A 144,179-nucleotide genomic window follows, 5' to 3' on the forward strand; every position below is an offset into this window, starting at 1 on the left:
GAACTATTAGAGAGAGGAAACTAATTAGAATCCCAGAAGCTGACTCACCCCCCTACAATCATCTATATATGGATCCCTCATCCCAGAGATCCAGAGGCTGGAATTTTGTATGTTGTAAGGAAGTGTTGTTGGTTTCTTGTTGGAATATCATAGTGTTGGGTGATCTAAGCTTTTCATGAGGTGAAACAAGGGCTTTCATGCTGGAGGATGACGCTGGGTCAGAACAATTGGTTGTAATCCTCTTTGCTATTCTTGATTATTAATAAACCTATTCAAGTTTTCCTCCACATTCTTGTATGTTTGATGATATATGAATTTGTGTGGTCAATATATATCTGGTCCTATATTGTTTATGATTGTAGATCTTTGTTCTTCAATAGTATTATGCTGCTTTGATTCCACAGGTGGTCTTTGAAGCTGGGTAGACGAAGGAGAAGCGACAAGGATCTGTTAGAAAGGAGAGGAATCAAGCAAGGCACCAAGCGCAAGACTGAGGTTAGTGTCCTTCATTCCACTCTTATCTACTTTTCATAAAGGAAAACCAAAGTGGTTTTAGTTTATTTGTTTCTAAGATAGCTACTAGTCTTAGTGGGACTAGCAGATTTGAGTGGACACTCGATTTCCTGATAAAAAAATGCCGACTCCACTGGGGCGCGAATAGATTGTTTGTTGGTCCATATTTGTTTGTTTTATAAACTTACAGACGGAGCCTGAAGTCAAGCCCGCTAGCCTTCGAACTGCAGTTGCTATGCAAGTGCAAAGTAGATCAATGATGCTTCAGTCTATCTCTGGGTTTTGTTTATAAACTGAACAATCGATTTGCAAACTTTATAATTTCCCTAGTGGTGGCTCTAGTAACCTCATTAGATCAGCCCCTGTGATTTCTATTTGTTGTACATCATTTTCTCGGCCTAAATCCCTGAACTGAGCTGCAAACTGTGACAAAGAGCCAAGTAAAGTCTCGTCCTGGTACCATCGCACCCTCTCTTCAAGGAAACCAGTATGCATCGTACCTCCTATGTGCAATAGGTGGGATGTGTCCCTGTTTCCCTGTGTTACAGGTGTGATGATCAGAAAAGGCTAATTTTGCCTCCAGGTTTTGGTTTTTCTTCACTCTTTTCAGCGCTATTCTAGAGTTTTGCTGTCTGTGATCAGTATGCCACTGTGGAAACCCCCTTCCTTAGCATCATTCTGCCTCCATTTTTGAAAGAACGATGAATTTTTTTATGTATTTTCCGCCATTTTCAGTTCTCTTTTACAAAGTAGTAGCATAGTCGAACTGTCGTCTTTTGATTTGAAAGTGTCGCAAGTGTCGTTTTCAGTCAAAGAAAAGAATTCTATTGTTCTTGATGGTCGATTACACAGTTACTCTTGTATTTGATTTGAATTAGTAGTTTTTCAAGTGTCAAAAGAAGTTTTCAATTCAAAATAGTAAAGTGTCGTCATTATCTTCCTTTCGTTTTTGAAGAGAAATTTGTTAGTACTGTCACTTTGAAAAAATAATTCAGATTTGTACTTAGCGTTCTTCTTGTCATTCACATATTAAGAAGGCTAAAAACAAATACATGCATGTGCATTTTCATTTAGACTGCTTGTTGGTTTGATTTAGGACAGTGCATCTAGTGTGTGCTCTCTGCTCTATGTTGAAAGAATACCGTATCTGTTTCTTTAGTAGCTAGGATTTTAATTGCAAAAAGGAGATTAAACGATTGTTTATCATCTTAGATTGCATTTTAGGAGTTGTACATCTACATCACATGGTGAACCTGAAAGGAAAATTTCTTAAGAAATATCAACTGTAAAATAAATTTAATGAACTTAAAAATGCTTTGGAACCTAATGAACAACATCTAGAAGTCTAGGCTAGAGATGTATTCCGGCGTCGTAAAGCCTGGTAACTGTCGCTTTCACTGTTGGTTGGGTGATTCCTCCTCTTTGAGATGACAAGTGCTAGTACGGACTTGTGCTCTCACGTACCGTCGAGTATATATTGGGAGACCACAATAGGCTATATTCTTTATCCATAGGAAGTCGTGTCTGCCGCCCTATCGATCGCAATGCACTGAACACAGCATTCGAGAAGATTGATTGGCGTACCGTAAAAAGTATTCTGCAGTTTTGTGATTGGTTTGGTAATCCCTCTGTCTATATTTTCAGAGTAGTCTCTTTCGTTCCTTTTCAGACTCCTTAAAGGAAAAGGTCCATCTGAGCACTTATCACTTCAGGCTCATTAAAAATCAAAGGTGACTAGAGTCATCTTTTGTTTTTTCTCGACTCTTAAAAATTGAAAAAACAAGTTGTGTCAAAGCGTCTAAAATTTATTTTAATCAGAATAATATCACCATTACCGCGTTGGTCTTAGGTTGAGAAAAATGGAGTCCACCAACCAAGAAGTTCCCCTTGGAGGAAATCCTAGTCCTTTCTCCTCTTGGGGAGATGTTGGTGCACCTCACATGGCCACATTGTCCCTTCCAGGATTGACGATTGGCTTGCCCGTATGGCTCTTCTCGACCTCCATTATTCATAATACCACGATTCCTGAACAATTGAGTCAGCAACTAGATGATACTAAAGTTACCCCCCAACCTTCTACTTCATCCGATTCTCCCTCTCCTCCTTCCTCTTCGCTTGATAAAGCCAGTAAGGCCCAAAACCAAGTAACTAAGAAGAAGAAAGAGAAGAAGAAGAAGGAGCCAGAGGCGAAAGGGGGCAACCATGCATCATCTAGCGAAAATCTACACACTGCACCATCCAGACCTAAATTGCCATGTGTCATTTGCAAAGGAGACCACTACCACCGAGATTGTCCCTACATCCCTCGGATCTTAAGGGACTGGTCTCCTAATTTGCACAACCCAGTGTCATCAACCTCTGGGGACCATGTTGAAAGTACACCATCCACTAGTGAAAGCGAAGCACCTGGAAAAAAAGGAAAATGCAAATTTCCTTGTAGATTGTGTGAAGGCAATCATGCCCTCCATCGTTGTCCCTTCTTGGACGAAGCTAAAAGAGTTTTGGATGACCGTCTGGGTTCACTGTTATGGCTTCCTCTTGGATATAAGAAACTCTTGCCAAGTCCATCACTGGTTGAAAATCCGAGTGACACGCCATTGTGTTCGATCGAAGCATCTGCCATTGAAGACAAACCCGCTGAACCCATACCAGACGAAATTCAAAAGGTTGAGGTGGCAATCAACCCGGTCTTGTCTTCGGAAGGTCCATCTTCAGATGACACAATCACTGAAGAGAATGAGAATGACACCGTCCAAATTCTTTTTGTAAACAAAGACTCCAATGAACACGGGGACAGTCTACCCGTTCCTTTACTGCAGGAAGGAAGTTCGTCAGAGTCATATCCGGCCGTCTATTCAGTCCCACCTCCAAGCAACCTAGTTGTTTCCTTCGATTGGAACCTACTAGGCAGACCCCATTTACTGGCTAGTGTACCATTCCAAATCATTGCAAAAATATACAGAATGGTCATGGTCAGTACCAACATAGATGAAGGGGCTTCTGTGAGTATCCTTTCCTCAACTGCTTGGAAAGCGCTTGGTTCACCATCGCTTCTGCTTGAGATGAGAAATCTGATAGGCTTTGACAAAGGAACCAGTCGACCGTTAGGGATCCTTCCCAATGTGCCGATAACATTGAGAAGGAAAACCATTCACATGAACGTAATGGTAGTCCAAGGACCCCTGGATTATTATCTACTCCTTGGGCGTGACTATATTTATTGCATGGGAGCCATTGTCTCCTCACTCTTTAGAGTAATGTGTTTTCCGCATGAAGGATGAGTGGTCAAGCTCGTAGACCAGCTTTTGTTCCCTGGCTCACACATAGAAAATAGTCAAATACCATCCCTAAATGGTCTTTTCACGCAAGGAATGTCTCATCAATCTCCAGTCCATCCACCTGATGAGCGCGAGTGATTCGGGAGGACGTGACTGAAACCCAGGGGTCATGCACCCTGGACTATTTCGGCAGGAAAACCTTGGGTATAGAGAAGGTTTCCGCAAAGGATATATGACTAGTCTGACACACCCGTCCGTTTATGAAAATGGGATTAGACTGGAATAATATTCCCGCGTCAAAGTTATGTGAGTGGAGGCAACTATGCCACTCACCTTTTTCTATTTCGGTAGACATCGCCGAGGAAGCATTTTGTCTGCAACACGGATGGAGAGCTTTCATATGGTAACCTGGGAATTTTTCACTATGCCTGGGGGCATGCAAACCTTTTGGCATACAAGCGAATAGCGACCATTTATTTTCTTATTTTGTAGTTTGTCAACCCTTTAAACTCGTAGGATTGGTCGCTCCTAACTTGCATAAAGAAAGGATCTGAGGCAAAGCTTTGTAAGGTGCAAACTCCATAAAAAATGGCATCTTAGATGAGACATCCTTATTATACGACTGGCGCGAGCATTTTTTATGTGGATTTCAAGCTCGTTAAAAATTAAACATAAGCAATGAGCACACATTCCCCCAGAGTTTAAGCTCATTAAAAAATGAACCAATTTCCGGTAAATAACCATTGTGAATTCATTATCATCAGCTTTTGAGCCTTGGTCGTGTTCTCATCATCACCTGCACTCTGTTTTAGCCAATCATTCACCTCTATTTGATTGTTTACCCCTTTTAAGGAACAACTGCAAAGAGTTATCATGTTAGCCATCCTTGTGACACTGCTGTGACTGGAAAATTCCAAACCTTACCTGGAATCAGCTGCTACCCGAAATTATCACTCGTTCCTAAAAAACAAGTCTCCTTTAAGCTCCTTTCAACTAACTCGTAAAATATGAGAATATTGTCGAGCGATTGGCCTCTCCAGCTCATTAAAGTGACTGGAAGTGCCATCCGTCTTCTAGATTTTAATCTTTTTGGAGTTGAGGGTTTATTACACAAAAAGATCGAGCTGTTTTGTTCGGTTTGTTAAAATTACCAAAAATTCATCCCTTTTGTATTATTTTATACCTTTTTGGACTTAAGGGCTTATATGACGAAAAAGGATTATTGGAGTTTCCTTTACGTCCCTTTCAGACTCTCTAAAATTGAAAAGGACCGAGTTATCTTTGTCGTTAAACTAGTTAAAACCGAATAGCGACAAACTTTTCCATATAGACAAGAACGAGTTTCACTGTCGCTAGGCTCGTTAAAATATACCAACGGGTTTGCCTGAAGGGAAAATTATAGAACAAGCATATGTTATCCTCCTCAAGCTTGACAAAAATAAAGAGGTACTAGTCAGCAATGACTGGGGAAAAATTGGGAAGAAAACTTGAAGAAACTTTATTGGTAGCAAGTCGCTCTTGAACATGACACTTTCACTCTGCATCCGAGTCAGGTTGGGTTGTTCTGTTCACTGGTCATATCACCATTGTTCCACCACACCATCCACATTTGGGGTTAATGCTACCAATCCATCATGTCAGTGTCACCAATATGTTCAAGAGAAGTCACTCAAAGAACTCACCTGTGTCTCATCCACTGCAATACATTCACGCTCCATTCTTTCATGACCGCCACCCTGAACCCTGTATCATCATATCGTTTTCACCTCCAAAATCATTTACTCTGTTCCATGTCGTAGATGTGGGATTCATTAAGGCCCTCCTACAACAAGTCACTTCTTGTCGACATCAGCTCATTATCCAAGAAGTCGACTTAGGAACAACCCTTTCAGTACTTTGAAGCTTGCATGCCTCAATATCAAGTTTCTCACTTCGAGTGACACGTTTACATCAATAGCCTTCGACCGAAAGATTTTGCGTGGTGTTTAACGCCAAGTCCCTTTTTCGCACCACGTGAATTTTACTGTAGTACCTTGAGGATCATCATCATTATCGGTGATTCCTCTCGCGCCTGTTAACAGCTTACATTATTGGCTGGTAATCAGGTGATGTCTTTCCATGTTCGACTCTAGAACATCTTTCACATGGATTGACTTGTACTCCGAGTGAAGATTGAATGAGTTTGAAGAGCCCAGCTCTAGTTTCATCCATCCAGGCTGCGATATATTCATGAAAATAAAGACATCAAATGTACATTGTTGCTGCACAAATGATCATTCGAATCAAAGGATGATGACTCTATTAGAATCATCAGTCTCCCGCACAGACAGTTGTCTGTCTTATGTACATGAAAATGAATTTATAAAGCTGAGCATGGGAATGCCTGCCTCATCTAGATCATGAAAAATATTATGAAGATAATGTATTGTATAGTATCTTATTATAGGTCGCCTTCCAGCTCGAAAAAACTTCGGATCCTCATGATAAAGCATTTCACCCGACATCAAAGTTTAATGACCTCATGCTTTAGGGGGCAACTGTTATAGACATTTTTGGGCACTGCAACCCCAATCAAACATCTCCATAAACCAAGGGCTCCTAAGTCCCTAAAAGTGTTGTTCCATACCCTAAAAGAACAAGGTCATCTGATTACATCATCTCCCAGAAGTTCTCCATGAAAAACTACTCATAACTGGTCAAAACTGGACCATCTCACCTGCTCCATGGTCAAAGTGCGATGCATCCCACCTAATGCACATAGGAGGTGTGATGCATACTGAAAATACCTTCTATGGGGTGCAAAGGGCGAGAGTGGACAAATGATAGAGGCATTTTGCGAGGTGGATGATCATGGAATCTTCCAGAAACTTTTCCTATGACACTTGCCTCTCTGAATTCGCCCAGGGATGAGTAAGAGATCATCAATCTCCAAGTGGAATCAAGAACTATCAGAGAGATGACACTAATCAGAATCCCAGAAGCTGTCTCACCCCCCTGCAATCATCTATATATGGATCCCTCATCCCAGAGATCCGAAGGCTGGAATTTTGTATCTTGTAAGGAAGTGTTGTTGGTTTCTTGTTGGAATATCATAGTGTTGGGTGATCTAAGCCTTTCATGAGGTGAAACAAGGGCTTTCATGCTAGAGGATGATGCTCGGTCAGAACAATTGGTTGTAATCCTCTTTGCTATTCTTGATTATTAGTAAAGCTATTCAATTTTTCCTCCACATTCTTGTCTACTTGATGATATATGCATTTGTGTGGTCAATATATATCTGGTCCTATATTGTTTATGATTGTGGATCTCTGTTCTTCGATAGTATTATGCTGCTTTGATTCCACATGTGGTCTTTGAAGCTGGGTAGACGAAGGAGAAGCAGAAAGGATCTGTCAGAAAGGAGAGGAATCAAGCAAGGAACCAAGCGTAAGACTGAGGTTGGTGTCCTTCATTCCACTCTTATCTACCTTTCATAAAGGAAAATGAAAGTGGTTTTAGTTTGTTTGTTTCTAAGATAGCTGTTGGAGAGGCAAATCCCCTCTACGGATAGAGGCGATCCCTACTAGCCCAGAATGGGTCTAGCAACAATCAGTCAATGCTACTATGCAAGTTCCTAATTGCAAATAAAAGGTAGGCAATGAACACCTACTTGGATTCCAACGCTATTGTTTGATGAAGAGCCGTCTCTCTTTCTCCTTCGCTTTGGCCGGTCACGATCCTCCACGATCCCCGTGAATAGATACCTGCACACACGAAGAGAAACACAAACGCAAGCGTGAAATCTAATAAAGGAAATTATACATCAGTCAGAAAGGACATAACTCACATTAACCATTACAAAGACAAATGAGAGTGGAACCATAATAGTAGTCATCTATTATTAATCAATAACAGAGAAGAGTACAACCAAAGTTCTGACGTCGAATCCTTCTCAAGAGGGTCTAGCCAGCAAGTCTCTTAAGCATTCACCCTTGGAGGTAGATATCCCAAGACAAGAACTCTCTCACACAAGCAACACTTCACAACCTTCCTTAAGCTCTCTAGCAATCCCACACTTGTCACACCAACTACCTACTAGCAGCAGCACTCTAAGCACTATCAACTCCACACTATCCAAAAACTCTGCTCATGGCCATGGTAGAGGCTTAAATAGGAGAAGGAGTCTCCATGAATGGTGGGTGGATGAGCTTATCTCCAAGGAAGGTGGCTCAAATGATGAACAGACATGCCATAGAAGGGAGGGCGACATTTACAAGGCCAACAACCAGGTCTGGAGTCATCTGGAAGGCTGGCTGTTAGAACAAACTCACCCAAACTGGATCAGCGCGGGTGTATAACTGCACTGGAGCACTGACATCGCATCTAAATAACAGAGAAGGTTATGTCAGCGCGACTTAATACAAACAGAGGATGCGTTGGTTCATGAAATTCGACCAGCGCGGAAAACACGTGTGCTTCTGCGCTGACAGCGCATTAGTCGTGTTATGAGGTACCAGTCAGCACGGTTATTTTGATAACAGTCGCGATGATGGAAAAGCTTTGGCAAAGTGGGTCATTTGGCAGCATTAGAGAGCATGAGCATGATTAATGTGAATTCATGACACAGTAGGGAGACTGACAGGGAGACAGTGACAAATTACTGTGTAACAGATGCCCCCTAAAGCATGAAGCCCGAGAGAGTGGGAGGGGTGAAATGCTTTACAAAACTCGCTGAACTGGAACACCACCAGGAAGGACCTGTACGTATGTACAACTGATATCTCCATTAAATGTAGTCTAGGCATGGCCACAGCCATCCAAAAGACATACGGAAAAGGTCTGTGGTATGGACGCAGCCACCCAGCTGAAGAGACCATGATGATAAAAAGGTATGGTCGCAGCCATCCCAAAAGACTCAAGTATGGGCGCAGCCATTCATCAATGAGTCAAGTAATAATAATCCACAAGGATAAAATATTTTGTGTGAGGCATCAGCGGGAGGTTGTAAGTTCGCAGAGGTCAACTTCTCTTGAACATATTGGCGGCACGACAGCGGATTTGGCAGTATCTGACATCAAATGAGCAGAGGTAATGGTGACAAGGCAATGAGCAGATGAGAGGTCAAAATAGGATAACCCAAACCCACGGAGGCTAGTGTAAAACAAGATGAGAAATCCCCACCCAGACATGAATGCAGACTAGTGCCATGTTCAAGAGCGACATACTGCCGACACGACAATTATTACAGTTCCATTTTCCCCACCATTTCTGGCAGGTACCCCGATTATTTTTGGATGACAAGCTTGACGGGGATAGCATATGCTTGAAAAGCGTCATTTCGACGGTGTCCGATGTCATGAAGTTTTAACGAGTCTGACAAAGGAAGAACTCAGCGTCTTTTCTTGTTTAGAGAGTCTGAAAAGACAGCAGAAAAGAAAACTCCAGGGGGGTCCTTTTTCGTAAAGTTGTGTCTCCCGAGCCCGAAAAAGTATAAAACAATGCTCAAAAGAATCGCCCGATCGGTACGATCGAGGAGTACTTTTCGTAAGTAGTGACTTTGACCTGAAAAAGTAGAAAAGCGGTCAGAAGCACGTCGTTTTGGAGCCAATAATGAGTTCGAAGCGACAAACACTCGACAATCTTTTTAGTTTAAACGGTCGAAAAAAGAGCTTTAAAGGCGACCGCCTCTCGTTCCTTTTAACGAGGCGAGAGGGAGCTTGGCCATCTTTTCTTGCTTTACGTCGAAAAAGAGCTTAAAGACGACGTTTTGGGACCAAGTGTGTATAGGACTGTCGTGACCCTGCCGGTTATGATAATCTGCACAAGAACACCGCACGCGTAAACCTGCTCGACATGTTAAAAACATAGTAAAACATGCATAAAAACATAGCACAGCGACATCGGCACTAAGTACATGGTAAAAAACATGACAAAAACCCACATTTATGAAAAAATCATAGTCAATTATAATTTTTTACCATAAATAGGGGGGTAAAAGAAGATTTTTACCATTGTTACCATTTTGAGCCGTGGAGAATGTTGTGGAGCTGCGAGGTTGACGGAGCAAATTCCATCCCATGCGGACACCAACCACCGTGCAATCTGTTCCAGGTAGGTTCTCCTTCTCCTGCGCTTCATTTTGAGTCATTTTAGCCGCATTTCCACGGTGGGAAGTGGTAGTTTGGGCGAATTTTATGAACTTCAATTCGCTCTCGGTCAGCGCGGATTTCCTCATCGGGTCCGCGCTGATCGAATAATTTTTACACACACCACCTCCAGATCAGCGCGGAAAACACGTGTGCTTCCACGCTAACCCAAGGAAAAAAACAAAGGGCGCCATTATCAGCGCGACTGTTTTAAAAACAGTCGCGCTGACGCCGTGAAACTAAATTTTTATCAATTTGAACGTATAAATTTCAACGGTCAGGGCTCTAATGATTTTTTGTGGCCATGCAGGACAAAATGGCATTTGTTTGGCAAGAGAGAGCTCACGATAATGAGGATATAGCGGCATTCACCGATGCTGGGTGCCGTAATGCAATGCGGGCATGCGGGTTACTCAAATTCTTCCTCACTCCGTGCCTGCGAGCACAACCCGATCTTCTCGAATTCCTAATTAGAGCCTCGAATCCTGTTGATGGAAAGTTTACGATTCGAGGCCGTGATATCGAGTTCGATTACACGGATATCTATTTTTTGACTGGGTTATCACGTCGAGGTGAGATGCCCATTCTGGAGGGGCAGCGACCCAGTGGTGAAACCCTAGATACGCTGATGGCTCGGGTGTGCCCGTGGGCACGTAAAACGCAGAGTGGAAAGGTAGCTATTCCGACGGTGGAGGACATTGTCCTTCGAACCATACTCTTCATGGTGACCCGGGCAGCGGGCTGCTTGGCCAATCACAAGGCTTCGAAGACCCAGCATCTATTAGCTCTCGAGTGTTTACATCCCACCATATTCAACTGGGCAGCAGCAGTAACAACTAGTATGAAGAGATAACTGAGCAACTGTCGACGTGGTGAGTCGAAGCAGTTCGGTTATGGGTCGCTTTTACTCCCGCTCATGCTGGAGCGGGTACCGGCCTTACAGCTACAGGACATGGTCGTGGATCCACCCAGAGGCCCCCGAGAGACGAGAGCTAGTCGATGGGGCCATGTCATGCCGCGAGGAGGTGGCGGCCGACCGGTGGCATGGGGAGTGTATTTCCGAGAGTGGCTGGACCAACAGGTTATTTTTGTAGAGGACTGGCCATATGCTGGCATAGACTTCCGCGACGATCCAGACATGCCACTGCCTGTGGGAGAGAATTGGGACGATGGTGGTAAGCCACTTGATCTCTTTTCAATTTTTATTTTTTGTAATGTTTTTTCAATTTTTTTTTGTGTACATGTCTTTACAATGAATGCTATGGTATGCAGATGTGGGACCCATGAGACCCCTTGGTCTAGCCCCAGAGGCGCGGAGAGAGGCGCAAGGCACTGGAGCCCTGGCCCTAGCTCCTCCAGGAGTCAATATGATGGAGACCGTGGTACAAAACATTGAGGGCTTACTAGCGGGGATTCCAGATTACCAGGGGATAGAGGAGGTCCCCATAGCATCTCAGATCCATACATTGGGGGTAGAACCCAGGATACATCGCCTTTTGAGGCGGGTGGCACGGGCGGCTGCACTATATAGAGAGCATAACCCACCATAGTAGACATCTAGGTCTTATTTCCTACTGATGTTTTTTGAGAGACATGCGTCTCAGATGTACTGAGGACACCGGCCTTATCTAGACATATACACTTATTTTTGAGCGCCTTGGTGCGCCACGTGATATATATATATATATATATATACTGATTTTGGATGGATCTTTTACATGTGATGATGTTTTTATATGCTATGCAAATGTCTAACACAAATGTGATCTAATGTATCAGTTGCATAACATACGACCCACATATTTTAATTTTTATGCAAGCTTAAAAGCACACATGACAACACACATGCAAACTATGCTTGGAAAAGGATTTATTTATATACATATGCTTATCCTATGGTCTTATTATGCTTTCTATGTCTACTTGTATAATGTTTATCTGTTACGCAAATGTCTGTCTAATACATGGTTTGCCAATGCATCGGTTAATGTGTTTAATCGTCTCGGAATGTGTTGATATGTGATGTAATCAAAATTCCTTTCTAACAATCTTACACGTAAATACAACCTTAGAATGCGTTGGTCTCTGACGGAATATCGCCCGTTGAGTTGATGGACGACAAGTTGAGAGTCCAGGTTCACCACCAATGCATGAATGCCGAGATCAACTGCTTCGACTAGTAACTCAATTACAGCACTGTATTCGGCAACATTGTTAGTGGTACGACCCAAGCACACACCTTGAAGGTCTAGCAACTCTCCGTGAGGATCATAGATTGCCCACGCCGCAGAAGACAAATTGCAAGTGCTACGGCATGCGCCATCAGCGAAACCAACATAAGGTGCACTAGACATCTGCACGAGGAGCAGAAAACACAATAAGAGGCAGACACGCCTTCACACCAAACCAAAACGTGAAATCATACACACTTAACACACTTGCTAAAAACACACGTATGTACAAACTAGGTGCACGAAATCATGCATAGTATTTTTTCAAATAAAGCCCGTTACGGGGCTTTTCGAGAGGATTTCCTTCATAGTCAATCAGCTCATATGCCCCCTTCTGCAAAACTCTCTTCACAATATAGGGGCCTAGCCACATGGATTCGAGTTTGCCTACCCCTAGCTTATCCTTAGCTTGATCGTAGAGCAGTACTAGATCTCCCTCAACAAAGGAACGAGGTTGAATGGTATTGTCGAAGTGAGCCTTAACTCTCTTCTTCTGTGCTTCGATAGCTAGAGAAGCTAAGTGACGGGTCTCGTCTAGCCATTCCAAATAAAGAAGCCGTTCCTCCACTGGAGTGGTGCTGGGAAGCAACTCGACAGCTAACTTTAACGAAGGAATCTCACATTCAATAGGAAGGGTGGCCTCTAGTCCATAAACTAGCTGAAAAGGGGTGAAACTGGTGGCGTCCTTCACAGAGGTCCGGTAGGCCCACAAGGCAGGGAACAACATCAGATGCCAATTAGACTTGTGTGTACCAATGGTACGTTGGATCATTGTGATCAAAACTTTGTTCACAGCTTCAACTTGGCCATTGGATTGAGGGTAGTACGATGTCGAACTATCTTGACGCAAGCCTAGTTGGGTCGTTAGTTCCGTCATCATGTGATTACGGAAATGTTTTCCGTGATCCGTGACGATAACCTGAGGGACTCCAAACCGAGTAATGACATGATTAAACAAAAACTGCACTGCTGTGTGACCATCTTCATTCAATGTAGGCATCGCTTCTGCCCATTTGGTGAAATAATCCATGGCAACGATGATATACACATGCCCCCCGGCCGAACGAGGGTTACAGGATGTATAATCGATGCCCCATTTGGAAAACGGACCTACGGTAACAACAGGGTGCAGTGGTGCAGGAGGTGCACGCATTTTTCGGTGGTAGATCTGGCATTCGTGGCATGCACGGACGGCAAGGATGCAATCCTTGAAGATAGAGGGCCAGAAATAACTAGCACGGAGGATTTTCTGGGTGGTGGCATATCCGGACATGTGACTGCCACAAGCACCGGAGTGGCAGTCATTCAACACTCGCTCAGCTTCCTCGAGAGTCAAACATCGGCGGAGAACGGAATCAGCGCTGAAGCGGTACAGGGTATCGCCAATAATGCGATAGGGTTGAGATTGATGATGAATCCTTCGTCGAGCGTCTTTCGATACATTGGGATGGAAGGAAGATGTCTGCAAATATACTATGATGTCCCCATACCAAGGGTCGAGGGTGCTGATTAGAAACAATGTTTCATCCGGGATATGCTCTTCCGAACGAGATGGTGCAGAAGGAGATGGCAAAGAACAGAGCAATTCAGCAAAGACCAGAGACTTCTTAGACTTGGCAGCAGTAAATTCCAAGTTAAACTCTTGGAGGATTACGATCCATTTCGAGTATTTGCCCCCGAGCAGCTGACGTGACAAGATGCACGTCATTGGGTTGCAGTCAGAAATCACGGTCGTGGTGCGCAACAGGATATAGTGCCGGAAACGTTGGACGGCGCAGACAACAGTCAATGCCAACTTCTCGACATAAGCGTAGCGAGTTTCCGTATCCAAGAGGTTGTGGCTAAGGTAATAGATAACGTGCTCATTGCCATCGTCATCATCCTGTACTAGAACCATGCCGATGGTGGTATCGGCGGTAGCTAGATAGAGAGTATAATCACGGTGGTAGTTCGGAGGTCTTAATAATGGAGCAGAGACAAGGAGGTCCTTGAGTCACTCGAAAGACTCCTGGGCGATAGCATCCCAATGAAAGGGAGTGTCTCACTTCAATAACCGTGTGAAACCCTTAGCCACCTCGGCATAATTCGGAATGAATCGTCTAAGAAAATTCGCTTTGCCCTGCAAGCTCTGTAGCTGCTGCAAAGAAGCAGGGGGAGGAAGATTCAGAATGGCCTCGCCTTTGAGGGGATCTAGACGGATGCCTTCTCGGGAGACGATGAACTTGAGTAGTCGGCCTGATTCCACGCAGAAGACACACTTATGAGGGTTGAGCTTAATACGGTAGTGTCGACAGCGGAGAAAAATTTCGCGAAGATGAGAGGGATGGTCCTGACGCTTGACTGAATGAGCTGGGAGGTCATCAAGGTACGGCTGTACAATGTGACGAATATCATGAAAGGCATAGGACATTGCACGTTGGAACGTAGCGCCGGCATTCTTGAGACCGAAAGGGAGCTTCTTATAGGCAAAAGTGCCCCAAGGATAGATAAAATCCGTCTTATGTTGATCCGCGGGTGCAATGTTGATCTGGTTATAGCCAGAGAAGCCGTCCATAAACGAGTAAATTTCGCTTCCTGCACACTCATCAATAAGCTGATCGATGAAGGGTGTAGGGAAGTTATCCTTAGGACAGGCACGATTGATATCACGGTAATCAACACAGACTCGGATAGTGCCCTGCTTTTTATTCACAGGGACTATATTAGAAACCCAATCCGTAAGTGGAATGGGGTAAATGAATCCGGCTTTGAGAAGCTTTTCGACTTCGGCTTTGATGGCTGCGGCCTTTCGGGGGTGCACAGGGCGTAGGCGCTGACAGACAGGCTTAGCCCCTGGGTACGTCGGTATTTCGTGCACCACAATACTGGGGTCGATGCCTGGCATTTCTTCATAGGACCATTCGAAGACATCACGGAATTCTCGAAATAGAGCAGTGTAGAGTTGAACCTCCTCTGGAGTACAAGTGACTCCTATGTAAATGTACTCAACAATCCCTGGTTTCACAGAGATGTCGATGGGTTGGGTTTGCGTGATGTTTCCCATATTGCCCTCAGAAGACACTTGGTAAAGCTGAATAGGTGTTTGAAGGGGCGGGGATGGGATACACGAAGCAAACCTCTCGAGACATGCGATCATTTTCGGATGGGGAGGGAGAAACGAAGAGCGGTGGTGATGATCTGACCAAGGGAGCTCTTCGAGAGACATGGTCTCTATGATGGCTTCATCGGAAGGAAATATTTCCTTCAAGGGATCTGAAGTAGCATCATCTCCTAGCCAAGGGAAATGAACATATGAATCGGGAATACTGCCCGGAAGAGTAGGTTCAGCAAGGGGAGCCGATGCAGCGACGATTTCGATGTAGTTGAGCTCGGCAGGACTCAATGGCATCATATCACCCCAAGAGTCTTCCTGATTAGCGGGAGGAAGAACCCACGGATCAGAACATACAGAGATCATGTTAATAGGGGTGAGATTCGGAGGTGGGAGGGGAAAGACTCCCATTAAAGCGGGATCTTTGAAAAGTTCGGCACCCACGCTCTCGAATGACTTAGAGGTATGCTCCACAAATGGCACATTACCTTCAGAAGAAGAGGTGAAGAAGGAGAGCTGGTCCACCGTGACAATCTTCCCCTGGTGAGGGAAACGAATGACACGGAAAAGGGAGGAAGCCACGGCCTACATGGTGTACGTCCAACTACGTCCGAGGAGGAGGTTGTAGTTAAGATTAGCGTCGACAACTTTGACCTCCACTTCTACCGTCTTCCCTTCCAAAGAGATGGGCAAGCGTTGGAGGATACCGTAAGGACGAGACTCTCTTCCATCGAAGGCTTCTAACATCGTAGGAGACTGACTCAACGTAGGAGAACTAATAGCCTTCCAGCAAGCAACAGACATGATGCAAGTTGAGGCACCTTCATCAATGACCGTACGATGAATTGTTTTGCCATTGATGATGACCTGTATAAGGAAAGCGACCTGGTGAGGCAGTCTCTTTGTAAAGCCCTCGAGATCGAAAGAAATCAAATCTGAATCAGCCGGGTTGATGCCACCAATAGCTGATAGCAAGGACTTCCTCTGGGAGGGGCAGCTCTGGAGGACTTCTAGAGCAGACATAGCAGATGGAGCCTGAGCTAAGTCCTCAACAATGCTATAATGCTAGGCAGCACGAGCATTAGGGTTGTAAGATGACTTCCAGAGTACACCTTTTGGAGGGGGTCGGGGGATCGTCTCAGTGCTGGACCTTTCAATGTGGAGAGGACCAGAACTGGACAGAGGAGTGCTGGAGGGGACCTCCGGCTCTTTCCCGGCATGAGATGGATATTCTTTCGCTCGAGTAGAAACATGCATGGGAATTGTTCCAGCCATGAACACTTGAGAGCCGAACGAGGAAGAGGGTTGAGATGGGTCTGCCACCATTTGAGTTTGCTGGGAAGGGAAAGGTTCTTTAAGCACGGCAGGAGGCCCAGGAGAACCTTTCAATAATCAACTAACTTCGGACCGCCTTGGGCAGTCCTTAGTGTAGTGATCCTCATCACAGATGAGACAAGGATACTTAGGTTTTCGTTTAGCTCCTTCCTCGGGTGGAGGCTTAGGGGAATCCTGCTTGGGCTGTCCAGATTTATCCTTAGATTTCCCTTTCTTTTTCCCTTTTGAGGATTTATCCACCGCAGTGGACTGAACGACGTTTACCTCGGAGGTACTCCTAGAATTAGATTGGCCCTGAGAAGCGTTTCCATTAGAAGCGTTCTGTTTTTGCTTCCCAGGATTCGCGGCTGATTTCTTTGATGACGAGTTTACAAAGCCAATGACTCCATCAACAGATGGTTTTGGCGGAGCCTTGGACTGTCCAGGCCTCGGGGCGTCTGGCAAATAATCATATAAAGTACCTGACTGAGAGTATACTAAGTCATGGTATTGAGCACGCGTGATAGCTTGCTCTTCAGTTACACAAGCTCCCATGGCGATGTCTCGCGCGATCGCAGGGACAAAGGAAGTCGTGAACCAATCGGTTAGGAGTTGATCAGGGATCCATAATTTGATCAAGCGACGACACCTTCTCCATTCATGTATATGATCAGATATATGCGTAGCCGTGTCCTATTTGAGAGACGTGAGGAGATGTGTCCCTGTCTCACACCGAATGGGTAACTGAAAATGAGTTAGGAATGCCATAGCCAGTGAGTTGAAATCTTGAAACGTGCCGCGATTCAGCTCAATATACCACTTAGCGGCTGAGCCGGTGAGAGTTCTTTGAAAGAGGCGGAGCTGGATAGAGTCATCAAGCCATGAGTTCGATGAACACCAAAGGTGATAGGTCATGACATGGGCTTGAGGGTCTTCACCAGCTTTGCCATCAAATTTTGGGCAATCACCGGGTATTTTAGTTGGAACTGGTGGCCAATACAGATTATGAAGAATGGGATCATTCGTTAACTTGGACACATCCGAAAGTTCCAACGTTGCTAAGATAGGCAACTGAGGGTTAAAGGACATTTGTGGCTGTGGAAGAGAGGCAGTACCAGGGTTCCAACCAGGTGGTGGTTGCCCCCATGGACTTTGTCTAGATGGGCCCGGCCCAAAGGGGCCTGGCCCGTAGGGACTTTGCCCGTAGGGGTTCTGTCCATATGGATTCTGTCCATACGTAGATAGTTGACCCCGGGTCTACCCCCCAGCACCCCATGGATTAGCAACTTGACCTGCAGGTGCAGCGTACTGATAATTCTGGTAAGGAGTGACCTTCATCTTTTGGTAATTTTGATAAGGGGTAAACTGAGTTTGCCCCTGGGGTTGCTGGTAGCCATACATTTGCTGAGCTCCATACTGAGCCTGATAAGAAGGCTGCGCTTGGTAAGAAGGTTGGGGCCGTGGCCAGCCTTGCATTTGATAACCCATTTGAGTTTGGGGCCTAGAAAAATGTCCTTCAAGAGGTTGGGCTTGGACCATCTGGCCGGAAGGTTGGCCTGGTTGGGTTTGGGATAGACCTGTTTGCCCAGAAGGACGTGCTTGCTGGGTGCTAGGTTTTCCTTGAGCAACCAAGGGTTGTCCTTGCGGAACAGATGGTCGAGTGGGCTGGACGGCCGGTTGACCTTGAGGTTGGCCAGCCTGTTAAGAAGGATAATTAAGACGGGCAGTGGGTTGGCCTTGTTGTGTAGAAAGCTGGCCCATTTGCCTGGAAGGATGCATAGACTGAGCAGTGGGTTGGCCCTGCTGTACTTAGGGTTGCCCCCCTTGCCCAGAAGGATGACTAGACTGAGTAAGGGGTTGGCCTTGCTGTACGTAAGGCTGCCCCCCTTGCCCAGAAGGATACCCCTACTGGACTGCCGGTTGACCTTGTGGAACATAAGTTTGCCCAGTTTGTCTAGAGGGATAACCTTGCTGGAGACCAGGTTGGCCTTGTTGGATGTAAGGCTGTCCTGGTTGTCTAGATGGGTAACCTTGCTGGGTACCAGGTTGCCCCGGATAACCAGAAGGTTGATTCTGATAGGTAAACGATGGACCACCAGCGGCTGAAGGTTGTCCCTGATAGGGTTGTCCTTGTGGGCCTCCAGATTGTCCTGGGTAAGACTGGCCATAAAGTGGCTGCCCTTGGGGGGCTTGCACATAAGGTGGCTGGCCTTGATCAGGCGGTCCTTGAAGCTGCACAGGGATTGCTTGGCCCCCATGAAAAGAGTGAGTACTAGAGTCCCAAGTAATGGATAACGATACTGAAACCTCAACGAAAGGTTGAAGAGGCAAGGTTTGAGAGAATTGGAGGTATTGACCAGTAGAATCGTAATAAAAGAGTGGACCTTGCACGTTCGGATCCTGAACAGCTTGCCCATAGGCATCATATGGCCCCCCTCTTGGAACAGGACCAGAAGAGGATGGAGCACTTTGTGCAGGGTGGACGACTCTAGGTGAGAGTTCCAGCTGGCCACTACTCACTTGACCATGAGGGGAACCAGCACCAGTGTTCATAGATGAAGACGCTGTTACGGCACTAACGACCAGAGTCGAGTGTGCTACACAAACAGTTGGATTTGTGGGAACTGAGGTAACAGGTGTAGTATGGGGTTGTGAAACAAAGGGTTCCGTGGTGGGAATGACATGAGGATCCCACATGGTTGTAGCAGGAGTCCTGGCAGCTACCCTATCCCTCAACGACTGATAACGTGGGGGGAGTGGAGAAGTAGCTGGGATGGGAGTGTCAACATTCGACACCACAGGTGTCTCACTTGCGCTGGGAGATGTCTCATCCATGTGGGAGGTAGACATTGGAGACGAAACACCAGGAGGGGTAACAGGAATATCGTCCTCGTCAGGCTCCCAGATAGGGTTCCAATCGTCTTCGTAATCTTCGTCGCCCGGGGCACGAGAGTTGAGAGGTTGGATACTCGAGATAACAGGAAGAGTATCGCTTACAACTGGTACCTCAGGAGCAGCGGAAGATGGAAAGCCTTGATCACTTGGAACGGGAGTTGACGAGTTAGCCAGGATGACAAACCCCACACAAGACCTAAAGGAATCTAACGATAAAGGACCCTACTCAAACTAACGCACACAAGATCTAACCAGGTGATGTTAAACGTGGCTGAATAAATTTTTAAGACATAGGAACTGAACTTGACCTTTTCATGTTTCAAGAGTTGAGAAAAGGACGAAAAGATGACTCTAGTCTCCTTCGAATATTTAATGAGCACGAAGTGACAAGACGCTCACTGGCACCTTTTCTTTTAAGGAGTCCGAAAAGGATCAAAAGTGACTACTCTGGAGACTCTAGGCAAAGGGTTTACCAAGCAATCTGTAAAACTACTTATACACCTTGGCAATCGTATGAGAACCAAGGACTTTCCGTACTGCAGTCAATCTTCCCGAATGCTGTGTTTGGTGCGTTATGGTTCGCAAGGCGGAAGACTCGGCTTCCTATGGATCAAGGATAAAAGCCTAGTGGGGTCTCCCTATATACGCGATGGTACGTGGGAGCACAATCCGTGTTAGACCATTATCGAGTCACAGAAGGAGGAACCACCCAACCGTAATTTGAAACAATAGTGACTATGTTTAAAGACACCGGAACACGTCTCTAGCCTAGACCTCTAGATGTTTGCGTTAAGTTCCAATGCGTTTTTAGGTTTATTCAGTTTATTTTATGGTTGATCTTGAATTAAGTTTCGGTTTCAGGTCCTATCGTGTGATCTCTCACAATTGCCTAGATGCAAACTACATGCCAAAGAATACCATTTCGTTCGATGAATTCTAACTATGATAGGGTTAAGAATTTTCAATCAAACAAAATGAACTCAATCAATCAAACAATCTAATGCAGCTAATGGCAAAGAAATGAGACTTTTCTTTTGAGAACACAAATCAATGAAATGCTCTTTTTCCCATTAACTATTGAATGCAAAAGATATTAGTTTGTTTTCTTTTCCAATGGCACAATGCACTTAAAATGAATTTTGAGAGACAGCAACACCGAGTAAAGAGAAATAAAATCACTCAATGAAAAACACAACAAATGTGAAAAGAAACGGTTGAGCCCAAGCAACTGTAATCCGTGTCTGGGTAGTGAGAAGTAATCGAAACAATACGAAGACTGGTTCAATAACAATCACCTAAACAACCAAGGAAAGAAAGCAAAGAGGAAGGTTTTCGCAAAAGCAAAGGCAAGTAGTAACGAATCTTTGTGAACGAGTAACAAAACAAAGCCAATCCAACGAAAACGGGATGATAACACCAGGTCACAGGACACAAAAACAAGATCCGCCCAACAAGACTTCGCAAGCAAGTGCTTCAATATTCAGACAATAGAAATTAAGTCATAAACCAGGTGGAAAGAGCAGGGGATAGTCAAACCAACAGGCTCAGGAGGCAAAATTGAAAAAAATTCAATTCTACAGGATCAGCGCGGGCGACACACAGCAACAAAGCGCTGACCAAAAACCATGCGTAGCAACAAAGCGCTGTCAGCGCGAAAGTACACGGCTTAGCCGCGCTGGTTCATTTTTCAGAATTGTCGCGACTGTTAAATGTACAAGCGCGATGACCACGAAGTCAAAGAAACAACTATGCGATGTCAGCGCGACTGTTTTGTTATAAACCGCGCTGAGGCTAAAAAACAGGCACAATCAAGCCAAAAGCTCCCAAACCAAGGTAATAACTCTTTAAACAATTAAGGCACCTCCTAGACTGAACCAGGAAATCTACAAGCAGAGAACTAATCCCCAATCTTTGAAAAGAGAGTAACAATCAAACTCAAAGCAAGAATGAACAAAAAGAGACAAAGGCCAGCTCCCTAACGGAGTCGCCAAATTGTTGGAGAGGTAAATCCCCTCTACAGATAGAGGCGATCCCTACTAGCCCAGAATGGGTCTAGCAACAATCATTCAATGCTACTATGCAAGTTCCTAATTGCAAATAAAAGGTAGGCAATGAACACCTACTTGGATTCCAATGCTATTGTTTGATGAAGAGTCGTCGCTCTCGCTCCTTCTCTTTGGCCGGTCATGATCCTCCACGATCCCCGTGAATAGATACCTGCACACACGAAGAGAAACACAAACGCAAGCATGAAATCTAATAAAGGCAATTATACATCAGTTAGAAAGGACATAACTCACATTAACCATTACAAAGACAAATGAGAGTGGAACCATAATAGTAGTCATCTATTATTAATCAATAACAGAGAAGAGTACAACCAAAGTTCTGACGTCAAATCCTTCTCAAGAGGGTCCAGCTAGCAAGTCTCTTAAGCATTCACCCTTGGAGGTAGATCTCCCAAGACAAGAACTCTCTCTCACACAAGCAACACTTCACAACCTTCCTTAAGCTCTCTAGCAATCCCACACTTGTCACACCAACTACCTACTAGCAGCAGCACTCTAAGCACTACCAACTCCACACTATCCAAAAACTCTGCTCATGGCCATGGTAGAGACTTAAATAGGAGAAGGAGTCTCCATGAATGGTGGGTGGATGAGCTTATCTCCAAGGAAGGTGGCTGAAATGACGAACAAACATGCCATAGAAGGGAGGGAGACATTTACAAGGCCAACAACCAGGTCTAGAGTCATCTGGAAGGCTGGCTGTTAGAACAAACTCACCCAAACTGGATCAGCGCGGGTGTATAACTGCACTGGAGCGCTGACATCACATCTGAATAACAGAGAAGGTTATGTCAGCGCGACTTAATACAAACAGAGGATGCGCTGGTTCATGAAATTCGACCAGCGCGGAAAACACGTGTGCTTCCGCGCTGGCAGCGCATTAGTTGTGTTATGAGGCGCCAGTCAGCGCAGTTATTTTGATAACAGTCGCGATGATGGAAAAACTTTGGCAAAGTGGGTCATTTGGTAGCATTAGAGAGCATGAGCATGATTAATGTGAATTCATGACACGGTAGGGAGACTGACAGGGAGACAGTGACAAATTACTGTGTAACAATAGCTACTAGTCTTAGTGGGACTAGTAGATCCGAGTGGACACTAGATTTCCTGATAACAACAGAGTTACAAATCAAACTTCATAGAATGAAGAAAGAGAGGTATATGTAGGTTCACCATTGGCCAAACCGCATATATACACGGGTTCACTGTATACAAGTTGCATATACGTACACACACACTTTCACAAAAGGAAAAGTGTGTATACCTTGGAAAACTAAGTTTTTGGTTTGAAGTATTTGGTCCATGGTATTTTGATCCATGGTATTGGTCCATGGTATTTGGTCTGAGGTATTGACCCTAGGTATTTGATCCAAGGTATTGTTCCTAAGTGTTTTTGGTCCATGGTATTGAGAAAGGCCTAAAACTATAAAAGGAGGAGAGGATCATTAGGCTAAGACACACAAGCATTGAATATCTAATGAAGTGTGAGATCTAGTATGTAGCTTATTGGGTTATGGTGCATTGCTAGATCTGAAATAAGGAGGAACCTTAGCGTTTGATGAAAGATAAGATCTAATTATGTATCAGGTGTCTCAAGGCTTGAAGTGAATTATATTTATGTGGTTTGATCATGTATCTGAATAACTGGTGCATGTTGTAGTCTGTAAATATAATGATCTGGGTACGACTCAAGTCTAGAATAGTTTTAATGTTTAAATCATCATTTACAGATTTGTACGCAGGTTCACTTTTGAAAAGGAGTGTATACACACTGGTTCTGCATATCAAAGTAGCGTATACATCATAAATTTGATTTGCAGATTTGTACGCTAGTTTGCTTTGAGGAAAGCGCATATGCAGACAGGTTTGACACATGGAAGTAGCGTGTACCTTATAAAATATGTTTTAGTTGCTTCTGTTTGCTGTTGCAGTGTTCTAGGTTCTGGCTTGGGTTCTAGTTGCTATATTCTAGTGACAACATTCTAAAAGATCAAATTGATTGGTTGTCAAAGTGATTGATTGATTAAGTTGTGGTTGGTTCAAAGGAGATTGATTGATGTAGATACATTTGATGATTAAATGATGTTATTGATGGATCCAGTCTGAAAAAAGATGAAACGTGGTCCCTAAAAGAGAAGAGAAGGTTGTAGCATTTTGTGGGCTGGCACCTATGTACTAGTAAACATATCAGCTAGTACAAGAGCTAGGGGGTTGTAGTTCCCTTACAGTAGAAGCTGGAGAACAAGAGAAGGTTGTAGCCTTCTGTAGGTAGAAGCCTACATATTGTTATAAGACTGCACCAATACAAAAATTGTAAACGGTTTTCTCTTATTATTAAAGGAAGACAGAGACGACAGCAGCAGGTGGTTTTTACCCACATTAGGTTTCCACCTTATATCTTGGTGTTCTTGTGTGTTGCTTATGTGTGATACTTTATTCTACTTTTACTGTACTATCTAACGAATTCCTGATATATTGATTAAAGTTCATTACATGATAATTTTGGTAAATCTAAAGATCTCTGCATATACGCTGGTTGCATTAAGTATATTCGCGTATGCACGCTAGTTCACTGAGCTGAAGTAGCATATACAAATTAGTTTTTGAAAATTAAATTATTGATTTGATAATATTGATTCACCACCCCCCCCCGCCTTCTCAATATTGTTTCCAACAATTGGTATTAGAGCAAGTCCTTCAGAAAAATCTTGATTGCTTGAAGGAAGATCCATCATCATGAGTAATCAAGAAATCAGGGGATCCATCAGACCACCAATCTTTGATGGCAGCAACTTTGTTTACTGGAAGGTAAGAACCACAACCTATCTTCAATCACTTGGAACAAATGTCTAGGAAATCGTGGAAGGAGGATATACATTTCCATCAACAATTCGTACAGATACGATAGGTAAAAAGCAATATGAAACCAATGCCAAGGCTGTCAATACATTATTGGGAAGTCTGTCACAATCAGAGTTTGTCAAAGTTATGCAGCTCAAATTAGCCAAAGAAACATGGGACAAAATCGTTTTAAGCCACGAAAGAGACTCTTAGGTAAAACATGCTAAACTGCAAACTCTCAGAATTCAATATGAAACTCTCAAGATGCACAATGATGGAAGTATAGCTAGTTACTTCCTATGTATAGATGAGGTTGTTAATTGCATGAAGAATCTGGGTGAAGAGATAAAGGAAGTTACCTTAGTTGAAAAAGTTTTAAGATCTTTATCTGCTAAATTTGAATCAAAAGTATCTGCCATAGAAGAAAAGCAGGATCTACATATTATTACTATGACACAACTTTATGGAATCTTAACTACATTTGAGATGAGAAAATGAGGTCCATTAGATATGAGAGAAGTCACATTTAAAGCTACAACAAAAGGAAAAGAAGAACTCAATGAATCAGGACATATTTCAGAAGGAGAAGAAGAAGAAAACTTTGTCAAGAACCTTCAACGGGGTTCCAGAAGATTTAGAGGTAAACTACCTTTCAAATGTTTTGCCTGTGGAATCTGCAAAATGGAATAGAAAACAAAGTGTAAGTAAAAATAGCTACTATACTCATGAAGATAGCGATGGTTTATCAAGTAGTGATGAAGATGAAAATAGTAATGACTATAGACTTATGATGGCTTATGAAGATGATGACTTTTCAGATGCTTTAGATGAAGATGAACTGTATGAAGAAATATATAAGCTTAAAATCTGTTTAGAAGAAAAGAATATGATTATAGATACCTTGACATACCAACTTGCTGAAAGAGAAAAACATAATGAAAAAGTAGAATGTGAAATTGTGGGTCTAAGAAAGGATCTTGAGAAAACAAATCTCTCAATCTTATATTTGCTAAAGGATCAAAAAACTTAAATGAAATTATCAAAGTGCAATGTTCTCCTCTGATAAAGATAGGTCTTGGATATACTAAAGAATCACCTCAATCACAGAAGCCATCAACCTCCACTAAAAGCTATCATGATGTAGCAAATAGTAGTGAATAGTTTGACAATCATCAGTAAAGGCATAAAGCAGAGCACCAGGTAAACCAAGCTCAATTTACTTCAAGGATGAACAGAAGCCACAACCAATAGGTAAATCGTACTCAATTTGCTTAAAAGATGAATATCAATAGAAACTACAATCACTAGGTCAGTAGATTCGATAATCACAGGAAATTCTTTAATGGTCAACGTTTCTCATGTCATAATTTTGGACACAAAGCTGCTCAATGTTTTGGTTACAAAACCATCATGACTAGAGAAGCAAAAAATCAAAGGAATGTGACGAGGATCAAGAAAATTTCCGATAATAACTTTTCTCTGCTTGAAAATGAAATAGAATGCTCAATCTATAACAACTTTGGCCATGAAGAATCTAAATGCAAGAGCAATTTTCGGCAAATATCTGAAAAGGAGAAAATTCCATTAAATCCAAAAATATGGAGAAAGAAAGAAACACAAACAGAAAGATGTGGTATAGCCTTGTATGCAGAAGGACAAGAAAACCAGTGGTACATCGACAGTGGATGCTTAAAACACATGACAGGTGACAAAGAAAACTTCACTCATATAATGCCTTAGAAAAGGAAAAGAATGTCTCATTTGGAAACGACACTCCTGCTGTCATAAAAGGTAAAGGCTCTATTTTCTTGAAAGAAAACGTTAAAGCTGGAAATGTTATGTATGTTGATGGCTTAAATCATAACCTGTTCAGTGTGAGTCAAATGTGTGATCAAGGAAATGAAGTAGTATTTTGATCAAATGAATGTGTTGTTCATGAGCTTGATATAGGAGAAACCATGATTAAAGGTGCAAGAACTCCAAACAACTTATACATACTCAAGGGAGGACAACAACAATGCTATCTAAGGAAAAATGATGAAAACTAGCTATGGCATAGAAGATTGGGACATATAAGCTTTTCTCAAATAAGAAAAGCATGTAGATTCCAGGTTGTTTGAGATCTTCCAGATATCAACATTCCTGAAAATACTATATGAAAATCATGTCAATTTGGTAAGAAAACTAGATCTCAATTCATCGAAAAGGAAGGATCATCTAGTAAGCCTCTTGAACTTGTTCATACTGATTTATGTGGACCATCAAGGAAAAAGTCACCTTGTGGAGAAGAATACTTTATATTGTTCATTGATGATTTTTCTAGAATGTGTTGGATAGGTCTTCTAAAGCATAAAGATGAAGCATTTGAAAAGTTCAAAGCTTTCAAAGACTTGGTTGAAAATGAATCAGATCGCAAAATCATATGCCTCAAATCTGATCGAGGAGGGGAATTTACCTCAGATGAATTCTTTGACTTCTGTGAACAACATGGAATAAAAAGGAAGTTCTCCACTGCAAGGACTCCTTAGCAAAATGGAGTGGTAGAAAGGATGAATAGAACCGTTCAACAAATGGCTCGTGCTATGCTAGAAGAATCTAGAACTCCTGCAACCTCTTGGGGTGAAGCTGCATTCTTCGCTGTCACTATTCTCAACCAAGCAAATGTTTAGGTAAACAACACTCAAACTCCACATGAAATTTTTTATGGTAAAACTCCTACTGTAAAGTACTTCAAAGTCTTTGGAAGAAAATGTTACATCAAAAGGACTGATGAAAAACTTGGAAAGTTTGAACCTAGAGTAGATGAAGGTATCCTTCTTGGCTACTCTTCCTGAAGAAAAGGGTATAAATGTTATAATAAAATACTTCAGAAAATTATTGAAAGTATTGATGTTGTAGTTGATGAAGCATGCAAGAATCCAAAATAGATAAAAACCAAAGATCATGACAATGAAGAAGATGAGGATCATTTTTCCACATCAAATCACACTGATTCTGAAGAAGAAACCAATGAAGCACCAGATGAAGAGATAACGATAGAAGAAAAGACTCCGTCTAGGTATGTTCAGAAAAATCATCTAGAAAATCAAATTTTGGGGGAAAAAGGGGTAGGTGTAGACAAGAAGAACTATTGTCGAAACCTCAAGCTATATATGATTACTATCTTCCATTGAACCTCAAAATGTAAATGAAGCATGCAGAGATGAATGTTGGGTCAAGGCAATGAATGAAGAACTTGAGAAAATTGAAAAGAATAATACTTGGGAATTAGTTCCTAGACCTCATGATAAGAATATCATAGGAACTAAATGGATATTCAAAAACAAGTTGAACGAAAATGGAGAAGTTATTAGAAACAAGGCTAGACTTGTTTGAAAAGGACATGCTCAACAAGAAGGTATAGATTTTGAAGAAACTTTTGCACCTGTTGCTAGACTTGAATCCGTAAGAATGTTTCTTGCTCTCTCTAGTTTTCAAAAATTCAAAGTAGACCAAATGGATGTAAAATCTGCCTTCCTTAATGGAGACTTAGAAGAAGAATTCTATATTGAACAACCAGAAGGTTTCATTCTTGGAAATGATGAAAAACTTGTATGAAAACTCAAAAAATCTCTCTATGGTGTAAAACAGGTTCCAAGAGCATGGTATTACCATCTTGACAAATATCTCCACCAACAAAGTTTTTCAAAGGGGTCAACATATAGCACTCTATATATAAAGATGGACATTGATAAATTGCTAATAATTGTTGTTTATGATGATGGTATCATGTTTGGTAGCAATGAAGAATTCATGAGTCAAAATTTGCCTCATTAATGCAGCAAGAATTTGGAATGTCCTTGCTTGGAGAGCTTACCTATTTTCTTGGTCTACAAGTTCAACAAAATAAAGATGGTATTTTCCTCTCACAAAGACAGTATCTAAAACAGATCCTGAAAAAGTATGTCATGGAAGATTCTAAACCAGTATGTACCCCAATGGTAACAGGATGCAGTCTTAGCTCAAATGATGAATCAAAAGTAGTAGATCAACCAACTTATAGATCCATGATTGGCAGTCTGCTTTATCTAACAAGTACTCAACCGAACATCATGCATGCAGTGGGAATAGTTGGAAGATTCCAAGAAAATCCAAAGGAATCACACCTTCAGGCGGTCAAAAGGATTTTCAAATATCTTCAATGAACACAGAACTTTGGTTTATGGTATCCTAGAGATACAGATCTTACACTTCACGCATATACAGATGCAAATTGGGCAGGAAGTGTTGATGACAGAAAAATAACTAGTGGTGGTGCATTCTATATGGGTTCCAAATTAGTGTCTTGGTTTAGCAAGAAACAAAGTTAAATTGCATTATCTACAGCTGAAGCAGAATACATGGCTGTTGCATCTTGCTACACACAAATCCTTTGGATGATGTAAACTTTGAAAGACATTCCGATCACATGTACTCCACCCATCTCCATTCTATGTGATAATACAAGTGCCATCAGTATTTCAAAGAATCATATCATGCACTCCAAGACTAAGCACATACCCATCAAATATCATTTTCTATGTGAACAAGTGCTTGAACAGAAGGTCAAATTGGAGAATGTTCCCTCCAAAGAATAGGTTGCTAATATATTCACTAAACCACTGCCTAGAGAGACATTTGAATATCTCAGACAAATTCTCGGAGTAGTTGTTGCATCATCCTGTTGTTAAATCCTATCCTCTTTAGAGAAAGGTGGTTATACGTGAGCTTCATGAAGTGTAGCCATGTACATACGTTTGTTTCTGTGGGTACAGTTGCGTATATGTTGGTTTTAGGAAAAGTAGTGGGCCAGACTTAGGTAGAAAGGGGTCTGATATGGTTCAATGAATTATCTTCTCTACTTGATGATGGTTACAATCTGTTGATGACATGTGGAAATATGTTGGCTCTCATAAGTTGTTGATAACTTGATGTATATCTGATTGATGACGATGTCTTGATGATGTCTTGACCTTTCCCTTTTTTAGCCTGCTGGGGTGTGTCTTGAATTACTAATGGTCTTGTGGGCTCCTTTCTTTCTGTAGTCCCCTCCATGGAATTCCTGCAACATGAATATTAAAGAAGCCTACACCGTCTCAATTTCAATCACTGCCTTGCTTGAAATGGACAAGGAAAGCTGCCTCGCTTGATCTTCAAAGAATTCAAATTGAACACCTGTCAATGTGCTCCTCATGCATGAACCCAAACCTAAATCATAACTGTGAATACTTGGCTCTTTTTGAAACTTGCAACCTAATCATACCAAGACACCTAACGACTCTAATAATGAGAATGAATGGCTGCATGTGATAGCATGGTTCAAGGACTGACACATGGTGATGAAAATTTAACGAATTTTGATGGAAAAGACCATTAGACCATATCTGGAACAAACCCCTGATTTCGTAGCACAACCAGTGTAAATTCTGTGTTTTGCGCTACAAAATCTCATAGTTACGAAACTATCTAGGTGTTTTCGTAGCGCACATAGTGTATTTTTGTGATTTTGCGCTACGAAAACTCCTAGTTGATTTCGTAGTGCATGTAATTTTTGAAACAGCCTTAACACATGACACTTTGAATAAATGTGGGACCAATGGTGGGTAAAACAAGATTGTTGACCATATTTAACAAAGGGAACAAGACTCCTAAGACTTAGACACTAAAGCAAACATGGAAAAACTAAACCCAGACTAACACCTAACCTTTACAATCAAATTGATGTGAACAATTTAGAAATTGCTTCTTAAGTGATAACAATGGCTCCACTTGGGATAGTGTGCTCCTGTAGTACACTAAGAACTCGCAGGTCTAGTGCTTTATCCTCTTATGACAAACGGACATTTTCTTGACAAGCATCCCCTTCAAGCTTCTTGGGCCTTCACCTTGGGCTTAAGCTTGATGATCACTGTAGGAGAAAGAAATCTATATCTACTAAAAAATGCTCAGTCAACCTTGAGCTTATTTGCATTTTCCTACCTACCTACCAGCTGCAATTTCCGCTTTAGGTCAAGCAACATGATATTTCCAATAAATCCAATCAACGATCTGATCTGACACTTGAATCTCTTGACTGCATTCAACCTCAAAATAACCATGATAGTGAGATGACCAAATCAACTTACAATGTATATGATATTCATCATGCAAATGAAAATGAAATACTGAAGTGCAAAATTTTGCCATGTATTCATTTATAGGGTCAAAGAGGACATGGTTATTTTTATCATCATCATAACATTCTATATCTTCAGACAACTAATCATCAGCCACACAAAATTCCTTTGATATGCTATCCAATTGCTTTTATGAATGATGCCCACAAACAATGTAATTTTCTTCATTATAAAGATCATTCTTTGACACAAGATGCTACAAGGAATTACAAAAATGAACAACCTTTTCCTCTGCCTGAGGATTATAAAAGCTATCTTCCAGTACTTCGTCTTGGTGTTTGCAATCAATTTCATACTCGTTGTGATCAAAATCTTGGCAAGTTTGCTGCATCTTCTCATTCATATCAGAGGATGTAACATGGTTTTCATAAGTAGACTCCTGCTGATTTTCGTGTTGCATTTCATGGCCTGTTATACTTTCTTCTTGGTGTTGAAATGCATTGTTATGAAGAGCCTCTAAAATTTCTTCATCCATAAATTCATCATCATCATACCAATCCTCCAAATACTGAATAAGACTTAAAGAATGTTTACAGCAATCTTTGAGCAGCGATAAGGAAGGATGACATTCTTCATACATCTCATAGAATTCATCATGAAAATTAGCAAGCGAATATATTGAACCATTTTCCAAAATTTTATACCAAGACCATGCTTTTCCTTCTAAAGTTGTCATAAAAATCTTCATGAGACAATTTCAGGGAAATGAACCTTAAGATTGTGTACATGCATATGGAACCTAACCAAATGAAGATCAGCATTGTCCTTCTTTTCATCTTTGAATATTGGAAGATCATCTAACCAATCAACCTTTGGCACAGGATTTGGAAAACCAGGGATACGATACCGATTCATAGGGGCATACCTGGCATTCATTCTTGCAATGGAACTCATCTTGAAACTTCATCAAGCTACTGATCTTCTAGCAGTGGAGTCACCTTCCAATTTATTATTTGATGTGTGGAGTCACCAAGGTAGTTTTGCAGCCTCAAAAAGATGTCTGAGCTCCTGCTACCTTCAGAAGTTCAGCTTCTTGATTTCGGGAATGAATAGACTTCAGGCTCCCGACAGACGCACCAAAATGTTATCACAAAAATCCACCCCTAATAGGCTACTGATCAGGAAGACTTTGAGTAACTATTTCAAACCAACTTTTGGCTGAGGCTTAGCCTCCCCAACCTGAGAGCGCTCTCTCACAAGATTAAAGATTTTTGATAATGAATTAGATGGCTAACTCTATGAAATAAGTGAAGAAATATGAATGGTTGAACATGATCAATAAGCATCCATTGGGCTTATGGAGTCAAGAAATGCTTCAGTATGACAATAAAATTAGCTTTACATGGAAGTTAGGGCATCTAGAATTCAACATATGAAGGGTACATCAGTAGCATAAAGGAAAATACAGTCTACAAATGTATGAAGGAAGTTAGAGCATAACCAATGAATTCTAAGTATCATACATTCATACTACTACAAATCAGGAGATAAGGACAAACATAAACAAGCCACCATTGCACCATTGAACTCTTTCTGAATCCTGAGAAGTAAAGCCAAAGTCTGCATTCTGTTGAGGCCCCGAAAATCGGGTTGAAAACAAGGGGGGTACCCGCCCGGGCCAGAGCTTGGTTGGAAGCTCCTTATCCGTTTGGTATAGCAGGTACGACTGGGGATAATGGGACCAGTTTCCCAATCTATGAGTGTGTGTGTGTAGAATTTGATGTTGTTGATCTAACAGTTCTTATTTAAGATATTCTAATTCAAACTTTAATCTACTTCTATGTTATTGTAATCTAATAAGCAGTAACATCTAAGTCTATACTAACCTGAGATGTAATTCTTCTATTATGCGATCTAAAGATATTTCAAATAACATCTGGTAATAAAGATCATTCAGCAATTATAAGAAAGGAAATCAATAAAGATGAACCACTTCGCATAAAAAGTTAGACGAAACAGTTGTGAAAAACATATCGCATAATGAGCTATTCATACATTAAGCATAAATAAATAGCTACCACCATACAAAAGTGCCAAATGATAACTCAGGCATTCATGCAATAATACATAAACAACTAAAAACTGTATATCACTTTAACATATAAGCAGAAATGGTCAAGAGATAAAAGTACCATTTATGACTAGTCCTACTCATAAGCTTCAAGTGACAATGATTTATCTCTCCTTGCTCTAACATCCACTAAGAGTACAGAAGTGTAACATCAGTAGCAGATATCAAATGCAAACATCAACAAATCTTGATCCATTCATTCACCAAAACCTCCTCTGAGGGTGCAAAAGTGCATGTTCCGAGGACAGGTTTTTGATAAATTTCTGGACCCTTCTCTAAATGCATGAGAAGGGTTTAAATATTGTTAACTTACTAACTTAATTACATAGATTCAGGATACGGTTTAAATGACCACCCTTTTTCTAAGAAAAAATAAAACAAAACTATTTCTAAAAATTAAATCTAATATTTGCCTGGGTAGAGTCGGCTGACTATCTTCCGCTTTTGGTTGAGCTAAGCAAACAGAAATGGTAAGCGCTGGCACCATCTTTTCAGCAAAATCAATGATATACTCGAGAGTCATCTTCTGACTATGTGGATTTACTGTGTATGCCTAGTGATAATCCAAGTTCAACTTGGTTAACCATTGAATCGCTTCTACCTTTTCTTTAGCTTTTTGTTTCTAGTTTGTTCTTTACCATTGCTGTCTTGCATTTTTTGGAGTTACAAGTGACTGAGCAGTTAGAGGCTTTTCTTCTCGAACAATTTTCTCAGTGATGCGCAATTAGCGCATCGAAAACTGCCTCTGTTCTTTGATCCGGGCTTCTCTGATGCGTTTTTCTCCTTTGGCACCTTTTTCTTCACTGGGTATAAAGCTTCAAAATTTGTAAAAATAATGCTTTCGTGAGCTCTTGACCTTGAGCGTTAAAGTGCCTGTTGGTATCAACATCGCTCAATACTCAATCAAACATGGTTGTAAATGAAAGATCTGTAATGGATGGCTCAGCAACATTCTGTGAATCTACAGCTCTATTGCATGCGGGCATCTTTTCTCTGTGTTTGAACATTGGAGTTTTACCCTTTTCCTCATAGCTTCCTGCACACTGCTTTGTGTAACTTTTGTTTTTCGTTCCTGCAGTTCACAAGTGAGGAGAGAGTAATGATAATAAAAATCGACAGGAAAGCTTTAAATGCTACGGATATGCAAAAACATGCCACCTGACGTAAACTGGCTCTTTGAACAACACAAAACCATATTTTATTAACAACTAGCATATAATTCATTAATTATCATTAAAGCACGTATATAGTTCTTGGTTTATGGAAAACTTTTCTTGAATATTGAGCCAGGGAGATTTGCGATGGAATGTTTATGCGATCTGCATCGCAGTATCGCATTTCATCATGTTGTGTTATCACAAGGTTGCTTGATCGCGCTATCACAAGATCATGGATCGCAGTATCGAAAAATCACAGATCGCTGTAATCGTTAAATCGTTATGTGCTTTTCATGCAATTTTGCGATATGCGATATACGATATCGAATATCGGCGATTTTTTAAGGTTTTCCAATGTGAGTGTTTATTAATGCATGCGATGCGATGGAGTTCGCGTTGTGATCTCGCAGTTTATCATTTTCACTCATAAGGAAATACCCTATCATTCTTTGCGCGATGCGATATTTCTTAAGGAGTAACATATATGAGCCTTAATTGATTTTTTGAATTTTTTACTAAGGGTCCCCGCTTAGATAGTCTCATTGCTAATACTAAATAAGGAGGGGGGTTGTTGGTGGCCACAAAAATTGGCGATTCACTTGGAAGAACCAGTTATCTCTGTTTTTCTATTGAATTTTCTAAATTTCCAAAACAAAAAAATTTTTAGAAAATTAAACTTTATTATGGAAAGATAAAGTACACTATGTTCTAACCTGTCAATGATATTTTGTTTCAACCATTTTCCACTTTTATTATTTGCTTCCTCAGGCTAGTCCTTGTATTTACATCAGTCATTACTTGGTCTTTGTAAAGATAAAACAAAGTCTCCTCTGTAAACCAGTTTTAAATATGCTCATTTATCGTAGGTAGAGCCTCTGCTGCCAGCAGGCGTTTATAACCTCGATAGGGTTACGTGTTACCGAGCAATGATCCTATATCCTATTTAAAGCAGCCTACAACTTTCAAAGAAAAATCCATATCCACACTTATTGCTTTGATTTTCTTTTTTACTCTTAAAGAACAATGTCTTGGTTTGGTAGCCAAATTATGACACAGACATTCACTTGATTTATAAATTTTCTGAACAAGCTAGCTCGTGATGAGACCCCTTGTCTTTTTATTGCAACAATCTTGAGTAATTGCCCTGTTGTGGTGTACAGTATTGGCAAAGTCAGAAAGTTATGATATCTGTGATTATGATAAGCCGGCTCATGATGAGACCTCTTATTCTTCAAGATAAATTGTATCCTTGGGTTGTTCCTCTGAAAGTTGTGATTTTATTAGCAGGGAGAAAGTCATTGTTTCCTTAAGATTGCTCTGGACGACAATAATAGAGTTCTTGGAAACAACTGTTCTACAAAGAATCTTTATTTTGTTATTGATACCTTTCATTGTATTGAGATAAAACAATTTCTTCACTAAAGGTTGTTTTCATCAAAATTTTTTGAAGTTGAAACTAGTATCATATCTAGGCTAGAGTTTTTTTTTAACTGTATCTACCAATAATAAAGATCAGTTTTCCAAAAGATTTGTTATTTATACAAGCGAAAATTTCAAAATTTGAAAGAGAATTGGTGTCTTTTTCGTAAATGCCTAACGTAACCACTCACAACTGGTTTTATTATGAAAAAGAAAAACAACTACTCTACAAAAATAGAAGAATAATCTTCTATGGAAAATATTTCTTGAGAATTTTTCCATTAACAAGCAAAGGATCCCTCTTACCTGTTAAATCCTGTAACACAAACGTTGATGGACCTATGTCTTCTACAATTTGAAAGAACCAATCCACATTCTTTGAAATTTTGTATGTTTGCCTTTCTCTTCATGAGCCTTGTCCCACTTTAAAACTAAATCTCCCATCTGAAAATCTTTTCTGGTCATTATGTTTGAATCAAAAGAGGATTTTACTAGTGCTTGATGATGAGCATGCGTTTTCCTAGCCTGTTCTCGTTGTTCTTCTAATTTGATTATTTCCATTTGTCTTAGCTGTAGGGAGGAAGTGGGTACTTCATCAATGTATTGAACTAGAGACAAAGAGGGAATTGCTAAGTGAGTCGGAAGAACCACTTCTTTCCCATAAACTAGATTAAAGGGAGAAGTGCCGCTAGAAGCTTTTTGCATTATTTGGTCTACCCATAAAGCATATATCAAAGCCTTGTGCCAATTCTTATGATTTTGGTCAACTGTTCTTTTAATAATCCTGATTAGGTTTTTATTTGTTGACTCAGCTAACCCATTGCCTTGTGGGTAGTAATTGGCCGAATATTTAAGTTTGAATCCTCTTTTAAGTGCAAATTCAGTCATTGCATTTCCAGAAAAGTATGATGCATTATCAAAAATTAAAGCGGATAGCAATCCAAACTTGGTGATTATAAATTGATCTATGAACTCAATGATATTTTCAGCATTAGCCATCTTGAGTGGAACTACTTCTACCCACTTAGTAAAATAATCTGTTACTATGAGGATGTATCTATGCTACTTAGAAGAGTGAGGAACGATCTCACCTATTATGTCCAATCCCCACTGACTGAAAGGTTGCTCAATGTTTACTGGCTGTAGTGGCAAGGATGGCTTCTTTTTTCTTCCAGTAGTAGTTTGGCAAACTTGACATCTCCTCACGTAATTGTGCAAGTCTTTGAATAACGTGGGCCAATAATATCCTGCGCGCAAGATTTTATGTGCAGTAGCATCTCCAGCATAGTGTCCGCCTGCTGGCCCATCGTGGAGTTCCTGCAAAACTTTTTCAGCTTTAGATTTCTCAAGACACCTAAGAAGAAAAAAATCATAATTTATTCTAAAAAGAATATCATTTATGAGCTGATATTGTTTGGCTTTCAACCTTAGAGCTCTTTTCTTAGTATGATTGAGGTGTGAAGGAGAATAACTATTCTTAAGATAATAAATGATATCAGCGTATAATGACTTTTCATCGTTTAGGCTTACTTCGCACATTTGTACCTTTGTAGATGGAATTTCAGAAATTTGCGATGCTCCAGCCAGCATTTTGCAGAAGCCTTGACCTCTTACAATGTTTGCTGGTTTAATCTCAATGTCATATTCCTGCAAGGAAGTAACCCAATTGGCCCATTTCTCACCCACATCCTTCTATACTAGAAGATTCCTTACCGCTGGAAACGGTACTATAATTTTAGTATGGGTTTTGAGTAAGAAAGTTCTAAAGTATTTGACTGCTTTGAAAACAGCATAAGCCTGTTTCTCCACGTCTGAATAATTTAATTCAGCACCCTGTAAATTTGAACTGAAAAAAGAAATTGGGGCTTCTGCTTTTTCTTGATTTGCTTGAGTGAGTATTGTAGCATATGACTTATCTGAGGCAAATGTGTATAAAATAAAAGGCTCTAAAAAATTCGGAGTTGCTAATGATGGAGCATTAATAATAGCTTGCTTGATTAGGTTGAATGCTTCATGTTCATCTTGGCCCCATTTACAATTTGAGTTCTTTTTAATCATGGTTTGCAAAGGAGACACAATTCGTGAAAAATCTGGAATGAATCTCTTTACAAAGTTGATCTGACCAAGGAAGGATTGCATGGATTTTTTGTTATGAGGTAAGGATATTTCAGAAATTTCTTTGATTCTGTCGAAATCGATGTGAATACTAGATTTTGACACTATGAATCCTAGAAGTTTCCCTTCACTTAGTGCGAAAAAATATTTCTTTGGGTTAAGTGAAATTCCATACCTTAAACACCGTTGAAAGATTTGTTCCAAGTCTTTAAGATGGTTGCTTCGTTTCTTCGAATACATTGTTATATTATCCAAATAAATTACTACAGATTTATTGACTGAACCTTTGAATGCGATGTCCATAGCTCTCTGAAATGTAGCACCAACATTAATCAAACCAAATGGAATCTTTTGATATGTGTACGTGCCCCATTTAGTTCTAAATGTGGTTTTCAATTGATCATCAGGATGTACCAACACTTGATTGTATCCTGAAAATCCATCCAAGAAAGACATTGATTCTGAGCCCGCCACTGCCTGCAATATCTGTTCCATAGGTGGTAAAGGAAAATTATCTTTTTGACAGGCCTTGTTAAGGTTTCAAAAGTCAATACAGATCCTAATATCTCCGTTTTTCTTTCTAACAGGTACCATATTGGAGACCCATTTGGAATGTCTGACGGGAAAAATTATTCTGGCCTTCAATAACTTATTAAGCTCAGTTTTTATCTGATTTTCTAAATTGGGGTGGATCTTTCTCAGCTTTTGTTGGACAGGTTTTTCATTATCGATCATGGGAATAGTATGTTGGATGATGGAAGTGTCGTATGTTTTCAGTTCATCACAATTCCTGGCAAAAACATTTTTATATTGTCTCAAAAGACGAATATACGCTGATTTTCTTCAGGGGCTAGGCCGAGACCTTGATTAATGTTTTGTGGTTTAGCATCGGTTCCTAGGTTTACTAATTCGTAGTTCAAGGTTGAACTTTGGAGTTTTGAATTGGTAGACCTTTTATACCGATCCTTCAAATCGTACAAGTCTTCTAACTTGACCACCGACTTAGGTATAGCATTATTAGTGCTATTTTGTTGCAATTGTCAATCATGTTGGTCTTCATCAATTATTTCATTGGAGTAGGATCCTTCAGATGTGAGGAAATTTACAATATTAGGATCGTCATTGAATACTCTCCAATTTGTGATGTTATCAGGAATGGATGGTCTAAAGATTAATTCTATTGAGAATCTATCTGGACTAAAATCTTCTGAAGGAATAAGCTTAGAAGCTACGTTAGCCAAAAGGTTTGCACTTGCGTTTTGGAGTCTAGGGATTGAAGAGATATTAAACGCTATGAAATGCTCAGTCAGATCTTGAACTAAGGATTGATAATGTTTTAAATGACCTGATAAGAAATGTATAGTGTTACGTACCTATTTAACCACAATCTCAGAGTCTCCAAAAACTTGAAGATACTTGACGTTTAACCCGATTGCTTTGTACAACCCTTGGACCAAAGCATCATATTCTATTGTATTGTTGGTGCAATCGAATTCGAGTCTACATGTGAGCATGATTTTATCTCCTTCTGGACTAATCAGAATGCATCCTACTCCTGCTCCTTCGTTAGATCTAGAACCATCAAAAAATAATTTCCAAAACAAAGATTTATTTATCTAAAAAATTGATACATTTCGAACTATCAGTTCGAGAAAAATTTTCGACTTGGGACAAAACAGAGTGTTCTAAATAGGGTGACGCATGAGCATTAAAATTTCCGAGGAAAGAATCTACCGAGTAATTGCCAATAATGTTGCTGTTATATGCTACTGGTTCATTTTCCCCCTCTAGCTCCATTACTATGTATTTCTGGTGTAGCTCTTGTTCAACTTTTATTTGATTCGGCTTACTGTTGTAGGGCAGCCACATGTGCGACCAGTCGGTTGCGAAGTATCCATGAAGTTTTTCTGACCAATCCCTGCTAAGAATTAAGCCATAGAATTCAGGAATGTCAGCAACTAAAATGTCAATAACTTGACATACCTTTGGGTTGGATGACAACCTTATGGTTACTTGATTTAGTTTGCCAATCACTTCAACTTGAGATCGATCTAGCTGAACTATGCGCACAGCAGATTTCTATGGTTGAACGTTTAACTTGGCACATATGGATTTCGATAAAATATTGGATGAAGCACCAGAATCTACCAAACAATTGTGCACATTTTTATTGAAAATTTCATAAGTAAGGAGAAACGAGGGAGTATGAGATCTCGATCTTCCTCCAATTAGAGCGATGTCATTTGGATCAATCTTATTGATCGCGTTAGTTGGAGGTCTTCCCATGTTATGAGAAGCTAGAGAAAGTACAGCGGCAGGCAAAGGTGCAACTGGCATGGCTTGTAATTCTTTCATCATTGTCTTATGTTGATGCTTTAACTTGCTCAGTTCGTAAAGGGTGATGTTGGCCCTAGTCTTTTTCATGTGTTCTATAATATTGTACTCCATTTTATCCGACATGATCAGTGTTTTAGATGGAGTTGATTCATCTGTTTGGACTGGGCTGGTTTGAGTCACTTTAGATGTCATTTTCTTTGTTGCGACTTTATCCTTTATTGCAGAGCTTGCGCTCTTCGGCTTAGGGATAGTCTGGGGAGGATCAAGCTGATTTTTGCTTCGTGTGCTAACTGGAAATACTTCTTGATATTCTTCTTGTGGGAGGATGAAATCCCACATTCCTTGTAATTCCACAACTTCTTCTTCATCAGTCTGCCCTTCAGTGGCAATTTCCTCTTCCTCTTCCTTGGATTCAGCATTTGAAATAGCATTGGGTGGCTTTGAATCCGTTGAAGGACCTCTTTTAAAAGCTCTGTAGGGCTTTTTTGAAGAAGTTTCTGCTACTTGCTTTTTTATGTCGACCATTTCATTAGACATGGTCTTTAGAACTTTCTACAATCCTTCCAAATCGAATGGATCTTTTGCTTGTTTCTTCTTGGAGTCTTCTTTGAAGGTGACCTTCTTGGATTTACGTTCCTCTATCGCGGATTTCCTTTCCAGGGCTATTATTCGTTTCTTCACTGCTATTGCTTCTTTCATGTTATCAACTAAGGTTGTTTTATTAGCCCTGTCCATGAAGATTGCTATGTTTGATGGTAGAGGGGTGATATACCATTCACATCGTACTTCTTCGCTGGGCTGGGAAGCAGTAGGAATTTTGTTGAAGATTTTATTGAAACGTAAATTGAAATCTTTGATAGGCTCTCTAGATTCGGCCCTAAGGTTGGATAAGTCATTGATTAACGTTGCTGTAGACCTGTCATCACCAAAATTGGTTAGGAATTGCTCTTGGAAGATGTCCCAACTAGTGATGGATCCAGAGGGTAATGAAAAATACCATGACCCGAATGTTCCTTGTTGAGTATAAGGAAAAAGCCGAACAACAACATCTTCATTAGTAACCCCATTGAGATTAATGGATAGCATGAAGTTGTTTATGTGCTCTTCTGCTAGCATCCCTACCTCGAGGTTAAATTTAGGTAGCCATTTCTCAGGATGGGCCGGTATTTGACTCAAGGGTGTAGGCATTAAGACTGCCCTAGGGTTATTCCATGGAGACTGGGCCATTGTTGAACTGCTAACAGAGGAAAGTGCAGAAGATGATCCCTGTGGTTGGGAGGATGAGGATACTATGATTGTAGATGATTGAGGAAGAGTTGTGGGGGTTCCAGTGGATGGATGGACGATGATCTGGAGTGGTGGAGTGGATGGTTGACTTCGCGGTGAAGAAGTTGAGATGGACGATGTTGACGAAAGAGTCTCGTTGTTGGACTCTTTAGGTGATTTCCTCACTCTTTTCCTGGTGGGAAGAGGTAATTCGGTTGGCTGAACACCAAACTTTTCACTCTTTATCCTAGTCAGGGGATGAGTAGGGTTATACTGCGAAGTCACGCTACCTTGAGATTTATCAGACCTTTGAGGAGAAATGGAAAATCGCTGAAGTTTGTGAATGAGAGATTCGACTTCAGGAAGTTCAAAGGTAGATTGTTCTGAAATGTCAGGGTGTGTAGCAGTGGTTGATACTCGAGCAACTTCTAACTCTGGATTTAAGTGTAATGGAGAAGTCGGGGGAGATGGTGAGGGTGATTTTCTCTCAAAATGGTATTTAGATTTAGATTTACTTGTCATTCATAGTTCGGGCCCTCCTTCTAGCGCCAAATATGTTGAGGCCTCGAAATTCAGGTCGACAACAAGGGGGATACCCGCCTGGTCCAGACCTTCGTTGGCAGCTCCTTATCCATTTGGTATAGCAGGTCCAACTGAGGATAATGGGACCACTTTCTCAATCTATGAGTGTGTGTGTGTAGAATTTGATGTTGCTGATCTAACAGTTCCTATTTAAGATATTCTAATTCAAACTTTAATCTACTTCTATGCTATTGTAATCTAATAAGTAGTAACATCTAAGTCTATACTAACCCGTGATGTAATTCTTCTATTATGCGATCTAAAGAGATTTCAAATAACAACTGGTAATAAAGATCATTCAGCGATTATAAGAAAGGAAATCGATAAGGATGAACCACTTCACATAAAAAGTTAGACGAAACAGTTGTGAAAAACATATCGCATAATGAGCTATTCATACATTAAGCATAAATAAATAGCTACCACCGTACAAAAGTGCCAAATGATAACTCAAGCATTCATGCAATAATACATAAATAACTAAAAACTGTATACCACTTTAACATATAAGCAGAAATGGTCATGAGATAAAAGTACCATTTATGACTAGTCCTACTCATAAGCTTCAAGTGACAATGATTTATCTCTTCTTGCTCTAACATCCACTAAGAGTACAGAAGTGCAACATCAGTAGCAAATATCAAATGCAAACATCAACAAATCTTGATCCATTCATTCACCAAAACCTCCTCTGAGGGTGCAAAAGTGCATGTTCTGAGGACAAGTTTTTGATAAATTTCTGGACCTTTCTCTAAATGCATGATAAGGGTTTAAATACTACTAACTTACTAACTTAATTACATAGATTCAGGATATGGTTTAAATGACCGCCCTTTTTCTAAGCAAAAATAAAACAAAACTATTTCTAAAAATTAAATCTAATATCTAACTATTTCTGCATTTGCTCCTTAATGTTGCAAGCATTCAGTATTTGCCTGGGTAGAGTCGGCTGAATGTCTTCTGCTTTTGGTTGAGCTAAGCAAACAGAAATGGTAAGAGCTAGCACCATCTTTTCAACAAAATCGATGATATACTTGAGACTCATCTTCTGACTATGTGGATTTACTGCGTATGCCCAGTAATAATCCAAGTTCAACTTGGTTAACCCTTGAATCGCTTCTGCCTTTTCTTTAGCTTTTTGTTTCCAGTTTGTTCTTTACCATTTCTTTCTTGCATTTTTCAGACTTATTAGTGACTGAGCAGTTAGAGGCTTTGCTTCTCGAACAATTTTCTCAGCGATGCGCGATTAGTGCTAGGCGCTAATCACGCATCGGAAACTACCTCCGTTCTTTGATCCGGGCTTCTCTGATGCTTTTTTCTCCTTTGGCACCTTTTTCTTCACTGGGTATAAAGCTTCAACATTTCTAAAAATAATGCTTTCGTGAGCTCTTGACCTTGAGTGTTAAACTGCCTGTTGATATCAGCATCGCTCAATACTCATTCAACCATGGCTGTAAATGAAAGATCTATAATGAATGGCTCAGCAGCATTCTGTGAATCTGTGGCTCTGTTGCATGCAGGTGTCTTTTCTCTGTCTTTGAACATTGGAGTTTTACCCTTTTTCCTCATAGCTTCCTGCACATTGCTTTGTGTAACTTTTGTTTTTTGTTCCTGCAGTTCACAAGTGAGGAGAGAGTAATGATAATAAAAATTGACAGGAAAGCTTTAAATGCTACGAATATGAAAAAACATTCCACTTGACATAAACTGGCTATTCGAACAACACAAAACGATATTTTATTAACAACTGGCATATAATTCATTAATTATCATTAAAGCGCGTATCCAGTTCTTGGTTTATGGAAAACTTTTCTTGAATATTGAGCCAGGAAGATTTGGGATGGAATGTTTCTGCGATCTGCATCGCAGTATCGCATTTCATCGTGTTGTGCTATCGCAAGGTTGCTTGATCGCGCTATCACATGATCGTGGATCGCAGTATCGTAGTATCACAAAATCGCAGATCATTGTAATTGTTAAATCGTTATGTGTTTTTCATGCAATTTTGCGATATGCGATATGCGATATCGCATATCAGTGATTTTTTAAGGTTTTCCAATGTGAGTGTTTATTAATGCATGCGATGCGATGGATTTCACGTCACAATCTCGCAGTTTATCATTTTCACTCATAAGGAGATACCCTATCATTCTTTGCATAATGCGATATTTCTTAAGCAGTAACATATATGAGCCTTAATTGATTTTTAAATTTTTTTACTAAGGGTCCCCACTTAGATAGTCTCATTGCTAATACTAAATAAGGAGGGGGGTTGTTGGTGGCCACAACACATTCATAAAAACATAATCTTCTACAATGGCACAATATGAGTCTTTCTCTGAAAATTTCCAACCCCTTGTACATTAGATCTTCTCCTATATATAGAGCTCTTTACATGACTTAGATTCCTCCCCTAGGATGAGGAAAATTCGAATTATACCTGACCTGACACCTATTGACACTTAAAACTGACTATTAAATGCAAATGACAGCTAACTAGCAGTCTTAGAGACCTAAAACAATTAGGAGTGTAACTCATTAGTATGATTAAAACAACCTTATCAAGGAATTAAACACTCCTTTTGACACCTATAACTCCATGAATTCGAATTTGATGATGCTCATAACCCTCTAGCTGGCCCTTGATGACTCATCCTTTTACTATTCCTAGAAACTAGGAGGTTGTTCTTGCTCTGTTTTGGCTAAAAAATAGGTCTTGGGACAGAGCTCATATCATTTCATAAAATTGTATTTGGAAAAACTGAAGGAGGATTTTGTGAACCAATCCATTCTAAACAAAAACCTCTCTTGTTTCTTTGAAACACCTTTCCTATTCGCCATAATGTGCCTTTGAAAAACAGGTGTAAAACAGAGAAATATGCTTGTGAAAAACCGCACCTACAGCAGTTTCGTAGTGCAAGTTTGGTCCTTCATTTCTCCCAGATCATAATGGATTTGAAGAAAGTAGAAGAGGTTTCTGTACGTAACTATCTTAGGAATGGAAACCTCTTTCACTTTTCAGAGAGGAGTTTTCAACTGCTCAGGAACGCTTTTAGAAGTTGACTGGTAAAAACAAGAAGACAGTTTGACTGATAAGTTGACTGATAAAGTTTGGAGTTCAAAAATGTCTCTCCTCTACTTTTTTTGCCCTTGCTGAATATTGACACATTTTAAATGATCCTTTGTATAGATTCCCCTTCAAGAATATTTTCCTTTGTCTTTCGACATTTGTCCATGAAATCATAATGTGCAGCTACAGCAGTTTCGTAGCATGCTACGAAACTGCTGTGTAATTTTAAAAACACAGCTTGAGGCCAAAAATTCAACTCTCTTGATCTTTCCTTTGCTTGAAATGGACTTTCCATCTGCCATGAAGTTGTTCAAAACTAAAAACAACAGACCATTCTTTTAAGGTAAGCATCAAAAGGTAATTTGACAAAAATTAGGACTTAGCCTTACTTGTTGTGTGATTTCTTTTAGCTAACTTGATCCTGGTTATTCTTCTTTTTACCGTTTCACCTGTGAATTGTTCTTGTATCTTTTCTTTGATGTGACCTTTCCCTTTTTTAGCCTGCTGGGGTGTGTCTTGAATTACTAAAGGTCTTGTGGGTTCCTTTCTTTCTGTAGTCCCCTCCATGGAATTCCTGCAACCTGAATATTAAAGAAGCCTACACCATCTCAATTTTGATCACTACATTGCTTGCAATGGATAAGGAAAGATGCCTCGCTTGATCTTCAAAGAATTCAAATTGAACACCTGTCAATGTGCTCCTCGTGCATGAACCCATACCTAAATCATAACTGTGAATACTTGGCTCTTTTTGAAACTTGCAACCTAAGCATACCAAGACACCTAACGACTCTAATAATGAGAATGAATGGCTGCATGTGATAGGCATGGTTCAAGGACTGACACATGGTGATGAAAAATTAACAAATTTTGATGGAAAAGACAGCTAGACCAGATCTGGCACAAATCCCTGATTTCGTAGCGCAACCAGTGTAAATTCTATGTTTTGCGCTACGAAATCTCCTAGTTACAAAACTATCTAGGTGTTTTCGTAGTGCACATAGTGCATTTTTGTGAGTTTGCGCTATGAAAACTCCTAGTTGATTTTGTAGTGCATGTAATTTTTGAAACAACCTTAACACATGACACTTTGAATAAATGTGGCACCAATGGTGGGTAAAACAAGACTGTTGACCATATTTAACAAAGGGAACAAGACTCCTAGGACTTAGACACTAAAGAAAACATGGAAAAACTAAACCCGGACTAACACCTAACCTTTACAATCAAACTGATGTGAACAATTTAGAAATTGCTTCTTAAGTGATAACAGTGGCTCCACTTGGGATAGTGTGCTCCTGCAGTACACTAAGAACTCGCAAGTCTAGTGCTTTATCCTCTTATGACAAACAGACATTTTCTTGACAAGCATCCCCTTCAAGCTTCTTGGGCCTTCACCTCGGGCTTAAGCTTGATGATCACTGTAGGAGAAATAAATCTATATCTACTAAAAAATGCTCAGTCAACCTTGAGCTTATTTGCATTTTCCTACCTACCTACCAGCTGCAATTTCCACTTTAGGTCAAGCAACATGATATTTCCAATAAAGCCAATCAACGATCTGATCTGACACTTGAATCTCTTGACTGCATTCAACCTCAAAATAACCATGATAGTGAGATGACCAAATCAACTTATAATGTATATGATCTTCATCATGCAAATGAAAATGAAATACTGATGTGCAAAACTTTGCCATGTATTCATTTATAGGGTCAAAGAGGACATGGTTATTTTGATGATCATCATAACATTCTATATCTTCAAACAACTGATCCTTAGCCACACAAAATTCCTTTGATATGCTATCCAACTGCTTTTCTAAATGATGCCCACAAACAATGTAATTTTCTTCATTATAAAGATCATTCTTTGATGCAAGCTGCTGCAAGGAATTACAAAAATGAACAACCTTTTCCTCTGCCTGAGGATTATAAAAGCTATCTTCCAGTACTTCTTCTTGGTGTTTGCAATCAATTTCATACTCGTTGTGATCAAAATCTTGGCAAGTTTGTTGCATCTTCTCATTCATATCAGAGGATGTAACATGGTTTTCATAAGTAGACCCCTGCTGATTTTCATGTTGCATTTCATGGGCTATTATACTTTCTTCTTGGTGTTGAAATGCATTGTTATGAAGAGCCTCTAAAATTTCTTCATCCATAATTCATCATCATCATAACAATACTCCAAATACTGAATAAGACTTAAAGAATGTTTACAACAATCTTTGAGCAACAATAAGGAAGGATGACATTCTTTATACATCTCATAGAATTCATCATGAAAATTAGAAAGCGAATATATTGAACCATTTTCCAAACTTTTATACCAACACCATGCTTTTCCTTCTAAAGTGGTCATAAACATCTTCATGAGACAATCTTCAGGGAAATGAACCTTAAGATTGCGTACATGCATATGGAACCTAACCAAATGAAGAGTGGCATTGTCCTTATTTTCATCTTTGAATATTGGAAGATCATCTAACCAATCAACCTTTGGCATAGGATTTGGAAAACCAGGGATATGAGGCCGATTCATAGGGGCATACTTGGAATTCATTCTTGCAATGGAACTCATCTTGAAACTTCATCAATCTAATGATCTTCTAGCAGTGGAGTCACCTTCCAATTTATTATTTGATGTGTGGAGTCACAAAGGTAATTTTGCAGCCTTAAAAAGATGTTTGAGCTCCTGCTACCTTCAGAAGTTCAACTTCTTGATTTCAGGAATGAATAGACTTCAGGCTCCCGGTAGATGCACCAAAATGTTATCACAAAAATCCACCCCTGATAGGCTGTTGATGAGGAATACTTTGAGTAACTATTTCAAACCAACTTTTGGCTGAGACGCAGCCTCCCCAACCTAAGAGGGCTCTCTAACAAGATTAAAGATTTTTGATAATCAATTAGATGGCTAACTCTATGAAAAAAGTGAAGAAATATGAATTGTTGAACATGATCAGTAAGCATCCATTAGGCTTATGAAGTCAAGGAATGCTTCAATATGACAATAAAATTAGCTTTACATGGAAGTCAGGGCATCTAGAATTCAACATATGAAGGGTACATCAATAGCATAAAGGAAAACACAGTCTACAAATGTATGAAGGAAGTTAGAGCATAACCAATGAATTCTACGTATCATATTTTCATAATACTGTAAATAAGGAGATAAGGAAAAACATAAACAAGCCACCATTGCACCATTGAACTCTTTCTGAATCCTCAGAAGTAAAGCCAAAGTCTGCATTCATAAAAACATAATCTTCTACAATGGCACAATATGAGTCTTTCTCTGAAAATTTCCAACCCCTTGTACATTAGGTATTCTCCTATATATAGAGCTCTTTACATGACTTAGATTTCTCCTCTAGGATGAGGAAAATTCGAATTCTACCTGACCTGACACCTATTGACACTTAAAACTAACTATAAATGCAAATGACAGCTAACTAGCAGTCCTAGAGACCTAAAACAATTAGGAGTGTAACTCCTTATTATGATTAAAACAACCTTATCGAGGAATTAAAAACTCATTTTGACACCTATCACTCCATGAATTCGAATTTGATGATGCTCATAACCCTCCAGCTGGCCCTTGACTACTCATCCTTTTACTATTCCTAGAAACTAGGAGACTGTTCCTTGCTCTGTTCTGGCTGAACAATACGTCTTGGGACAGAGCTCATATATTTTCATAAAAACTTTATTTGGAAAAAATGAAGGAGGATTTTGTGAACCAATCCATGCTGAAAAAAAACCTCTCTTGGGTTTTTGAGACACCTTTCCTACCCCCCAGAATGTGTCTTTGAAAAACAGGTGTAAAACAGAGAAATATGCTTGTGAAAAACTGCGCCTACAACAGTTTCATAGTGCAAGTTTGGTCCTTCATTTCTCCCAGATCATAATGGATTTGAAGCAATTAGAAAAGGTTTTTGTAATTAACTATCTTAGGAATGAAAACCTCTTTCACTTTTCAGAGAGGAGTTTTCAACTGCTCAAAAACTCTATTAGAAGTTGACTGGTAAAAACAAGAAGACAGTTTGACTGATAAGTTGACTGATAAAGTTTGGAGTTCAAAAAAGTCTCTCCTCTACTTTTTTTGCCCTTGTTGAATATTGACATCTTTTAAATGATCCTTTTGTAGATTCCCCTTCAATAATTTTTCCTTTGTCTTTCAACATTGGTCCATGAAATCATAATGTGCAGCTACAACAGTTTCGTAGCGCGATATGAAACTACTGTGTAATTTTAAAAACACAGCTTGAGGCCAAAAATTTAACTCTCTTGATATTTCCTTTTCTTGAAATGGCCTTTCCATCTGCCATGAAGTTGTTCAAAACTGAAAACAAGACACCATTCTTTTAAGGTAAGCGTCAAAAGGTAATTTGACAAAAATTAGGACTTAGCCTTACTTGTTGTGTGATTTCTTTTAGCTAACTTGCTCCTGGTTATTCTTCTTTGTACCGTTTCACCTGTGAATTGTTCTTGTATCTTTTCTTTGATCTGAACTTTCCCTTTTTTAGCCTGCTGGGGTGTGTCTTGAATTACTAATGGTCTTGTGGGCTCCTTTCTTTCTGTAGTCCCCTCCATGGAATTCTTGCAACGTGAATATTAAAGAAGCCCGCACCGTCTCAATTTCGATCACTGCCTTGCTTGCAATGGATAAGGAAAGCTACCTTGCTTGATATTCAAAGAATTCAAATTGAACACCTGTCAATGTGCTCCTCATGCATGAACCCAAACCTAAGTCATAACTGTGAATACTTGGCTCTTTTTGAAACTTGCAACCTAAGCATACCAAGATACCTAACGACTCAAATAATGAGAATGAATGGCTGCATGTGATAGGCATGGTTCAAGGACTAACACATGGTGATGAAAAATTAACGAATTTTGATGGAAAAGACAGTTAGACGAGATCTGGCACAAATCCCTGATTTTGTAGCGCAACTAGTGTAAATTCTGTGTTTTGCGCTACGAAATCTCTTAGTTACGAAATTGTCTAGGTGTTTTCGTAGCACACATAGTGTATTTTTGTGAGTTTGTGCTATGAAAACTCCTAGTTGATTTAGTAGTGCATGTAATTTTTGAAACAACCTTAACACATGACACTTTGAATAAATGTGGGACCATTGGTTGGTAAAACAAGATTGTTGACCATATTTAACAAAGGGAACAAGACTCCTAGGACTTAGACACTAAAGCAAACATGGAAAAACTAAACCCGGACTAACACCTAACCTTTACAATCAAACTGATGTGAAAAATTTATAAATTGCTTCTTAAGTGATAACAGGTCCTAATTGGTTTTGGTCCATGGTATTGAGAAAGGCCTAAAACTATAAAAGGAAGAGAAGATCATTAGGCTAAGACACACAAGCATTGAATATCTGATGAAGTGTGAGATCTAGTATGAAGGTTATTTGGTTATGGTGCATTGCTAGATTTGAACCAAGGAGGAACCTTAGCGTTTGATGAAAGATGAGGTCTAATGATGTATCAAGATCTCAAGGATTGAAGTGAATTATCTTTATGTGGTTTGATCATGTATCTGAAAAACTGGCACATGTTGTAGTCTGTAAATATAATGATCTGGGTATGACTGAAGTCTGGAATAATCGTAATGTTTAAATCATCATTTACAAATCTGTACGCAGGTTCACTTTAGAAAAGGAGTGTATACATGCTGGTTTTTCATATCAAAGCATCATCTACATCATAAATTTGGTTTGCAGATCTGTACGCTGGTTCGCTTGAGGAAAGCGCGTATGCACATAGGTTCGACACATGGAAGTGGCGTATACCTTATAAAATATGTTTTAGTTGCTTCTATTTGTTTTTGCAGTGTTCTGGGTTTTGGCTTGGGTTCTAGTTACTATATTCTAGTGACAAAATTCTAAAATATTAGACTGATGGGTTGTCAAAGTGATTGATTGATTCAGTTGTGGTTGGTTCGAAGGAGATTGGTTGATGCAGATAAATTTGATGATTGAATGATGTTATTGATGGGTCCAGTCTGAAAATTTATGAAATGTGGTCCCTAAAAGAAAAGAGAAGGTTGTAGCCTTCTCTAGGCCGGCACCTACGTACTAGTAAACATATCAGCTAGTACAAGAGCTAGGGGGTTGTAGCTCCTTTCCAGTAGAAGCTGGAGAACGAGAGAAGGTTGTACCTTTTTGCAAGTATAAGACTGCACCAATACAAAAATTGTAAATTGATTTCTCTTATTATTAAAGGAAGACAAAGACGACAATAGTAGGTGGTTTTTACCCACATTGGGTTTCCACCTTCTATCTTGGTGTTCTTGTGTGTTGCTTATGTGTGATACTTTACTCTGCTTTTACTGCACTGTCTACTGAATTCCTGATATACTGATTAAAGTTCATTACATGATAATTTGGATAAATCTAAAGATATCTGCATATACGTTGGTTGCATTAAGTATAGTCGCGTATACACAGTAGTTCACTGAGCTCAAGTAGCATATACAAATCAGTTTTTGAAAATTAAATTATTGATCTGATAATACTGATTCACCCCCCCAGTATTAATTCCAATAAGCGGAGAACCCTTCACCCACATCTGTGAGTGGAAAAGGTGTTCCCCCTCCTCTGTATCTTCAAGCTCAATTTTCTGGATCTTTATGGTGGCCATGGTGGCACTGGGTTGCGCATTGTTATCGGGAAATCTAGTGTCCACTCGGAGCTGCTAGTCCCACTAAGACTGGTAGCTATCTTAGAAACAAACAAACTAAAACTACTTTCGCTTTCCTTTATGAGAAGTAGATAAGAGGGGAACAAAGGACACCAACCTTAGTCTTGCGCTTGGTTCCTTGCTTGGTTCCTCTCCCTTCTGACAGATCCTTGCCGCTTTTCCTTCATCTCCCCAGCTTCAAAGAGCACCTGTGGAATAAAAGCAGCATAATACTATCGAAGAACAGAGATCTACAATCATAAACAATATAGGACCAGATATATATTGACCACACAAATGCATATATCATCAAACATACAAGAATGTGGAGGAAAACTTTAATAGCTTTATTGATATCAAGAATAGCAAAGAGGATTACAACCAATTGTTCTAACCCAGCATCATCCTCCCAGCATGAAAGCCCTTCTTCACCTCATGAAAAGCTTAGATCACCCAACACTATGATATTCCACCAAGAAACCAACAACACTTCCTTACAAGATACAAAATTCCAGCCTCCTGGATCTCTGGGATGAGGGATCCATATATAGATAATTGCAGGGAGTGAGTCAGCTTCTGGGATTTTGATTACTGTCCTCTCTCTGATAGTTCTTGATTCCACTTGGAGATTGATGATCTCTTACTCATCCCTGGGCAAATTCAGAGAGGCAAGTGTCATAGGAGAAGTTTCTGGAAGATTCCATGATGATCCGCCTTGCAAACTGTCTCTGCCATTTGTCTACTCTCGCCCATCGCACCCTATAGAGGGATTTCCAGTATGCATCACACCTTTTACACTGCGCAGGTGGGATGCATTTCACCCTCTACACTGGGCAGTCTGTATGGTCCTGCTTTGACCAGTTCTGAGCAGTTTTCTATGGAGAACTTTCTGGGCGATGATGTAATCAGCTGGCCTTGTTCATTTAGGGTGTGAAGCAACACTTTTAGGGACTTAGGAGCCCTTGGTTTATGGGAATGTATGATTGGGGTTGCAGTGCACAAAAATGTCTATAACAGTTGCCCCCTAAAGCAGGAGGTCGTTAATCTTTTGATGTCGGGTAAAATGCTTTATCATGAAGATTCAAAGTTTTTTCGAGCTGGAAGGTGACCTGTAATAAGATACAATACAATAGATTATCTTCATAATATTTTTCATGATCTAGCTGAGGCGGGAATTCCCATGCTTAGCTTTATAAATTCATTTTCATGTACATAAGACAGACAACCGTCCGTGCGGTAGACTGATGATTCTGATAGAGCCATCATCCTTTGATTCGGATGATCATCTGTGTAGCAATGATGTACATTTGATGTCGTTATTTTCCTAAATATATCGCAGCCCGGATGGATGAAACTAGATCCAGGGTCTTCAAACTCGTCCAATCTTCACTCGAAGTACAAGTTGATCCATGTGAAAGATGTTCTAGAGTCCAACATGGAAAGACATCACCTGATAACCAGCCAATGATGTAAGTTATTAACAGGTGCGAGAGGAATCACCGATAATGATGATGACCCTCAAGATACTACAATACAATTCGCATGGTGTGAAAAAGGGATTTGGCGTCGAACACCACGTAAAATCTTTCGGCCGAAGGCCACTAATGTGAACCTGCTCCCGAAGTGAGAAACTTGCCATTGAGGCATGCAAGCTTCAAAGTACTGAAAGGGTTGTTCCTAAGTCGACTTCTTGGATAATGAGCTGATGTCGACAAGAAGCGACCCGTCGTAAGAGGGCCTTAATGAATCCCACATCTACAACACAGAATAGAGTAAATGATTTTAGAGGTGAAAACGATCTGATGATATAGGGTTCATGGTGGCGGTCATGAAAGAATGGAGCATGAATTTATTGCAGCGGATGAGACACAGGTGAATTCTCTAAGCGACTTCTCTTGAACATACCCGCGACACTAACATGGATTGGTAGCGTTAACCCCAAATATGGATGGTGTGATGGATCAATGGTGATACGACCGGTGAATGGAATAACCCAACCCAACTTGGATGTGGAGTGAAAGTTTCATGCTAAAGAGCGACTTGCTACCAATAAAGTTTCTTCAAGTTTTCTTCCCAATTTTTCCCCAGTCATTGCTGACCAGTACCTCTTTATTTTTATCAAGCTTGAGGAGGATAACATATGCTTGTTCTATAATTTGCCCTTCGGGCAAACTTGTCGCTATTTTTTAACGAGCCTAGCGAAAATGAAACTCGTTGTTGTCTATATGGAAAAGTGTGTCGCTATTGGTTTTAACGAGTTTAATGACAAAGATAACTCGGTCCTTTTCAATTTTAGAGAGTCTAAAAGGGACATAAAAGAAACTCCAATAATCCTTTTTCATCATGTAATCCCTTAAGTCTGAAAAAGTATAAAATAATACGAAACGGATGAATTTTCGATAATTTTAACGAGCCGAACAAAACAAGCGCTCGATCGTTTTGTGTAGTAATCCCTCAGGTCCAAAAAGATTAAAATCTAGAGGAGGGATAGCACCCTCGGTAGCTTTAATGAGCTGGAGAGGCCAATTTCTCGGCAATCTTTTCATGTTTTACAAGTCAGGTGAAAATATCTTAAAGGAGACTCGTTTTTTGAGGAATGAGTGATATTTTAGGTAGCAGCTGATTCCAGGTAAGGTTTGGAAATTTCCAATCACGGCAGTGTCATAAGGATGGCTAACAAGATCACTTTTTTTAGTTGTTCCTCAAAATGGGTAAACAATCAAATGGAGGTGAATGATCGGCTAAAATAGAGTGAAGGTGATGATGAGAACACAACCAAGGCTCAAAAGTTGATGATAATGCATTCACAATGGTTATTTATTGGAAATTGGTTCATTTTTTAATGAGCTTAAACTCTAGGGGAAACATTTGCTCATTGCTTAGGTTTAATTTTTAACGAGCTTGAACTCCACATAAAAAGTACTCGTGCCATTCGTATAATAAGTATTTCTCATCGAAAGGTTCAATATTTAGGGAGCTTGCACCATTCGAAACTTTGCTCCAGATCCTTTCATTATGTAAGATAGGAATGACCAATCCTACGAGTTTAAAGGGTTGAGAAACTACAAACTAAGAAAATAAATGTTCGCTCTTTACTTTCAGGCAAAAAGATTTGCATGTCCCCAAGCATAGCAAAGTAGAGTTTCCAGGTTACCATATGAAAGCTCTCGCATTTGCAAGATTGCTCCATCCGCGTTGTAGACAAAACACTTCCTTGGAGATGTCTATTGAAATAGACAAAGGTGAGTGGCACAGTCGCCTCCACTCACATAACTTTGACGAGGGAATCTTACTCCATTCTAATCCCATTTTCATAAACAGACGGGTGTGTCAGACTAGTCATATATCCTCCGCGGAAACCTACCCTATACCCAAGGTTTTTCTGCTGAAACGGACCAGGGTGCATGCCCCCTGGGTTTTAGTCATGTCCTCTGAATTACTCGCGCTCTTCAGGTGGATGGATCGGAGATTGATGAGACATTCCTTGTGTGAAAAGACCATTTAGGGGTGGCATTTTACTATTAGCTGTGTGTGAGCCGAGGAATGAAAGCTGGTCTATGAGCTAGACCACTCGGCCCTCATGTGGAAAACACATTACTCTAAAGAGTGAGGAGACAATGGCTCCCATGCTATAAATATAGTCATGCCCAAGGAGTAGATTATAATCTAGAGGTCCTTGGACTACCATTACGTTCATATAAATGGTTTTCCTTCTCAATGTTATGGGCACATTGGGAAGAATCCCTAACGGTCGACAGGTTCCTTTGTCGAAGCCTGTCATATTTCTCATCTCAAGCAGAAGAGATGGCGAACCAAGCGCTTTCCAAGCAATTGAGGAAAGGATACTCATAGAAGCCCCTTCATCTATGATGGTACCAACCATGATCATTTTGTAAGCTTGTACAATGATTTGGAATGGTACACTAGCCTGTAAACGGGGTCTGCCTAGTAGATTCCAATCGAAGGAAATGACTAGGTTGCTTGGAGGTGGGACCGAATAGACGGTCGGATATGACTCTGACGAACTTCCTTCCTATGGTAAAGGAAAGGGTAGATTGCCCCCATGTTCATCATAATCTATGTTTACAAAAATAATTTGAACAGTGTTGTCCTCATTCTCTTCGATGATTGTATCATCTGAAGATGGACCTTCCGAAGACAAGATCGGGTCGAATTTCGCCTCAACCTTTTGACTTTCATCTGGTATGGATTCAGCGGGTTTATCTTCAATGGTAGATGCTTCGACCAACCACAATGGCGTGTCAATCGAATTTTCAACTAGTGATGGACTCGGCAAGAGTTTCTTGTACCCAGGAGGAAGTCGTAGTGGAGAAGCAGGCCGATTATCCAAGACTCTTTTAGCTTCCTCTAGGAAGTTAAAATGGTGGACGACGTGATCGCCTTCACACAATTTACAAGGAAACTTAAACTTCCTTTTCTGTCCAAATGCTTCACTTTCACTAGTTGATGGTGTACTTTCAACATGATCTTTAGAGGTTGATGACACCAGATTATGCAATCGAGGAGACCAGTCCCTTAAGATCCGAGGGATGCAAGGACAATCTCGATGATAGTGGTCTCCTTTGCAAATGACACATGGAGATTTAGGCTTGGACGGTGCGGTGTGTGGATTTTCATTAGACGATGCCCGGTTACCCCTTTTTTCCTTTGGCTCCTCCTTCTTCTTCTCTTTCTTCTCCTTCCCCTTCTTCTCCTTCTTAGTTACTTGATTTTTGGCTTTACCAACTTCATCAATTGAATAGGAAGGAGGAGAGGGAGAATCGGATGAAGTAGAAGGTTGGGGGGTAACTTTAGTATCATCTAGTTGCTGACTCGATTGTTCAGGAATCATGGTTCTCTGAACGACGGAGGTCGAGAAGAGCCATATTGGCAAGCAAATTGTCAATCCCAGAAGCGACAATGTGGCCATATGAGGTGCACCAACATCTCTTCAAGAGGAGAAAGGACTAGGATTTCCTCCAACGGGAAATCCTTGGTTGGTGGACTCCATTTTCCTCAACCTAAGATCAACACAGGAATGGTGATATTATTCCGATTAAAATAAACTTTAGATTCTTTGACACAACTTGTTTTTTCAATTTTTAAGAGTCGATAAAAAACAAAAGACGACTCTAGTCGCCTTCGATTTTTAATGATCCTGAAGTGACAAGTGCTCAGATGGACCTTTTCCTTTAAGGAGTCTGAAAGGAACGAAAGAGACTACTCTGGAAATCTAGACAGAGGGATTACCAAACCAATCACAAAACTGCAGAATACTTTTTACGGTACGGCAGCCAATGTTCCTGAATGTTGTGTTCAGTGCATTGCGATCGATAGGGCAGTAGACACGGCTTCCTATGGATAAAGGATATAGCCTATTGTGGTCTCCCAATATATACTCGATGGTACGTGGGAGCACAAGTTCATACTGGCACTTGTCATCTCAAAGAGGAGGAATCACCCAACCAACAATGAAAGTGATAGTTACCAGGCTCTACAACGCTAGAATACATCTCTAGCCTAGACTTCTATATGTTGTGCATTAGGTTCCAAAGCATTTTTATGTTCATTGAATTTATTTTACAGTTGATATTTCTTAAGAAATTTTCCTTTCAGGTTCACCACGTGATGTAGATATACAATTCCTAAAATGCAATCTAAGATGATAAACAATCATTTAATCTTCTTTTTGCATTGAAAATCCTAGCTACTAAAGAAAGAGAGATGATATTATTTCAACATAGAGAAGAGAGCACACACTAGATGCACTGTCCTAAATCAAACCAACAAGCAGTCTAAATACAAATGCACATGCATGTATTTTTTTCAGCTTTCTTAATGTGTGAATGACGAGAAGAATTCTAAGTACAAATCTGAATTATCTTTTCAAAGCAACAGTACTAACAAATTTCTCTTCAAAAACGAAAGGAAGATAATGACGACACTTTGCTATTTTGAATTGAAAACTACTTTTGACACTTGAAAAACTACTAATTCAAATCAAATACAAGAGTAACTATATAATCAACCATCAAGAACAATAGAATTATTTTCTTTGACTGAAAACGACACTTACGACACTTCCAAATCAAAAGATGACAGTTTGATTACATTACTTTTTGTAAAAGAGAACTGTAAGTGACGCACAATACATAAAAACATTCACAATTCTTTGTACTATGGAGGTAGAATCATGCAAAGGAAGGGAGTTTCCACAGTGGTATACTGATCATAGATAGCAAAACTCCTGAATAGATTTGAAAAGAGTGAAGAAAAACCAAAACCTGGAGGAAAAATTAGCCTTTTCTGATCATCGCACCTGTAACACAGGGAAATAGGGATGCATCCCACCTACTGCACATGGGAGGTGTGATGCATACTGGTTTCCTTGAAGAGAGGGTGTGATGGTACCAGGACGAGACTTTACTTGGCTCTTGGTCACAGTTTGCAGCTCAGTTCAGGGATTTAGGCAGGGCAAAAGATAGTCAGTAAATAGAAATCACAGGGCTGATCTAATGAGGTTACTAGAGCCACCACTAGGGCAATTAGGATGTTTGCAAATCGATTGTTCAGTTTATAAACAAAACCCAGAGATAGACTGAAGAAACATTGATCTACTTTGCACTTGCATAGCAAATGCAGTTCGAAGGCTAGCTAGCTTAACTTTAGGCTCCGTCTGTAAGTTTATAAAGCAAACAAATATAGACAAGCAAACAAACTATTCACTCCCCAGTGGAGTCGCCATTTTGTTATTGGGAAATCTAGTGCCCACTTGGAGCTGCTAGTCCCACTAAGACTGGTAGCTATCTTAGAAACAAACAAACTAAAACTACTTTCGCTTTCCTTTATGAGAAGTAGATAAGAGGGGAACAAAGGACACCAACCTCAGTCTTGTGCTTGTTCCTTGCTTGGTTCCTCTCCCTTCCGATAGCTCCTTGTCGCTTTTCCTTCATCTCCCCAGCCTCAAAGAGCACCTGTGGAATCAAAGCAGCATAATACTATCAAAGAACAGAGATCTCCAATCATAAACAATATAGGACAAGATATATATTGACCACACAAATGCATATATCATCAAACATACAAGAATGTGGAGGAAAACTTGAATAGCTTTATTAATATCAAGAATAGCAAAGAGGATTACAACTAATTGTTCTGACCCAGTGTCATCCTCCCAGCATGAAAGCCCTTCTTCACCTCATGAAAAGCTTAGATCACCCAACACTATGATATTCCACGAAGAAACCAACAGCACTTCCTTACAAGATACAAAATTCCAGCCTCCTGGATCTCTGGGATGAGGGATCCATATATAGATAATTGTAGGGGGGTGAGTCAGCTTCTGGGATTTTGATTAGTGCCCTCTCTCTGATAGTTCTTGGTTCCACTTGGAGATTGATGATCTCTTACTCATCCCTGGGCGAATTCAGAGAGGTAAGTGTCACAGGAGAAGTTTCTGGAAGATTCCATGATGATCCATCTTGCAAACTGTCTCTGCCATTTGTCTACTCTCGCCCATCGCACCCTACAGAAGGGATTTCTAGTATGCATCACACCTTTTACACTGAGTAGGTGGGATGCATCGCACCCTCTGTACTGGGCAGTCTGTATGGTCCTGCTTTGACCAGTTCTGAGTAGTTTTCTGTGGAGAACTTTCTGGGAGATTATGTAATCAGCTGACCTTGTTCCTTTAGGGTGTGAAGCAACAATTTTAGGGACTTAGGATCCCTTGGTTTATGGACATGTATGATTGGGGCTGCAGTGCCCAAAAATTTCTATAACATGCATCAATGATCTTCTTCGCTTTTTCATTCCCATTATCGGGTTCTGATTCAGAGTCGGGATGTGCGTCTGATTCAGAAGCCTTCATCTTGTCCACCAGTGGCTACCTGGCCTGACCCTCACTTGTATTGTGACTGGAGCTCTTATGGAACTCACACCATTTTCCTGTATCCTTCATCATCTTCGTGGTGTTGTTCTTTACTTGCGGCTTCAGCACGTTTTCTTGGGTAGCCTCACCTTGCCTTGGTCCCTTTTTCTATGGATTGGGGGCACCTTTTCCTTACTTTGGATTCATAGATCGAAAGTCTCACTTATTTTGTTTAAACTTCTGGTCAATCTTTAGATCATACTGATACTCCACACTAAGCGAGAAAATGTCCAGGAACTCCATCTCGTCCTGGACGTACTTGTGTAGATAGTCGTGATACTTGAGAGCCAAATGCCACTCAGTATCCTTGATACCCAACTTCGTGCGAAGGGTATGGAAAGTATTTTTGAACTCTGACACATCTTGGTCCCTTCCTTGCCATACTATGGTCCGCTTTATATATTTATCTTCATAGCTCTCAACAGGGTAATAATGTTCCTTAATGGCATCTCAGAAAGAATTCCAGGTGGGTGCAAATGAAAACAGCAAGGGTTCACTCTTGTCGTTTTGTTCACAGTAGGTTTCCCACCAGTCCTAGACATGTGGGGCGGCTTTGAGAAGTGCAAACATAACCTTTTCCTGATTGGAAAACTCATGAGCTGAAAAATATCCTTCAAGTAGGTTTAACCATTTATCTACGGGGTCTGCATCTATGAGGCCTTTGAATATGGGAATATCAATGTAACTTGTACCTTAAATGGAGTGGCACCTCCAGAGTGGGTCCTCGATGAAGATGCATCGCCTGTGGGTAGTCATCGAAGGATCTGGGAAAAATTGTCCATCATCATGTCCCTTTGTCGCTCAAGGGCTACTTCAAGAAACATTTTGAAAGGATCTCCTGCCCCCTCATCTTTCATTTCTTCAGCCATGGGAGGTTGTCAGGTTTTGCAAGGTTGATTCTACAATGGTTCAACCAAATTAAGCCCTAACTCCTTATAACCTGACCTCCTTAGGGATATGCAAAGAAAAATAAAGAAAGAGAAGACTGCTTTGATACCACTGATTCAAACTTAAACAAGAATGTGTTATGAAACCAGCTCAAGAAAAGATAGAAAAGATAGATCAACGCCTTAGAATTCAGCCTCTTCGAGGGGGCAACCTCCTTTACATTACATGAATGAACAATTCTTGGATGATACAAATGAAAAAACCTCCTTTCTATATATAGGAGTCTAAGGAGTCACAATATAATCCAGCCGACCTAACAATAATAATATAAAGCCACAAAAATAACAATAGAGGGATTCTATGGGGCACAGAAATAACAATATGGGGGTAATAGGGGCACAACAATATAAATAAGGGGTATAACTACAATAGTAATGGGGTAATCACTAGTATTATAGGGACCCAACATGCCCCTCTCCTTCAAAAAAGTGTTGTCCTCAACGCTTGAGTAGTTCTGGATACTTCTGCATAAAATTCTCATCCTCCCATGTGGAATCTTCAGCGGATAAGTTCTTCCACTTGATAAGATACTCTGAAATTGATCGATTTCGTAGCTGTCGAGTTCTTGTTTCTGTGACTGCTTCCGGTTCCAATATAATTTTTCCTTCCTCGTCAAGTTCTGGCAATATTGTTTGAATTGGGAGCTTGTCGCCTATAACCTTCTTTAAACATGAAACATGGAAAACTGGGTGCAATCGAGAAGCTGCAGGAAGCTCCAATTTGTATGCCATAGTACCAATCTTTTGCAACACCTTGTACGGACCATAATACTTTGGTGATAATTTATTATCCTTCTTAGCTTGCTTTAGGGACATTTGCTTATATGGTTGTAGCCGTAGGAATACCCAATCACCTACATCAAAACTTCTTTCACTGCGATGTTGATCTGCCTGTTGTTTCATTCTATTTTGTGCCAACACGAGGTTATCCTTTAAGAGTTGGAGGACTTGTTGTTGATGTTCGATGTGATGTTCCACTGCCTGAACCTTAGAATTTTCTCTTAAATATGATGTGATGGATGGTGGTTGATACCCATAAAGTGCCATAAATGGGGTCATTTTTGTTGCTGTATGGAAGGAAGTGTTATACCACCATTCAGCCAGAGGCAACCATTTGACCCATTGTGTCTGTTTATCAGATACAAAGCAACGAAGATATCCTTCCAAACATTTTTTTACTATCTCAGTTTGCCCATCAGATTGAGGATGATAAGATGAGCTATGAGCTAACTGAGTACCAAGACAAGAAAATAATTCTGTCCAAAAATTTCCAGTGAAAATGGGATCTCTGTCACTTACAATAATCTTTGGGTTTCCATGTAGCTTTTGAATTGTTTCCATAAATGCAGTAGAAACTGTACTGGCTTTAAATGGATGTGATAATGCACAAAAGTGTGCATACTTGGTAAGTCTGTCAACTACCACCATGATGACACTCTTTCCCTCAGACTTGGGTAAACCTGTGATAAAATCCATTGAAACCTCCTCCCAACGTTGGCTTGGAATGGATAAAGGTTGTAATAGACCCGGTGTCTTAATTGTTTCAACTTTATTTTGTTGGCAAACCAAACATTCCGCCACAAACTTTTGAATATCTGATTTAAGGCCATCCCAAAAAAATTCCTTCTTAACCCTGTGGTAAGTTTTTAAAAATCCTGAGTGCCCTCCTAAGGGAGAAGTGTGCAATTCCATAAGAATCTTTTGTTTTAGCTGGGAATTCTTACAGAGGTATAAGCGATCTTTGTACCATAACGAATCATTTTGCCAGCTAAATGTATCAGAAGTACTGGAATCTTGTTGTAGCTTTCGAATAAGTGCCCACACTTCTTCGTCATTCTTCCATTCCTCCCTTGCTTCGTTTATCCAATCTGGTTGGATAATAGAAATGGCACACAACAATGCTTCCACATCCTCATCCTTTCTTGAGAGTGCATCTGCCACCACATTTTGCTTCCCTTTTTTGTAGATGATTTCAAAGTCATAACCCAACATCTTTGTGACCCACTTTTGTTGCTCTTCAGAGGATAATCTTTGTTCTAAAAAGTATTTAAGGCTATCATGATCCGTTTTTACCTTGAAGTGTCTTCCCATTAGGTAGGGTCGCCATTTCTTAAGTGCATGGAGTATTGCCAACATTTCCTTCTCATAAATAGCTTTGCTTAAAAACTTTCCCTTGATTGGACGACTTTCAAAAGCAATGGGTCTTTCATCTTGCATTAGAACAGCACCAATTCCATTTCCTGAAGCATCACATTCCACAATAAAGGTTTTTGTGAAGTCCGGTGTAGCTAAGACCGGTGCTTGGCACATTGCCTCTTTAAGATGTTCAAAGGCCTTTGTTGCTTCCGGAGTCCATGAAAATGCATCTTTCTTCAATAATGTTGTTAGAGGTGCTGCTATTCTCCCATAATTCTTAACAAACTTGCGATAATACCCTGTCAACCCAAGAAATCCTCGCAGATGCTTTATGGATGTGGGGATTTTCCATTCCTTAATGGCTTTAATTTTGCTAGGGTCTACCTTAACTCCTTCATGAGATACAATATGACCCAAATATTCCACCTCCTGGACTCCAAAGAAACATTTGGATCTTTTTGCATATAATTGTTTCTCCTCCAATAGTTGTAGCACCCTGTCAACATGTTCAACATGATCCTTCCAAGACTTGCTGTAGATTAGTATATCATCAAAAAATACTAACACAAATTTTCTAAGGAATGGTTTGAAAATTGAATTCATCAAACCTTGAAATGTTGAAGGTGCATTGGTAAGGCCAAAAGGCATGACCAAAAATTCATAATGACCCTCATGAGTTCTAAATGTCATTTTCGGAATGTCTTCAATCTTCATTCTGATTTGATGATATCCCGAACGAAGATCCAACTTGGTGAAGTAAATTGATCCATGCAATTCATCCAGTAATTCATCAATGACAGGAATGGGGAACTTATCTTTAATAGTGAGCTTGTTGAGCTCCCTATAATCCGGACACATGCGCCATGATCCATCCTTCTTGTGCACCAATACTACTGGAGCAGAGAAAGAACTTTGACTTGGTTGAATTATACCAGCCTCTAGCATTTCTGCAACCATACGTTCAATTTCACTTTTTTGGACATAGGGATATCTGTACGGCCTGATGTTTGGAGGAACACTTCCTGGAATCAGATGAATAGCATGATCATGATCACGCATAGGTGGGAGACCTTTGGGAGTCTCAAATACCTTGGAATGATTGTCCAGGACTTTTTGGAGATCTGGAGAAATAGATGATTTCGATGTGGAAACATCTAGCGAACATAATTGTGCAATTACACCTCTTTGCTCCTTTTTTAGAAGCTTTGTCATACCATTAGAGCTGATTATCTTTCCTGGTTTCCCTGCAATACCCCTTAATTCAACTTCCTTTCCTTCCATAGAAAATTTGATGAAAAGTTCTTGAAAATTAAAAGCTATTGTACCCAAGGATTGTAGCCATTGGACTCCTAGTACAACATCAACACCTCCCATTGGAATGGAAAGCATTGGGCTAGTCAATACATATTCTCCCATGGATAGCTTGATATTATGGCACTTTCCAGAGCAATTTATTGTTCCTCCATTTGCAATCATCACTTGACACTCTGGTGCTGGATATAGGAAGCAATTCAATTCTTTTGCTACCCTACAATGAATAAAATTGTGGGTGCTTCCTGAATCAATCAACACTATTACCTTTTTCTTCTTGATTTGTCCTTCTATCTTGATGGTTTGAGGAGTGGTAATTCCCGCCAATGCATTACAAGATATGGTCGGATTTATTTTTTCTTCATCTAGGCTTTGTTCCTGGAGTATATCTTCTTTTGACCTTTCTTGCTCCTTTTCTTCTTCCTCTTCACAATCTATGTAGAATAATTTCTTCTCAGCACACTTATGACCTTTAGTGTATTTGCTATCACAACTGTAACAAAGCCCTTTTGCTCTTTTTTCTTCCAATTGTTGTGGTGTCAACCTTATAGGTTGTGGAAGACTAGGGGCAACAACACTTCCGTCTTTATAGTTGTGAGTGGTATGCTTCCTAGTTGCCATAATTTTGCTTTCCATTTTTCTTGCTAACCTGAATGCCTTCTCTAATGAATCAGGTTCCCAAAGGCGAACATCATGTTGGATATTATCCTTTAAAGACCCTATGAACACATCAATCCTATGCTCCTCTGGAATATCTTTTACCCTTATGTTCAATTTTTGGAACTCCTCAATGTGCTCCATTATTGAACCCTTTTGTTTGAGACTTATCAATTGGCTAAAAAAAGTGTTGCTTTTTGTATCTTCATAATGTGCTATCAATTCTTCCGTAAAAATTGCCCAAGTGATAAATTTTTTACGAGAGCAAAGCCATTGATACCATACAAACTGATTTGGTTCCAAATATACAGTTTCCATACGTACCTTTTGTGTGTTTTGCACATTATTGAGATCGAAGAATTGCTCCATCTGTAATATCCATGTGGCGGGATCCTTGCCATCAAACTTCCTCATATCGATTTTTGGAATATGGTGGGTCTTCGATCCAACATTAGAGTCTATGGAATCATGATTAACATTACTTTTGTTCACATCATGAGTTTCCTTTACACCCTTTTCACCATTAGTAAGTATTTCTTGTAGAAAATTTGTCAAATCTGTCTTCAAATCTGCCATGTCTGTCTTTAAATCTGTCTTCAAATCCGCCATGTTTGTCTTCAAATCCGTCTTCAAATCATCCATCTTAGCTTCCATGCCCTTTATCTTAGATTCCACGCCATTTATCTTAGCTTCTGTTAGCTTTTGTGAGTGTGACATTTGTTGCACTTGTTCTTGTAATTTTGATATATCATGTAGCATTTCTTCCTCTTCTTCATGAGTCATGCTAGAGCTTTCAGGTTCCTTACTAGGTGTTTGCATTTTCTTTCCTCGGGGCATCAGTTACCGATAATAATTCTTTACTATGCCCTTTGAATTCCGTTAAACCAAGCTTACACAAAAATTAAAAAAAAAACTACACACCTTTTTTTCACTTTATAGAAGCCTGATATTGAATCTGATGTATCTCTGTAATTTCAGATCATCTAATTCTAAAGTTGCAACCTGTAGTAGCCTTTTGTGTCCTCTTTCCAATGCCACAAGTCTGACCCAAATTGGATTCTCCAAGGAAGAGTTATGTGAAATCTCCCACAGTGACTTGCTTTTAGACTAGTTTAGTAGAGCGAACTTGTACGACGTGCCACGAGTCACTGTTTCAACCTTTGGATCTGAAGCTCTCATACAAGAAACTAAAGTCCGTCCTATTTCTGTACCTTCTTATGAAATTTCAATCCGATCCCCAGAGAGAAAGTTATGACGCTTTTCCCCAGGTCACCTGTTTCAAATGTAATTCAGGAGTCTGCAAAAATATCAACTTCCTCAGATCATATCTCCGCCAATATCGAGCGAAAAGCTCTGAAATTTGGACCCAAGGTTCAGCACGATTTCTTCTCAAATGGGTTTTTTTTGCGACTTCTAAAACATTACAAAAAAAAAGTTATAGCGAAACTTCCACGATGACCTGTTTGGGTTAGCGAAACCCTAGAATCCAAAGCTCTGATACTAAATGTTATGAAACCAGCTCAAGAAAAGATAGAAAAGATAGATCAACGCCTTAGAATTCAGCCTCTTCGAGGGGGAAACCTCCTTTACATTACATAAATGAAAAATTCTTGGATGATACAAATGACAAAACCTCCTTTCTATATATAGGAGTCTAAGGAGTCACAATATAATCAAGCCGACCTAACAATAATAATATAAAGCCACAAAAATAACAATAGAGGGATTCTATGGGGCACAGAAATAACAACATGGGGGTAATATGGGCACAACAATATAAATAAGGGGTGTAACTACAATACTAATGTGGTAATCACTAGTATTATAGGGACCCAACAGAATGCAAGAACTTATAGATATACTCATAAAAACAGATATGTAGTAGAAAAATACTTCATTTCATTAATAGAAAAATATTGAACTATGCTTACAAACAGAATGTAAATAACATAGCTCAGGCAATGGTAGCTTATCTCTAAGAAGATTTGTGGTGGCTACATGCCTCCGAACTGAGTTACAATGGGGATCAAGGGCATTTTTTTATTGAATAATAAGATAAAACCCTAAACAACCAAAACCCTAACCCAAGGAAATGTAAGACGAAGAGTTTATGGGCCTCATTGGTATTAGTTGGGTAGCCAAATTCTTGAGGTCATAACTTGGTCATATTATCTTTGGTTGATGCATATGATACCTCGTTGGAAATATCTCTCCGAGGACTACAACCGTTGATGCGATTACATTTGTAATTGCTAGAGGAATTTTGCCAAGAAAATGTCATTTAACACCTCAAAATGGCTCCAGAAGTTTAGGACATGAAAAACTGCCAAAAATAGTAAAATGTGCTACAATTATGGAAACTGAAAAATTGAACAAGCAATGGTGAGGGTCCAAGTGGAATAGGTGGGTAGCCACCAATATCCACCTCGATCATCCCGTAAGGCAGTCATCAAGGAAGAAACCTCCAGAGGTTTGGCAAAAAGGGAAGATGGACAAGTCGAAACAACCACACAAACCCCTGGATCTTCACGAAGAGGAGCTTCGTGAAGGGGTTGAAGAGTTGGATTCTAAGGAGGGATAGCCTATCACTAGGCTCCCAAAGCATATTCCTCTGTGAAAGGCCAAAGCAAAGGTACCCAAGGATTTCAATAATGCTACATTCACAATCTCTACACCGCTATTTCCGGAGAAAGTACCATTTGAAGGTGTCCTCTTAGGGACCATTCCCACACTCAAAATGGAGGATTGGGATCTAGTTGATGATGATAACTTCCCGAATTTGGAGACAAAAAATTATTTGCTGAAGATATACTATGATGAGACCGGAGTCACAGGACTAGAGCCTATGAAGTGGGCCGCAGGGGTTGAAAAGGTTGGGTTGCTAAATGCTATGCATACTGCATTTAGCAGAACCACTATCAACACGGTATACATAGGACAATTTCTTAAACTAGTTTATCATGGGTGTCTTTGGTTGGGAGAGCCCATCCCCATCACAGATATGCTTATCCACTACATCCCAAGGTTGCCCTACTAAGGGGTGGATTGAGTCGAGGAGTTTGGAGGCAAGAGTAAAGAAAAAAAACTCGTGGACAGAGTTTGGCTTAGTAAATAAGTTGCATGGATATTCCATCTGCTCCATCATAGACAAGGTGGTGCAATTTGTCACTCATATTTTGGCTTGCAAGGTCATGAGAAAATGTCGCATGGATGAGGTGCCAATGCAAGTCATTTCATTGGCTCCAAGATCTCTGCAAAGATTCTTTTCATCTTGACGAAAAGGATGATGACAAGGAATTCCACTATGCCTGGATGTTGTTGTTAATTGCCCTAGTTGCGTGGAGACTGCCACAAAATAGTCAATTCCCTCCACAGGATTTTGATTTACTAAAGGCCGCAAAGTTCGCTTCGCTGTGGGAAACAAAGGATCCAGAGAGGGTCATGGAGACATGATCCGGATTTAGACAGGAACGCAATAAAACATAGAGATAACCATAAAGACAGATATGCAGTGGAAATAATACTTCATTTCATTACTATAAAATACTGAAATATGCTTACAAAAAGAAATGGGAATAAACCAACTAGGGCGATGGTAGCTTATCTCTGAGAAGAGATGTAGCAGCTACATGCCTTTGAACTGTTCTGAACTGTGTTACAATGAGGCTCAAAGGCTTATTTATTGTTGAGAAACAATGGAAAACCCTTAACATTCCAAAACCTAACCCTAGAAGCTGAAACGCCAAATTGTGGGCCCCGTTTGGGTAAATTGGTACATCAATTTCTCGGGGTCGTAACTTTGGCATATGATCTCCATTTGACGTGTACAATAGCTCGTTAGAAAGATCTATCCAAGCACTACCACTTTTGGAGGCAACATGGGTCCATGGACCCATTTTTCCCAAGATATCCCAAAAAATGCCATTTAGGGCCTCAAAACGGCTCCGGAAGTTCAAGACCCGAAAAACTGGTAAAAATAGTAAACTGTGCTACATTTTAGGAAACTGAAAAAGTTGAAAGAGACAGTTGTGGGGGTCCAAATGGGATAGGTGGGTGGCCACCAACATCCACCTAGATCATTCCTCCCCCCAAGGAAGCAATGGTCCCCATTGCGTTGAGTTCCTCCATCTGCTGAACTTGGTCCCTGGTGAGCTGTTCTGCAATCTCTAATGTGTTCAGAAATGGTGGGGAGCATGGTCGACAACGGTCCACATTGATCACTTGGTGCAAGCGAAGGAATGGAGGAATGCTATGCTTCAAAGCATTGTTACCCGTAGCCTTGGTACTGGTGTAAGGACCATGTCGGAGTGGTCTGAGTTTCTGATGGGTTCTGGTAAGGCGTTCTCTCTGCAGATGCAACCAAACTTTATCGCCCACCTGAAACTTGTGTGGTACCCCTGTGGGTGAGGAGAAGTTGTTCCTGTGTCTTTTCATGACTGTATCCCTTTGTTGCTATTGCTGCATGGAGGAACACTTCATGGGGGTCATTGATGTGATGACAATCTTCCCCTTACTCTGGGAGTGAACCAGACAGATGAATTTCCTGGTCTGGGAGATGAGCTTGCTTCCTTTCTTAGTGGTGATCAAAGATCTGGCGGTAGGTGGGGCTACCTCTGGTATCCTGTATAATGAATTATTCAAAGAAATAATGACAGCACGAGGCCTGGACTCATACACAGCATGTCGCCTCCACAAGTATGGCTAGCCTAATAATACATCACAAACATCTAGAGGTGTAACATCACACAATACCTCGTCCGTGAAGGGTATGATGCTGTAGGGAAGGCAGCACTGCTGGTGAACTTTCAGATCTCTTCCTTCGTGAAGCCACCAGATACTATATGGCTGCGGGTGCGGTGTAGTCGGTAGGCCCAACCGCTTCACGACCTTTGCTGAAATGAGGTTCTTTTGGCTGCCACTGTCAACAATGAATTGCAGTGGCGAACCCTTCACCCACATCTGTGAGTGGAAAAGATGCTCCCCCTCTTCTGGATCTGTAGGTTCATTCTTCTAGATCTTGGCAGTGGCAACAATGGTGCTGGGATCTGCATCAATGATCTGCTTCCCTTTTCCATTCCCCTTGTTAGCTTCTGGCTCAGGGTCAGAACATGCATCTGATTCGGAAGCCTTCAACTCGGCCACCAGTGACTGCTTGGTCCGACACTCACTTGTGTTATGAGTGGGACTCTTGTGGAACTCACACCACTTTCCTGTGTCCTTCTTCAGCTTCGTGGTGTTGTTCTTTTCTTGCAGCTTCGACGGGTTGTCTTGGGTCACCCTGCCTTGGCTTTGTCCTTTGGGCTTCATATTTGCAGATCCAAAGTCTCGCTTCTTCTGTTTGAACTTTTTCTCGATTTTGACAGCGTATCGGTATGCTATGCCGAGTGAGGAGATGTTCAAGAACCCCATCTCTTCCTGGATGTATCTGTGTAGGCAGCCACGGTATTTGAGTACCAGATGCAGCTCGGAATCTTTGATACCCAGCTGTGTGCGAAGGGTATGAAAAATGTTTGTGAACTCCAGCACATCTTGGTCTCGTCCCTGCCGCAGTGTGGTCCATTTGATGTATTTGTCCTCATAGCTTTCGACAGGGTAGTACTGCTCCTTGATGGCATCCCGGAAGTCATTCCAAGTGGGTGTGGCTGAAAATAGTGAGCCTGTACTTTCATCCTTCTGCTCGCAGTAGGTTTCCCACCAGTCCTTGACATTGGGGGCTACTTTTAGAAGAGTGAAAACAATCTTTTCCCGACTTGAAAATTCATGAACAGAAAAATACCCATCTAGCAGATTTAACCATTTATCTACGGCATCTGCGTCTATTTGACCCTCAAAGATGTGGATTTCAAAATTAACTTGTACCTTAAATGTTGTGGCATTTCCAGAGTAGCTGTTGGAAGCTGATGCATCGCCTCTGGGTAGCCGCTAAAGGATCTGCGCAAAGCTATCCATCATCGCGTTCCTTTGCCACTCGAGCGCTTCTTTGAGCAAGATTTTGATAGGATCTCCTGCCCCCTCATCTTTCTTCTCATCCGCCATGGGAGACCATCGGGATTTGCGAGGCTGGTCTTGCAAAGGTTCGACCAGTTCAAGCCCTAACTCCTTATATCCTGACCTCGTTGGGGACATGCAAAGAAAAAAAGAGAAAATGGAGACCGCTCTGATACCACTGATCCAGATTTAGACAGGAATGCAATAAAACACAGAGATAACCATAAAGACAGATATGCAGCGGAAATAATACTTCATTTCATTACTGTAAAATACTGAAATATGCTTACAAAAAGAGATGGGAATAAACCAGCTAGGGTGATGGTAGCTTATCTCTTAGAAGAGATGTGGTGGCTACATGCCTTTGAACTGTTCTGAACTGTGTTACAATGAGGCTTGAAGGCCTATTTATTGTTTAGAAACAATGGAAAACGCTTAACATTCCAAAACCTAACCCTAGAAGATGAAACGCCAAATTGTGGGCTCCGTTTGGGTAAATTGGTACATCAATTTCCCAGGGTCGTAACTTTGGCATATGATCTCCATTTGACGTGTACAATAGCTCGTTAGAAAGATCTATCTGAGCACTACCTCTTTGGGAGGCAACATCGGTCCATGGACCCATGTTGCCCCAGCTTTCCCAAAAGACCTCGTTTAGGGCCTCAAAACGGCTCCGGAAGTTCAGGACCTGAAAAACTGCTAAAAATAGTAAACTGTGCTACATTTTAGGAAACTGAAAAAGCTGAAAGAGACAGTTGTGGGGGTCCAAATGGGATAGGTGGGTGGCCACCAACATCCACCTGGATCAAGACAAAGATATTATGGGTATTGGTTGAGATGGACCTTTGCATGGTGATCAACGAGAGATTTAGGCTGTCACCTACCATATTTGAGCAGTTCGAGGCCTAGGTAGAGTTTAAAACAGATTTTTCACGACGTATCCATTTGTGCGAGACAAGATCCTAAGAAGGTATGGTACAAATTTTCATACCTAGTCATTGATGTAGATGTATAGGAAGTCATGGGAAAATAGTCAGGGGAGTGGCTACACCCCATAGATCTCGGTGTCGAAACAAGAAAAGGTAGAGAAAGCTCCTCCTCACAAGCCACAACACTACAGAAGCAAAAGGAAGCTGAGCAAGATGCTACTCAAGAGAAAGCATCACCAAAAAAGAAGGAAGTTGTTGCTAAGGTAGTTGTTAAAATGGAGAACACTGCAAAGGAGGCCACATTGGAGGTTGAGGAGTCTGCTTCTCAACATAATGTGGACAAGGAAGGGTGCGAGGAGGAAGGAGGCAGTGGCAAGGAGTAGAGCACTCCTTTCAAAATCATAAAGTGTGAGAAGGAGATGAATTTCGAAACCAGGAAGAAGAAGAAATTAGACAAGAACGTATATGTAGATCCAATGGAACTCACTTAGGGGGACTTGGATGTGATCAGAGATAAGATCCATGATACAATGACTAAACTGTAGCAACCATTTGAACAGCAATACCAAAATGTACTAGGGAACGTGCAAAAGGATCTATGTGACTTGTGGATTCAAACAAGTCAACTTCAAGTGAGCATGGGATAGGCGAGCAGGATTCAAGCGAACTTGCAGCAAGTGAGCACAACTGTGCTAGAAACAGATAGGACTCTTGACCTCAGTGTCATTCCATTACCAGAGGGATCACAACATGCAAATGTAGATGAAGCAAATGCCAAACTCATACAGATTAAGGATGTGGGTCTCAAGTTAGTGGTGCTACCTATTCGGACCGTCCACATGCTTCATCATGGGGTGTCCAATGAGCTCAGGGTCCAGGAGTAGCACGCGCTCTCAATTATCAATGAGGTAAAGATGAAAAATGAGCAAATTTTTGCAGAAGAGGCTTAGGCGTTGAAGGAAAAGGAAGAACTGGCTACGTGAAGCCAAAGCTTGGAGGCAACAATTACATAGGCATGTGAGACGTTGCCAGATCTTCACATTTTAGAAGCAGAAACAACAATGAAGATCTGGAAGTTGGTTGTCGCAGTCACAAAATTGAAGGGTGAGAACAACCAAGTAACATTTGAGTTCCAGATTAAGATCTTAGAGCTTGAGTTCAAATTGCAACCAACCACTCCGTGAGAAGTCTGGGAGAAGTGTGCAGTGACCATTAGGGAGAGCATGGCCACTTTGGATGCAATAGTCATAGGATGCACATTGATCTTTGAGCAAGCAATGGAACTATGGATGACTCTGCAGGAGCACCCAAAAGTGAAAAAAGTTGGCACAGATATCCAAGAGATGTAGCAAAAGTTTGATGAACTTAGGGCAACTACATGCACACTTTGGGGCTAGTCCAACGCTTCCCTCACTTTACAGAAGTAAAACACCTTCAAACATAGATTAAGGAGCTACAAAGGAAAGAGGCCATCCTAAAGGCCATAATACAACCATGGACAAAGGAAGCTAACCAGATTAGTCTTTCTATCTAAGAGAAGTTGAGGACACTCTAATAGACACAAAGGACGATGTGCCTCATGATGGAAGGCCCGACTACAGAAGAGTTGGTAGAGGAAGTACAATAGGCCATGGTGTAGGGTTCTGCTGGCATAGAGGTGTTGAAGGTGGAGTTCAATGGCCTCCACAACAAGATAGATGTGCCAACTAAGTGAATCGACAACAAGTCACCCAATTTGTGTTGGGGGCATGTTGGGAAGGGGTCCCTGGGTTAATTGAGTCAAATTTGAGTAAATGTTGTAGTTTCTTTTTGCAATGAATGTAAATTCTCCACGAAATGTGGAAGAGGAGCGCGGATCTAGTAGAAGTCAAAGGGGCTTTAGTCCCTTATCTGGGTAAGTGAAAGAGTTGTTTTGAGACCCGTCCATGAGTCATAGTGAGTCTAAGAATCAATGAATTTATAAGAATCATTGTAATGGCAAGATTATAAGGTAGGAAACATTTATTTCTTGTACTTAGGTGAAAGGGGAAGGCTCCTACAACTGAGTGCGTAGAGACCTTGGTAAGTCTGTAGGCTAAGTGTGCGAACCCCTATAGCTGGGTGCAAAGGGAGAAGAAGTTTGTAATTGAACATTGATACTTAATAAAGAGTATTTTGGGCCAAAATTGACACATATGTGTCTTATAATTTACTTATGCAAAGTTTATGTATCTTTTCTCTATGATATGTTTTATTTGAATTAATGCTTATTTACTGCATGAAACTAGTAGACCTATAATATTTATGCATGATAAGTACAATTAAGTACCTTCGTGGAGATCTAGAAGTTGTTTAGATAGATTTGCATTAGTTGTCTGTCAGAAGGATTAGAGCTGCACAAAGGCAGATCTAAGCTGTAAGGATATCAGACATGGAAAATTTTAGGGGCTAATATTCACAAGTGGGCTAATTTTCCATGGTTTTTCCAAAACAAATTTTCATCCATTTCCATTCTTTTCAAAAAATGATTTGCCCAAATTTTATGGTACAATTTATTTTTACCTTAAAAATTGCCAAAATTGTATAAAAGTATATATAAAACTATTAGAAATTTGCATGTTTTTAGAAAGATATTAACAAACATTTTATAATTTGCAATTTGGGGATTAGTAAGATTCACCATGGTTTCTAAAAGTTAAGAAAAAGTTTCATCCTTAAAATTTTCTCTGATGTCAGTAAACCATCACACAGCCCTTTGGATGCAAAAACCTAGTTCTGGCATCCCCCACCACTACTTCAGGTGAGACTGCAGCCTGCGCTATGCAGGTTGTTGCCAAAAGGGCCAGTAGTTATGGTTTTGTTGGCTGGTGCAGTTAAAGCTAAACCTTGGTTAGGCCCTTTCAATCCAACAACAATATAGTCTCTGGATCCCCTTGTTTCTTTAGAAGAAGAAGGAGCTAGGTGCTTTCCAGGCTTGACAACCTATCTAGTGTGTGCATGTGGTCAAAGAGAAAAGAAGGCATTGGGTGTTTTCTAGGTTTGGAAACTGATTCATTGTGTGTACGAAACGAGAAAAGAACAAAGGCATAATCAAAGGATGATTTAAGATAAGTATAAATATTTTATTTCAGTATTAATTATGTACATAGTCTAATATTATGATTTATGATGATTTATTTTTGAGCTAACCAGATGTGATACCTCTATATGTGATGATTTGATCAAGGAGCTAATTTTACTTGTTGTGACATGAAATAAATAGAACTGCAAATGTCACCTTATTTATGATCTACCAATAAGGTATGATATGAATTATTACAATTATTCTTTATTTTAATGGAAAATAGGTGCTTGGTAAGGAAAGCATGAAAATGCTTAGTTTGGGTGGTTGGAATTGGCTACAAGTGTTTTATAAGCAACAACATAAGAAATTGGAACTTGCAATAGTATGCTACTATTGGGCATGGAATCCCCCTAAGGCATGTTTTGGGGCTTAAAGCCCAAGTTTTGACAAAATCCTTTTGTAAAAGCTCCGCGAATTGTGGGCGCGGAGTGTGAAATTATGATAGAGTCACGGGGTTGTCCACCCTCATTTTGTAATGTGATGTCGACTTAAAAGACTTACCCATGGTCTACGGACCATGGCATTGTATAAATAGAGCGAGGCTCTAAGCGTAGAAAAGGGGGAAAAAGAAGAGCATGAGAAGTCTAGGTGATTGAGTAAAAGTGTAAAGTGTGTCTTTGGGTCGTAGAGTAGGGGAAGGCTCTGCAGCTGAGTGTGTAGAGGCCTAGTAGTCTGTAGCTAAGTGCACAGGGCAGGTCGAGTCTGTAACCATTGGAAGAATCAATAAAGAGAAGTTTACCATATTTATGTGCATATTTTCCTATTTTAATATATACTTGGGTATAATTTGCAAGTATATTGTTTATTTGTTGTGCAAACTTATATGAATGTTTTGTGTAGCTAATTATAATGTAAGATATACAAGTACACGAAGGTAATTAATTGGTATAGGAAGATAAGTAATATCTTGAGTAATAGCGCAGAGAGCTGCCCTAGCAGCGTGGAAGCTCCACAACCCCTGGTTAGGGCTGCGCGAAGTCAGTGTATCAAGGCATGAGGAACATGGAAGTGTGCGAAGTGACCTGCACACAGGGACAAACAGTGGGACCAGTCGAACCTCTCAGATATCTCAAGGGTGCAGAAACCTGGTTCTAGCACCCTCCCATACTACTTCGCATGAGACCTGAGTCCGTGCTCTGCAGACTGTTGCCAAAGGGCCAGTAGTACAGCGATTGGTTTGGCTAATTAACTCTGAACCTGGGTCAAGCCCCAACAAGCCAACAAATGGTTCCATTTCCGGGACCGGGATCTGCATAGAGATGTCTGATGTCGTATCACTGGAATTCGACAATGAAATGAATTGAAGATTGGTTGGACAAGAAGATTTATGAATTCGCGGCACAGGAAAATAGGAATCCATGACTATGAAAGGAAGAGTGGTTAGACGACTACTCATATACAGAGATCCATGAAATTTTCTTCACATCCTTCCCCACTAAGTTATACGAGTGGATAGCGAAGCTAGCAGATAGCTGAGGAAGGTGTAAACTCGATAGACCTATTGTGTGGACTCTAGAATTGGTGCGCTGACTGGAAGTATCAGAATATAAGATCACATGCACTGTTGATCACTAGCTCAATTGAATCATAGGAGGATTCATCACTGAATTTGCGGTAGATACTTCAGTCAGTTATAGTGAGGCAGAACGAAACTTCCTCAAAGGACCATGAGGTAAGTATATTAAACCTTTGAACACATGGATTAAAATTCTACTATGTGAAAAAGGGGTATGCGAATAAATTGATGTTTTGCACTACGTGAAGTGGGAGAATCTATAGAAACGAAGGTAGCACAGAAGTAGAAACTAGCCCCTTGATTTCACCTCTTCGAGGGGGTGAAGAAGAGCTCGCGAAGGTCTCGCCAAGAAGTGTGATAAATCTGATAAGGTAGAGAATTCCGCACATACCACCCTCTCCCACACCACCGCCAGTTTCACCGTCTTCACCCCCGTGTTCGCCCATACCACCTCCGCCAACACCATGAAGCAGTATGGTAAGCATGATAAAGCTACCAACGTTCAGGGGAGTAGGGAATGAAAATCCGAACCAGTTCTGGTTTGTGATAAAAGCTGTATGGGAAGCATAGTGAGTCATGGATGACAATATAAATAAGGCAACATTGGTCAGTGCTCTGTAGGATCGCGCATTGACCTGGTACATTAAACATTCCAATGAGAATTCGAATGCGGGGATTGCGGATATCCAAGATGCGCTAAACAAATATTTTAGTAGTCCAGAGTCAAAGGCACAGTTGATCATTGGGTTCAAGGAAATCACAATGCTATTAGGCGAGACACCGTGGGAGTTGGATCAAAGACTAAAGTGCACAATTCTCAAAGCAAACATGACGTTAATAGTTGGGCAACACCGTGAATGGTTTTTAGCATCGTTAACGCCGCATCTACGGAACACACTATCGCAACAGAGGCTATGCACTTAGGCCGAGGCCTTGGAGGTCGCAATGAGATTGTATGAGACCCAAACACAAGATCCCAACCTGGGAGTTCAAAAGATTCACGCGCAGTTGAAAAATTTGTGCCTTGAGATGTAGAGTTTGAAACAAGATAGGACAACCTACCCAGAGATGTGCGATGAGGTATGGTGTGTGAAATGCAAGGGCCAGGGGCACAATAAGGACCATTGCCCGATGTTCGTGAATTACCTTGCGGGAGGAGTGCTAATGCCACTATAACCATAGGCACAAGCAGGGCCAAGCGCGCTTCCTACACTTTGGTGTGCGATTTGTCAGATAGGAGGAAAGCATGCTACAGATAACTGCCATCTATTATAGAAGTATACGCAGAATTCACATCAAATTTTGTGTAATTTTTGTAGGTCAGTGGGACATGATGATCACACTTGTAGAAGTTATGAGTTGATGATGGATCAAACTCCTACCTACAGAGTTAAGGCTGAAACACGGCCCCTCGATCAAAATGCAGGAATGGCGTACACTAGATTTTAGGGGCGCGGATGAGGTCGAGGTGAAGGGGAACTAGGAAGAGGTCGCGGACAACTTATATGTTACAATTGCGGAGGGCTAGGGCATTATGCCCATGATTGTACAAATCCAACGCAACCATCATGCTTGTATTGTACATTATTTGATCATGAGACAAAGGATTGTCCCACACTGATAGTGAGGTTGCACGATAAAGGAGCACTCCAACCTCCCCCAACTCAGAATCTGCAAATGATGAGGTCTGAGCCGTACAAGGAAGACATTAATGTAAATATTGTGCTCCGGAGTGGAATTACGACAGGGGATGACAAAGGAAAGCGACCTAAAGAAAGTACATGGGTTCACAAGGCTCTAACGAAGGAACCAGAATTTGATTTGGAGCGTGCTAAGGAGACCTCCATGGAAGCTAAGAGAAGCTTCGCTGTTGCCTCCACTTCAAGAAGTAAAGACAGAATGGAGCCAAAAATTGACCCATCGATGCTCACTACGTTCTTGGAGACATGCATGAAGCTACTGCACAACAGTAAGGTTGTAAAGGTGTTGCAGGAAGTCATAACTAGATGTGCCGGGACTGCACCAGGAGAACCACACATAGTCTGGAAGCTCATGAAGCACACGATGCGAACAGGAAGGGAGATGAGATTGACCATGCAAATTGGGGAATATGAGATGGACCAAGTGATTCTGGATCTAGGATCGGACGTGAACGTCCTACCAAAGCAGACATGGGAGCGCATAGGCAGGCCTATGTTGTAATGGTCTCCTATCCAACTACGAATGGCGAACCAGCAAAAGATCCTACCTATGGGGAGATTGCAGGGAATCACAGTAGATATCGAAGGAGCAAGCATGCTAGCAGATTTCAAAGTGATAGAGATTATTGATGACAGCAATCCCTACCCCACACTATTGGGAATAGATTGGGCCACTAACATGAATGAAGTGATAAATATGAAGAAGCAGAATATTATATTTGAGAAAAAGTCTCTGCGTGTAGTGGTACCTTTAGACCCTGCAGATGGATCGCGCTACACGGAGCCAATGCGTGACTATGATAGTGACTATGATCTAGACTACATCTACAACATAACTACACGGGAGTAATACTAGGTAAATCCAACCACAGATGGCCAAATCTCATGGGAGCACGAAAGCTCTTGCACATCAGATTCTGACGAGGAGATAGAACGATGGCAGAACCAATTAGATGAGGTAACCACACTCAATTGTAACATGATGATGAGATCGTTGTGCTGGTAGCAACAAAGGTAAGAGATGGGGTTAAGCGAGGTGGATGACTTCCTAAACAAATTTGAAAGAGAAGTGCTGGAACAATAGTGCTTCGATGCTCTGAAATGTGTACTACGAGCTACGCCCGCAAGATGGTGGGGTACGCACAAAAGAAGTTTTGAGGACTGGCATGATTGTAGAAGAATGATTGTTGGATGAAACGGCCCACACACCCACCTATCCAGGTGGATACAAGCATATGATGTGAAACCTGCATGAATGCACAAAGTGCTCATGGTAGGAAACACAATCAGTAAGTAGGTGCAGGCAAGGGAATGGCGTGAACGACCCCTTAGGTTGGGATCCCAAAGTATGGAAAGACCAAGTGTGCATAAGGATATCCATGCAGAAGCCTTTAAAAAAAGTACCCAAAGCACTCAACAAGGTCCACAATGCGAAGCAGACTAACTGGGACCTACACATACCAGCGGTTCTATGGGCTTATATGACCGCGTGCAAGAACCTAACCACGTAGGCACTGCCAAGGCTAGAGTATAAAGAAAACGATGTAAGCCCTATAGCACATGAAAAGCTTAGAACATGCATGATAGCACTGGTAGATACAATGATTCACGGAACCTTGGAAGAAGAGATCCAACAAGGAAATTCTAGGCTCCAATAACTTGAATAAGAAAGGATACGATTAAGGAAGAAAAGTACTCTAGTAGACGCAGACATCAAGAAGCTAGAGGACGAGATAAAGGAAGATTTTCCCAGTAAAAAGACTAAGGTGATAAGATAGGATGCGCATGATCAAGTTGACAAGTTTGAGGCCTATCGCCATGAATTGATTAGTCTAATGCCTTAGCTTGGACCACACATTACTAAGTGAATCGACCTGGGTAACACATTGCAGATATAAAGTGTGTGATGCTGCCCATAACAATAAAAGGTGGGTATTTTTCAGGAAAAGTGATGGATGACAGGATGAAATTTTATACAGGTGGTGCGACCACCTAACTAGCAGAGGGAAGTATAGTCTTAGCACTCCAAGTAGTTGAAAGGAAGCGCGGGAATATAAACTATTCTACCCGAGAGTTGCACGATGTTGGAGCTACACGTAGAAGCAAAGACTCGTAGGGTCTGCAACTGCGCACAAGGGGTTGTGCTGCCACGTGGGTTGACCAGAAAGTGACCATTAAAGTCACTATTCACGATGGGATGCTCGACTTGAGACCAAATGGAGTAGGTGGGAAGCATTTAAGACACAATTTATGGGTAAGATTTGGGAAAATTTGCCACCAAGGGAGCATTAATGAACTGGATTTGGGGGGAGCAGTCGAATTAAAATTCAAAAAGTGCTATAAATTATAAAGGGCTTCCCAGCAAACAACACTTGGTCATTTGCGAATTGAGCTATTGAGTAGAGACCTGTTTGTTTTGTACCAAGCATTAACTGAGCCCCTGAGTTCGTGAGTGATAGATTTATAGACAGACACAATGGCAATAGCTGAGGAAGTTATGGAAATAACAGAAGTGATCGCCGAAGAGGTCGCATAGGCCCTGACTATGGGGGATGCTCTGGGATTGTGGTAGAAATGCCAAAATCAGCGTGCACGCCAAGACCAAAGAAGGACAAACAAGTGATGGTTCTCGTATGCATGTCCCCACGGAACCCGTTGCGCACCAAGTTGTCAATGGAGGAGAAAGGGAAAGCCATCACCATAGAGACTGATGAAGAAGCAAAAGACCTAGAGGACCTTATCATTGAAGAGGATGAGGACAAAGGCATGGAGGAGGAAACTAATCCTGCACACCCCCCGACAAATTTGCCCGCCTATGTCCCCTCATGGAAAGGGAAGGCTAAAGTGCCCAAGGACCTTGACGAGACCAAGAGCTTACTACAGACCCTGCTCCTCCTAGACAACATTATTTTTGAGGGCATGCACCTGGGATAGGTGTTGAGCTTAAAATTTTAAGATTGGGTCCTCATTGACCATGAGAAGTTCCCTCACCTTGAGACCTCGAACCTCATGAAGCCCAAGAAGAACACCATGATGGGGGTTAAAGAATTAGAGCCATGAATGTCAATGCGTGGAGTAGAAAAGGCCGGGCTACTTAACCTACTCTGGGTGCTGCATTTCCACCATGGCCCAATATTAATTTTCGTCATGAGGCAGCTGCTCTGCCTGGTGCATGATGGGTGTTTGTGGTTGGAGTCGCCGCATTAACCGGCTTCCATGCAAAGGAGACGACCCCGTAGACATCTCGGAAGGGAAGAGCAGTGACTTGGCCATCATGGAGGCCATGAAGAAGAAATACAAGTTGGAAAACAAGAAAAGAGGCTATGCCATATCTAGCATCAATGATAAAGCAAGGAGAGTGGTGACCCAAATACTGGCTGGTAAGGTTATGCGCAAGTGTCACACAGACGAGGTACCCATGTGTTACAGGGAAAAGTGTCTACTCAGAACTGCATATCCCACTAAGGTGTGATAGCTGCCTTAGAAACAAACAAAGTAAAGCTACTTTCGTTTTTCCTTTATGAAGTATAGATAGAGAAGAACAAAGAAGACCAACCTCTGTCTTGCGCTAATCTCCTGGATCGATTCCTCTCTCTCTTGATAGTCTTTCGCTACTTGTTCCCTTGCACGCCCAGCTTCAAAAAGTACCTGTAAGATCACAGTAGCGTAGCACTATACAAGAACATGGATCTATAATCATAAAAAATCTAGGATCAGATGTAAATTGACCATACAAATGCAGCAAACATAAATTACACAAGAGTATGGAGGAAAACTTGAATAGATTTTATTGATAAACAAGAAAGAGCCAAGGGGAGTTACAACCAGTTGTTCTGACCCAACATCATCCTCTCAGCAAGGAAGCCCCTCTTCACCTCATACAAAGCTTAGATCACCCAACAATCTGATGTTTTGTCTCAAGAAACCAACAGCAATTCCTTACAATATGCAAAATTCCAGCCCCCTGGATCTCTGGGATGAGGGATCCATATATAGATATCTATAAGGGAGATGAGTCAGCTTGTGATTTGATTAGTGTCTTCCCTCTAATAGTTCTTGCTTCCACTTGGAGATTGATGATCTCTTACTCATCCTTGGTCGAATTCAAAGAGGCAAGTGTCACAGGAGAAGTTTTTGGAAGCTTCCATTGCCTCTCCACCTTACGGAATGACACTACCATTTGTCATTTCTCGCCCATCACACCCCATATAAGGGATTTTTGAAATGAGACACACCCACACAGTGTGTTTAGGTGAGATGCAACGCACTTTGCCTATGGAGCAACTGAAATGATCCTGTTTTGACTAATTCTGAGCAGTTTTTCATAGAGAACTTCTGGGAGAAGCTGTAATCAGTTCACCTTGCTCCTTTAAGGATTAGAAAAACACTTTTAGGGACTTAGGAGCCCTTCGTTTATGGACATTTTATGCTTGGGGTTGCAGTGCCCAAAAATGTCTATAACAGTTGCCCCCTAAAACATGAGGTTTTTAATCTTTTTGATGTCGGGTGAAATGCTTTATTATGAGGATCCGAAGTTCTTTCAAGCTGGGAGGAGACCTGTAATAAGATACAATACAATACATTATCTTCATAATATTTTCATGATCTAGCTGAGGCAGGCATTCCCATGCTCAGCTTTATAAATTCATTTTCATGTACATAGGACAGACAATCGTCTGTGTAGAATGATGATTCTGGTAGAGCCATCATCCCTTTGATTGGATGATTATTTGTGCAGCAATGATGTACATTTAATGTCTTTATTTCCTTGAATATATATCGCAGTCCGGATGGAAGAAACTAGATCCAGGGTCTTCAATCTCGTTCGATCTTCACTCGAAGTACAAGTCGATCCATGTGAGAGATGTTCTGGCATCGAACATGGAAAGACATCGCCTGATTACCAGCCAATGATGTAAGCTGTTAACAGGCACGAGAGGAATCACCGATAATGATAATGACCCTCAAGGTACTACAGTACAATTCACGTGGTGTGAATAAAGGACTTGGCGTTGAACACCACGCAAAATATTTCGATCGAAGGCCATTGATGTAAACCTGTCGCCGGAAGTGAGAAACTTGCCATTGAGGCATGCAAGCTTCAAAGTACTGAATGGGGTGTTCCTAGATCAACTTCTTGGATAATGAGCTGATGTCGACAAGAAGCGATCCATCACAGGAGGGCCTTAATGAATCCCACATCAATGACACGGAACGGAGCAAATGATTTTAATGGAGGTGAAAATGATATGGTGATATACGGTTCAGGGTGGTGGTCATGAAAGAATGGAGTATAAATGTATTGTAGTGGGTCAGACACAGGTGAATTCTCTGAATGACTTCTCTTGAACATATCGGTGACACTGACGTGATGGATTTGTAGCATAAACACCAAATGTGGATGGTGTGATGGGACCATGGTGATGTGACTGGTGAATGAAACAACCCAACCTGACTTGGATGTAGAGTGAAAGTGTCATGTTCAAGAGCGACTTGCTACCAACAAAGTTTCTTCAAGTTTTCTTCCCAATTTTTCCCCAGTCATGGCTGACTAGTACCTCTTTATTTTTGTCAAGCTTGAGGAGGATAACATATGCTTGTTCTATAATTTTCCCTTCTGACAAACCCATCGCTATGTTTTAATGAGCCTAGCGATAATGAAACTCGTTCTCATCTATAGACAAGTTTGTTGCTATTAAAATTTTAACGAGTTTAACAACAAAGATAACTCGATCCTTTTCAATTTTAGAGAGTCTGAAAAGGAACATAAAGGAAACTCCAAAATTCCTTTTTCGTCATCTAATCCCTTAAGTCCGAAAAAGTATAAAACAATACAGAAGGGATGAATTTTGGATACTTTTAATGAGCTGAACAAAACAAGCGCTCGATCTTTTTGTGTAATAATCCCTCAGGTCCAAAAAGATTAAAATTTAGAGGACGGATAGCACTTCCGGTCCCTTTAACGAGCTGGCGAGGCCAATGGCTCGGCAATCTTTTCATATTTTACGAGTCAATTGAAAAGAGCTTAAAGGAGACTCGTCTTTTGAGGAACGAGTGATAAAATGGGTAGCAGTTGATTCCAGGTAAGGTTTGGAATTTTCCAATCACGACAGTGTTACAAGGATGGCTAGCATGATCACTCTTCATAGTTGTTCCTCAAAATGGGTAAACAATCAAATGGAGGTGACGGTGCAAACACAACCAAGGCTTTAAAGGCTGAAGTATTACATTCATGATGGTTATTTACCGGAAAATTGGTTCATTTTTTAATGAGCTTAAACTCTGGAGGAACATGTGCTCATGACTTATATTTATTTTTTAATGAGCTTGAACTATGTCCTAAAACTGCTCGATTAATCCAGTCATATAATAAGAATGTCTCATATATAAAAATGGTAACTTTTAGAGTTTTGCCCCACATCCTTTCTTTATGCAAGTTAGGAAATGACCAATCCTACGAGTTTAAAGGGTTAGAGGACCTACAGATTTAAAAAAATAAATAGTCGCTCTTTGCTTGCACGCCAAAAGGTTTGCATGCCCCCAGGTATAAAACAGAGTTTCAAGGTCACCCTTCAAATCACAAACAAAACATTTTTTTTATCAGGAAAGGTATACCTCTTACAGGTTACCAAAGATTGTTCTGTTCACGGAGTAAACAAAACACTTCTTCGGCGATGTTTATCGAAATAAACAGAGGTGAGTGGCAATGCCTGCCAACCCACATAACTTTGACAAGAGAATCTTATTCCAGTCCAAATCTCTCTTCCAATCACGGACGGGAGCACGGAGGTGATATACTCTCACGGAAACCTACCCTATACCCGAAGTTTCCCTGCCGAAGCAGACCAGGGTGCATGCCCCCTGGGTTTCACTCATGTCCCTCGAATCAATCGCGCTCATCAGGTGGACGGACTGGAGATTGATGAGACATTCCTTATGTGAAAAGACCATTCAGGGATGGTATATGACTATTTTCTTTGTGTGATCCGGGAAATGAAAGCTCGTCCATGAGCTTGACCACTCTTCCTTCGTGCGGAAAACACATTACTCTAAAGAGTGAGGAGACAATCGCTCCCATGCAATAAATATAGTCTCATCCAAGGAGTAGATTATAATCCAGGGGTCCTTGAACTACCATTATGTTCATTTGAACGGTTTTCCCTCTCAATGTTATGGGCACATTGGGAAGGATCCCTAACGGTCGACTGGTTCCTTTGTCAAAGCCTGTTAGATTTCTCATCTCAGGCAAAAGCGATGGTGAACCAAGCGCTTTCCAAGCAGTCAAGGAAAGGATACTCACAGAAGCCCCTTCATCTATGATGGTACCGGCCATAACCATCCTATATATTTGAACAATGATGTGGAATGGTACACTAGCCTGTAAACGGGGTCTGCCTAGTTGGTTCCAATCGAAGGAGACAACTAGGTTGCTTGGAGGTGGGAGCGAATAGGTGGTCGGGTATGACTCTGACGAACTTCCTTCCTGCGGTAAAAGGAACGGGTAAATTTCCCCGATGTTCATCGGAGTCTGTGCTTACGAAAAGAATTTGGATGGTGTCATCCTTGTTCTCTTCTGTGACTGTATCATCTAAAGATGGAACCTCTGAAGGCAAGACCGGGTCAACTGCTGCCTTGACCTTTTGACTTTTGTCTGGTATGGGTTCAGATGGTTTGTCTTCAATGATAGATGCTTCAGCCGACCATCTGGGCGGGTCAGCCGGTTTTTCAACTAGCGACGGACTCAGAAAGAGTTTTTTATATCCAGGAGGAAGTCGTAATGGTGAAACCGGATGATCGTCCAAAACTCTTTTCGCCTCGTCTAATAAGGGACAACGGTGGACGACATGGTCGCCTTTGCACAATTTACAAGGAAATCTATATTTTCCTCTTTGTCCTGGGGCTTCACTTTCACTAGTCGACGGTGTGTTTTCAACATGATCATCAGAGGTTGATGACACCGGGTTGTGCAAATGAGGAGACCAGTCCCTTAAGATCCAAGGGATGCAAGGACAATCTCTATGATAGTGGTCTCCTTTGCAAATGATACATGGCGATTTAGGCCTGGTCGGTGCAGTGTGTGGATTTTCGCTAGATGACGCTTGGTTGCCCCCTTTCGCTTTTGGCTCCTTCTTCTTCTTCTCTTTCTTCTTCTTTTCCTTCTTCTTCTCAGGTACTTGATTTTTGGCTTTACCAACCCCATCAAGCGAAGAAGGAGGAGAGGAAGAATTGGAGGAAGTCAAAGGTTGGTGGGTAACTCTGGATTCGTCTAGTTGCTGACTCGACTGTTTAGGAATTGCGGTGTTCTGAACGACAGAGGTTGAGAAGATCCATAGGTGCAAGCCAATTGTCAGTCCTGGAAGCAACAATGTGGCCATATGGGGTGCACCAACATCTCCCCAAGAGGATAAGGGACTAGGATTTCCTCCAAGGGGAACTCCTTGGTTGGTGGACTCCATTTTCTTCAACCTAAGATCAACGTAGGAAAAGGTGATGATTATTCCATTTAAAATAAATTTTAGATGCTTTGACACAACTTGTTTTTTCAATTTTTAAGAGTCGAGAAAAAACAAAAGATGACTCTAGTCGCCTTCAATTTTTAATGAGCCTGAAGTGACAAGTGCTTAGATGGACCTTTTTCGTTAAGGAGTCTGAAAAGGAACGAAAGGGACTGCTCTAGAAATCTAGGTAGAGGGATTACCAAACCAATCGCAAAACTATAGAATACTTTTTACGGTACGGTAGTCAATGTTCCCGAATGTTGTGTTCAGTGCATTGCGATCGATAGGGCAGCAGACATGGCTTCCTATGGATAAAGGATTAAGCCTATTGTGGTCTCCCAAAATATACTCGACGGTATGTGGGAGCACAAGTCCGTACTGGCACTTATCGTCTCAAAGTGGAGGAATAACCCAACCATCAGTGAGAACAATAGTTACCAGGCTTTACGATGCCAGAATACGTCTCTAGCCTAGACTTCTAGATGTTGTGCGTTAGGTTCCAAAGCGTTGTTAGATTCATTGAATTTATTTTATAGTTGATCTTGTTTATGAAGTTTGCCTTTCAGGTTCACCGCGAGATGTAGTATAATTCCCAAAATGCAATCTAAGAGGATAAACAATCTTTTTATCTTATTTGTGCAATGAAAATCCTAGCTACTAAGGAAAGAAAGACAAAATTCTTTCACAAAGAGCAAAGAGCACACTCTAAATGCACTTTCCTAAATCAAACCAATCAGACTGTCTAAATGCAAATGCACATGCATGTATTTGTTTTCGACTTTCTTAGTATGTAAATGATAAAAAGAAAGTTGATGCACAAATCAGAATTTGTTTTCAAGTGACAATTATCAACAAGTTTCTTTTTGAAATCAAAAATAGAGGTAATCACAACACCTTACGATTTTGAAATGAATACTTGTTTTTGACACTAGAAAAACCACAAATTCAGACCAAATACAATAGTAACAGGATAACCTCCTATCAACAGCAATCAAACTCTTTCCTATGATTGAAAACGACACTTGCGACACTTTCAAATCAAAGGACGACAGTGCGATTATGTTACTTTTTGCAAAGGAGAACTGAAAATTACTCAACAAACACACAAAAACATTTAAAGTTGTTTTGTACAAAGGAGGCAGAATAACAACAAAGAAAAGGGGTTTCAAACAGATATATACTGATTACAGGCAGCAAAATTTATGAATAGAACTGGAAAGAATGAATCACAGAAACCAAAACTGAACAATGCCTAGTCTGATCAGCGCACCTGTAACACAGGGAATTTGAAATGCAGCACACCTACTACACTTGGGAAGTGCGCTGAATTTCAGATTCTCAGAACAGTACCTGCGCTTGGCCAGAGACGAGACTTTGGTTGGGTTCCGGGTCACAGTTTTCAGTTCAGTTCATGGGTTTTGGTCAAGCAAATGGTAATCAGTAATGCAACAATCAGGGGTAGATCTAAAGAGGATCTGAGAGCTATCACAAGGGCAATCAGAGAGTTTGTGAATTAGTTGTTTAAATCATAAACAGATCTCGAAGATTGATGAAGCGGCATTTATCTACTTTGCATTTGCAAAGCAAATGCATTTCGAAAGCTACCTGGCTCGACTTCAGGCTATGTCTGTAAGTTTATGAAATAGACAACAAGGAAGATAAACAAACAAACTAATTCATCCCCAGCGGAGTCGCCATTTTGTTACAGGGAAAAGTGTCTACTTAGAACTGCTTATCCCACTAAGGTGTGATAGCTGCCTTAGAAACAAACAAAGTAAAGCTACTTTCGTTTTTCCTTTATGAAGTATAGATAGAGAAGAACAAAGAACAAAGAAGACCAACTTTCATATTTGGGCGTGAGGAATAGGGAAGTGCACGAAGTGACTTGCACATAGGGACAAATAGTGGGACCAATTGAACCTCTCAGACATCTCAAGGGTGTGGAAACCTAGTTCTAGCACCCTTCCATACTACTTCGGGTGAGACCTTAGTCCACGCTCAGTGGACTTCTGCTGAAAGGGCCAGTAGTACAGGGATTTGTTTGGCTAATTAACTCCGAACCTAGTTTAGGTCCCAACAAGCCAACAACTAGTAAAGGGATTAAGGACTAGGGCCATTGTGGGAGACTAGTACCCAATAATGACCATTGATTTCCATAAGCATGCTATGACCAATATGATGATTTTGATGCAGGTATATGCCTTTGTTTTTGGAACTTCCATTACAAGGAAACCTTGCCAATTGATGGATCACCTAAGGGACTAGGAAGTAGGGTGGGGGATGTGGAGGAACTTGAAAGGTGAGTGATTACATGAAAGGGGGTGACCAGATTTCCCAAGGTAATAGGAAACAAAGAAGGGAATTTCGGGGAATATTTTTTTTTGGTCATTAGCATTTCTAAATGGAATAAGGAGAACATTGGGAATGTGCCCAAGAACAATGAGCTAGTAACTATCCATTAAGAGAACAAGTAGCGCAAGGATTATGGTGCTGAAAGATTTAGGAAAACTTTGATTTTAGCAGTGGATTCTAGACTTTGTGGGGAGGAGTTGAATCCTTGGTACTAATTTTGAGGTTCGATGTGTAATCCTCTAGATTCCCTTGTCATTGATGCAGACATTGTATCCTTTTATTTGCTGGTAAAGAAAATGTGCATATGTATATATGTGCATATTATTGTTAATATTGTATCGAGTTTTGTTTATATAGCTCCAAAAATAGTATGTTTCTTTGTTGGTTGAAGCAAATGTGCATAAGTATATATATGTTTTTCATTGTAAATACTACATCGAGCTATATTTATAAAGATCCATAATAAATATGTTTTGTTGGTCATAAGTGTTAGAACACCGAGGACGGTGTTCTGCCAAGGGGGAGTGGTTTGTAACATCCTTGAGTTATATTTCCATGTAAAAAGGAAAAAATCAACCAACTTCATGGAACATGTATTCCAAGCTAAATGGGTGGGAAAACATCACATTGGTGATTACTTGTGGTTAATAAATGGCTATGGAAATTGGCATTGACATTGGCAAAGGTAAATGGAAATAAATGGTAATTAATTGAAGAAATAGGAGAAAAGTTAGATGAAGAGACAAGAATATGCATGCAAGGGAAATTAGAGATAAAATAAAGGAAAATGAAAGAAAAGGGAAATGGAAAGGAAGATACATGAGACATCAATGATAAAAAGGCACGCACAAATCAGTTGACAGGTTTTTGCTTAGCATTTGATTAGTTTCAAAAATCGGTTTATTGTTTATGTATGTTGTCATTGGCACAAGACTTTCCTAGATTAATAGTGGTTATAGCCTTCCCTTTTCCATTTCTTGGATAGCCATGATGTAGTGGGTCATCTATTTTGGTTAAGCTTTGGGTGGCCAGTAGATTTTAGATCTTGATTGAGGTGGTCTGAGGAAAACTCCCAAGGGTCGAGGGTGAAGATGGGATTTCTCCTGAAACTTTTGACAGGTCAGTGGAGATAGGAAAATTCATTTGGGTATGGTGAAGAAAGTCTAAAGCATCCAAACTCGTTTAGTTTTGGTGATATCTAGACTGGTTTAGGTGACATCACTATGGTTGAGGATTTGTGTGGTCTATCCTCTGGAAGTTGTGATTGGTTCTATTTTGGTTTATCCCATGTGATCCCACATTCATGCTTGGAATATGGAATGGAGATTAGGTGGAAAGAAATATTTGGTTCGAATCCTGATAGATAACTATGATCACATGTATTAGTTATGTTATTGAATTTATGACTGGTGTGTCATGGTTCCGTTCTATTTAAATGTTAGTTATAAGCATTATATATTATCATTATGTGATGTTCTCTTGTTATGGGTCTATTCCATTGTTTGACATGCTCTTGGTTGTATTTTTGAATTCATGTGATAACATGTTCTTGTATAGGTAGTAAGATATGTTAGCGAGACTTATTTATGGTCCTCTGATTATTCAATGCATCAATGAATAGATAGGCATTTTGGAGATATAGTTACTTTGTCTACAAAGTGTTTGCATAAATTATTATTGTGTGTTATGTAAGTTTGAGTATGATCAGAGCCTAGAAATTTGTCATGGAGGCTCCCGTAATTGGATGGTAGTATTCTAGAAAGTTTTGGGCAGTGCTATGAAGACTAGCCTAAAAAAATGGAACAAGGCTTTTGGTCGATGTCTCTTAACTAAGAAATTTTGAGTGTAGCCATATGGTGGAAGGCTTGTGTGTGTAGCTAGTGCTTTTTGTAACATGGAAGGCTTTGGTATGCATGTGACTGGGCTATGAAGTGATTTAAGAAGATAGTTCCATTCCAGGAAAGGTTGATCAGTAGATGTTTCTTGACACATGGATGATCTGGTGTTGCTGGAAGTTGCAGTAATTTTCAGGATGGTAGAACCCACTTCCATAATGTTATCAAAATCTAGTTTTAGAGTAAATGGTTCAATGGTTTTATTTTTATTTTTAAATATTCAAGTGTGTTGATAGTCTGATTGTCAATGCTAATTCAAAAGATCAAATAAGGGAATTAAGAGTTGGACAGTCAACATGACAAGGGAAAAAATATACAGGTTGGGGCAAATAAAAAATAAAATGGCTTCTAAAGCCATTTTAGAATTCAAACATTGCTCTCAATATTTGATAGGCTTATTATAAATTTCATTAAAAAAGTATTTCCCCCTTAGGGCTAATCTCCAGCTATTAAGTTTCCATGCCAAATATTCTAAGTCCTCGAAACAATCCAAGCCACAACATTCAAGCGAATGTTAAATCAAGTTTAACAAACCAAGCATCAAACACCATAGAAGACCTGATGAGAGCCTATACCATGCACAACACATCGAAATGATGGAAAAGCACTTATGTCTTTGAGAAGTATAGATTCTATATCCTTTTGCATGCGGGATATATCCGACAAATGAAAAATATAAAGCCCACAAGTTTTAATACCCAATTTTCAAGGAGGCAATTATGGCTATGAAGTAATCTTGGTGACCTCATTGATTTTGTCAACACCAGTCTTTGTAGTGGTTTAATAATCATGTTCGATGAGAAATCATATCTATGGATCATTTTTATTTGTCAAAATGAGTGAAAACAATGGCGAAAACGAATTAATTGCCAAATGATTACCAAGTATTATTTGCAAGTGCTAAATCAAACTCTACATGTCAAACAGATGAAGCAACAATGGGCATCATTCAGTATTTGAATTGACATACACAATTAATATATTTTTAAGGCCCATTAAAATTGTTATTTTTAACATTGTTATTAAAATGAATGTTTAATTTAGCAAGGTATACTTGGTTGGCAGCTTAAAAAGATACATAGAGTCTTGGACATGTTGCCTTCACTGCAATTATAACTACTCTTATCCTCTTGCAAAAAATGGAAAAAGAGCAGTCATATTTGTAGGTTCCCATGCAACAAAATATGCAAACTCCCTTCATAGGGACTTGAAAACAAATTTTTTTTGCTTAATGCAAATTGTAGAGTGCTTGGATGAACACACACAGGGTGGAGGCAGAAAGGAATGTGATCAGGTTTGGAAGGAAATGATATTGCTAGTAAAATATGGTTACCTATGTACATGGTGGAGACATTCTATTAAGTATCATTTCAAATCTTTTTTAACTCCAATGATAAATTACATGCAAACGTCTATTTCTAAAGGTTCCATATATAATTTTTGCACTTTGTTTACATGAAATTGTTGGCATTATGATACATATGTTGTACTTTATGGCAACCCACTCATCTCAGATGATAAATTATAGTGCAGAAAAGTTCACGCACTTATATGTAGAGAAACGTTTATTTCATGTAGAGAAAAGTTCACGCACTTTTATGCACAGAAAATTTTATTTCATGTAGAGAAAAGTTCACGCACTTTTATGCAGAGAAAAGTTTATTTCATGTAGAGAAAATTTCACGCACTTTTATGCAGAGAAAAGTTTATTTCATGTAGAGAAAAAGTTCACGCACTTTCATGCAAGGAAAAGTGCGTATATGTTGGAGAACTTACCTTTGGTCCATGGTAGTTAGTCCTTGGTATTTGAACCTATGGTTTTGGACCATGGTACCTCATTAGAAGTGTTGATCTCACACACTTTCATGCAAGGAAAAGCGTGTATATGTTGGAGAACTTACCTTTGGTCCATGGTAGTTACTCCTTGGTATTTCATGCAACGAAAAGCGTGCATATGTTGGAGAACTTACCTTTGGTCCATGGTAGTTAGTCCTTGGTATTTGAACCTATGGTTTTGGACCATGGTACCTCGTCAGAAGTGTTGATCTCATGCACTTTCATGGTTGGTTCATGGTATTAGTCCGATAGTTTTTGATCCTATGGTTTTGGCTCGTGGTATTGCATCCAAAAGTGTTGATCTCACGCACTTTCATGATTGGTTCATGGTATTAGTCCAACAGTTTTTTGATCCTATGGTTTTGGACCGTGGTATTGTGGAAGGCCTAAGACTATATAAGAAGAAGAAGATCATTTGGCAATGTATCATCGAATGAATTGAATATCTAATAAGTGCTAGATCTGAAATATTTGTGATTGGGTTATGGTACAGATCTGGATCTGAATGAAGGAGGAACCTTAGCGCATAAAGAAGGATAAATTCTATTGATGGGTCATAATCTTTATGCTTGAATAATAGTATCTTTGTATGATTTTGATCTGTTATATGAGGCGCATGCTTGATCTATAAATCTAACAATCTGGGTTAATTAGTGTCTGAATATTTGAAAGAAGGAATTATCCTTTATAGATATGCACGCACGTTTCAGGTTGTTGAAGTAGCATATATCTTTAAACTATGATCTAGATGCCTCTGTCTATTGTTGCAGTATTCTGGGTTCAGAATTTGGTGTGTGGTTACTGTTACTGTGTTCTGGGTACAGCTGTCACAGAAGGGTTTACTTGATTCAGTGCTAATTGGGAAAAGGAGATTGTTTGATGCAGATATACTTGATGATTGATTGATGTTCATGGATCCAGTCTGAAAATTTATGAAAAGTGGTCCTTGAAAGAAAAGAAGTAGGGGGTTGTAACTCCCTTGCAGGAGAGAGTTGTAGCTCTCTGCAGGTTGCAGCCTGCGTACTGGTAAAGGACTGCACCAGTACAAAATCATTTTAAAAGGAGTTTCTAATTGAAAGAAGATAGAGACATATTGCAGCAGTTGGTTTTCACCCACATTGGGTTTCCACCTTATATCTGGTGTTCTTTGGTGTGACTATCTGTTCTTCTTGTTCATGCTTTTTATTTTATGGTACTGACATACAATAATTAAAAGTATAAATATATTGAAAAAGAATTAAATAATACTGATTCACCCCCCCTCTCAGTATTATTTCCAACAATTGGTATCAAAGCAGGTCCTTCTGAAGAAGCTTGATCGCTTGAAGGAATATCTAACGTCATGAGCAACTACGAGAGGGAAGCATCAATCAGGCCACCGATTTTTGATGGAACAAACTTCATATATTGGAAGGTAAGAGTTACTGCCTATCTTCAATCTTTGGGTAGAGAAGTATGGGACATTATAGAAACAGGGTATACTTTTCCATCAGCTACTCCTACAGATTCAGCTGAGAAGAAGAAATATGAAACAAATGCAAAGGCGGTTAATACTCTTCTAGGATGTCTATCTCAATCTGAATTCGTGAAGGTTATGCAATATAAATCCGCAAAAGAAATATGGGACAAGATTGTTTTGAGCTACGAAGGAGATGAACAGGTAAAACGTACAAAACTTCAAACCCTCAGGATTCAATATGAGAATCTCAGAATGTATAATGATGAAAGTGTGGCTAACTATTTTCTTCGTGTGGATGAGATTGTTAATTGTATGAAAAATTTGGGTGAAGAAATAAAATAGGTCGTTGTGGTTGAAAAAGTTCTAAGATCTTTGTCACCTAGGTTTGAATCTAAAGTTTCTGCTATAGAAGAAAAGGAGAATCTACAACATCTTAAAATGTCACAACTACACGAAATTCTAACTGCTTATGAAATGAGAAAAGGAGGTCCATCTGACAGGAAAGAAGCTGCCTTCAAGGCTTCAGGTAAAGGAGAGTACTATGAATCAGGACATGGGTCAGAAGAAGAAGAAGAATCAAATTTTGTCAGAAATCTTCAACGGGGTGCTGGACGGTTTAGAGGTAAGTTACCCTTCAAATGCTTTGCTTGTGGAAGAGTAGGTCACTATGCTGCCAAATGTCCTCATAAGGATAAGATCGACAAGGTAAAGGAACCTATTAGATGGAACAAGAAACATAATGCAAATAAGAAAAGCTACTACACTCATGAAGATAGTGATGGTCTATCAAATAGTGATGAAGATGAACGAGGTAATGACTATAAACTTTTAATGGCCTTTGAAGATGATGATTACATGGATGCTATAGATGTGGATAGTTTTTATGAAGAGATTTCTAGACTCAAGACATGTATAGAAGAAAAGAATGTGATCATTGATACTCTACAATTTCAAATTGATGAAAAAGAAAAATTTCTTGAAAAGTTAGAATGTGAAATTGTTGGCCTTAGAAAGGAAATTGAGAAAACAAAGACTATTAATCTTAAGTTTGTCAAAGGATCTGAAACTCTGGATGAGATCATCAATGTACAGCGTTCTCCACTAAACAAGATAGGTCTAGGGTATAATGGAGAAACATCTCAAGCATCCACCTCAAAGAGTTATCTTGATGCAGCAAGAAGGAATGAGCAAAAGCACAATGGAGATCACCAGGTAAAGCAGGGACGAATTACATCAAGAACTAACAAAGACTACCAGGTAAACCAGGGGCAATCTGTCTTAAGGGTGAACAAAAGCTACAACCAGCCACAGGTAAAATCTTCTCAATTTGCTTCAAGAATGGATGACAATAAGAACTACAATCATTTGGGTGGTAGATTTGGTAACCGCAGAAGTTTCTTCAATGGCCAATGTTTCTCTTGCCATAACTTTGGTCACAAAGCAGTTCAATGTGTTGCATATAAAACAATCATGACTAGAGAAGCTCAAAAACAAAGAAGTATGACTGGGATTACAAAAAGGACCTATAACAACTTTTCGGCTCTTGAAAATGAAATTGAATGTTCTATTTGTAATAACTTCGGTCATGAAGATTCTGAATGCAAGAGCAGATTTCAGCAGACAAAGGAATAAGCCTCAAGCACCAGAACATGGAGAATAAAGGAACCACAATCAGAAAGATGTGGGATAGCCTTTTATGCAGAGGGACAGGAAAATCTATGGTACATCGACAGTGGATGTTCGAAGCATATGACAGGTGATAAAGAAAAACTTGAATCATATTATGCTTTAGAAAAGGGAAAGAAAGTTTCTTTTGGAAATGATACTCCAGTAGCTATAAAAGGAAAAGGCACAACTCAGTTAAAAGAAAAGGTCAAAGCTGGAAATGTTTTGTATGTTGATGGCTTGAAGCATAACCTTCTGAGTGTCAGTCAGATGTGCGATCAAGGAACCGAGGTAATATTTCAATCAAATGGATGTAGCATTCGTGATCTTGATACAGGGAAAACAATGATAAAAGGTAGAAGAACTCCAAATAATCTATACATATTTGAAGAAGGACAACAACAATGCTATTTGAGCAAGGATGATGAACATTGGTTAATGCACCGGAGGTTGGGGAATCTAAGCTTTTCACAAATAAGGAAGGCATGCAAATATCAGGTAGTTCGTGGTCTTCCAGATATCAAAATTCCAGACAACACTATATGCAAATCATGTCAGTTTGGTAAGCAAACCAGAACCAACTTCCCGGAGAAGGAAGGATCAGCCAGCAGGCCTCTTGAACTAGTCCATACAGATGTATGTGGTCCTTTCAGGATGAGGTCACCTCGAGGAGAAGAATACTTGATATTATTCATTGACGATTTCTCCAGGTTTGTTTGGTTAGGACTTTTGAAGCACAAAGACGAAGCATTTGAAAAATTCAAATCCTTCAAAGCCTTGGTTGAAAATGAATCAGGTTACAAAATTAAGTGCCTCAGGTCCGACAGAGGTGGGGAGTTTACCTCAAATGAATTTTTCAATTTCTGTGAAGAACATGGGATAAGAAGGGAATTGTCTACATCTAGAACTCCTCAGCAAAATGGAGTGGTGGAAAGGATGAACATAACAGTCCAACAAATGGCTCGTGCTATGCTTGATGAGTCTGGAACTCCTGCAACTTTCTGGGGTGAAGCTGCATATGCTGCGTCTGTTATTCTCAATAAAACAAATGTCCGAGTGAGCAGCACTCAAACTCCTCATGAACTCTGGTATGGTGAGACTCCCTCGGTAAAACACTTCAAAATCTTTGGGAGCAAATGCTATATTAAGAATATTGATGAGCAACTTGGCAAACTTGAACCTAGAGCAGATGAAGGCATTCTTCTTGGTTATTCTCCACATAGCCAAGCATATAAGTGCTACAATAAAAGACTTGGAAGAATTTTTGACAGCATTGATGTAGTGGTTGATGAAAAAGGATACATTCCTAGGCAAGTAAATCATGAAAATATCGAAGAAGATGAAGACTACCCTCAAAGACAGAATGATGAAGAAGAAGAACCTCAAGAAGCACCAGAGGAACAGATAAGGGTAGAAGAGAAGACTCCATCCAGGTATGTTCAGAAGAATCATCCAGAATCTCAGATTTTGGGGCAAAAAGAAGCAAGTTTACAAACAAGAAGAACAATTGCAGAAGCTTCAAGCTATTTGACATTACTCTCATCCACTGAACCACAAAATGTAAAAGAGGCATGCAAAGATGAATGTTGGGTCAAAGCAATGGATGAAGAACTTGAGTAGATCGAAAAGAACAACACTTGGGAGTTGGTTCCTAGACCAAAGGATAAAAATGTTATAGGGACAAAATGGGTCTTCAAAAATAAGTTGAATGAAAATGGGGAAGTAATTAGAAACAAGGCCAGACTTGTTTGTAAAGGGTATGCGCAGCAAGAAGGAATAGATTTTGAAGAAACTTTTGCTCCTGTTGCAAGACTTGAGGCCATCCGAATGTTCCTTGCTCTCTCAAGCTTTCAAAAGTTCAAAGTATTTCAAATGGACGTGAAATCAGCCTTTCTGAATGGAGACTTAGAAGAAGAAGTATACATTGAGCAGCCAGATGGTTTCATTCTTGGAAATGATCCAAATCTTGTATGCAGATTGAAAAAGGCTCTCTATGGTCTTAAACAAGCTCCAAGGGCTTGGTACTATCGTTTGGACAAATATCTTCATCAACAAGGTTTTTCAAAAGGATCAGCAGATAGCAATCTTTATATAAAAATTGAAAATGACAAATTGCTAATACTTGTTGTGTACGTAGATGACATTATCTTTGGCAGCAATGAAGAATCTATGAGTCAAAGATTTTCCTTGGTGATGTAGAAAGAATTCGAAATGTCCTTGCTTGGAGAATTGACATATTTTCTTGGTTTGCAAATCCAACAAAAGGAAGGAGGGATCTTCTTGTCTCAAACCAAGCATCTCAAGAAGATTTTGAAGAAATATGGCATGGATGATGCAAAACCAGTATGTACACCCATGGTCACAGGATGTAGCCTCAGTGCAAATGATGAATAAGCAGCAATACATCAACCAAACTACAGATCTATGATTGGAAGTCTACTTTATTTGACAGGTACCCGACCAGACATCATGCATGCAATGGGAATAGTTGGAAGATTTCAGGCAAATCCAAAGGAAACACATCTTCAGGCAGTAAAGAGAATCTTCAAATATCTTCAAGGGACTCAAAATTATGGCTTATGGTATCCTAGAGATACAAATCTCACACTTCATGGTTATACTAATGCAAATTTGGCCGGAAGCATGGATGACAGGAAGAGCATAAGTTGTGGTGCATTCTTTATGGGTTCCAGATTAGTATCTTGGTTCAGCAAGAAACAGAGTTCGATTGCCTTGTCTATAGCTGAAGCAGAATATGTTGCTGCTGCATCTTGCTGCACTCAACTCCTTTGGATGATGCAGACCTTGCAGGATTTTCAAATCACTTGTACACGACCCATATCCATCTTATGTGATAATACAAGTGCAATCAGCATTTCAAAGAACCCAGTCATGCATTCAAAAACCAAGCACATACCAATCAAGTATCACTTTCTCCGGGAACAAGTGCTTGAACAAAAGGTCAAGTTGGAGTATGTTCCTTCTAAGGAACAGGTTGCTGATATACTCACCAAACCATTGCCTAGGGAGACCTTTGAATACCTCAGGCAAAAGCTGGGGGTTGTTGATGCATCATCTTGTTGTTGAATCTCTTCTGATTGTTGGTTGTACGCAAGGTTCATCTGAAGTATATGCGTAGATGTGCTGGGTTACGGATTGGTCAAAGATCGAATGGCACAGGTTCAAGGGGAGCATATCATGCATTATTGGCATTATGGAGGAAGTACAGAAGGAGATCATGGATGCTAGTCTGAATATTTCTACAATACGTCTCTATCTCTTTCATGGTCATGGATTATGGTTCTTCTTTGCAGATCTGGTTTATAGTCAGGGGGAGCATGTTCTTAGGGGGAGCATAACCCTTTGCCCTTGATGTCAAAGGGGGAGATTGATTGGTTGTTGTTTCCATCACGTCCAAAGGGGGAGATTGTTGGCATTATGATACATATGTTGTACTTGATGGCAACCCACTCATCTCAGATGATAAATTATAGTGCAGAAAAGTTCACGCACTTATATGCAGAGAAAAGTTTATTTCATGTAGAGAAAAGTTCACGCACTTTTATGCAGAGAAAAGTTTATTTCATGTAGAGAAAAGTTCCCGCACTTTTATACAGAGAAAAGTTTATTTCATGTAGAGAAAAGTTCACGCACTTTTATGCAGAGAAAAGTTTATTTCATGTAGAGAAAAAGTTCACGCACTTTCATGCAAGGAAAAGTGCATATATGTTGGAGAACTTACCTTTGGTCCATGGTAGTTAGTCCTTGGTATTTGAACCTATGGTTTTGGACCATGGTACCTCGTCAGAAGTGTTGATCTCACACACTTTCATGCAAGGAAAAGTGTGTATATGTTGGAGAACTTACCTTTGGTCCATGGTAGTTAGTCCTTGGTATTTCATGCAAGGAAAAGCGCGTATATGTTGGAGAACTTACCTTTGGTCCATGGTAGTTAGTCCTTGGTATTTGAACCTATGGTTTTGGACCATGGTACCTCGTCAGAAGTGTTGATCTCACGCACTTTCATGGTTGGTTCATGGAATTAGTCCGATAGTTTTTGATCCTATGGTTTTGGCTCGTGGTATTGCATCCAAAAGTGTTGATCTCACACACTTTCATGGTTGGTTCATGGTATTAGTCCAACAGTTTTTTGATCCTATGGTTTTGGACCGTGGTATTGTGGAAGGCCTAAGACTATATAAGAAGAAGAAGATCATTTGTCAATGTATCATCGAATGAATTGAATATCTAATAAGTGCTAGATCTGAAATATTTGTGATTGGGTTATGGTGCAGATCTGGATCTGAATGAAGGAGGAACCTTAGCGCATAAAGAAGGATAAGTTCTATTGATGGGTCATAATCTTTATGCTTGAATAATAGTATCTTTTTATGATTTTGATCTGTTATATGAGGTGCATGCTTGATCTATAAATCTGACAATCTGGGTTAATTAGTGTCTCAATATTTGAAAGAAGGAATTATCCTTTATAGATCTGCACACAAGTTTCAGGTTGTTGAAGTAGCGTATATCTTTAAATTATGATCTAGCTGCCTCTGTCTATTGCTGCAGTATTTTGGGTTCAGAATTTGGTGTGTGGTTATTGTTACTGTGTTCTGGGTACAGTTGTCAGAGAAGGGTTTACTTGATTCAGTGCTAATTGGGAAAAGGAGATTGTTTGATGCAGATATACTTGATGATTGATTGATGTTCATGGATCCAGTCTGAAATTTTATGAAAAGTGGTCCTTGAAAGAAAAGAAGTAGGGGGTTGTAACTCCCTTCTAGGAGAGAGAGTTGTAGCTCTCTGCAGGTTGCAGCCTGCGTACTAGTAAAGGACTGCACCAGTACAAAATCATTGTAAAAGGAATTTCTAATTGAAAGAAGATAGAGACATATTGCAGCAGGTGGTTTTCACCCACATTGGGTTTCCACCTTATATCTAGTGTTCTTTGGTGTGACTATCTGTTCTTCTTGTTCATGCTTTTTATTTTATGGTACTGACATACAATAATTCAAAGTATAAATATATTAAAAAAGAATTAAATAATACTGATTCACCCCCCCCTCTCAGTATTATTTCCAACAGAAATCTACTGTATTTGTTTTCTTTTGTGTTTTTATTGTAGTTGAAAAAGATTGATATGGTACTTGAGCATATTTATCTCAATGTAAAACATCAATTCAAGCTTAATTATGACATAGCTAACACCATTAAATAGCTGAAAGATAATCTCTCGATGTTTAGGAAGATTCTTTGGGATTGTTTCTAGAGTCTAAGGTAGAGACAGATAAGCCAAATTTACTTGTTGGTTGGTTGTCAAGGTTTATAGATTCTCATTTCAAGGCAGTCAAAGATATATGTGAAAATAAAATCCCATATTTCTAGGAGTACAACCAACAAGTGTAAAATCAAAGCATAAAGTGAAGGATTCAATCTAGCTAGAACACCAACAGATAAAGGTTTAGTTGGTAGACATGTGCACATTTTAAGGAATAATATGAGTGAACATTTGAACTAAATCTACATTCAAAGACTCAAACAAGTAAAATAACTCGAGACACTTGGAAAGAGAGGGTAAGAATAAATTCCAAATTCACAGGGATTACTATGAGTATTTCTAGGGAATCAAAGGATAGGTAGTATATCATTTATTCAAAAAGGATCATTGGGAAGGAAATAGTTCCATTAGATCAATCTAGTAACCTCCAACAATTCGAGACTTGAATACCTATTTTATTTTTAGTATTATTTATTTTGATTTGTGAGATTTTCTTTCGAGAAAAATTAGCAAGGGAGTTTGAGATTATTTTTATTATTTAAGCAAGTATTTTGTCATTGGAGAGGGTTGGAAATTTTAAAGAACCCATGTGTATTGTGTATACCTTTGAGATAAATAAAATTTCTCGTGAACAATGTTACTGGTACAATTTGAAGAGATTCTTGTGTCATAAGTTTCTTGTCAGTTTTTCTAGTGTATTCTTTTTCTTCTACTCTGTAAATATGATTCATAAGTCTTTTGCATTTGGAAATAAGTGATTAAATTCAAATTCTATCTATAATCTTAGATTTACATTTTCCAAATTGCCCATATGTTTTTCAACTTAAATGTCACTCACAGAAATCACCTAGTTGCTATGTTTTTGGTGTTTACTCCCTACTATCTTCTATCATAACATGATGATGAGTTGTCTAAGAAACGTAAAGCTATCCTGCCTATATTAAACTTGTTTATAACCTGTAGCTAGCAATTTTATGTCAAAAGACTAGATGTCTAATGATTCCTATCCATCTTCCTTCCAAACAAAGTTCATATGCTACCAACTATATATCGAGAATGACCTAAATTTCCTATTGCTTAGTGATAGTGAGTGATAGAGTGTCAAGGAGAGATCACTTTCAATATTGAAGAGCCAACTTTCAATCTAAAGTGGTTAGAGGTTTCCTGAGTTTTTTCCCACTACATTCGTGGTTTTTCTAAGTGATAACATTTTGGCACCATTTGTCAGGGAGGTGAAAGCTTCAATCAAATATTCCAGAAGAACGAAAATGATAAAATTTGACTTCCAATGGTGAACAACGGTCAAACACAAAGAGGTTGTTCACCATTCACATGGCAAATCCATTTTCAAACACTCCAGAGTTCAGAACATTCATGGTAACTTCACTATCCAAAGGATTTAGAATTTAAAGCCTAGAAACATTTGCTTATTCAATCAATATGAGAGGGTATGTGAGAAATCATATTTCCATTGAAGGTTTTAAGAAATTTCGGGACAATTTTGATGATGATCATATTGATGAAGTTTTTTCAAGTTTTTTTTATCTATTTCTTCAAAATTCATGCAAATTTGCTTCCATAGATAAAAGTCATTTTCTTGGAAAATTTATTATAAAACTTGAGAAATATGTTGAGGTCTTAGAGGCTCAAAGACAATCCCACAATTTCCAAGATCAAAATCAATCTTCTGAAATATTTTTCGAGCCAAAACAAGAGGAGGTAGTGCTACACTCAATGGTCAAGATTAAGGAGTCTTTTATTTCTTGGAATGGGGTTGATGACCTACAACTGAAACCATATGTTGGAAAAGAGATCACATATGAATTGTCCAACCATGACAATCAAATTGTAGAATACCTTAAGGAATATAAATCAAAATATGACATTCCTACCTTTTATGATCTTATAACTATCTATATGGAAGGAATTTTCAACATTAATTTTCAGCTATGTTTCTACTGTGAGGATTAAATTTATTATCAATTGTTTTTCTATTATATTGTTCAATTTTGATTATGTTGAAACATGGTCAAGAATTATAATTGTCTGTTCAGCTACTTAATTGGCTACATTGGAAGTTTGAAATTACTTGATCCGATAGTTTTTTCAAAAGTTTAGAGTAGGTAGGTGTGATGAAGAAGCTCATCATTCTGAGCATCTTTTGAAAAAATTTTAGTTTGGTATTTAGTTCAATTTATACAGTTTCAGTTTGGGTTTAGTTCAAGAAAAGGTAATGGTTTTTGAAAGGTTGGGATCAACCCAATGGTTCAGGGATTGGAGCTACGAGCTCTTCGCTGCCTCACAGGGAGGACAACATCCCTATCAGAGCTTGTTTTAATCTCAATTTAGCTTTGAGGTATAATATTCAACAAACGATCCTCCCACTCTTACTCCTAAACTATCAATCGACTCTACAAACTCTGATTTGCTGGAAGCCACCACGACTAATGAGCCTCTCCCAATTTCTACCAAATTATCCAACCACCATTGGATTGAGAAAACTTCTTACTTATATTGATTTCACCTGTCCTCCAACTCCACTCCTCTATGTGGTTATCGTTTCATACATTTTCATATTGGAACTGAGAACTATTCAACATGAGGACCAAAAATAACATATTTTCAAAGCTCACAATAAAAAATAAATTTGAACCACAAACTATAATGAAAATTTCCATACAAATTGTCCATGCAAACTGCAAAAACAATCTGTAAATACTCCTACAATCAAACTCTAATCATCTCCTCTCTCAATATGAAAAATGTTGGCTAAAATATAATCTACTATATGTTGCAACACCTACAAATTGCTTCAGAAAATTGGCATCACACAACTGACATAACTTGCACACAATTCTCCAAGATGATACTCACTCAACACATAACTCATCTAACCAAATTATCATTGATCTATCTCCAATATATAGATGAAATGAGGTGCTCAACTCAATAATTAGACAAAACTACTAAGCCACACAACTTTGTTCATATGCTTTATTTGATCCAGATTCGGTTCATTGATTTCATCAAGCCACTAAATCCACTTACCTTTTAATATTTTCAACTTTGATTAGCTTCTATAGGCCTCACTAAATTTTCTGACCATATGTCGAAATTCTCTTATTAAGAATGTCACTATAATACCAAAATTAGTTGAGTTGAGCAAGGAATGCGAAGAAAAACTTGTGAAAAAGATTGGTCACCTGCACAACACTACACAAACTCAACTAGAGCTCCTCAATCACCCCCCCCCCCCCTAAAGACTTCCTGCTAGAGACTGTAAAGTTTTAGTCACTCCCATGACTCACCATCCATGCGACTAAGGTAGAGGATAAGGAAAACTCAAACCAATTCAAGTTAGATCACTACCAAAATTCAGGGAAACCTTCATCATCTTCTGAACACACCTCCAAGACTCCATGACAAGTCTAAAATTGATGATATAGGCCAAGAAAATTTGCAACAAGTTAATGACATGTAGTCCCTACTTGTCCAACCTCATCACGAAGATCAACACCTCCAACTCCTCAAGAAGCAATGACAACCTATCTAAACAAATCCACCACCTATTGAAACATTTCTAACTCTTGTAGAAGCATTTCCAAGACTTGCAGCAACAACATTAAGTCATCAACCTGCCTTCAACATTGGTAGAGGCACCTCCAACACATGCAACAACATATCTAATGCCTCTAACTCATGTAGAAGCATATGAAACATCTGTAGCACCACTCCAACCACCTACAACAGCAACATCATATGACAAGCCAATCATAACATGCCTTGTAGCCATCTTTTCTCGGCCTCCAAATCACCTCGACTAAATTATGTCATAATTATGTTGACATCAAATCCAACACTACCATGCCAACAAACTCCCCCTTCGGCATTAATGTTAACGTCCATCCAACATGTTGTCACTCACTGCATTGTGGGTTTCAATTCGTCAAGGTTGCCTAGGAGCAGTAAAGTTTGGAGCCACTTTCTTAAGCCACAAAAGATCTCAGAGCTTAATTAGACCCTCTCCATTTCCTAGTGCTCAGAAAAATATTTCCAATGGTATATAGAAGTCCAAAAAAGGACTCCTGGATCAAAAGTTAGGGTCTATTGAAGATTTCCTTTCGAAAGCTCAGAAAACCAAAAACATTGCTAAGTATGAGGGTGTCCCACAATCCCAAATCCTACAAATCGGTTGTCACATCAGTCCCGCAGCCACAAAAAATCCAAAACTTATGGGGGTTGATCATGCGATATAGTGTGAAATCGTTTGGGGAGGGATGAAAAGGTTTACCAAAGGAAATGAAGATCAAAACCAAGTCAGGGCCACCCCTTTCTCTCTCCTCCATGTGGAGGTATCCCGCATCCCGTCGATCTCGCAGTCCCACATCTAGGATACCCCATAGTTACCACAATCCCACAAGTTCCCACAATATCGAAGGTCCCGCAATCCCATAGTCTCACAAGGCTCAACATCTTTCATCTCAGTGATCCTGCAGTCCCGAAGATCAGTGGGTTCCAACCTTAAAAGACCATGTGGGGGCCGATTCTATAGTATAGTGTAAAAGTTTTGGTGGAGGGCCGAAAACCATTAACAGAGGAAGTGTTTTACAAAACAAATGTTCGGGCAACCCTTCCTCTCTCCTCCATGTGGCAGTATCCCACATCCTTCAATCCCTTATTATTAGAAATCACAAGAACAAAGGGACTACCTCCCCAATAACCTTGTGGGATTGCGATATTATGATTTAGTGAAAAATCACAGGGGAGGGCCGAAATTCATTAAAAAAGGAAATGCTTGCAAAAACAGGGTCAGGTAGGCCTTTTTCTCTCACATCCATAGTCCACGTGGTAGCCTCTAATTGGTCCTCAGAGTAGACATGGCAGTTGACGTCATCAGTGACATGGAAGTATGGATGATGACGTGGCAAATGAAACGTGTCACCCAGTTTCAGAATTTCAACAAGTGAAATGGGGCCATTTCTGGGTGCCATGTGTCGCCACTCATAGTGACATGTGCTAGTGATGATGTTAGATCGATGATTGCAACTATTAAGGAGAAAATATAAAGGCATGGTGCCTACAATTGCGATATGTGGGAATCCCTCCTAGATGCGATATGTTATAGTGGTTGTACCTCAGGAGGATTTCGCGTCTAGACTGTCATCCCATGCTATGGAAATCGGTAAAGGGTCTCCCTCTCCTGCAATGTGATTGTAAGGTCTTAGGTGATCTTGCAATCCCATATTATAAGTGAGCGCAAGTGTCTGGGGAAGACGCTTAAGGAAAAAGCACGGTGAAGCGTTGATATTCGGTATTTTGAGATACAAAGAAAAAAGCTCCCTGACACGAGTCTGAAGGCCTTAGCATCTGAGGTTTAAGCCCCTGGTTCTTACTCTAGATCATATGAGTAAAGCCACATGAGGGGCTATAACAAAAGGGGGGATAAGGGGGAAATCAAGAGTGCCCATTTTTCCTATTTTAGAGGAAAAAGGCACGCACCTAAGAGGCTCCACTGTTACACTGTAATATATATGACCTACCATTTCAAGGCACTGATAGTGTACGAAAAATGTTTGAAGGGCGTGATGGGTTGACAACTATGATTTTAAGAGGAAGTGGTGCATTCAAAGCATGGGATGGGTTGATCTAGCAGAAGTTGACTGTGACATGGGTTTGGGAGCCAGCACCGAATGAATTCAAGGAAGAAAAGGCAAAGGTTGGTGAAGCAATGCCGGAAGCCATACCTTAAGTAGAACAACTCCTTCAGAAGAGACGATCAGAGGATGGGAAAGGAGATCTTTGTATATTTTACATGTTATGTTGATTTATTTTTTGTATTGTAACGTGCCTCCTTTCAATGAGGCTTTTAATTCTGTAATATTTTGGGCCACAGAGTCATCTAACTAAGATAGCTGGTTGACCTGAGAGCTGAGACTAGGCCAGAGCTATTATTATGTAATGAATTTCTTGTTCCCCTCTCCAAATAAATAGGGGAAAGAAGGACTTAGAAAAGGTTCAGAAATTCTATAGAAAACACTGCATCTTATTTTTAGACTGTATCTCTTTGTAATATAGATCTTTGGTAGAATATCAAGGAAGAAATGGTGATTCCCCCTTCAAGTATTACAATATGTTTTCCCTTTTTCAATCTCATTTTATGTTCATATTTCCTCTTTGTATTCATGCAAATTATGGCTACTAGAAATATTTCAAGCTTCCTCATAGATTTATTTGTATTTATATGTGAATGCAAGTCCCTATAATTATACCACATATTCACTTGTCTCAATACTATTGACGCATATACTTGTGTGGGTTATTGGAATCATATCTTTAAATATGAAACACATGAATCATAGAATTCTGCTCCTCCTTCATCCATTATTTTTGCTTGTAACTCAAATAAGTATATAAATCTGTAATGCCTCAAGCTCTATATGATAAGTGTAGAGTACTTGAAGCCTTATGATCTATGTGATGAGGTTCTCTTTCTCTTTGTCCTCTCTCATATGATCTACAAAATCTTATTAAGCTATAATCCCTTGAATTACTTGGGCTCCGCTATTTTCATGCATATTTCTGAAATTTGAACTTCTGAGGAAGTACTAGAAATCCATGTTTCATTTCTTTGTATAAATTAACCAACCCATTTCCTATCTATATATATATATATATATCTATATATATATATATATATATATATATATATATATATATATATATATATATATATATATAGATATATGTATGTATCTATAGAACCTAAGTGATGTCTCCATTTTCCTGTAAATCATTTGAGACACACCAACTTAGATGTGCTCAGGCACTGGTCTTGTAAACAATCCAAGGCTCTCTTTGGGAGCTACAACATCTTTTGGCGTCATTGCCAGGGCACTTATTGAAGGATTTTTCCCCTAGGATATAAAAAGTTGAACACTCTTTGTATAGGGGAAGTTTGTTCTGATTTCCTTGACATCTGATGAATTCCAATATTGCAACAAGAATGTTACAACTCCTAGGCTACCAGCTTTACTTTATCAACTTGGGGTTCGTACAAACTTGGAGGTGACAGTGCTGTATACACAAGTAAAAGTGATGGTTCTGCCATAAGTCAGGGTTCAGCTGGTGAGAGACCACTGGGGTTTTCAAGCGAGACTTCTATGGAGTCAGAAGAAGCTTGGTTTCTTGATGGAAGAAAGGGAAATCTACTCTAAGGGAGAGCTACTCTACTACAATAATGAAAAAGACCGAAATTCAATGCTAAATCACACCATTTCCTAATTAACTTCCAAGAAACTATGCTTTGCAATAATGGTAGATTAACATGAACCAAATGCTACTATCGAAGCATGGAAGTAAAAAGCATCAAACATCACTAATGTGCAAGTAAAGGGACTAAAATAAATTTATTTTTGTCTTTTTGTCTTTTCGTGCAAAATCGAGTATGCAAACTAATTTCTTTTGTTGATGTGGCAGGTGAATTAAGGATGTTGGAGGATGGCTGAAAGGGTTAGGAGATGGTTGTATGGTGTGGGAGACCTTTGGTGACTTCCTAGTGGTTTTCCTTCAATTTGGCCACAAAACAGGCCTTTTTAGGAAAACCTACAGGATTCCCTGAAAACCTACAGGATACAGCCGAGAGAAAAATGGGAGTTGTTGGAAGTGAAGGCTTAGGGAAGGTGGTAGATTGGTGGAATCAAGTGAGGAAAGGTCTAGGATCACTCAGAAGTCAACATCAAGGATAGATGATGGTTGGATTCACTCAATGTGCTTGGAAGAATTTCTATGTAAAATGATGAAAACTAGTGAAGCCAGTGGTGAAAACAAAGAATGACTATGGTGGATGAAGTGGAAGGTGGTTGTTGGCTATAGAGTCTTTGTATACTCTTGAAGCACCTACTATGCATAAAACATGTATAATTCCAAAAAAGCTATGCAAACAAGAAGCATTATCATAAGCTAGAAAAGTAGAATTAATGAACTACCTACCTACATTATGCATGAGGAAAGTTGTTGAAAGGAATGAAAGCATGGATGAGATCCATTGCAAGAATGAATATAGAAGATATGGAAATGAAATCATACTTTGAGAAACTGATCAAATTCTAACTTAAATACAGTAAACTCTAAAGCTCATACAAGAAATAGAAATATGTGTTTTTGGGGCTGCGTAAGGGTCCCTTCCTCAAATCATGATGCAAAAGAGAGGAAATGAGGCCAAGACACCTACTGATAGCCTTGTGGTACTCCTCTTATCCCTGCTAACCTACTATTGAAGTAAGGCACAAATGGAAGCAAACAAATAAAAAACCAATCCAATCTACACTGCTTGCAATGAAAACACATCTAAAGGAAAATTAACAGTGAAGCTATGAGACTAATCTAAGCATACAGATATAAGAAAAAGGAGCCTTAGTTGCTAGGGTTGGGCCCTAACCCAAGAAATTTAGCCCTCTGAGTTAACTCGATGCTGGATCTAAAAAAAACTCATTCTTATTACCAAAACAAAAAATTACATCAATAAAACTTTCACAAGTTTGGAGCTCGAAAATAGCTTAGAGTTTTACAACAAAAATTTGAATCCTAATGAGGCTCTAGGCCTTTCTACTTATACAACTGAAGTCCCCAATGAATTCCTTAAATTTAGGGAGGCTCGGCTCCCAAACTCAAGATAAACTAGCTCTTTGTCTCTCACTTAGTTGGCTGCCTTCTAATCCTCATGACTTGGTTGCTTGCACTCTGAGCTGGTATGATAAATGGAGGAATATTTGAATGGGGGAGAAGTAAATGAGGAGGATTTACCTCCTACAATCCATCTCCCTTGTCCCATTTGAGTTTTAACATTAGTCTTTGCCAAAAATCCTTGATTTTCTCCTCCAATTATGCATTCAATGCATATTAGTCCATTAGGGATAATATCCAACTCTAACTCATCTCATAAACAAAATATAATAAAAAACATGTAATAAGTTGTCAGAAAATTTGGTTTGACTAAGCTAGGAGATGAATTATGGCCCATATAATTACCCAATGATAAGGCTCATCATCACCCCCCTACTGAAAGTGTTGCTCATCCTCTGGGCAACTCAATCAATATCCATATCATTCATAGCTCTAGTGGCCTCCCTGACACCCCATGCCTCTGTTGTGGTTTCCTCTTCTTGTTCATAGAAGCCTGCTTTCTTTTCTACCTCCTCCCACTGCCTGTTTTCTTCTTCTTCCTTCCTTCCCTCTAGCATTCCTAAGAGTAGTGGTGGACTGAGTTTTAGGCCAATCCAAATGACTTTCAGCCTTTGCATAGATTTCTTGTACATGGGTGTCCCATTTAGTGCCTCTCTCGGTCTTTGAGGAGAGTGGTACTCTTTTATCTTTAAGTTGTATGGCAATGTGTTCCATCTCCTCAGGCAAGCATGTATGCTATCATCCCCTAACAACATGAACATGTCCTCAAAATGTGAAATTGCTTGCTCTTGGGAAGCAAGATACCTGGGTGCAAGTTGAGGATCATTTACAATCAAGTTATGGGTATTAATGAGAGCCATGGGATCTGACTATTCAGCTCTGATCATATGCAGTTCAAGTTTTTCTCTTGCCAATATCTTCTTCATCTCTGTAGCCCTTGATTCCTCATGGTTCATCCATGATGCCAAAGCCATCAACTATAAATCTCCTAGCTTGGCATTAGGGTTCCATACATTCATGTCTATTAAGGCCATGTTATGCAAATAAAACTCAAACATCTTGGCCCTATCTTCTAGTGTGCTATAATCACAAAGATCAATAAACTTCCTGTAGTCCTGAAATGGCATGGTGCCTCTCTGTGCTAGGGTCTTGATCTAGAACTGCAACCATTGTTCCTTGAGTTATAGCGAATATGATTTAGTTGGCATGCTACATTGGATTGCTTCTAAAGAGATACTTGCCATACATGCTCTTGGGCATGGAATCCCCCCACAACAGGTTTTGGGGTTCAAAGCCCAAGTTTTGGTCAAATATGTTGTAAAACTCTGTGAATTGTGGGCGCGAACGTGAAGTAGGAGTTAAGTCATAGGGCTATCTACCCTAAAGTAATGTAATGTACTGTAAATTCATGTCAGCCTACCCATGGTCCGTGGACCATGGGATTGTATAAATAGAGCGAGGCTCTAAGCTGTAAAGATAGTGGAAGATAGAGAGTAGCAAAGCAATGGTTCAAGCTTAGAGTAGAATTCTAAGTGTCTTGGGTTGTAGTAATAGGAAGAGGCTCTATAGCTGAGTGCGCAAAGGCCTAGTAGAGTTTGCAACTGAGTGCACAGACCCTTGCAACTAATTGCACAGGGCAGAGTCGGGTCTGTAATCGAGACATAAAGCTAATAAAAAGAAGTTTATCCTAATTCTGTGCATCTAGTCTTGATTCGTTATGCTATTGTTATGAATTACTTTTACTCTGTTTATTTATTGCGTGCAGTTGAATGAATGCTTGTATGGTTTAGAATACTTATGTATGAAAATAATCTAAGTAATCAGCTAACAGCGCATAATTAGGAAAGACTTGGGTAAATAACAAGGATCGCACTGCGAATAGGATTGCGCGAAGACAGCATCGCAGGCCATGAGGTGCCCTCTCGTGCACGTAGCACAGTGAGCGCGAAGGTTGGACCATATACCAATCCCAACATATCAGACATCCATAGGGTGTAGAAACCTGGTTCTAGCACCCTCCCATACTACTTTGGCTGAGACCTCAGTCTGCGCTTCACAGACTACCACTAAAAGGGCCAGTAGTACTGGGATTTGCTTGGATAAATCATCTTTGAACTCGGGTCAAGCCCCACTAAACCAATAAATGGTTCCGTTGTTGGGACCGAGATTTGCATAAAGGATGTCTGATGTCGTGCCATTGGAACCCTACAAAGAAAGAAATTGAAGATTAGTTCGGAAAGAAGATTCATGAGTTCGTGGTGTAGGAAAATAGAAATCCATGAGTATCTAAGGAATAGTGGTTGGATCGCTACTTGTACATTGAAATCCATGAAATTTTCTTTGTATCCTTTCCGTCTGAGCTGTATGAGTGGATTGCAAAGTTAGCAGACAACTAGGGAAGGTGTAGGCTCGATAAACTAATAGTGTGGAATCCGGAACTAGTGCACAAACTAGAATCCTCAGAAGATAAGACAGCATGAGCTGTGGACCACTGGCTCAACCGAATAATAGGAGGATTTATCACTGATTTCACAATAGACACGACCATTAGCTATAGTGAGGCCAAGCGACATTTTCTCAAGGGACCGCGAGGTAAGTATATTAAATCTTTGAACACTTGGATTAAGATGCTATTGTGTGAAAAGCAGGTAATGTAAATAAATTAATGTTTGGGACTACGCGAAGTGGAAAGATCTACAGAAGAAGAAGTAGTGAGGAGTTGGAAAATAATCCCTTAATTTCACCCTCACGGGAAGGCGAGGAGGATCTCGCAAAAGTCTCTTTGAAAAGTGCAATCAATTTGAAAAGACAGAGAATCCCACATTTACCACCCCCACCCACACCACCACCCATTTCACCCCCCTCACCTCCATCTCCACCCACTCCACCTCCCCCACCACCGTAGTTTAGTATGGCAAGTGTGATCAAACTTTCGGTGTTCAGAGGAGTAGGAAATGAAGATCCGAACCAATTCTAGTTCATGGTAAGAGCAGTATGGGAAGCACGGGTGCCATGGATGATAATATCAAAAAGGCTATGCTAGTGAGTGTGCTATAGGATCATGCATTAACGTGGTATATCAAGCATTCTAATGACCACCCGAATGTAGGAATTGTAGATATCCAAACCACATTGAACAGGGAATTTAGTGGGCCAAAATCAGAGATGCAATCAATCATCGAGCTTAAAGAGATCGTGATGCTCCTGGGTGAAACCCCTTGGGATCTAGACCAAAGGCTGAAGAGTATGATCTATGAAGCTAATATCACATTAACAGATGCACAAAATTGTGCATGGTTTGTGGCCTCACTTACGCCACACTTAATGACGGTGCTGTCATAGCGAAAAATTTCCACCCAGGCTGAAACGTTGGATATGGCAATGAGGTTGCATGAGACCCCTATACAAGACCCTAGGTTGGGAGTCCAACAGATCCATGCCAGCTACAAAATCTGTGTCTAGAAATGCAAATTTTGAAATAGGATAGGGCACCTCAGCTAGAGGCGTCCGAGGAAGTATGGTGCATAAAATGTAAAGGCCAGGGCCACGAGAAAGATCACTGTCCAGTGCTCGCGAACTACTTGGCAGGAGGAGGGCCAATGCCATTAAGACCAGAGGCATAGGTGGGGTAGAGTGTGGCATCTGCATTATGGTGCGTGATCTACTAGATAGGAGGAAAACATACCACAGATAATTGTCATCTATTCCAGAAGTATACGTAGATGTACCAACAATTGTTTTGTAATTTTTGTAGGTCGATAGGCCATGATGAATGCACCTGCCAAAGCTATGAACTAATGATGGATGAAGCTCCTACCTATAGGGTGTAGACCGAAATGCGAGCCCTCAACCCAAACGTAGGGATGGCATGCGTTGGGTTTCAGGGGAGCGGTCGAGGTCGAGGTGGATGAGACTCTTACACAAAAATATCATCACCATGATTATTTGCAGTCAGTATGGGTCTATCATCACTTGTACTATCCTCCTAAGCAAGTCTCAGACCTCAGCTCTTCAAGTCAAGCTTTGGAAATAAGAGAAAGACATTAAAAATCAATGAAACTCTGGTTCCACACTTTCTGTCACTGTTACCTACGGTCCCGCACCTTTTGTTTATAAAAACTGTAGACCTGCCCGCTCTGTCCCTAAAGGTGTGGGTGCGGACCCTTGTGAAAGTAAAAAAGGTGCAAGTTTATTCTAAAAAACTCACTTTGGGTTAATTCTAGATGATTCTAGAAGGAATTTTGACATGGATTTGCCTCTCTTAGGTGGTTCATGCATCCCAAAAGAGAAGGAGCTAATCCCTTGATGAGAGGAGTTATCCCTTTGAAGGAGGGCTTTATCCCTTTGAAGGAGGACCTAGTAACTTCCCTCCATTGTACTATAAATTCAGGCATTGGGCTTGTTGCTAGAGAGGTTAGAAGCTGAACATTTTTTAGGGTAAATGCTGGTGAAATTAAGACTTCCTAGTTGATCTTAAGAGGAGAGATCACATGCCTTTTTGGCTTCATTGGGAAGTGAGTGAAACTTGTCAAAGTAGAGGAGACTTCTTGCTGGACCCTGGGAGGAGCTTGTACAACATCAAGGCACAGGTTGTAAAGTTCTTCTTCTTTTGAATTAATACAATCATACTCATTTTTCTCAACAAGTATCTCATGTTATTTGTTTCATGGACTCCTTGACTTTCATGTTGAATATGTTTTATGATATTGGCTTTTCAAGTGCTATTTAATTTGTTTGCCTTGTTTGTGTTTGCAGATTCACGACAAAGGAGCTCATTTGGATCGAAGGAGCGAGGGCATCCACAAACTTGCGTTGGACCTAAGGTAGGCCCTAAAACACTTGTTTGCCTTTGTTTATAAAAGCATATTTAGAGAAAGATAGTGTCTGGTTGGTTTGCTTGTCATTAGGTCTTCTTTAGATTCTAGGAAGGTCTATCTTGTCCGCAAGATCGACTTATTCCGTGTGAAAAAATGGCGACCATACTGGGGACTTGATTTTTTCCTTGTTTTTACTTTGACCTGAGAAACTGTGTTTTTGTTTCTGTTTTTGGCTTGTTGTGTGTAAAATTGGGTAGAGTTTGTAGATCCAGGGTTATTTTTCGTTTTTCATAGCTTTGGGAGAGGACCGCACCCTAGCCTTTTGACACAGTGCGTACCTATCCGCACCTTTGCTTTTAGCACAGAGTGGGACCGCACCTGTGTTAACTGTGGGCCTGCGGACCCTGTCAAAATTTTGAAAAACCTAAGATTTCCTCTGTTAGTCAGCTTAGTTTTTGTTTAGAAATTGTTATCCACTACCCAGAACTACATATAACTTGTCAGAAGATTTCCTTAGGTTGATTTCATTAGTGTTAGGGTTTTAGGTGAAATTCCTAGGAGTTTTGCTTGTTGGGCTTGTTTTTCATTTTGGTTGTGTAGTGGCTCTGAGCTTAGAAGCTGTAGGGACTTCAGATCACCTTGGTGTCTACCAGCTTTCTTATGAGTTTGACCATTTATGAAATCTCCTCTTGTTGAGGAATCCGCTTTGAGTTTTCTCTTTACAAAACTTCGAAAAGCTTGTGTTTAAAAGTTTGGATTTTCATTTTCAAAAAGAAAACAAAATTGGTTGTTCTTGACTGATTTGTGATTCTGCATAAATTGGTCCTTAGCTTACATCTAGCTAAGTAAAACATCCTTAAAAAATACATCTTGTAGGCTTTGACTTCAAATAGGTTTTTATAATTTATAGATCTCAAAGTTAGTCATTTCCATAGTTTTGAGTGTTTTATAAAAATAAAAATAAAAAATCTCTTTTGGAAAAAGTTTGTTTTTTGTAGTGGTTGAGTGCTTTGAAACGAAAAAGGGAAATTTTTGTGAAATAACTAGTTGTCTCGTTTTGAGTGCATTGGAAAGGACAAAAGCTCTTCTTTTAATTTGTTTCTTAAGAAGGATTTGTGTTTACAAAGTATTTGCATTCTCAAACTCTTTCTTACTTTAGAAGTTCATCGAAGAGAAAGAGATTGTTTAAATCATCTTAGGTGCATTTTTATTGATTTTGAGTCAAGTCTTCATACCATGAGTTTCATCTCCGCACCTTTTGACTTAAACAAAAACCAATAAAAAATAACACTTAAAGTAAAATTCATCTAGTAACATTTTTATTTCTAGGGCTCTGATACACCAACTTAGCTTAGGCTAGTGTCTTGGAGTAGGAGAGTAATTAACTCTCCAAGACAGTAAAAACAAACAAGTAGCTGTATCTTGTGGTAGGGAAGAAATCCAATTGTTGCATTTATGCTCTGGGAAAGCTCCTCTTAAAGGAGAAGCACGAGATCGTGTCTGAACCAGTGTGGGAATTAATCATTCCTCATTGGGAACGATGCCAGATATTCACGTATTAAAAACGGTAAACCTCGGATTAACCATTGTCGAGGAGCCTGGGGTCACTTGTTGGTAAACCTTGGATTATGTCAAGGAGCCTTCAAGGGGATTGAGCTTGCTACTCTGCCCTTGCATGCGTATCGGATCGTAGACTGTTCCCCCAGGTATATTTGTTTCAGTTGGTAACCTTAGTGGCCATATTCTTTAGGATTCTTCCTAAGGTGACAGTAGTGGGAAGATCCCACTGTACCTGGAGCAGACGTCGACTAGACTCACTTGGATTTTCTGGGGGGTTCTCTTCACTCGAGACAGTTAAGTGGAGGAACTTGTGCCAGTCTATTCATTAAGCAGGTTGCCGGGGTAACTATTCCAACTGCCATTTCTGTATTGAACTCGGCGACATTCGATTTCATCACCAACTAGTGTTTTCAGTACGGAAAGTTACTGTTTGTGTTGTTTGATCTCCTAGATTCTTTAGGCGTGTGATTCAAATTTGTTTGGTTCCTTAGAGGCTTTAGGTGGTTTCCATTGAGATTTTACTTTGTTTGCATGTGAAGTAGTTAAAAGTTTTTAACCGTGGCTGAATTACCGAGGAAGTCCCGTAGACTTCGGGGCCAACCTCCTGAGTTTTCACCGAGCCAACTTGAAGGATTGAAAGTCCTCGTAACTCCTAGAGACAGTAGAGTTGGGTCACCTGAAGAAGGAGAGTCTTCTTTGGTGGTACATCCTGATTTTCAAGCATTAGTAGCAGATTACAATCTGCAGTTAGTGTCTGTTTCCGAAGTTACTGGTAGCTTTTCATCTACTAGTGATATAGGTGAGGAACCTGAAATATCCGAGCCTGAAAGTGAATTTGCTGCTACTCCGACATCGGGGTTTGCTTCTCCAGGTTCTAGTGGTCCTGGTTCACCTAGGGTAGAAAGAGTTATCACCCAAGATCTTCCTTCTGGACTTATAGCTATTGAAGAACTTGCTACTCCGGAAGAAGAAGTAGGCATCCCTATCCTTGAAAATCAACCTATTATTGAGCTAAGGGAGCATGAATCAATTTTTTACAGTCCACCTAGGAGCAGTACTTGGTATCTTTCTTTGACTAATTTCTTAGAAAACCCAGAGTTAAGTTTTTCACCACCTGGCGTTCCTTATCACCCAACACCTAGAGGTTATTATCCTCTGTTAAATATGTCAAGATAGTCGTCCATGTTTACTCAATCTCCTGAATCCTTTTTGTACGGCGGTCCTTTTGTTCCCTCTGGGTATCAGTCACTTTCTGGTACTTTTTCGGGAGCATCTCCTCAACCCATTGAGCAAGGGTTATTAACTGGAAGCAATGGTAGTAAGTCGTTGAGCGTAGAAGACATTCTCATGATGTCAAGTTCTATTCCCAATCCTCAACCTCAAGGTGGCCAGTTACCGCCTGGGGGGCAGCCTCAATTATCGCCTGGGGGGCAACCTCAAGGTACCCAATTTGCATCTGGGGGGCAACCTCAAGGACAGTACATACCTACGGGACAGTACGTTCCTCAAGGTCAATCCCAGACTCAATATGTACCCCAAGGTCAACCCCAATATCAATTTATACCTCAAGGTCAACCCCAGTATCAGTACGTGCCTCAAGGGTATCAACCCCAAGGTCAGTACTCGAACCAAGGTTTCCAACCACCCTCCGGTCAAACGTATGTTCAAGGAATGGGAAATGTCCCTTTGAATTATCAATCCTACCCTCAACCCGGTTATGGTCCTCAATATTCTCAACCTGTCATGGGTCCGTACCCCAGAATGAATATAGTGTGGGATCCATCGCAAACTCAATAGGTGTTGTAGCCAAATGTACAGTTGTCATCTCAAACTGGACAACCCTTAGTTTCTGGTACACCCCAGCAACCAGTCCAGTCTAACATTCAAACTTCTGTACCTTTGGTAGTTTCTCAGCCTGGGCCTAGTACGCCTCGTACTCCACCTCAAACGACTACTACAATTGCCGCAACATCTGTTCAATCTACCCCACCTACTTCCGGAGTATCGACAGCTCCGGTTTCTATTGTTCCTGTGTCTACTCCTCAGAGATCTTTACCACTGTCTGGATCTACGATTCAAACTTCAGTTCAGATGCCTGTAGGACAATCTGGCTCAAGTACGGTTGTCACAAGTCAACCACAATTTACTTGTCAACCGTACCAGGGACAGTACCAATTCGTCCCTGCTGTGCAACAGCCAGTCTATGAGTATCAACCGTACCCTGGGTACACTTATCAACAACCTCAACAACCCCAGTACGGTCCGGTTAATCCTGGTTTTCCGGGAGGATACAATATCCCAAATGAAATTCCTATTCCAAGTTATCCTGGATATCCTCCTCCTACGGTTGGTCTCATGACCCAGAGTTTTAGGGACCTTAATCGTTAGTTACCGTTTATCGCAACATTGGACTTACCAGACTTGTCGTGCCTAACGAACGATCCCATTAATTATCTTCCGTTTTGGCGGCCAATGCCGAATAAGTTGCCCAGTGACATTCCTAAGTTAGAAGGTAAATCTGGAGAGGACCCGTCGAACCATGTGATGACTTACCACCTCTGGTGTGCGTCTAACTCCATTTCAGATGATTCAATCCATCTTAGACTTTTCCAGTGCACTCTAATTGGTCTCGCGGCCAAGTGGTACATTGAGTTACCGCGAGGCATTTTTTATAATTTTAGTCAGTTAGCTACCTCGTTTTTAACTCATTTTCAGTTGCCAGTCCGATATGACAATGGCACGGAATTGTTAACTTCGTTAAAACAATCGACGTCCACTTACATTTTAGATCATATTCATGAGTGGAGACGTCGACGGCGTTTAGTGAAGGTTTTTATTCCGGATCAAATCTTGGCTGAGTGGTTTGTAAAATCTTTGTTGCCAAAGATCACTGAAGATGTAGCTAAAGCCGAAGTTGTTACTGAGGAGCAAGTAATTGCTCAAGCACAGTACCTTGACTTGGTCTATACTCAGTCAGGTACGTTACACGAGCAAATCTCCGATCTTCCCAAGCAAAATCAAATCGCTGCAGCTCCTTCGGGATCTCATGCCGCCGATGGTATGATTGGTACGGTTAACACTAAAATTAAGAAGAATTCTTCCAAGAATTCTTCTCCTATCATAACCTTGCCTGATTCCCCAACAAGAGATTCTTCTGCAGAGATTTCCACCGATATTCACGTTGTAGAGTCATCTACAGCCAAATCAAAATCCGGTGGGAAGAAGAAAGGAAAGAAGAAGAATAAAATGGACAAAAATTCAAAGGAGAAACCTGAAAAATCGGAATCCAATGATGAAAAACGTAAACCTCGTTATCCTTGTCTCATTTGTGACGATGAACATTTTACAAGAGACTGCCCTCATCATGCAGAGGTTGCGAAGATTGTCAAAGGTTCCCAAACTCCTGCTATTTTGAAGGATCCTTTTCCAGCTCAAGACAGTAAGATGATAGGTTCTTCCTCGAGTGCCAATGAAGAACCCACACTGATGTTGTCCCATGTTAGAATTGCGACTCGATCGCAAGATTATGGTAGTAAAAGTCCTGTTGATGGTAAAGAAGCAGAATCTTCTCATTCCAATCCATCAACCTCAGCTCCTAGTTCCGATCCACTACAGATCGAGAAACCTAATCCAGACTTGGTAATCAAACTGCCCGCTAAGGGTATACTTCGAAAGTCAGCTTTCAATCCACATGCGAGAGCGGCTCAGAACTATAATATTGTTGAGGATTTAGCTGTTTTACCCTCAGCAATGTCGGCTTTGGAGGTGCTGCAATCATGCCCAGCACAACGTAAATTACTTTTGTCGGCTATAGGAGCTATTGACGTTCAGGACTCGAACCTAATAATTTTCGATCTAGAAAATAGTACACCGCGTTTACCTCATCAAATGGCTTTCCAAATACCAGTGATAGTAAAAAACAGGCCTATTCATCGGACTGTAATTGATGAGGGAGCCTCAACATGTATTATGTCGATACAGTGTTGGAGATCGCTTGGTTCTCCTTCGCTAAATCAATCCCCGATGATTCTAAAGGCCTTTTATGGCCATGGGTTTCATCCTTTTGGCATTCTACAGGATTTGCCTATAGGGGTTGAAGGAAAAACCGTTAATCTAGATGTGGAGGTGGTCGATGCCCCTTTAGATTACAACCTTCTCTTGGGTCGAAGTTGGTCTTACGCTATAACAGCGGTCATTTCATCGGTCTTTCGGGTTATAAAGTTTCTTCATAATGGAAAGATCGTAACAATAGACCAGCTGGCTTACTTTTCATCTGACACAGCCTCTTCTGAAAGCATTCAGCATGTCGGTAAAATGACTATCCCATATAAGGATGTTGGAGTAGGATTAGTTAAAGATGCCGGTTTACTGGGAACTTTTCCTTTTCCTTCAATCAACGCATCGTCTTCATTTGCAACCATTCATATGATTACGTCAGACACCATTGTTTATGATGATCCTTGGATCATTCCTTTGGAATCTGAGATAGACTCATTTGGTGATGTCATGCCTTTGAGTCCATATGAAATTGCGTATGAGGCCGTGCAATCGTTTGCCGACCCATCTTCAACCGAAAATGACTTCATGAATGTGGTTCGTGAGGAATCACTTTTCACATCAGGCTCGGATTTAATCATGTTTTCTGAACTTGTTCACTCTGATGAGAAAATTCGTGAAATCCTATGTGTAGATGATTTACCATGGGAAGATCTCCATCATAGATCTTCGTTTTTACCCGATAATGATCATTTTGAAAATGATTTTTCATCAATTTTTACAACTGAATATGTCAAGGAACCTCAGAATCCAATGAAACATCCCGATTCAGAGTTAAATTTGGGAAACATCTCTCGAACTTTTCCTATTGACATTTCGGTTAAGCTTGGAATTATTGAGAACATTCATATAGGTGCCTCGTGTACAGATGACGAAATTCAAATATATAAGGCCCTATTTCAAGAATTCCGCGACGTGTTTGCCTGGTCCTATGAGGAAATGCCAGGAATTGATCCCGCGATTGTTGTTCATGAGATCAAGACTTACCCGGACGCTAAACCCGTCCGGAAACGTTTGCATCAGATTCACCCAAGAAAAGTTGTTGCAATTAAAGCAGAAGTTGAAAAGTTACTCAAAGCAGGTTTCATTTATCCGATCCCGTTAACGGATTGGGTATCGAATATTGTTCCGGTTAACAAAAAGCAAGGAACAATAAGAATATGCATCGATTATAGGGACATTAATCGAGCCTGTCCAAAGGACAATTACCCAACTCCCTATATCGATCAAATCATTGATGATTGTGCCGGCAGCGAAATATTCTCCTTCATGGATGGTTTTTTCGGATACAATCAAATCAATATTCTACCTGCCGATCAACCAAAAACGGCTTTCATTTGTCCATGGGGGACATTTGCTTATTGCAAGTTACCTTTTGGGCTCAAGAATGCCGGAGAAACTTTTCAGAGGGCCATGTCTTATGCATTTCATGACATCAAGCACATTGCGCAACCCTATCTCAATGACTTGCCTGCTCATTCATTATATCGAGCTGATCACCTCGTCCATTTACGAGCAATCTTTACGAGGTGTAGGCATTATCGGATTCAGTTGAACCCACACAAATGTGTCTTCTGTATAGAAACGGGTCGATTTCTGGGGTTTGTAGTTTCAAAAGCCGGCATTCGCGTTGATCCCTTGAAGGTCGAAGCTATTGTCAAATTGCCTTCCCCTTCGAGTCTTCGCCAACTCCAAAGTTTGCAAGGGAAAGAAAACTTTTTACGACGATTCATTCCTAACTACGCTAAGGTTACAAAGGGTTTTACCTGGTCGTTGAAACAAAATACTCCATTCTATTGGGACGAGATAGCTCAGAAATCTTTTGATGCACTCAAACACGCGTTGACCCATGCACCGTTATTACATCCTCGCAACTACAACCAGGATTACTTCTTGTATCTCGCCGCCTCTAATTCCACCATTGGAATGGTCTTAGTTCAGGAAGATAAATTCAGAAATGAGCATGTGATATATTACCTTAGTCGAACTTTAAATCCAACTGAGCTAAAATACTCACATGTGGAGAAATTGGCATTGGTAGCTATTCAAGTTGTCCAACGTTTTCGTTACTACATTTTACTACGTAAAACTACAGTAATTTCAGATTTCAACCCTAAGATCTACATTTTAACCAAGCAATTGCTAGGGGGAAATTACTCTAAATGGATTGTTATCTTGCAGGAGTTCGACTTGGAATTTGAGAAATCCAAGTCTAAGAAATCTTTAGTTTTTGCGGAGTTAATGTGTGACTTCCCGCGTGCTGACACGGAAACTGTGGCGGAGGAGCCCATTGCAAACGAATCCTTGTTTCTAATCAGCACTTTAGATCCGTGGCATGGGGATATCATCATTTATCTCCAGACCCAATCCTTTCGGCCAGAAATTTCAAGGTCAAAATGTCGAAAAATTCGATTCCAGTCCCAACAATTCAGGATTATTGGAGATACTCTTTATCGTTGTGGGGTGGACTCTGTGTTTCGACGTTGCTTAACTCACGAAGAAGTTGAAAGGGTTCTAAATGAATGTCACTCTAGAGCGTGTGGCGGTCATATGTCTGGGTATGCCACAGCCCAAAAGATATTGCGCACTGGCTACTTCTAGCCGTCTTTGTTTAAAGATTGTATTACTGTGGTCCGAAAATGCCACAACTGCCAAATTTTTGATCGAAAGATGCATGCTCCACCTGCTCCTCTCCACCCTATAATTGCCGTTGGTCCTTCTGCCAAATGGGGTATCGATTTTATTACATGTAACCCTCACTCGGCAGGGGGGCATGCGTATATCATCCTTGCGGTAGATTATTTTACCAAGTGGGCCGAGGCGATGCCTACATTTGAGGTAGACAGCAAGACAGCTGCAATTTTCGTGTTCAATCACATAATTGCTAGGTTTGGTGTCCCACAAGCAATAATCACTGATCATGGGCATCATTTTCGAAACGTTATGATGACCGAACTTACAGGCCAGCTTGGTTTGCATCATGATAGTTCAACCCCTTATTATCCACAAGCTAATGGCCTGGTTGAATCCATCAACAAAGTTTTAGTCATCATGCTCTGACGAATCATTGGTATTCATCGATGGAATTGGCATAACATGCTATTTTCAGCGCTTTGGGCGTACCGAACTTCAGTAAAAACATCAACAAGGTTCACTCCTTTCCAACTAGTCTATGGTCTGGAAGCTGTGTTACCCATTGAATGCAAAATCCCGTCACTGCAAATGGACATCGAGTTACTTCTAGCCACTTCTGAAGAGGAAAAGCATTTGTTATACTTGGCTCAATTAGATGAGAATCGATGTGATGCTGCATTGGCGATCGAGAGTCACGCAAAACGTATGAAAGCTCAGTATGATCGAAATGTGACCCCTCGAAATTTTTCGGAAGGAGATCTAGTCTTAGTTTACGTTCAAGCTAATGACAAATTAGGCGCTGGAAAATTTGTTCCTATGTGGCATGGTCCCTATGTTGTCAAGCGAAAGCTAGCAAAAGGGGCCTATGAATTGGTAGACTTTGACGGGGACTCTTTAGGTAAACCCAGAAGAGGTCTTTACTTGAAGAGGTATTATGCTTAAAGGATGGGTATGGAGATTTTTAATTAGGATAGTTTTTCTTTCTAGCTGGTGTGTTTTAGTTTAAAAAGTGTGCTTAGCTTAGAGAGTGTTTTTTCGTCATTATTCCTGCTTATCTTGGTTTTACTCTTGATATTGCAGATGTCGATGCCTCTCCAAACATACATTGGTTTCGCTGATGGTGCTTGTCATAATACACGGAACATTTCTTCCGCAGCTTGTGTTATCTATTCGCCCTCTGACGAGATAGTATCTATGCATGGGGTAAGCCTTGGTCAAACAACGAACAACATTGCTGAGTATAGTGCAGTGATTGAGTTATTATCTGAATCTATTTCATTTGGGATTCGGAGTTTGATAGTAAGGTTAGATTCTGAACTCGTTGTATTACAGCTTAATAGAGTGTATGCCATTAGAAATCCATTGTTATTAAGATTATTTTTGAGAGTTTGTCTCTTGGAACGTGAATTTGATTACATTGAATTACAGCGGGGACCACACCCTCCGGGTTAGACACAGTGCATGGGACCGCACCTTGTCTACATGGAAGGTGCGGACCCCTGACTTTTTCCCAATGGAGAAAAATTCGGGGTTCACAGGCCAGTAGTGGTACACCTGTGGGCCCCCGCACGCGGGTTTTAAGCCTAAAAACCCTCCAAAAAATAAAATGAAAGACTAAAACAAGAAATGAAACGGTTAAAAGTGAAGAGTAGGATGATGTGGATTACCTGGAGAAGACGACGTTTGATTCCGACGGTTGGATTTTCCGCAATCTTCACGGGAAGTTTTCTGAACAAAAGCACTATTTTCTCACCCAAAACTCAAACGGTAAAAATGAATTGACGAAGGCCCTTTTTATAAGTTTTTTGAGTAAATAAATTGCAAATTTGTTTATGTTTCACTTTGAAAAGGTATTTTTGCGACATTTTTATCCATTTCAAACAGGTATGAGTAATGTTTGCGTTTTTTTTCAGGATAACGGATTATTCAGGCGAAATCTATCATTTTCGATGAAAAAACATTTAGAGTCACCTTTAAGCTCTTTTCTGACTCCTAAAACATGAAAAGATCGCCGAGTTTTTCTTTTAAACTCGTTAAAATGGAATTAAAAGATGGTCCACTTACAACTCTTTTCTGACCATAAAAACATGAAAAGATTGCCGGATTTTTGTCGTTTCAAATTCGATATTGGTTATAAAACGACGTGTCGTTGATCGCTTTTTTACTTTTTTCGGGTCAAAGGCACTAATGACGAAAAGTACTCCTTGGTCGTAAAAGATCAAGCAGTTCTCTCAAGTATTATTTTATACTTTTTCGGGCTTGGGAGACACAAATCACTAAAAAATGTCACCTTGACTACTTACAGTTAGTATGGCTCAAATCAACAGTCATGCTACCCTCTTAGGCAAGTCTCATGCCTCTGTTATCCATCTCAAACTCAAAGAAGAGAGAAAGTCTTGTAAAAATCATGTTTATCTCTGGGGTCGCAGGTTCTCTCTAGTCTTACCTGCGGGGACGCTGACCTTGTTCACAAAAACTGCGTCCATGGACGCTCTGTATGTAAAGGGACAGGTGCGTCCCTCTGTAAAAGACAAAATGCGCGAGTTTTATCTTGAAAAAGTTACTTGTGGTTACTTCTAGAACATTCTAGAGGTCGGTTTGATGAAATGGATGCGCCTCCAGTTGGTTCATGTATCTCTATTAAGGGGAAGCTTATCCCATCAATAAGGGAGCTATCCCACCCAAAGAGGGGGATGATCCCATTGATAGTGGACCTGAATAACCTCTTTACAGCACTATAAATAAAGGCATTGAGCCAGAAGGAGAGGAGGTTGGAGCTATACATTTTCTTTGGGTAAATGCTGCAGGATTTAGGTCTTCCATTAGAGCCTTTGTGAGGAGAGATTGTCTTCACTTGATTCTACTTGGGAGAGGGTGAGCTTTGTCAAAGTAGAGGAAAACCCTTGATGGACCCTGGGAGGAACTTGCACAACACCAAGGCCAGGTTGTAAGAGTTTCTTTGTTTCGTTATTAATACAAACTGGTTTATTTTTCTCAATAGCTTGTGTTAATGAGTTATTTCATGTGTTCCTTGGTCTGCATGTTGAATATATGTTTTATTATATGAAATGCAAGTGCTTGGTAATTGTTTGATTGTTTGTGGTTGCAGGAATTGACTTGAAGGAGGAGCTCATCCGGATCGTCAAGAACGGACTTCAACAACAGCGTTTTGGAATAAGGTAAGCCTAAACACTTGTAGTTTTCATGTTGTAAAAGGTGTATTTAGAGAAAGATCACTCCATTTTGTCTTGTTTGTCATTAGAATGTCTTAGACTTCTAGGAAGGTCAGTCGTGTCCGCACCCTTGACAGATTCCGTGTGACAAATTGGCGACTCCGCTGGGGAATCCATTAATGAGAGAGTCTTTTCCTTTATATGAACTTTGCTTTGAGAAAATCATTTTTATTTTCTGGTTTTTGACTGTGAGAATTAGTATTTGGGTGGCTTAGCTTTAGATTTAGTTAGATTTGGTTTTTCTTCATTTTTCCAGAAGGACGCACCCTCTTAGTACTGCACAGTGCGTCTTTGGACGCGCTGTTGCCGTCTGCACAGAGCGGGGCCGCACCTGTGACAACGGGTTGCCTGCGTCTTCCTGTAAAACTTAAGAAAATTCCATTTTTGCTTTAAATTGCTTTTAGATTTTGTTTTTCCTTAGTGTTTTCTGCCCAGATCCTTTAGTACCCTGTCAAGAATTTTCACCTGAACTAGTTTTGTGAGCTTTGAGTGTTTTAGTGGTTTTCAACGAAGTTTAGACCTAGGGTTTGATTTTTGGAAAGGCTTTGTAGTGACTTTGATAGTAGAAAGTTGTCCAGCCTTAGATCTCTCTGGTTAGTCAACCTTCTTAGAAGTCGGGCCTGTCGTAAAGTCTCCTTTTGTGAGCAACTTGCCATTTGAGTTGTTTTGGGTCAAATTTCGAATTACTTGTTTATAAAGTATTGATTTCCATTTTACAAAAAAAACAAAAAGATTAGAATTTTGTTTTGGCTAGTTTTTGATTCTGCAATAAGCTAGTCCTTGATTTGATTGTGATCAAGTAAAACACCTTAGAAATAATCATTGTTAGTTTTGGCCTCGTTAAGATTGCTTAGAGTAAATTTGCCTTTAGTTTGCTTATGAGTGCATTTTCATAGATTTTAAGAGTTGTTAAGATTGATTTTTTGGTTATATTAGATTTATTTGCTTTATTAAAAGAAAAATACAAAAACATCTTCTTAAAAAGTCTTGTTTCAAGTAGCTTTTTGTTTTCGAAAGAAGAAAAGAGTTTTTTCGTGCATGTAAAGAGAAGTTATGTTTTTATGCTTGGAAAAGAAAAACGAATTGTTTCTTTGATTGTCTTCAATTAAGAAGTTGCTTTTATAAAGATTGCATTCTCTCAACTTTTTAGTTAAGCAATTCATCGAAAAAGTAAAGTAGTGGATAAATCATTCTAGGTGCATTTTGTAGTGGTTTCGAGTCGAGTCAACACACCACTAGTTTCACTTCCATCACCTTTTGACTTAAGAAACAACCTTAAAAGTAACGCTTAAATTAAAATCAATCTAGTAATCTTTATTTTTCTAGGGCTCTGAAGCACCAACATAGCTTAGGCTAGGGTCTTGGAGTAGGTGAGTACTTAACTCTCCAAGACTACAAAACCAAACAGATAGTCTATCTTGAGTAGAACAAATCCAATTGTTTCAGTTACATTCTGGGAAAGCTCCTCTTAAAGGAGAAACACGAGCTCGTGTCCGAACCAGTGAGGGGATCATTCCTCCCTCGTTGGGAACGACGCCAGGCAGTACGTATTACAAACGGTAAACCTCGGATTAACCATTGTCGAGGAGCCAGGGGTCACTTATCGGTAAACCTTGGATTGTTGTCAAGGAGCCGGTAAGGGGATTGGAGCTTGCTACTCTGCCCTTGCGTGCTGTCGGAGTTTAGACTGTTCCCCCAGGTGTAATTGTTGTGATTGGTAACCTTAGTGGCCATAATATCTAGGATTCTACCCAAGGTGACGGTGGAGGGAAGGTCCCACTGTACCTGGAGCAGACGTCGGTTATACTCACTTGGATTTTCTGGGGGGTTCGCTTCACTTCGAGACGGTTAAAGTGGAGGAACTTGGTCCAGTCTATTCATTAAGCAGGTTGCCGGGGTAACTGTTCCACCCACTATTTCTGTACTGAATCCTGCGAGGTTGGGCCTAATCACCAACTAGCGCTTTTGGTCCGGAAGACTACTGTTTGTGTGTGGTTTGACGCTCTAGATTATTTAGGCGTGTGCTTCAAATTTGATTGGTTCTTTAGAAGACTTTAGGTGGTTTGATTTGAAATTTTTTACTTTGTTTTCGTGTGTTGTAGTTAAAATCTTTAATTGTGGCGGAATTACCGAGACAGTCCCGTAGACTTCGGGGCAAGTCTCCTGAGATTGTTACCGGAATAGATTTGTTAAGAAAACTCCGTAAATCGCGGGGTGAATCTCCTGAAGACATTCCGGGTAATTTAGAAGGGTTAAAGGTCCTTGTAACTCCTCCTAGTGGCAGTAGAGTAGGATCACCTGAAGAAGGAGAATCTTCCTTGGTAGTCCATCCAGATTACCAAAGTTTAGAAACAGGTTACAATCCCGAAGCTGTTACAGTTTCCGAGCTTGCTGGTAGTTTTTCATCTGCCAGTGAAACAGGCGAAGAACCTGAAATTTCAGAACCTGTTACTCCAACTCCTAGTGTTCCTGATTCACCAAGAATAGAAAGAATTATCACCGAAAATCTTCCTGTTGGATTAATTGCTATAGAAGAACTTGTTCCAGAGGAAGAAATAGGCGTTTCTGATTCTGAAGATCTAATTACCCTTGATCTAAGGGAGCGTGAATCCATCTTTTACAGTCCTCCTAGAAGTGAATCTTGGTACCTTGCATTAACCAATTTTTTAGACAACTCAGTAGGTTTTTCTACACCTCGTACTCCGGTTCCACCTAGAGGAATTCATTCTCCTGTAAATATGTCTGGTCAGTCATCTGTGTTTTCACAAAGTCCTGAATCATTTTTACATGGCGGTCCTTCTGTTCCTACTGGGTATCAATCACTTTCTGGTACCTTTGCGGGAGCATCTCCTCAACCTGTTGATCATGGGTTATTAGTTGGAAACAGTGGTAATGTACCATTGAGTATAGGTGACGTTTATATGATGTCAGGTTCAACTCCCATTAACCAACCTCAAGGTGGCCAATTACCGCCTGGGGGGCAACCTTCGTTAATGCCTGGGGGGCAACCTCAAGGTACTTCATTCGTGACTGGGGGGCAACCTCAAGGGTATCAACCCCAAGGGTATCAACCCCAGCCTCAATATGTACCCCAAAGTCAACCTCAGTATCAGTATCAACCTCAAGGATGGCAACCTCAAGGATGGCAACCCCAAGGGTATCAACCCCAAGGGTATCAACCTCAAGGATACCAACCTCAAGGTCAAGGTCAACCCCAGTATTCGTATTTACCTCAAGGTTATCAACCTACGGGTCAATACCCTGGTCAAGGTTATCAACCACCTCAAGGGCAATCATATGGGACTGCACCTTACAGTTATCAACCCTATCCTCAATACGGCTATGGATCTCAGTATCCTCAACCTGTTACGAGTCAATACCCTGGAATGTTAACATGGGATCCGTCACAGGGTCAACAGATGTCGCAACCAAGTATACAGTCGGTACCTCAAGCAGGACAACCTGCAGTTCCTGGTCCACCCCAGCAACCGCAACCTGTCCAGTCAAGTGTTCAGACCCCTGTAACTTCTGTAGTTACTCAGCCGCCAATTGCACCTGGTACTCCACCTCACACGGCTGCAGCAACTACCGCTTCATCTACCATGCTTACTTCTGGAGTATCGGCAGCTCCGGTTTCTACTGTCCCTGTAACCACTCCTCAGACATCTGTACCGTTGTCTGGACCCACGGTTCAAACCACAGTCCAGATGCCTGCAGGCCAACCTGGTACAAGTACGGTTGTTACTACTCAACCTCAATTTGTTCAACCTCCGTACCAGGGACAGTATCAACCTGGGCAAGCTGCCCAACAACCGGTTTACCAGTATCAACCGTATCCTGGGTACACTTATCAACCACCTCAACAACCCCAGTACGGTCCGGTTAATCCTGGTTTTCCAGGAGGATATAATATCCCAATGCGACTCCTGTTCCTAGTTATCCTGGATATCCTCCTCCTGGGGCTGGTATTGTGACTCAGAGTTTTAGAGATCCTAACCGGCAGTTACCATTTATTGCAACTTTAGATTTACCCGACTTGACGCGCCTAACGAACGATCCAATTCAATATCTTCCGTTCTGGCCGCCAATGCCAAATAAGTTGCCCAGCGATATACCCAAGTTCGAAGGTAAGTCTGGAGAGGATCCGTCTAATCACGTGATGACTTACCACCTCTGGTGTGCATCAAATTCCATCTCAGATGATTCCATCCGCTTACGTCTTTTCCAGCGTACACTCATTGGTCTCGCAGCCAAGTGGTACATTGAGTTACCACGGGCCTCTTTTTACAACTTTAGCCAGTTAGCTACCTCGTTCTTAACTCATTTTCAGTTACCAGTCAGATACGATAATGGTACAGAATTATTAACTTCGCTAAAACAATCGACATCCACGTACATTTCTGATCACATCCATGAGTGGAGACGTCGAAGAAGATTAGTGAAAGTTTTTATCCCGGACCAAATCTTAGCTGAATGGTTTGTCAAATCATTATTACCAAGAATTACTGAAGATGTAGCTAAGGCCGGAGTAGTTACTGAGGAGCAAGTCATTGCTCAGGCACAATACCTTGACTTAGTTTACACTCAGTCGGGTACGTTACACGAGAAAATTCCGGATCTTCCAAAGTCAAACCAAATCGCTGCTGCTCCTTCGGGATCTCATGCCGCTGATGGTATGATCGGTATCGTGACTACGAAGAGTAAGAAGAAGTCTTCCAAGGCCTCCAATACTCCAATTATCACTTTGCCTGATTCTCCGACAGGAGAGTCTTCTCCTCCTGAACTTACCGCCGACATTCACGCTGTAGAGTCATCTACGGCCAAATCCAAAAACGGTGGAAAGAAGAAAGGAAAGAAGAAGGCTAAAGCAGACAAGGCTCCAAAGGAGAAAACGGAAAAGTCGGAAACCAATGACGAAAAGCGCAAACCTCGATATCCTTGTCTTATTTGTGAAGAAGATCATTTTACGAGAGACTGCCCTCATCGGGCCGAGGTAGTGAAAATAGTCAAAGGTTCTCCCACTCCTGCTGTGTTAAAAAATCCATTTCCAGAGCAGGAGAATAAGATGATAGGTTCTTCTTCGAATGCCAGTGAAGAACCCATTTTGATGATGTCTCATGTCAGGATTGCGACTCGATCGCAAGATTATGGTAGTAAGGCTCCTGTTGATGGTAAAGAAGCAGAATCTTCTCACTCTAACCCATCAACCTCAGCTCCTGGTTCCGATCCACTACAGATCGAAAAACCTAACCCAGACTTAGTGATTAAGCCGCCCGCCAAGGGTGTACTTCGAAGGTCTGCTTTCAATCCACATGCGAGAGCAGCCCAGAATTACAACATTGTTGAAGACTTAGCTGTTTCACCTTCAGCAATGTCGGCACTCGAAGTGCTGCAATCATGTCCAGCGCAACGAAAATTGCTTTTGTCGGCTATTGGAGCTGTCGATGTTCAGGACCCGAACCTAATGATCTTTGATCTAGAAAGTAGTACACCGCGTCTCCCCCATCAAATGGCTTTCCAAATTCCAGTGATAGTCAAAAACAGGCCTATTCATCGGACTGTGATTGATGAGGGAGCTTCTACGTGTATTATGTCGATTCAATGTTGGAGATCGCTTGGTTCTCCTTCGTTGAACCAATCCCCCACCATCCTTAAGGCCTTTGATGGCCGTGGGTTCCGTCCGTTTGGTATTCTACAAGAATTGCCTATAGGGGTCGAAGGTAAAACCGTTAGTCTGGATGTGGAAGTGGTTGATGCCCCTCTAGACTACAACCTTCTTTTGGGTCGAAGTTGGTCATATGCTATGACAGCGGTCGTTTCATCGGTCTTCAGAGTCATTAAGTTTCCACATAACGGTAAGATCGTGACTATTGATCAGCTGACATACTTTTCATCCGACCCAACCTCTTTAGAAACTATCCAGCATGTTGGTAAAACGACAATCCCTTATAGGGACATTGGTGTAGGTTTAGTTAAGGATTCCGGTTTACTGGGAACTTTTCCTCTCCCTCCACTCAATGCAGACCCTTCGTTCGCAACAATTCATATGATCACGTCAGAAAACATTATTTATGATGATCCTTGGTATGTTCCCTCTGACTCTGAGCTAGACTCACTCGGTGATGTTATGCCGTTGAGTCCGTATGAGATTGCTTATGAAGCTCTTATGTCTTTTACCGACTTTCATTCAACCGACCAAATGAATGTGGTCAGTGAAGAGTCACTTTTCACCTCACCCTTAGAACGGATAACGTTTCCCGAAGAAGTGTCATCTGACGAACAACTTCGCGAAATCCTAAGTGTAGATGATCTACCATGGGAAGATCTCCATCACAGATCTTCGTTTTTACCTAAGGATGATGCATTTGAAAATGATTTTTCATCTATCTTTACCGCTGAATATGTCAAAGACGCTCAGGATCCAACGAAACATTCTGATTCAGAGCTGAATTTAGGGAATATTTCTCGTACTATTCCCATTGATATTTCAGTGAAGCCCGGAATCGAGGAGAACATTCATATAGGTGCCGCATGTACTGAAGAAGAAATCCAAACTTACAAGGCCCTATTCCAAGAATTCCGCGACGTGTTTGCCTGGTCTTACGAGGAAATGCCGGGAATTGATCCTGCCATTGTTGTTCATGAAATCAAAACCTACCCGGATGCTAAACCCATTCGGCAACGGTTGCGTCAGATTCACCCTCGAAAAGCGGCTGCAATTAAAGCAGAAGTCGAAAAGCTGTTGAAAGCAGGTTTCATTTATCCGATCCCGTTAACGGATTGGGTATCGAATATTGTTCCCGTCAATAAAAAACAAGGAACAATAAGAATCTGTATCGACTATAGGGATATCAATCGAGCTTGTCCAAAAGACAACTATCCTACGCCTTATATCGATCAAATTATTGATGATTGTGCCGGAAGTGAGATGTTTTCCTTCATGGATGGTTTCTCAGGCTATAATCAAATCAATATTCTACCTGCCGATCAACCAAAAACGGCATTCATTTGTCCATGGGGGACATTTGCTTATTGCAAATTACCTTTTGGACTTAAGAATGCCGGGGCCACTTTTCAACGGGCGATGTCTTATGCATTTCATGACATCAAGCACATTGTGCAACCCTATCTCGATGATTTGCCTGCTCATTCTTTACAACGAGCTGATCACCTTGTCCACCTACGAGCAATCTTTATGAGGTGTAGGCATTATCGAATTCGGTTGAATCCCCACAAGTGTGTTTTCTGTATAGAAACAGGTCGATTGCTGGGATTTGTTGTTTCAAAAACCGGCATTCGCGTCGATCCCTCGAAAGTCGAGGCTATCATCAAATTGCCTCCTCCTTCGAGTTTGCGCCAACTCCAAAGTTTGCAAGGGAAAGCGAACTTTTTACGCCGATTCATCCCAAACTACGCCGAGGTCACTAAAGGTTTTACACGGTTGTTGAAACAGAACGCACAATTCTTTTGGGACGAGATTGCCCAACAATCTTTTGATGCACTAAAACACGCGTTGACCCATGCACCGTTATTGCATCCTCCCAACTACAACCAGGACTACTTCTTATACCTCGCAGCTTCGCATTCCACCATTGGAATGGTGTTAGTTCAAGAAGATGAATTCAAAGCAGAGCATGTGATATATTATCTTAGTAGAACCTTAAATCCAACTGAGTTAAAATATTCGCATGTGGAGAAATTGGCCCTGGCAGCCGTTCAAGCTGTCCAGCGTTTTCGTCACTACATTCTTCTCCGCAAGACTACAGTTATTTCGGATTGCAACCCTATGATTTATATTTTGACAAAACAACTGCTAGGGGGCAAGTACTCTAAATGGATTGTTATCCTGCAAGAGTTCGACTTGGAGTTCGAGAAGTCCAAGTCTAAGAAATCTTTAGTTTTTGCGGAATTGATGTGTGATTTCCCGAGTGCTGACACAGAGACTGTGGCAGAGGAGTCCATTGTGGACGAATCTTTGTTTCTTATTAGCACTTTAGATCCGTGGTATGGGGATATAATCATCTATCTCCAAACCCAAACCTTTCGGCCTGAAGCTTCCAAGGAAGACCGTCGAAAAATTCGGTTTCGATCCCAGCAATACAGAATTATTGGAGATACACTTTATCGCCGGGGGGCAGACTTAGTTTTTCGACGTTGTTTAACTCACGAAGAGGCTGAGAGAGTTTTGAATGATTGTCACTCTGGAGCATGTGGCGGTCATATGTCTGGGTATGCCACAGCTCAGAAGGTGTTGCGCGCTGGCTATTTCTGGCCGTCTATGTTTAAAGATTGTATCCTTGCTGTCAGAACATGCCACAACTGTCAAGTGTTTGATCGAAAGATGCGCGCTCCACCTGCTCCTCTCCACCCTATAATTGCCGCTGGTCCATTCGCCAAATGGGGCATTGACTTTATTACTTGTAACCCTCACTCGGCCGGGGGGCATGCGTATATCATCCTCGCGGTTGATTATTTTACAAAATGGGCCGAGGCGATGCCTACATTCGACGCAAGCGGCAAGACAGCTGCAGTTTTCGTATTCAATCATATCATAACTAGGTTTGGTGTCCCACAAGCAATCATTACTGACCATGGGAGCCATTTTCGAAACGTCATGATGACTGAGCTTACAAGCCAGCTTGGTTTGCGCCACGATAGCTCTACTCCTTATTATCCGCAAGCCAACGGTTTGGTTGAGTCAATCAACAAAGTTCTAGTCATCATGATTCGACGGATCATTGGTATCCATCGAACGAATTGGCATAACATGTTATTTTCGGCGCTATGGGCATATCGAACTTCAGTGAAAAATTCAACAGGTTTCACCCCTTTTCAGCTAGTTTATGGCTTAGAAGCTGTGTTACCTATTGAATGCGAAATCCCATCACTTCAAATGGCTGTCGAATTACTTCCAGCTACTTCCGAAGAGGAGAAACGGTTATTATACTTGGCTAAATTAGATGAGACTCGACGTGACGCTACTTTAGCTATCGAGACTCACGCGAAACGAATGAAAGCTCAGTACGATAAAAATGTAACCCCTCGAAGTTTTTCGGAAGGAGACCTAGTACTATTATATGATCAAGCTAACGATAAGCTAGGTGCCGGAAAATTCGTTCCCATGTGGCATGGGCCCTACATTGTAAAGCGAAAGCTAGCAAAAGGGGCTTATGAGTTAGTTGATTTTGATGGGGACTCTTTGGGTAAACCCAGAAATGGACTTTACCTAAAGAGGTATTATGCTTAAAATGATGGGTATGGAGAAATTTTTAGATAGGTTAGATTTTCTTTCTAGCTAGCAAGTGTGTTAGTTTAGTCAGTGTGCTTAGCTTAGCAAGTGTGGTTTTTCGTCATTATTTTGGCTCATCTTGGTTTTACTCTTGATATTGTAGATGTCGACGCCTCTCCAAACATACATTGGATTTGCTGATGGTGCTTGTCGTAGTACACGGAATATCTCTTCCGCAGCTTGGGTTATCTATTCGCCCTCTGACGAGTTAGTTTCTATGCATGGGGTAAGCCTCGGTCAAACAACGAATAACATTGCAGAATACAGTGCAGTGGTTGAATTATTATCCGAATCTATTTCATTTGGAATTCGACGTTTGATAGTGAGGTTAGATTCTGAACTTGTTGTATTACAGCTTAATAGAGTTTATGCCATTAGAAATCCTGTGTTATTAAGGTTGTTTTTGAGAGTGCGTCTCTTGGAACGTGAATTTGATTACATTGAATATCAACATATTCCAAGGTCTTTGAATACATTAGCAGATGCAATTGCTTCTCGAATGTTGGACAGACATTTACAATAATCATGCAAGTAAATTTAAAAACATTTCATCACATATGTTAAACAAGATAAGCCGGTAATAGTGATATATATAGATAGAAGTGTGTCAAAAAATATATACATCGTCTTCGATCATAGGTTTAAAACACCTTATGATCGGCAAAATGATAGTACAAAAAGTCAAAATGTCACATGTGACTACAAAAGTGACTAGTCAATCACTGGTGGTGCTCTCTGTACGACACCACTGCGCGGGCTACCTTACGCAAAAATCTCCTAAACGGTCCAGGGACCGCGACTACGAAGCGCTGAAGCCTCATAGGAATATCGTCCATAGTAGTCTCAGGTATATCTGCCGTGAGACGCTCTAGATCATGCTCCAAATCAGCTAGTACTTCTGCTGTCGCATCCTGTGGGGCCGGTACCGGTGCAGCTGGATGTAGTCTATCATAAGGCCGGAGGTTGGCTGGACGCTGTGGACCAACATCTGCATTTTGAAAGATTTACTATTAGTTTTGAGACGATATATATAAAAAATACAAAAAATACATAACTAGAAAACTTGTGAAAATAAAAAGTACCTCTGTCGTCCCATTGTTCTCCCTGTGGAAGAACCATGTCCGGATCACCTCTGAAATCCATTCCGGCATACGGAAAGTCCTGTATCACAAAAAGCTGGCCCTCTAACCAGTCAAAATAACTATCTGAGAATCGAACTACTGTCGCGCCCTCGTCAGGATGCCGGGCCATCACCGCAACCCATCGTATCAGCTTTGGCTGCTGGGGACCCAAGATATCAACAGTGAGTTGCTGAGGGATCAGCATTGGAATTCTCTCCAAGGCAAAGCTCACGACTATAGGCCCATATCCAAAAGTCTTTAGTCGTCCGTTCTTTGCCTTGGTCAGTTGGCTCTTCATATGAGCCGACACAGCTTCACACCAGTTGAAAATGGTGCCTTGGTAACAGTCAATTGCCATCCGCATTTGGGATCCGGAAGCAATGTGTAAAGCGGCCGCGCCGCAAATTCTGGTAACCGTGAACGCTATGACTTTGAGTTCCGACAGAGTGATGTGTTTTATCTCTATGCCTTTTGAATGGTGAGCTCCAGGTGTGCACCAATCTCGCGGAGACTATCAAGGGATTGGCCACCCGGCCTAGTCCCCGCAAGACTGAGTTGCTCACCTCTGTTTGGCAAGCCAGTGAGAAAGTATACATCCGAGGGCTCTATCTCGAGCTGGTGCCCTCCTATGTAAAAGCATTGTTCTTGTACGTTCCATCGCTCAACCAGCCATTCCAAGAATCTTACCTGGCCCCTCATGCCCGGTATGGTCCAATATTTGTATAATCCGCATGCTCTTAGGGCATCCAGGGAAGGTTGATGATTTATTGCAGCTTCATCTTCCTCTACATGCTCTCTTTCTCTCCAGTCTAACATGATTAATGCCCTGCATATCAAAAATAGCATTAGAAATTAATTTGGGAATTTTTGGTGGTTTTTTGAGAGAGTTGGGGTTTTGAAATGCGCGTTTCTCGGAGGACGCACCCCGGCTTTGTTGCACAGGGCGGCCGGACGCAGCTGGCCTGAAGGCGGGCTGCGTCTTCCGACCGTTTTCCCGTATGAGAAAAAGTCGGGGGACGCAGGTCACCCAAAGGGCACCTGCGTCCGCCGAGAGGCGCATTCCAAAACCAAAACCCCCCCAAAAAATGAAACTAAAACCTAAAAATTGATTCTAAACGGATAGAAATGCAGAGTGGGATGTGTAAAATACCTGGATGAGACGGCGTTCGATTCCAACGGTCAGATTTTCCGCAGCGACCACGGGAAGTTTCTTGTCAAAAGCTCTTTTTTCAACCTCAACAGTGAAACGGTAAAAATGACATGGTAAAAGGTCTTTTTATAGGTTTTTTGGATGAATTAGTTCATTTTTTACCATGAAAAGATGTTTTTGAATGTATTTTTGCCTATTTTAAACAGGTATGAGTAATGTGTCGCTTTTGTGCAGGACAAAGGGATTTCGAGGGAAATTGTAATTTTTCACAAACAAAATTTCAGAGTCATCTTTTAAGCCCTTTTCTGACTCCTAAAAAATGAAAAGATCGCCGAGTGTTTCTTTTTCACTCGTTAAAACGGAATTAAAAGACGGTCCCCTTTTAGCTCTTTTCTGACCGCAAAATCAGGAAAAGATTGCCGGGTTTTTGTCGTTTCGAACTCGATAAGGAAATAAAACGACGTGTCCTTGATCGCTTTTTACTTTTCAGGTTAACGACACTACTATGAAAGTACTCCTTGGTCGTAAGATCAAGCGGTTCCCCCAGGTATTATTTTATACTTTTTCGGGCTTGAGGGACACAAATATACGAAAAAGTTCAACGTGGAGTCTCCTTTAGTTTTTTCAGACTCTCTAAAAATGAAAAACGCCGAGTTTCTCCTATACTGGGCTCGTTAAATTTTTACAGTAGAGGACCTGTTCAATTACAAACAGGAACGAACCACTCCTTCCTAGGGTTCGAATTTAAACTAGGTTGGACTCGTCCGAAGGATGAGCTTATAATCAAGCATATGTTATCCTCCTCAAGCTTGTTAAAAATAAAGAGGTACTTGCCAGAAATGGTGGGGGAAAAAAGAGAAGAATGAACCTATTTGTCATCTTTTGTCTCAGAAGAAACTTTATTACCGCTCTTGAACACGACACTTTTCATTCACCTGGGTTGGGAAATCTTTTACCTCACAGTTGACCAAGTCACTTTGAAAGTCTTTAACCGGGTTTCGGGGATTAACTTTGAGTTATTCGTCACCAAGCCATCTGTTGTGTCGTTATGTGTTCAAGAGGTCTGCAAGCAAAAAACTTTCATCTGCAAAATACTTGTCATCCATTTGACCATCCCTGAGTCAGTCCTTACAGCAACATTTCTTCAACTTGAACAATGATTTCGTGTTGCGGGCTTGCCTGCAACGGGTCGCTTTCTATCGACATCGACACATTATCTAGAAAGATGACTTAGGAATCGACAGTACCTTGAAGTCTGCATGCATCAATGGCAGGTTTCTCGCCTTTGACGTCAGTTTACATCATTGACTTTCGATCAGAGGATTCCGTGAAGTGTTCGACATCAAAACATCTATTCACATTTCACGGGTTGTGCTTGGTACTTTGGGGACCATTGACATTACTGGTGGTTTCTCTCACGCTTGTTAACAGTTTACATCATTGACTGGTAATCAAGTGGTTTCTACCATGTTCGACATCAAATCATTTAATCACATGGCTAGAATCGTACCAATTCGAGAAGTAGAAGTGAAGACCCTGGATCTAGTTTCTACCATCCAGGCTGCAAGGAGTTTTGTATTCATTATCTATGTAGACTAATCATAAACAGATGGCTGCGTCCATACTGTGTCTACAAAAGTCTATAAAAATGATGTACTGCAAGATCATTCCTGTATCAGAATAGTTAGTCCATTAGTTAAAGTTTTGAATCTGAGTATGGGAATGCCTACCTCAGTGATGATATAATCTTATCCATGTATTTTGTGTTGAAAATTGCAGGTTCCAACCAGGCCATCCACAAGGCAATCCTTGAAATGATAAAGCGCTTCACCCTTCCTAGAATTACAAAACCCTATTCTATTCCAGGCTTCGCACTTTAGGGGGCAATCTGTTACACTAAAAAATGTCACCTTGACTACTTACAGTTAGTATGGCTCAAATCAACAGTCATGCTACCCTCTTAGGCAAGTCTCATGCCTCTGTTATCCATCTCAAACTCAAAGAAGAGAGAAAGTCTTGTAAAAATCATGTTTATCTCTGGGGTCGCAGGTTCTCTCTAGTCTTACCTGCGAGGACGCAGACCTTGTTCACAAAAACTGCGTCCATGGACGCTCTGTATGTAAAGGGACAGGTGCGTCCCTCTGTAGAAGACAAAATGCGCGTGTTTTATCTTGAAAAAGTTACTTGTGGTTACTTCTAGAACATTCTAGAGGTCGGTTTGATGAAATGGATGCGCCTCCAGTTGGTTCATGTATCTCTATTAAGGGGAAGCTTATCCCATCAATAAGGGAGCTATCCCACCCAAAGAGGGGGATGATCCCATTGATGGTGGACCTGAATAACCTCTTTACAGCACTATAAATAAAGGCATTGAGCCAGAAGGAGAGGAGGTTGGAGCTATACATTTTCTTTGGGTAAATGCTGCAGGATTTAGGTCTTCCATTAGAGCCTTTGTGAGGAGAGATTGTCTTCACTTGATTCTACTTGGGAGAGGGTGAGCTTTGTCAAAGTAGAGGAAAACCCTTGATGGACCCTGGGAGGAACTTGCACAACACCAAGGCCAGGTTGTAAGAGTTTCTTTGTTTCGTTATTAATACAAACTGGTTTATTTTTCTCAATAGCTTGTGTTAATGAGTTATTTCATGTGTTCCTTGGTCTGCATGTTGGATATATGTTTTATTATATGAAATGCAAGTGCTTGGTAATTGTTTGATTGTTTGTGGTTGCAGGAATTGATTTGAAGGAGGAGCTCATCCGGATCGTCAAGAACGGACTTCAACAACAGCGTTTTGGAATAAGGTAAGCCTAAACACTTGTAGTTTTCATGTTATAAAAGGTGTATTTAGAGAAAGATCACTCCTTTTTGTCTTGTTTGTCATTAGAATGTCTTAGACTTCTAGGAAGGTCAGTCGTGTCCGCACCCTTGACAGATTCCGTGTGACAAGGTCAACCCTAGAGTTTTCTTAAGTTTTTTCAGACTCTTTAAAATTGAAAAATGCCGAGTTTCTCCTATACTAGACTCGTTAAAATTTCACAGTAAAGGACCTGTTCAATTACAAATAGGAATGAACCACTCTTTCTTAGGGTTCGAATTTAAACTAAGTTGGACTCATCTGAAGGATGAGCTTATAATCAAGCAAATGTTATCCTCCTCAAGCTTGTCAAAAATAAAGAGGTACTTGCCAGAAATGGTGGGGGAAAAGAGAGAAAAATGAGCCTGTTTGTCATACTTTGTAACCACTCTTGAACACGACACTTTTATTCACCTGGGTTGGGGAATCCTTTGCCTAATAGTTGATCAAACCACATTGAAATTCTTCAGCCGGTTTTTGGGTATTAACTTTGGGTCAATTGTCACCAAGCCATCTGTCGTGTCATTATGTGTTCAAGAGGTCACTGCCAATAAGCCATTTATCTACAAAATATCTGTCATCCATCTTGACCATCCCTGAGTCAGTCCTTGCAACTAAATTTCTTCAACTTGATCTATGATTTCGTGTTGTGGGCTTGCCTACGACGGATCGCTTTCTATCGACTTCAGCTCATTATCTAGAAAGATGATCTAGAAATCATCAGTACCTTGGGATCTGCATGCCTCAATGGCAGGTTTCTCGCCTTTGACGACAGGTTGCATAATTGACTTTCGATCAAAGGATTCCGTGACATGTTCGACATCAACACATTTATTCACATCTCATGGATTGTACTGGGTACTCTGAGAGCCATTGACATCACTGGTGGTTTCTCTCACACTTGTTAACAATTTACATCATTGACTGGTAATCAAGTGGTTTTTACCATGTTTGACATCAACACATTCATTCGCATGGATAGAATCGTACTGTTTCGGGAAGTAGAAATGAAGACCTTGGATCTAGTTTCCACAATCCAGGTTGCGAGGAATTTTGTATTCATTGTATAATGGACTATTCATAAACAGATGGCTGCGTCCATACTGTGTCCACATGAGTCTATACTTGTGATGTATTAAATATCATTCCTATATCAGAGCAGTAGTTAGTTTTTTAAGTCAGTTTTGATCTGAGTATGGGAATGCCTACCTTAGCAATGATATGATCTCATATATATATCTTGCATTGAATGTTTTTACAGGTTCCAACAAGGCTCTCCACAAGATTATCCTCAAAATGATAAAGTACTTCACTCTTCCTAAATGATAAATGAAATCCTCATCTACTACAGACTTTGCACTTTAGGGGGCAATCTGTTACACAAAAATATGGTCACCATGATTATTTGCAGTCAGTATGGGTCTATCATCACTTGTACTGTCCTCCTAAGCAAGTCTCAGACCTCAACTCTTCAAGTCAAGCTTTGGAAATAAGAGAAATACATTAAAAATCAATGAAACTCTAGTTCCGCACTTTCTCTCACTGTTACCTGTGGTCCCGCACCTTCTGTTTATAAAAACTGCGGACTTGCCCGCTCTATCCCTAAAGGTGTGGGTGCGGACCCCTGTGAAAGTCAAAAAGGCGCAAGTTTATTCTAAAAAACTCACTTTGGGTTAATTCTAGATGATTCTAGAAGGAATTTTGACGTGGATTTTCTGCTCTTAGGTGGTTCATGCATCCCAAAAGAGAAGGAGATAATCCCTTGATGGGAGGAGCTATCCCTTTGAAGGAGGGCTTTATCCCTTTGAAGGAGGACCTAGTAACTTCCCTCCATTGTATTATAAATTCAGGCATTGGGCTCGTTGCTATAGAGGTTAGAAGCTGAACATTTTTGAGGGTAAATGTTGGTGAAATTAAGACTTCCTAGTTGAGCTTAAGAGGAGAGATCACATATCTTTTTGGCTTCATTGGGAAGTGAGTGAAACTTGTCAAAGTAGAGGAGACTTCTTGCTGGACCCTGGGAGGAGCTTGTACAGCGTCAAGGCACAAGTTGTAAAGTTCTATTAATACAATCAAACTCATTTTTCTCAACAAGTATCTCATGTTATTTGTTTCATGGACTCCTTGACTTTCATGTTGAATATGTTTTATGATATTGGCTTTTCAGGTGCTATTTAATTTGTTTGCCTTGTTTGTGTTTGCAGATTCGTGACAAAGGAGCTCATTTGGATCGAAGGAGCAAGGGCATCCACAAACTTGCGTTGGACCTAAGGTAGGCCCTAAAAAACTTGTTTGCCTTTGTTTATAAAAGCATATTTAGAGAAAGATAGTGTCTGGTTGGTTTGCTTGTCATTAGGTCTTCTTTAGATTCTAGGAAGGTCTATCTTGTCTGCAAGATCGACTTATTCTGTGTGACAGAGACTAGGAAGGGGTCACGGCCAGATAATTTGTTACAATTACGGAGGGCTAGGGCATTATGCCCACGATTGTATGAACCTGACTAGGATATCATGTTGGTACTGTAATCAATTTGATCATGAGGAAAAATATTTCCCTTCGCTGATAGCGAAGATGCGTGAAAATGGGGTACTCCAACCCCCTCCGACCTAAAATTTACAAATGATGAGGTCTGGACCATGCAAAGAAGACCCAAATATAAACATGATGCTCAGGAACGGTATGAAAACAGGAGATGATAAAGGGAAGCAGCCAGAAGAAAGCGCGTCGGTTCACAAGGCTCCTACTAAGGAACCTGAGTTTGACTTAGAACGCGCGAAGGAGACATTCATGGAAGCTAAGAAGAGCTTCACAGAGGCCTCCACTTCAGATAGTAAGGATCAACTAGAACCAGGGATGGATCCTTCCATGCTCACTAACTTTCTGGAGACATGCATGAAACTGCTGCGTGATAGCAATGTAGTCATTGGGCTATAGGAACTTATCACTAGGTGCGTGGGGTTAGGAGAACCACGCCTGTTCTAAAAACTCTGAAAGCATGCATTGCGCACATGAAGGGAGATGAGGTTGACTGAACAAATAGGCGACTAGGAAATGGATTAGGTAATCCTAGCTATGGGTTCGGATGTGAATGTACTACCAAAGCAAACATGGGAATGCATGGGCAGACCCGTGTTACAGTGGTACCCCATTCAGTTATGAATCGCAAACCAACAGAATATTTTTCTCATGGGAATATCACAAGGGGTAACAGTCAATATTGAAGGCGCGAGTGCACAAGTGGATTTTGAAGTGATAGAGATTGTCGATGATAGCAATCCCTATCCTGTGCTACTAGGAATAGACTAGGCTACTGATATGAACAGAGTCATAAATTTGAAGAAGCGCAAAATGACCTTTGGGAAAATGTCACTACGCGTAGTAGTACCACTAGACCCAGCCAAAGGAGCGCAATACACTGAACCGATGTGTGATGATGATAGTGATGACGATCTTGACCGCATCTACAAGATAACTACACAAGGAGAGGATTCGGTGAGTCCGACTACAAATGGAAGGATTTCATGGGAGCGCAAAAGCTGTTGCACTTTGGATTCAGATAAAGAGATAGAGCGATGGAAAAATCGGCTGCATGAAGTAGCAAAAATGAACTGCAAGATGATGATTAGATCATTGTGTTGCATAACAATAGAGGCAAGGCAACTGACAACATATGATGGATTGTCAGCAGTGGATGAATTTATGAAAAAATTCAAAAGTGCAGTACCAGAACAGTAGTGGTTCGATGTGCTGAAGTGGGCACTGCGTGCAACACCCGCACAATGGTGGGGTACACATCAAGGAACTTTTGAAGACTGGCACAGAGGCAGAAGGATGATGTGCCTACGTTTTCGAAAACCCAAAATTCGAACAAAAGAGAATCAGCTGGGGCGGAACAACTTTTGCACCCACCTTTCCCGATGGGTACAAATATATGTTGTATAATCCGCACAAGTGCACCCCACCCCCAGCCTAGAGAATTGGAACAAACCACAGCCACAGGAAGGGCGATGCATGTTACCAATTCTCCACGATGAGGAATTCCATAAGGTGTTCAAAGTATTGAACAAGGTTCACCAGATGAGATCCACTGATTGGGATCTACGCGTGCTAGTGGTTAGATGGGCCTATAGGACCATGTGTAAAAACTTGAGCATGAAGATGATTCCAAAGGTGCGAAACAGAGTAGAAGCCAAAATTTCTGAAGGGAATACCAAAAGGAATCCACATGTAATAGCTCTCGCAGTTATGACAGCGCACAAAGACTAGGACAAAGGGATCACATAGCTATGTGAGGATGACCCTATAAGGATTCA

The sequence above is a fragment of the Pinus tabuliformis genome, chromosome 7, assembly GCF_031772625.1.
Source record: "Pinus tabuliformis cultivar Carrire ecotype Pingquan chromosome 7, CPIR1, whole genome shotgun sequence".
Taxonomy (NCBI): Eukaryota; Viridiplantae; Streptophyta; class Pinopsida; order Pinales; family Pinaceae; genus Pinus; species Pinus tabuliformis.